Below are 108,083 nucleotides of genomic sequence, written 5' to 3'. Positions count from 1 at the left end.
CTATAAACTGCCCACAACCTCTGCAAAGCAACAACTGGGACAGCCTGCCGATCTGTAATAGCTCAGAGGTAGGTGGTTTGTGCAAAGCAGGTTGCAGTTTTACTCTGACATAGTGTATCGTGGCACACATTTGTCATTTAATACCAAAAACGTTTGACGTCTCATGTTAATGTACATATTGTGACGCAGATAAACCTCCAACTATGTGCAGTATGCTTCCAATCTATGTGTGTGCATGTGCTCTGTTTATACCACACAGTTTGCTATAATTTGACATTCAGCAAATGGAGCAATACATGACCAATTTTTTCCATAATCAGAAGCTCTATTACAGCAGTTTTTTTTTATCACTGTCAGTCATGTTACTCTCTGGCAACAAGCTTTGGGTGGCTGCAAGACAGAGATATGGAACTTGAAAGAAACAGGAGGAAACCTAATAGACAAACCACGGCCTTATGCAGTGTGCTGACACAGTATATCAAGATTCAACATTCAAAATGAGGTGCTATGCTTTAAAAAAACCCTACAATAAATAACAATTCAGTGATCAAAAGTCACTGCTCTTACTGACAGCAGAGCTATACAGCTTGGAAGAATACATTTACTGTTTATTGTTATTCAATCATTTTTTTGGAAATGTATTGAATTTTGAGTTATTCTATTACAATGGTGTGCTAAGAACCATTTTAGTAATGAGCCATTTAAGACAGTCTTTTCAGTTGCATAACAATGCCTTCTTGCTGTAAAATGACTACAAAACAGAAGCATTTGCAGCTCATTGCCTAATTAAACAATATTGCTACATGATTGCTACCACCAAAGTAAAAATACATTACAGAAAATAAGGTAAATTTTGACTGCATTATATTACAGTTTGCTGTTCAGATTTCTGGAAAGTATATAGAAATGAACACAAAGTCCACAAAAGAGCACTTTGCTGTATGTTCACATACATATGTGAACAGAAACACGCACACACCGAGGAATCCTGCAACACACAATTTTGTTTCACCACTTAATTGCCTTACTTAGCCTCACTGCTTTTGTAATGGGTAATTGGTTGTCATGACAAACACTCTCAGTCTATTCATAGCTCGGAGGCTTGTGTAAAAACCCCTCTGCAAAAACATTTGAAGACAGGACGTAGGAGATTTCTGATGGAAGCTTGCCTCCACTCCAAAAGCTACAGTAGGAGAAAGGAAATGATAGCCTGTTATTTCTCTTCTGCCCAAGTTATCTGTCAGCCTGATGCAGGGAGACTCCTCAAAAAGAAAGGACAAAACGGACCCCACCTTTTCGTTACATACAAGAAAGCAGTCATTCAGAATGACTATAAGAGCCCTAACTGCACACTTTCATGCTAAAAGGGGACTAAAGCATTCAGTCTTTACACATCAGAAAAGAAAGAAAAATAAAATAAATAGAGTGAATCATTTTCATTAGCGTCACACTGATTTAATGCAAACGCACTGCCTCTGCTGTAATTTCAAGTGTTTTTCTTTGCGAGGTGTAGACATTGTCATGACATGTAAGCATCAAATAGGCTATAGCAGACAGCATTCTCTGAGACCTCCAGCTACTGTGTTACCTAAACACATGCGTTATTCATGTTACAATAAAGTGAATAGACAAGACTGTGAGATATCAGTGACCTCTGAGTCACAAACATATAACTAAAGGAATGAATGGAGGAAGGACTTTGCTGACAGCACTCAATGGTTTCATTGCTTTGACCTTGCTGAAAAAGGTAACTGGGCATGTTCAAGAAATCATCAAGGCTTTATTACACCCAGACATGATCTCCAAGGTAATGTGTTTTCTTTCTTTCTTCTATCTCTCATTTTATCAATGTAGGTTTTATTGTTTTAATGATAAAGGATGCTGTTTATTAGCTTGCCGTACCTAGCAAACACCGAGCCTACTATCGTAACCCAGTTGATGTGTATAGAAAACCAGCAGGCTACCAGCTAAGCTAACTGTTAGAAATGCTAGAAAGTGTATTTTTTATGATTAAAAGTTCTTAAAACAGTATTAATTGAACAACATTGACATATCACCTTGTATTGGCTAAAGCTGTTGTGGCAAACATTAGCCTACACATTCAGCAGATGAAAAGCAGCATTAGTGTAAATGTGTAACATTTGACTTTACATGATCATAAATTTTGCAGATACCATTTTGCTAACAACATTGTAGCTATTTTTTCCCTGATACATTTTGTTTCCTGACAATACTTTGCAAAAGAGCAAATAGACAAAACAGTGAAAGGAGTCTGACTGAAAGTAAAACTCCATCCATCCATCCTAGTGACGACATAGACTTTCATCACTTTATTACTTAGAGCTAATAACTTGCTGGACTTTTAATTATGTATTTATCACCTAGTACATCTGTCACTAATGTGTCAAACCAGTCTCAGAATGAGCTCTCTTGATTAGCATTTTGTTAAAAATCACAGGCTAATGGCTGGACCCAGTGTCTTCATGGTATCATTCATTTCCTGCTTCCAGCTTTGTGACCTTTGAACTGCAAGAACCTAATTAGCCAAATAGAGATGGTTTAGCTGCTGTACATAAAGCAACCCTTGCATCACGGTTGAAGGCCCCCCCCATCACCCACATCCATTGTCACACACACACACACTCACACACACACACATACACATAGGAGTAACCTTTCCCTGAATCTTTTTGGTAACCACGGTGATGGGCAAAACAGGGGAAAAAAAGAATGAAAGGAAGTTGGTTTCCTTGTATAAGAAAGGTGAGAAGAGGGTTGTCTTGTAGAAAGAGGTTTATTCAGGTGTGAACAAAATGTAGCTGACAGTCGAGATGAGAAAGAAAAGTGGAACAACATGAAAATCACCAATATCTCAATTACATTCAGCAAATGTGACTTTCAACTCTTTTTCAGACAGTTTCCAGACATTGAGCTGATCCTTTTCCACACAAACAACAATTTTTAGGAGACATCAACAGTGTTCATGGCAGGACTAATGTGTGCATTGATTAGCTGAGAAGGTGAATATTATATGGACTCACTGGGAACTATAGTGACATAACATAGTGAACTCTCAAACCCTCTCAAATGTGTTTTTTCTACCTCTACCAGAATAGAGCAGTAACCCTTGAGTAGTAGATACAATGGAGTCCTGAGTTGTTTAGAGGGTTGAACACACAAGAAATGAAACCAATGGTTTCTTTGTGTGGTTGTGTGACAGAGAAAATGGGTGGAATTACACTAGCTTGTGGAATTATATGAGTCAGAGATATAACAGAGACACACACTCACATGCAGACAGAGAAAAGAGAGTAAGATAGACAAATACTGAAAAAGAAAAAAATGTTGTTGAAGCTGCACTTTATTCTCAGCTAATCACTTTTTTTGTTAGTTTATCCTTGAAATATGGCAGCGATGCACAAGACGTGGCCAGCTGGTGGTCAGACATTCTTGACGCAAAACTAGACTGACAAATACGATTTGAAATGTAGGAGATATTAATCAAGTGAGAAGGACACCGTTGATCCTCAGGCTTCAGCGGTGATTGATTCATGTTGACTGATTGATTGATTTAGTTCAAACAAGCAGTGAGCTGGCATTTTCTAACACTCTTGAAGAAAATCTATGCTGACAAACTCTGTCATTTAAGCACCTTGAAGACACCATACCGATAAAGTCAGTCACTGCAGATACATACACATGTATGCTTTTGCTTCCAGTCATGCATGCATACATAAAGTACAAAGTCTTCTATCGCTCCAGAGGATAAAACATTAAGTTCTCTGCCTGTCATTGTCCTAAATATCTCCTATTACCCCTTGTTATTTGCCCCCTGGACAAAAATGAGCTGCTTCATCAACAACAGCATTTTTTCTCTGAGTCATCCCATGTCCGGAAACCAATATGTTTGCACTTCAAATGTTCTTCTATCCCAACACCTCATTTCTGCTCAGTTGGAGGTTATGTATTCTCTCAGAGCCAAACAGGACTCAGTTATTCTCCCAGTACAGTACTCTTAAGTGTTTTGTTTATCCAGGGACTTCTCTCTAACATAAGTTAAAATTGTCTTTTGCTGATTATACTTTATTCTCCTCTTTTCTTGTAATTGCTTCTCATCTTTAAAAAAAAATCAGCTGCAGTTGTTTGAATCAAGTCATTTGATTACTCTGATTAAGAGTTTTAGACCACATTTGTTTCACTACATCACAACACGTTGCGTCACACAGACGTGCCAGATGTCAGTTAAAAAAACAAACAAAAAACAACTCATGTTTCCTGTCTAAAATGTCATGCTCAGATGCTAACCAGACCTGAAGCTGTTGATTTCACAACTCTCCAGGGTGCTGTGCTGCTGGGTGTAGAGGTGTGGGTGTGACACCGGATGGAAAAAAAACAAAAAACAAAAAAAAAACACAAAAGTATCTACTGTAGCCTGCATTTGGCAGCTGCTCCTTTAAGCTCACACACACAGGAAAAACACACACACATCAATCTCTTCTGTCACAGTATCCCTTCTTGTCACCATGGTAACACCCTAAAGCTACAGCTGTCTGACTGAAGATTGACTTTAGACAGGAGTAACTTGCTGTGATTTGTGTATTTTGTGTATAAGCCTACTCATACGCACATTGCAATTGGCAATCAGCCGAAAAGATGCTGAGCTTTTCACCACTTTGGGACAAATGCTAGTAAACACTATTTTATTTACCATGCATTTCCTCTGTTCATACTGTGTAATGACACCAATTTCGTTCCAATATGATTATTTATTGAAACAAATGCTTCTCTTCGCTTCTCTTGTTGGCACATGTTTCTGCTTTAATATACATCTTAGATATGCCTGAGGTATGTTTTTGCTGAGTGACATTTTGCGGTAGATGTCTACATTTTAAACAGGTTTGTATTGATCTGCATGGAGAAGGGGAACAGGAGATTGATCGTAATATGTGACAGCTCTATTTCCTAAACTGGTAAGCCTGCCTTTCTAAGAATGCCTCGGGTCAGACAAAAATAAACCAATGAAAATAATCAGTTTGTAGTGGCCCCACAAATCAATGCATGCAGCGGTCATGTAAGAGGCTGATGGAAGAGAAATGCAAAGGAAGCTCTGAAGGAAACTAACTAAATCGCTGAATCTTCTTTTATCAAAATGAAACATCTTCGGGTCTGATAATCCGCCGCTGTAAATGAGGAACATTTGATTGAGATGTTGCATTCACCACCGTCTCTGGGTGAGTTGCTGTGATGCAGAAAGATGAGATACCGATTCAAAAACAATCAAAAAGAGATTAAAATCATTCATTGGAAAGAGCCTTAACAGTTACAATATGTCAGGCCATGTTTAATCATGACCACTGTGCGTGTGTGTGTGGGTGGATGGGTGTGTGTGTGAGAGAGAGGGAGACTGGCAGAAAGATGTAGTCCTCATGGGCGGAAACGGAGAAACACAAAAATATACAAGACTTAGGGTGGGATGTAGAGACTAATGAAAATAACTCTAACATGAACCTTGTAACTTCATCACAATTAAAAGCAAAACTACAAAGGCAAAATTATGCTGACTGGCTGTAAGCAGCCTTTGTGGCTATGTTTCACTTTGATATATTTCAAAGCAACATGAGACATCTAACAGAGCTCCAAAAAGGCCAAATCATGTTAACCAAAACTGCAGGTGCATGTGTCAAAAAAACAAAACTATTATTATTACTACTAAAATTATAATGCAATCACATATGATCCACATTTGTGATGGTGGTTGCAATAATGAGTTTGATATTTAGTTTTTTGTTTTGTTTTTCTGTCTTGTTTGTGTTGCCTTCCCAACAAAACATCCCTGTCTCAATCATTCAAATAATTGCTGTCTCATATACAGGGGAAGTAAGCCTCATCACTTAATAAAACAAACACTGAACACTTTATTAGTCATTTGTTTTGTAGACTGCTGTAATTTTAGTTTGATGAATGTTTGAGGATTGGCCATGTCAATAAACTGAATTAACAGAGAAACAGTTGGGAGGTGAGGAAGAAGAAATAATTGAGTCTGTGTGAAAATAAGACTGTTGCTTAGTGCATAAAAGGTCAGTTCTTAAAAAAGATATTACCATTTCCAGCTTTATCACTTTCAACCCTCCTCACGTATAAAGTGCCCACATAAAAAGAGTAATTGTCTATGTCCGTCGCCTTTCGTCTTTCTATTTTCTGTGTGTACTGAGTACTGCTGTAGTCAATAGATTTGTTACACTTCATTTTTCAGCATTGCATCTCATCTCATTACATTTCCATCTCATTGCTGTTGCAACAGATGCCACCATAACTCAGCATTTCACCTGCACTGATGCCACACATATCCTCTCTCTCGTAACCCTCAATGTTTATCAGTTAACTTGGTTTATACAGTACAATCAGTTTGTCCATTTGTTTTTGGATGCATGTGTAAGAGAGGGGATTGGGGCATATTAATTGTCTACAAAAATTGAATATCAATGAATAAAAATTAATAGATAACATGACTAATTTGATATATTCCCTGATGAATGGATTTCATTAAAAAAATGTGTTTTGAAAAAGAAGAGATAAGCAGATCATTTATTTCCTTGCTGCGTAATCATTAATCCTAACTTACTGTGTGCAATGCAGACAGTTTCCAAAAAAGTCTTTGATAACAGTGTCAAGAAGCCTTGACACTGCAATAAAAAGCCACACTAGCATTACAAATTAAATTTCATAATATTGTACAACTAGAGTGGGTCTTCAACCTCTCAACAATTCATGGTGTCAAAAGTCCAAGTTGAAATAAAAACAAATTCTTATCTTTTCAAATAATCAACATTTTGCATTGACATGAAAGAGCTTTATTGAGCAAAGAGTCTGTTACTGAATGTAAGACAGAGCAAGACAGATACGACTTGCTGACTCAACAGCAGGGGTGTCAGACTCTGGGCTATGGACAGCTGAGAACGTCCAGGTTTTCATTTCAGCCGGAAACAACACCACTTGATGTAATGGCACATGATCTGACACACCTGCTCGAGGGAAGAACTCTGTACTTTCCTTTATAATAGCCTGAATAACTACAACAAGCACAAGACTTGAGAAAAAGAAGCTTCAACCTTTTGTGCCTTAATCACAATAGAAGTCCATTTCCTGCAAAGACAAAACAAAAATTGAATAAAATGAGATAAATGAGGACTAAAATCTATCACTATAGAAAAATAAAAATATGCATCTCAGACATTTTCCTATTAAAGAGACAAAGTTGTGTATATACTCACAGTTGTGGGAATCTCCACTGTGTCTTCCTTAAACTTCTGCATCTCCTTCACCATAGTTGCAGGGAAGTATCCAATGATGCCCATCTGGTCCACATACCGCTCACCATAAACCTGCCAGTGAAAATAACATGGCCTCTCTTTCAAATTACCATACACCACATTATACAGTATACACTTTATGTATTTAACCCTCCATACAAAACAAATATAATTTAAATGCTTATTTGTTTTGGACAATGAAATCAAATATATAACCAAATGTCTTTCTTGATATAATTGCTCTTGTCAGAAAGGCCACACTTCTTTGTCATAGCTTTCCACAATGTCTTTGCCTTTTGCAACTGACTATAAGTTGGCACTGCTACTCAATAACATGTAACAAATTATTACATACACTTCCAGACCAGAAGACTCCGGCGCCCTCCTCTGGTACGAGTTTAGAGTACACATAAACCATCTGACCCTTCTTCATGTTGATGAATCTGCAGTCAGGGGCTACAAAGTCATCCAAGGCTGTGGCCATTGAGAGAACATCTAATAAAGCACAAAAGAGAAGAGGCAAGGGAAATACAGATGAAAAAAATATCTACTTTTGTTTTTGCAGAAAAAGTTAACAAGCACATGCGTTCCATTGCATGATCTAATCAATGATAGTTTCCAGAACCATGTTGCACACATGCAGGTCATGCTACTTTTTCATGCTCTTCTGACTTACATGAGCATTCTGCGTCTCCACAAATCTTGTTGTCTCCTAGTTTATCCATGAGGACAGCATTCGTGGTCTGGTGCAGTAGACCCACACAGAACAAAATCACCAGTGAATAATTCATTTTAACCAAAACAACAGAACCAAGGGAATGTTGTATCTACACGTGAATGTGGGTGTTTGACGGAGCTTAAGGCTAAAAAATCCCAAAACATTTCTCTCAGCCAGGACAGAATGGGCTGAGCCCCTACATCAGAGGTCGCCTGTCCAATCAGTGTTGACTTTCAGTAATGTCACACTCTGGAACTATTCATTCCCCAGAGGGGAGTTGGCTGACTTTTCTCAAAATTTCAGCCTCTTTGCAGAAACAAGCAGTCACAGTTCATGTTAACTGTGTGTCTTAAGCTCTGTAAAACAGCATTTGAATTTCATGTGTTGAAATGCAGTATGTACTTGTATTATGTGAAATACTTTTTTGGATTAAAATGTTCTATGCAAGAGGCAATGAAACCTAACTTTTAAGATATTGTATTCATAAATGTGTGGGGAAGATGTTGAGTTAGGTAGTTGTCAGTCTTATTTACTTTTTAGAAAAGAATTCTTATGATCCTCTTATGTGACTCTAAAGATCAAACTGCATCATTAAAATGAAAAAAAGGAAACTGCTGAATAAAGCATGAACAAATAAATGAGTCCAGACATATAAAACTGAAGAAATCTCTCTGTGGAGGATGTTATCATGTTGGGAAATACACTGTTTGTACCTGAGTAGCCTGAGAGTGACACCACCTCTAAAAACACAGGCTACACATGAAAAGTAACTGCAGCAACAGGAGCAAATGTAATGTACATCCACTCAGCTGGCAACAACTGGTTTCAGTTCAAATGTAGTCTGGAGGTGAATTTAATACATTTTCAAAACAAATTTGTTGAATGGGTTGAACCAAAGCCATTTAGTAACATTTTCAAATCATTTTCACAATTGGAAAATGGTTACAGACAAATGGAGTGATACACAAATGTTTTATGTCTAGGTGACCAATGTCCACACTTTCAGCTGAATTTAAAGACCACCTGTCTGAATATTATTTTTTCAAAGCCAAAGATGAATGGTGTCAAAAACTATGGCCAAAATGATTAGTTAATAGTTAGGTATTTTATTATTTAACTTCCACTGAATAGTAAGAACCAATATAGGAGTCCTGTTTTCAACCAAACACCTGATGGCACTGTTGTCCCCTAGATATGGTAAAGGACTCTCACCACTCAAGTGTCTGTATTTGTTTGTGTGTTTGTTTGTTTGGTCTATGACAGCCAAGTCACAAAAACACAAATATTAAAGACAAGAACTGAAAAAATAATTTCCAGATTTATGTAGCAGAACTATGTTTTTTCTTCTTTCCTACCCAATCTGTAATCTGACAGCCCCTCAGATTTATCGTGTGACTCTTCTAAAGCAGTTCAAAGTAGCTTCACCTCCACCAGCTACAGAAATAAAATGCTGTTTATGCATTGACTGTTACATTTATTTAATATATCAGCAGCCTGATTTTAAGCAAAATAAATAGCCAAACTTTTACTTTAGTACTAGTATATTTATCTTGTAATACTTCTACTTAAGTAAAGGATCTTAGTAATTCTTCCACCACTACCATACTGCAATAGTGTATAAAAAATCAGATAATAATTGTTAAGAACTATATTATTTTTATAAAGTCTATATGGATAACACAGTAACAGGCCGGCAAGCAAGCCATTTAAAAAGATTAATTCCAGAAAGATAAGTGAGGAAATGTGAATGCTTCTTGCTGGTAACACCATTTAATTTACATAATGTAATACAAAGAGGAACAGACGAGTATATACTGTGTTGAACATACGATAATTTAAGATTTTAAGAGGACTTTCTGTTCGTGTTTTCAACAGCTGCCGTCACCACGACAACCACCACATATTCCCCTGAAAGTCACCAGATAACACGGTTAAACCGAAACACCTGCTTTTCTTTAATGGGAACATACCATTTGTTGGTGAAACACTGAAACAACAGTTTTATGAGAATCTAACGCTTATTATTTTGTCTTTGTCTGTGCTGTCTTTGTTTAGCGTGAACATCTTTGAATATAAATGCACAGATATTTTAAAGCCTCAGAATGCCGGCGTATAAGTCAAATTCCATGCCAGAAACTAGATGACTAAGTTGATGACACCTTTTTTCGCTCTTGTGGCATCATATTTTGCAAACAAGCTTTCGACGCTCTTTGTAAACAACTGTGTTATTTCCTTTTTCGTCCGATGCGAAGCGCTGGGAAGCAGTGTAAGTACGATGTTTTTTTAAACGTTGGCTAGGCAGGCGGGGTTTAGACATACACGCAATCTTGTGAGAAAACAATGAGAACCGCTCACTGGCGCTGAGCGGTTGTACAAATCAGGCACACCCTTTGACATTTAGGGCTGTGACGTAGGTCCACTGTAAACTCAAAACGCTAGTGTCGGACGGTGCTGTTATTGTTCGGTTTGGAGGGCTTGGGGGTTGTCGGTGCCTTGTTTTCATTTTGGGGGCTGTAAGCTACCACTAGCAGGGTAATTATTACACTCAAATTCAAACACCTGCATGCCTGGACCTAGGCGCATTTTAATATAACATCATATTTATCCAGGTAACGTTAGTGGTAAGCTTGCAAGTTAACGCTAGGTCCCAAAGTAGCTGATGGATGCGCGGGTATCGGAGTTATTTGGCTCAGGAAATGGACAAGGCTCTGGATCTCAAGGTGTTGCGTCCAACGTCAAGCCTGGAAATGCCTTTGGGATGGGAACAGCCCCCAAAAAAGCCTCTGCAAAAAACAAGAAAGCAAAGGCTCGATCTTTCCGCAACTTCAAACCAAGCAATAACACCCCGTATCTACCTCCAGAGGTAAGGCTGAAATGACGCCAACAACACAGTGAAGCTAGCATGCACAGCTAATATTATTTAGCAAAGTCAACAACAAAACAACTTTGCATAAATGTGTGTTTGTGTGCATGTTGTGATGTGTAACGCTGATAAAAGTAGACTTTCCATTTCATTTCCTGTCCTCGGGGTTAGCTGACTTGTGTTTGAACCTGCAGTGACACGTAGCTAGTCGGAAACGTAAACGAAAATGAATGAGAGGGTTTTATCCGGCTAACATTTGCAATCTAATATCTGTTGTTTTACAGTTTGCACATTAAGTGTAGTTTAACAGTAGCAAGCCAAATGTGTGCTAATTAAAAGTCGCTTGCTATCGCTGCGCAGTGTTGTGCTTGCTAGCAGCGGAAGAACAGCTGTGTTTGTAAATATCTAACAGGGGGCGGGTGTGTACGCGGTCGACCAAATATTCAACTAATGCGACTAATACACAACTGACATTCACTCAGCCAAGGACTGTGTTACTACACAGTAACGAAAGACAGATAATTGTGTAGTGACCTAAATTTAAACGTGTTAAATAGTTGATTATTTTCTCAGGAACGTGAAAGAAAGAATGTTGATCTCGATCAAGCTAAGCTAAAGCTCAGCCTAATTTAACCCTTAGCCTAATAGAAGCAGTTTGGGGTTTGATTTAGAGTTTGTTTTTAATATCAGTGTAAGTAATTGCAGGGAGATGAGCAGTGTCCTCACAGCAACATGTCCATAAACTCTTCATGGGGCAAGTCTCAACATATTCCATAGCTCATGTACAACATGAAACCAGCTCCACTGTCATGCATTGTTAGAATACATGTGAGACATCTGTCCCACTTGTAGGAATATTTACCAGCTAACCCTAAATGGCAATTGACTGTTACATGTTTATGTGTTTTGTCTAATAACACATTAAGTAGCTGTGTATTAAGGCAAGCTAAGCAGTTAGTCAGTTTGTATAGCTCTCAGTGACTACCTATTCACAGTAGTGCACTGACCACTCATTCAGTCAGATTGCTTTTCTTTGTGTGTTTTTAACAAATCAATGGCCTGTTGTCTCACCTCTCTACAGTCTGACAGCTGTTGTTCCTGTTCTGTCTCTGTCTGACGCTCTTTGTTTCTCTGTTCATCTCTTAGGCTGAAGAGGGCAATATAGAGTACAAGGTAAGCAAATTAGGTGTCACGGAAGGACCTCGTTGTGTTCAAAAGACATTTTGTCCTCAAAGTGAGTTAATTGCTTCATATAACACCTTAATGATGACGGCTCGTGGTTAGGTCAGCTTCTTCATGACAAGAATGTGGAGGTCATAAGTATATCAGTCATCATTGTAACGAGCTGTCAGCAACATGTGGGTAATACGTGAGAATATTTAAGTGTAGTCTCACGTGGTCTACTGTGGAAAACCAACACCACTGTGGATTAGCAACACCATTTTTAGTATGGTCTGGATAGCTGCTTCCCCCATCACATCAATAGAGATTTATTTCTCATTTTTATCACCTCAGTCCTTTGTGATATTAGTTATTTTCATCAGAATTATTTAACGACTGACTACGCCCATTTTAGGTATAAATTTCTACAGTTTAGGTCTAAGTTCAGCACTGATTTCTGTTATCTTTCCCCTGTCCAGCTGAAGCTAGTGAACCCTACACAATACCGCTTTGAGCATCTGGCAACACAAATGAAATGGCGTCTGCAGGAGGGTCGAGGTGAAGCTGTCTATCAAATTGGTGTTGAGGATAACGGCATGTTGGTGGGACTATCAGAGGAGGACATGAGGGCATCGCTGAAAACCCTCCATAGGCTGGCAGAGAAGTAAGTCCAGAAAGTATCTAATTCACTTGTTGTTAAAAACTTACTGAATGTGTTTCACATTCAGTTATTGAGTCACTGAGTTAACGTTGCTCCTAATCAGAACCAGATAAATAATTACAAATAAAAAATAAATACACTATCTAAAAAACATAATTTATTTATTTGTTTGTTTGTTTTTCTGTTTTCTGACAGAGTTGGAGCTGACATCACTGTTCTTAGAGAGCGAGAGGTGGACTATGACTCTGATGTGCCTCGTAAGATTGCTGAAGTTCTTATTCGCAAGGTGCCAGATGACCAACAGGTTAGTAGAACCTCTGTGAAAGCATGCTGCTTTTTTGCCTGGAGTTGATTTTTTGTTGTTTATTAGTTGATTTTTAATAATAATTTTTTCTTCTTGTTTTTCCTGAAGTTCTTGGACCTACGAGTAGCCGTACTGGGTAATGTGGACTCGGGCAAGTCCACTCTGTTGGGTGTTTTGACACAGGGTGAGCTGGACAATGGACGGGGAAGAGCGAGGCTCAACCTCTTCAGACATCTCCATGAGATCCAGACTGGACGCACTTCAAGCATCAGCTTTGAGATCCTTGGCTTCAATAGTAAAGGAGAGGTGAGAAAAGATTTAACACTTGAGAATCTGTAATGTGTAGCAACCCGCAACACAGGTTTAATACATTATTTTTACTTTTACTTATCAAGATGTTCGAAGTAGATAAGACAAAAAAATATAAACTACTACATCTACAGATTTGGTTCATTTTTTTCTTAGGTTGTGAATTACAGCGAGTCTCGGACAGCAGAGGAGATTTGTGAGAGTGCCTCTAAAATGATCACATTCATTGATCTTGCGGGTCACCACAAGTACCTGAAGACCACCATCTTTGGCCTCACCAGCTACTGTCCTGATTTCGCTATGCTGGTCGTCAGCGCAAATACCGGTATTGGTGAGTACTGATTAATTGATTTAAGTTTCAAATACTTTTTGTGAGCGTCATTGTATGTCAGGTAGAAAGTCTGCATATCTGTCTGTGTGAACTTAATCCAGTCACTTGACTGTTAAACAGGGAAATTAAATTGAAAGTGAGTCTATCACAGAGACACAGGCTATCAGGCTCACAGTTGGAAGGGCAGTCTGACGCACAGAGTCAGTGTTTGTTTTCACCGCAACTCCACACTTTGCAAACATGTGATATCTGAGCTTATGTAAGAGACCAGACGCCCCTGCCTGCCACTACTGGTCCCAAAATATCTCAGATACCATTCATTCACATAAGAGTCCTCTGACCCACCGGAGGTAGCTCTGTGCTTGGTCCCATGTGGACTTGGTCAACCTGACACCTGCAAGTGGGGCAGTAAGCTACAGAGTATGTCAATAATGCTGACTTAAGGACAAAACACTTGACAGTCACCATAGAAGTTATGGCACAAAAATACATACAGGCTATAGGCTTTTACATCTGGGTAAGGCCCCCTGTTTTCTGTGATGAAATACCCAGATTTTTAAAAAGATTGCACCCAGATTATATGTCTCTGCACCTCAAAAGTTATTGTGTTTCCAGCTTCAAAAAGACATTTTTAACCCCAGTTTATGGTGAACAAAATTTCACTTTATTTATATATTTTTTTATCTGATCTTCACAAAGTTTTCAAATTTTACTTGAAAATAAAAAGTAAAAATAATGAGCCTTACTTTGTCATAACATTTTAACGGCTTTTTTGATTAATAGATTCAGTATTAGTGCGTTATGTCAGCAATATGTTTTCGCCAAGTCAGACTTTTTATAATAGCACAGAAGAAAGGAAGCTTTTATGGTATGCATTTCCAGCACATACTGTGAAACCTGACCTACTGTTTTCTATATTTTTACTTCTTTATAGGTACAATAAGTAGCAAAAGCTTTGAAAGTAGAACACCATTTAGTTTACATGGTAGTTTGTAGGAATTGGTTAAAAAAAAAAAAAAGTTGTTGTCAGAAGTGGGATTCGAACCCACGCCTCCAGGGGAGACTGCGACCTGAACGCAGCGCCTTAGACCGCTCGGCCATCCTGACATGTCTGAAGCGCTGTTTTACTCTGCCAGATGACGGGGGGGAGGAGGAGGGGCTTTGACAGGCACAGCGAGTGCATCCAGATAAGAAGACACCGTTCAACGCTTGAGGCTCTCTGTATAGAATCTGTTTTTGCTTTGCTTTTGAAAGCAATAGCCGAAAGTTTATTAAGAAATCTGCAGTTTTGCTTTCCTTTTGGAAATGGCAAGGAGACATGTAGTTGAAACCTGAGCCTTGGAGATAACACTTGTTACTTTGCATTCCAGCTTGTGATTTGCTGGCATTTTTAGGTGAACTATATTCAGCTGCTGTTAATGTATGGCGGGCAGTTTTCAGGTTTATTAAAGTGCTTGTTACTTGAACATTTCCCTTATTGTGCAAAAGGTTGTAAAAGAACTCCGACCCACGTCCTGTCCTTTGAGACAGCAAAAATTAACAAGGAGACAAAAGTGATATTTTCTACCTGCAGTAGTAGAATAAGTAGATAAACAAGTAGAAAAACAGTGGAACGCTGAGTAATGTTCAAAACATAGTCACAACATAATTGAAGAGCTGGTATGGCTGGATTGTTGTTATCATTTCCATCCATGTGAAGAGAAACTAGCAATTCTATGGTTAGTGTACATTGGATTTGGATGTATTGTTGTGTTCAATAAATTACCGCACAGTAATATCTGACCTGAAAAAATAAAATTACATCCACTGCTGTGAAAAAAATAATTTCTCCACAGGGAAAATAGGTTCAGGCCTAATGCTTAGTATGGAAAATACTTTTAGCACTTAAGCTACATGAGGCATAAAAAGGGTATGGATATGAAATTTTTTTTAAAAAAGTATTACTACACTGCAGACATAAACTGAGATAGGCTCCAAAGAGGACCACTGATTTTCCTCTGGAAGTCTTATAGAGTATGAAACCTTATTCATTGATTGATAATTGAATTTCTTCGCTGGTACCCTGTAGATGTTGCTGTCTTTGTGTGGGTGTCTGTTCAAAAAATAGGGCATGCTGGGGGAAATGGGGTCAAGAATGAGGACCACATTAGCTATACAAGAGGCAGAAAGAAGACATGGTGTCTGCAACCCAAGAGTCACAGCTTTAATTATGAAACAGAGTAATGGATCTGTGTAATGTATACGTCTTGTCTTAGGTATGTGTGACAAGCTATAGTGCAGGTAATCATCTTGTATCACAGAGATGCTTTACCAAATATTTTGGCACCACCACTTCAACCATCATCACCTTTACAAAGGATGAGGGACTTTGATTTTCCCTGTGCACCTCTACCTCGAGTGAACTGGGAATAACACACAAGAAAAACAATCCTCTGCCCAGCTGACGAGGGGTCAGGGTACTCTGAGTGTCCATTAACCCGTAAATGAATGTTGGGGTCATGTCACAGGACGTGATCTACTATACATATCTCTTTCTCTCACGTGCCAAATTTGTTTACAAAGAAACATGAGCCACTAGGACACTGCTAGTTCTGTGAGAAGACAAAATCAGGCATTAGTAACATGATTGCTATATGGTTGAGTATATTCCTGCACTGCTATCATGTTTACTTCCTCTCATGACATAATAACAAACATACGTCATGGTAAATTTTACCTGCTTTTATCTGTTTGAATACCCTCAGACTCGCATTAGATAAGCGATGTTATTTCAGGTCACAACAATCCTCCTCTGCACGGATGTGAATTTCCTTATGTGTCCAAAGGACAGGATCGGTTGCCCGGGACATTTGATGCAAATTGATCCGTATTTAAATATTATACTCAAAACCAAGAATGAACATTGTGTGCTTACATGTGAAAGCATGATAAATGACGTGCAGCTGATGATTTATCGGTGTGAAATCGACATGTTACATAACCCTCTTCACTTATTCTCTCCCCACTCTCCTTCTTCCAGCTGGTACAACGCGGGAGCATCTTGGGCTAGCCATGGCCTTGAAGGTACCCATCTTCATCGTCATCAGTAAGGTGGACCTGTGTACACGGGCCACTGTGGAGCGCACAGTGCGGCAGTTGGAGCGTGTCCTGAAGCAGCCGGGCTGCAACAAGGTGCCTATGGTTGTAGGCAGCACGGACGACGCCGTCACGGCAGCACAGCAGTTTGCCCAGTCACCAAAGTATGAAACGCATACATATACATAGTTGAATGAGTGCATAAACCTGTATTCCATTTAATGTTTTATAGTTAAGTAGAAGGTAGAAACTAGCCAGTGATGTCTGTGTGTCCTAATCACATGACTGTGTTCTCCCTGGCAGCATCACACCTATCTTCACCTTGTCCAGTGTGTCTGGAGAGAGTCTGGACTTGCTAAAAGTCTTCTTCAACATCATCCCTCCTCTCAGCAACAGCAAGGAACAGGAGGAACTTATGCAACAGCTAACTGAGTTTCAGGTAGATCTGAGACACACATTTATGTATTTATGGCACATACTCAAACACCCTTACAGATGAAGTGTAAATATACAAATGCCTTTGATGATATGATTGACAGCAGTGTACATCCTGTTACAGGTGGATGAGATCTACACAGTGCCAGAGGTGGGGACTGTGGTTGGAGGGACTTTGTACAGGTCAGTTTGTTGAAATGCATACCTCACGTTCTTCCATTCAAATTGCATTTTTTGGGAAATCTATGTGACCCAGTATTCTCTTTGACTGCACAGTGGTATTTGCCGTGAGGGAGATCATCTTGTAGTAGGACCCACAGACTTGGGCCAGTTCCACAAGTTGACTGTTGGGAGCATCCAAAGGAACCGCTCGGCATGCAGGGTGCTCCGGGCCGGCCAGGCTGCTACACTCGCACTGGGCAACTTCGACCGGTCACTACTACGCAAGGTCAGACACTCAATGCCAAATTTCTAGCTTGGAACTTTATTACTGATTCATATGGAAGATTTGACACCAAACCATGTTATTATTATTACTGATTAATCAGTTTACCAGATAGGTGTGAATGACTACTAAGATTAAGTGGATGGTTAAAATTAAACTATATTTTATTATGTCACACACATTCTCACAGGGCATGGTAATGGTGAGTCCAGAGATGGATCCCACTATCTGCTGGATGTTTGAGGCTGAGATTGTGCTGCTCTTTCACGCTAAGACCTTCCACAAGGGTTTCCAGGTTACTGTGCACATTGGCAATGTGAGACAGACCGCCACTGTGGAAGCTGTTTATGGCAAGGTTAGTTCATCCACTGAGCTACAAATATAAGTATCTGAAAGTTGACTTCTGCATCTAAAACCAGGGCTTGCTCTATCCTAAGAAAATGATGTCCAACTTTACATTTTTGGATTATTCTTTCTTTCATTTCCTCCTGTTTCTTATGATACATCAATGTGCCACAGGAGGAGCTGAGGACAGGGGAGAAAGCAGTGGTTCGTTTCAGATTCATCAAGCACCCGGAGTACCTGAAGGTGGGAGCGAAGGTGCTCTTCAGAGAGGGTGTGACCAAAGGTATCGGCCACGTCACTAAGTTACAACCCATCGCGCAGTACCAGCCATCCCAAAGCGAGTATGAGGAAGCCTAAAGTTTCTCTGAGAACCACAACAGAAAACACCGTCCCATCCCAAAACAAGGTGCTCTATATAAGTAACCTCCCTCTCTCTGCCCTGTTCCCTGCACAGTAAATCCCTCTCACAGGATTTTGTTGGGGGGGATCTTTTTTTTGCCCTTTTCCAAAGCCTTTTCGGCACCATCTTCTGTATTTGTCCTCTTCAGCCTTTTAAAGAACTGCTGATATTTTAGTGTGCTCTCTGGTGTTGAGGTTTTAAAGAGTGTTTGTTTTTCATGGCACTGATAAGAGGTAGTCTTTCAACTCTATAACACATTCACTTAGCACCATCTACCAAAGTGAAATTGAGTGTCAGGAACACCGTTGGCAGATCAATAAGTTGCAACAGCGACATTGCTGTCTCACAACTGCGATGAAGTGCTGCTCACACAGTTTACACCTAAATGCACTCCTCACACTTGCCACACACTTGCACTGAAACGTACATGCCGGTGTTGATATACCTTTGGCAGACGATTGTTTACAAACTCAGCAGTTGCAAGTATGAGACGCTTGGACGTTAAGGTGTAACGTATCACCAGTGTCATTGCCCCAAAGCAGCTAGTCTGTGAAACCAGCATAGTGCCTGACTGATGACAAGCCTCTATCTTGCTGTATTTGAGTACTTAAACGATATCTTTTTTTCTTGTAACTGCTAATTAATTGTGTGAGATAATAGCAAATGCAATGAGGGACATTTGTGGTTCTCAGACACAGCTTGTCAGTTGTATGGAAGCAAAAGTAATCTTTTCTTGAAGCTATAATGCTGACAAGGGCACTTTATGAAGGTGAAGAAGAGCATTGCGAGGTATGCAAAGTTAGAACTTGACCCAGTTCGTAGGTCAACCTGCCAAGATTACTCACACTGGCAATCACGTCGTAACTGGTTTTTGTCACGTCAAATCTTTCTGTAAGAATTATGTTTTTATTCACAAATAATGCCTCACGATGGCGCAGTGAGATGGTAAAGATCTTGCTGCCTGTCTTTCAAGTGCTTTAGTTACTCAGGTCAGTGTAGATATTGTGATAGACAGCATTCCACTCTCACAGAACTACTCCGGTGGAGGTTTCTGTTTTTCTGACTTGTGTGGAGGAGGCGGGAGAGAAAAACAAAGTTGTTTCTCCCAAAGAGATGTGTTTGATTATGCATTATACAGTATATAAAGCTGCCTACTGATGCAGCTTTGTTACAACTGCTCTGTTTAAAAGTAATTATGTTCGAGGTACCTTGACTTCATCTCTTCACTCATGTTACTGATGTCACTAACTTTGAAGGAGGAGTTAACACAGTGCCTGATGGAACTACTATGAACTAGTCTTCCATCACACCCAAAGTTTTACAACTTAGTAAAAAAAAAAAAAAAAACTTAAGTTGGTGCTACTCCTTGAAACAGCTTTTGATATCTAGAAGACAACTTTGAAAATGAATGTTAATTGCTACTTTGTTAAAGGCTGCTGTTGGCCTTATCATCTGTCTTATTACTGCATGTTGATGTGATATATACATAGATTGTTGTCTCACTGACATCAAGGATAGAGGTCAGTTGAAATGTATGCCCTGTTCTGTTGCATCCACTTTGTTGTTGTTACGCACAGTTCGTGTGCACTCAAAGAGAGGAAAAATAACGCATTTCAACCAAAATATTTTATAGCATTTATGAAGAGGTATATCAGATGTTAAAGTTTGTTTTTATGCGTCTGAGAAGTACTTTATAGATTTCTAGTAGTTTCAGATTTTACAATTCATTCAGTTTTCACTGTTAAAGTCTTCTTTGTGACACCATTACATCTTCACTTTTTTGAAATCAGATTTAAGCCTTTTTTTCCTTTTTAATTGAAAGTGTAATATTTTTGATCATTTGGGTGAAATGCAATATTTATGTACAGATCCAATTTGTGTATTATGGTGTACATGAATAAAACTTTTATTATCTCCTTAGCAGTTGTTCAATTTTGTTGTCTCTTTAGTAAAAACCATGTTTTCAACCATGTCATCATAAAAAACAGTTTTCTGTCTGCTGGCTCACATGTCACAGAGCCATGACTCATTACACGCAATTGAGTTGTAACAGGCTTTGTAATTTCATTTTCCTGGTTGTGCTCCTCCTAATCTGCTCTCTGGCTGATGCAAGACAATGCAAGAATAATTTACCCATTCAGTTGTCTTTCAATGCTCACAACAGAACAATAGGTTCACCATGATAGAAAAAGTATAAACAGTGTGACTTATCAGCCAGTGTTGCAATTGCTCTCATCATACTGACAATCATATTAAAAGGTCTAACAAACTTATCTACATAATGTTGCTTTATCAAAGACTAATAAACAAACATTTCTTTTTACAACTTAAATATTTTGCCATTTATAACTCCAATTATGGAGTTGTGTGATGTCTTCATAATAAAACAGCTTTAGGGCTCCTTCATCGTATGTTTTTCAGTTCTGCAGGCCTTATCACCAGTGGGGCTGGTGCTCTGTATTGCTCTGATTAGCTACGGACAACCACAAACAAACAAGAAGTACATTTACCTAAAGCTGTGTTAGTATATCTATGCTTCCTGGGTGCATTTACGTTCAATAATGTTTACAATATACTCTTGTCTCACAATAGAAACTTTTCTGTACCTCTTGAGTTTGTAAGAAAACAAAACTTAACACTTGCATGAGGATTTCTGCTGTATCTTCAGCTAATTGGTGGCATCTGGTGGTATGTCAAGATACTACAACAAAATGTACACAACCACAAAATATGAAAAGTATCTTCTTTATACTCTGGTTTACAATATTAAAATAGCTTTTCCTTTTATAATCAAAGTCATGTGTAAAACAAATTATCCAAATAAACTCTTTAATTCTTGGACATTCTTCTAAAATACAACATAATGACATTTATCATTTCAAACAAGTCCAATTGTGATCCTGTTTTAATATGGCTTTCCATTCTTTTACCAAATGTATGTCTGTGATATATATGCATTTATCAAAGATCTGACTTTAATTTAATTTAAAAATGCTGTTCTACAGCCCATCGTCAGTTCCTCTTGAAAAAGGAATCCAGAGTGCCCGTACTTCCGCCTTGGGAGCGATGCCTTTTCGGCTGAGGTCCTGACTGGCCTCTGGTTTTTGTTTTACCACGGGAGGATGCTCCTACTCTGTGAGGAGTTAGAGAGACACCTGAGGTAGAGGAAGAGGCAGCTGCTGAACCTGAGGATGAAGAGAGTGAGTTCTGGAGGTCGAGGGCAAAGTGATAGTCATTGTGTTCAGGCATTTCCCAGACTGACACCTCCTGATCACAGCGATCACATTTTATCAGGTCTTCTTTGGCTACACTAGGAAGATGGTGATTTTTCTCTGCCTCAATGTCCAGTTCATCCCTTAACTCTTCACATGGCAACTGGTGAGATTTAAACCCTGCGCTATGTTTTACATCACTATCTTTTACCTGCAGGCCTGACACAACAGTAACAGTGTCATCAGGGTGTTCTGTATCGACAGACCCTGGCCTTTGTCCCGTTTCAGGCTTGCTCAAGGTCGAGGCTGCAGCCTGTGAGCTTCTTTCAACACTCTTCTTGTGGAAGAAAGAGGAGATGCCACTATGAGGGCTGGCTGAACCATTTTGAGACTGAGAAGAAAGACTGAAGGATGAAACGGGGCAATTGGTATCTACCTCCAACTGACAATCAGTTGCAGAGGTTTTATTAGAGGAGGATGACGGGAGAATTACTGTGGAACCTGCATCTTCATCATCCTCCTCTTCTCCTTTTGTAATCTTCTGTCTTTGTTTCTTAGCTGCCTTTTGAAAGAAAGACTGAATGGTGCCAGGCTGTTTGCATGTGGAATCATTTTTCAGTTCAGCGGGTGTCTGGGTGGTAGAGAAAGGACTTTGGGTTGAAGTGACATCACTGGAAAGGAAGCCGGCTATCCCCCCTGCTGATGGAGCGTCATTGAATTTGCTTGCCGAGATATGTAGCAGGGTGAGGGGTGGAGTCCTGGGGACATCAAGCAAGAAAGAGTGTGATATATATCGCGCGGGATTGATCAACCAATGACTTTAAATATGTTTTTTATATTCTAATTACCATGCTGCCTGGTGGTTTCCTGCTGTGTTGAGACTCTTGATAATGGCAAAGCTGTCACCGGATATTTTGGTCGCCTCGTAGCGAGATAAAGCACAGCAGCGTGAGAAGCTGCTCGGCCTCTTGTCCCCCAGCTGACGTACACCAACTGTCAACAACTTAGCCACTCGACCATTCTGTCAAATGGTGAGAAGTTTCACTGGCGCTGACTTGAAACCAAGTTATATTTACTTGATATGACATCAATGTGAAACTCAACAGAGGGAACAGAAACTACTGCTATCATAAGGTCAAATTAAAAAAAGCACATAACCAAAGTTTTTTCTCACCACTTCTCTGTCCTTGGTTAGCCTCTCCTCCAGTTCCAGGGCCAGTTGATGAAGCCAGTACTGCACCTTCACAGAGGTTATTAATTATTAACATGAAAACAATCTCACCAATCATAATTTAATAGAAAGAAACACATTTTTGTTAATATTACAATATGAGACTAACAATAAAAGACAGATTGGATAATACCTTTCATACACCAGTGTAACAGTGGATGAACATAGACTGACAGCCAGTACCTGCTCTCTTGTAACCAGCGATGTTTTCCCGGGGAAGTTTTTACTGCAGCCGATAGACTTGGGAAGCTGTCTGGGTTTCACCGCTTCAAACTCAATCCCCCGACACAAGTCATAAAGCCACTGACTGCGAAAGGAGAGAGGTTCAATGATGAATGCAGGTGGCAATCAAACGCAAACTAAATGCTCAGAGTTGAAGTCAAGTCCAATTTAAATTGTTTGCCAGTCATCTTATGACGCTTAGGTCTTTTACATGAATATTTGACCAGTCTTACCCTGTTTTTTCTCCAAAGTGCTGTCCCAGTTGGGCCTGTGAGAAGCGAGTCATCTCTCCCATGTTCTCTATTCCCAGAGTTTCTGTAATGGAGGCACCCAGCTTACCCCCCAGGTTACGGCTGCGCAGGTAAAATAAGCAATACGAGAGTTACAGTTTTAGTCAAAATCTGTTTTTACACTTCTTTGCCAGAGTATGAGTGTGATTTGTGACGAATATATTCTTTATAGCAGGGTACACTTTGAACTCACATCTTACTAATGGGTAGAGAGTTGAAAAGTTCTGTCACAGAGTCCAACGGCAAAACAGTTTGTCGATTAGGCTTGTTCAGACCACAGGCTAGTTTAGCGAGTACCTGGAGACAGTAAATTATCACTCCAGCAAATATAACTACAGCTTTTGCACCACCGTTACATTTACATTAGGAATAAACCAATGTCAGTTTATCCTACCTTGTTGTGCGAAATCCCTGCTGAACAGCGGAAGCCTGTGTGTTCCTCCACAGCTGCCCTCATTTCCTCGACAATGATTGCCCCCACAGTTAGCCGTAGTTCTGCAGAGTTCTGCTCTCCTGACAGAGGAACAGATGCTGATGCCAGCCACTGCTGGAGACCTCTGGACCTCTGCACCTCTGTGTGGAAAACATGAAGCTCTTAGAGGAATGTGCACTGCCTGAGTCTCAGTTTTATCCACTTTTCAAACCCAGCCTTCTCTGTAGAGTGCTGAAACAATTGGTTGAGTAATCGATTTGTAAACATTTTGGCATAACCTACCTTTATCCAAGACAATGTCCTCTGCAGATGCCTCCTGTTCTGAAAAAGTTTGCGGGTAACCCTGAATGTATGTCGTCCTCAGCAAATGAGGCTCTATTTGTTTGTCTGTCATGTTCTTCAGCCGCTGCTGGACCGCAGCAGTCAGATCCATGTAGGCCTCATCAATACTGGCTCGCTCAATCACGGCAAAGCGAGACATCACCTCAATCACCTCCACACTTGCTTCCCTGTAACTGCACAGGAGTGGAAGTAAGTTATTTAGCTTACAACTGGTGACAGGAGTGGAAATGTTATGATAACAGATTTTGCGGTTCATCCTATCAAAGAGTAAGTTTAGAGTTGCATAGCACATCATTAGCACTTACTATGTCAGGTCTGCCTTGCCGTGAGACTCGCGCACTCGTGCCACCTGGAGATCTTGGCACAGTTTCTTTGCATCATCCACCCACATGTTCCTGGTGACACCATGGGCCCTGGCCTCGTAGCTCACGGCTATGATACTAACAGAGGATGATATGTAATTGAAAACCACATTATTTTTAAATCACATTTGCAAACAACGAGAAGACAGTGGTTATCTTTTCATCTGTAGGCAAACCTGTAGGGTGGAAGAGGAAGGCGAGTGAGTTGCCAACACAGAGACAGCAATTTAAATGGTCTGAGCAACTGAACAGACACAGGCTGGACCATACTTAAACCAAGACAGGGGTCCTGAGTCCCCCTACCCCCATGTATAAACAACTGTTATCATGTGAGTGAACCGAAGTTACATATTTAGGCCATTTGATGACACCTAAGCCATCTACATGACAACTGATCAAACTCCCTGATGAAGACAGTGAGGTGCTGCTAAAAACTCTTGTATGTGGACCGGACCTTGTGTTGAGGTTTTACAGTCAAACTACTTCCTCCAAAGTCAAGACGAAACTTTTATGCAAATCTAGTCATTCAAGTCAGTTAGGCCTATTTCCTTACATTTTCAGTTATCTTCTATTTTTGTCTGATAATACTCATCTTTATTGTACTATTTACACCTACTACCTTGCAATACACCAAAGGAGCATTTGGCAATATAGATATCATAACAGTGAGCCTGAATGAACTGTGTTTGAGAGAGAAAGAGGTTTATTTTCGTTTTTTTTGACTGTACTACTGTCTCATGAACAACAGCACTGAGTAAACCTATATAAGAGCTTTTTTGCATCACTTCTACTTATTGGGGGACTAGTAGATAGCGGTATCAGTTGCACTGATCATACAAACAGTGTCTCTGTGTCAGAAACTCACCTGCCTCCTTTCCACGTCTTGTACTGGGCTACCACACAGGGAGTGTTCCTCAGAGCTGGATTCAGCCTCTGCTCCACCTGGACGTAAAAGCAGTCCATGTCTACTAACGCCACCACTCTATCTTTCCCATACTCCATGAGTGTAGGGGAGGGTCGGTCAGTGAAAGCTTGGTGTCAGCTCCGAATACTAGCTTAAGCTTCTCTGCTTCTGTCCGTGTCGCTTTGTATTTCGCGCAGTTACGCAAAGTTACATAAATGCGTCATCGAAGGTCGGCGAAGACAACCTCGGCAATCCGCCATTGTGGTGAGGTCTGTCCATGGGTCTGTCGCAATTATGTAGTTTGTCTAAGTGGTGTTGCCGTAGCCGTACCCAGCCGTCCGAGACGGCGGCCCTGCACGCGCATGCGCGACTTACATCCACAGTTGGTAAACTAAAAGAAATCGTGTGGTGATGATGTCCACCGTCGTTTGGTCTCCAACTGGAGGAAATAAATCAGCATTTGCCATATTTACTGTCTTTTTAGCATATAATTCCCCCTTAGTGTTTCCTCGGACAGTGTTTCCCTGTTGAGCTGCGGTGGAAGTATAGTAACAAAAAGAGGGACTTAAGCATTGAAAAGACTAACATTAAAAGATATCTACTTGATTTAACTAGTTTGCATGGCTGAAACATATTAGCCTGAGATAAACTTTTAAATACATTGTAAGTGTATTATGAAGGGATCTTCTCATGGCCAGCACGAACGGAGGAATGATTATGGCAAAAAAAAAAACCTGTTTCAATGTTTATTTGGGCACCTGACTGTTGTTTTAAGAAAGACTTGAAAAATGGTGAATCTGTCCTTTAAACTGGGAATGCCAATGCCTTTCATTCCTAATTATTGTGTAGCTCTCTCTCTCTCTCTCTCTCTCTCTCTCTCTCTCTCTCTCTGCCCATTTCTCCCCTTTCAAAAATATCAAGCAAAAATTAAGTGGGACTGTACGAAAAGTATTCAGCAGGGCCCGCGGTAGTGTCAGTGGCAGCCAGTATGGCACTTCCGGTGAGATGCCACAATAGTCGCCACCATGGGGTACGTCTCAAGTCCATGGATACTCAAGTCTCTTATTTTATGGCTCCTCGCTCCTCGCCTGAACCGGAAGTTGTTCCCGATGCGCCATTTTGACGAGCGTCCCAAGTCTCTTATTTTGCTCGGAGTGAGGAGCGAGGAAACATAAGAGCAGCCTTCACGGAAGTCTTTTACCAGCCGACACGCCCCCTTATTGGATATCAGTTATTGATTGGACGCTGCACCTGATCTGACTGATCTGATACATCATTGCAGTTTATGTATATCTCACATTCTGTAAAACTCCAGACCAGGATTCAGTATTCTGTATTACAGATACATACACTCCATAACACCAAGCATCCGCAGCACAAAGAGAATAGTCCAGAAATATTCAAATTATGCAACAATTTGTGGATTTGATAGGAGAAAGCAAATAATTTGAACATAACTGGTCATATTCTAACATAATCAATCAAGAGTTGGTTGAGTGGTTTTAAGGTAGAAACAACTTTTGTCAGATATGCACAATTGTGTGTCATAGGCACACATGACTGCTGTGCATGAGCATACACACACAAAGAACTTAATTCTGGAAGCTGCTTTAATGGATTAGTATTTTCTCATTTAACTTGCCAAAAACAGGACTTCTATCATATACATTTTTTCTTCTTTTAAACAGATAGTTTACATTTTACCTGAAGAGAATGATCAAGAGAGCAGGAGACAATTTAACCAACAAAATACACTTTGGTAGCCCCTCTATGCACCTTAAGAACAGTAGTTAACATTATCACTAAACTCTGTGGTTTCAACTGCTTATCTCTTCCACTGGCACTATCTAGATTTGATGGTGTTTTCTGAGTGTAATGCAATTATGAGTTGGTGTATGATGGAGACAAAGTAAACATTTCAAATGAACTTCCACCATTTAAAAATATATTTTAACAATAGCTGAAACATCCAGTGAGCTATGTCTGTACATTGTGAAAAGGTGAAGGGTCATATATTTTTCTGTTTACTGAAGGGAGGATAGTCTAAATTTGGGGGGAAAGCAGGGAGAGTCTTTAAGCTTATTCTCATCTCAGATTTAGACTACACTTCACTGCTATTTTATCACAATATTCTATTGTGATATTAATTTTGAAAAGCAGAAATACATCATATGCAGAAGACAACAATCCAGTCTCTATATTAGGGTACTATTTCCCTCTTCAAAATCAATTTATCGCTAGGACCAATATGTCAGTTTTGTGAAAGAAGAATACATGTGGATCTTTATAATTATTAGTGAGTGAATGCTTGTAGTTGCTACACAAAGCGCATCATTTCTCATCCTGCAGCAAATCCCATTTTCACTTAATTCTGCATCATAGCAAAAAATAGAACTGCAGTAAAATGACATATAAAATTTACGTATGATATAATAGAGATACTTGAATATAAATCTAGTCTTTTGTGAGCTGAGTTGCTTTGTTTTGATGTTCACCTAACATGGAAATTATGCTCAGGATAGTAGGCTATACAAATAAATAGAGTGAATGTGCCACAGGGAGATTAGAGGTTTACTCGTCATAATACACCATTATCTGTCTTTTCATTTCTTTCTTAAACTTAATTGATTGAAATAAACTGAAAAAATGCCCATTTATTTGTGTAGATTAGAAAGAATGTTTTGAAGGAAAAAAAATCTGTATATATACATATATATTATTATTAAAATTACATATATAATTTAAAAAACTTTTTACACAAAAAAGGAATAGGTCTTAGTTACTCATTGTGTGACTATAAATGAAGTAAATAAAACTCATGGAATAATAAACTAATTTTTTTTATAACCACTAAAACTGTTACTAGTAGATTTACTGCAGGAACTGCTTGAATGAGGAAGTAACCCAGGTAGAGTCACCCGCTGTAATGTTGAAAGTGCTCATTCACTCACAACGCTGAAGCAGACATGAGTTTTATTCCTCACCTAATACTGGCTGGACTCATTGGTAAGTCAGCTAAGATTCTAATATGAATGCTATGCATAAATGATAGTCAAGTTTGTAATTAAAAAAATATTGTTGGTACTGATATATGTATTGCTGTTGAGTGATAAAATTTGAGTCTTACATTTAAAGTGACAACTAGCCACTAATTTTAAATTTTAATATTGTCTTTTAATAAAATTCATGATACTAACCTGTAACTGATATTGATATATACAATGCATTTGAAGGCATCACTACAAGATAAATGTCTGTTGTTGTTTTGGCAGGAATTCACTGTCAAATTATTACAGTGAGTCGAGTTTCAGTTAAGGCTGGAGGCTCCATCTCTATCCCATGTCTCTATGACCAGTACTACAGAAACCATGTGAAATACTTGTGTCAAGGATATTACTGGCGGTCGTGTCATATAGTAGTTGACACAAACCAACGAGAAAGTAGTTCAGGAAAGTTTTCAATCTCTGATGACAAAAACCAAAGAATCTTCACTGTGACTATTAATAATATAACGCATAAGGACACTGATTTCTGGTGTGCTGTGGAGATTGTACCGTGGACAGATGTCAAACAGTATTTTCAGCTGTCAGTGACCACAGGTAAAATGCCTTAAATGTTTTAAACACATTTTAAGTCCTTTCTGTGAACAATTTGGTGGGGAAGAAAACTAAGAATGTGTCTAATTTGAATTATCTTTTTGAAGGTATGTCAAATCTGTACGTGGACCAACAAGAAATTGCCGCATTTGAAGGAGGAAGTGTGACTATCAACTGTCACTATAAATACTCAGCAGAAAGAAAGTGGTGCAGACTGGGCCGCACCTGTGTGAGAAATCAGTTTGGATCAATAGATGGAACAGCAGTGACCATCGATGCCAGTGTCTCCAATGTTTTCACTGTGACTATGAGTAAACTGAGGACAGAGAACAGCGGCTGGTACTGGTGTGCCGCAGGAGACTTACAGATGCCAGTGCACGTAACTGTTAATAAATTACCCTCAACTACAATGAGCCCCAGTACAGCAAGTAAGATTCAAACCATTTTCTATTCTCATAAATTAGTGACCAGTAAGTGGACGCAACAAAAGTGAAAAAAATGAAACCCTGGTATATTATTAATAATAATATTATTATTCAAATTTAACTTGTACATCTGGGAGTTACAGTATTATAATCCATAAATCCATATAATACCGTGATACAATTCTTGCATTAACATGGCTTTTTACATGAATTTACTTTGACTTCACAGGGACACTTTCTACCACTCACCAGCATTCCTCCTTGCTCATGAGTGTTGAACCATGTACTGCCCAGCCCACAAACACCACCATAACTGGGGCTGGTGGAGAGAGCTTGCAAGATGAACACAAGAGGTTACTACTCTTTACAACTTCAATGCATTTAAATCTGATTTACAACCTGGATTTGTGCAAAAACATTTGCCCCTTTATTCTTGATGAAATGTAGGCTACCTCTGCATTTACCTTCCAGGCCCACTACAATGACAATTCTCATCACCATCCTGGTCTTACTGCTGTTAGTTGTTCTCACTGTGTTTTTTGGATGGAGGATGATAAGATGCAGTAAGTCTGTTGTAAGCTAATGCAAACTGAGGAATGAAATATCTGTTTCTGTAAAATAATTTCCTCAGAAATGTATGTGTTTGTTATAGATAAGACCAAACCTCGGACGTCTGACATCACAGCGGTAAGTATAGTCATATATTTCCCTTATTATGTTTGCTAATAAGAAATTTGGATTGGTCACACAACACAGAAAGTAAACAGCATTTAAGGAACTTGACCATGCAAGTGTAACTGTACAATATACCTTATTTAACTACATTAACTGTTTGTTGGCTATAATTTCCTTGATTTACATCAGCATGGTAATTCTGTGAGTTCTGTAAACAGTTATACTATTTAAACCAGAACATAACCTGTCCGGGCCTGTGGATATTACAAACCTGTCTAATACCAGCTAAATACATCAAAATGGAAGAGCTGGAAAATCATGATATTTTAAGGGAATTTTTAGACGACATAAAATAATAATAAATGGCATTGTCCTGCAAGTTAGCTCATTCTTAGAGGCAAAAACCCAGGGCAAAAATGTCACTGGGTTTCAAATTGCTGGAAGTACTAGCTGCTACCCAATGCTGTGAGTATCTAAACATCTGGAGATGACCCTGATGAGTATGTGATCTTTCCTCCTCAGGATTATGACAGCCAGACAGTAAGAGGCCACCGTTTAGACAGATTTTAGCAAGTCACTCAGACTAACTGTAAAACTTATACAAAATCTGTGACATTTCAGATTCTGTGACATAAGAGGGTCAACAATGGAAAAAATATTGATGCATTGGAGGTGGCGGGCTCCATCACTGCTATCGAAATGTGTGACCCTAACTAAATATTATGAGATCACCAATTGTGCTAACAGCTATGAAAATATGTGACCTATGTACATCCTGTGGAGTCACCATTTTAGGTAGCAATCACAATATAATACGTGACCCTGGCAAAAACGTTTGCAGTGGCAATTAAGCCAACTGGGCATGATCAAGTCAGAAAGTCCAATTAAAACAAAAGAATCACTCACCGTCCATTATAGTCCATCCGGCATAGGGCTCACAAACTGAAAGTGAATTTGTTAGTTTGTCATGTTGAGTCAGAGCAAGTTGGACCAAAAGCTGTGTCGACCAGGCTTCCAAAATTGACCAAATTTTCATCCCAATCCCCCTCACACACTCGCTTTAAAGAAAGAATTTTTCAAGTCTGTCTGAAAACATATGTTTATATGGTGGTATTGTTCTGTTCCTACAACCTTTGTGCTGATCTAAACAGCAGTTTGACACACCATCCCCCAAGTGTTGTAGGAGTAAGTAGGTGTGCAAAGAACGTTGTGAACTTCACAACTTTCTAAAAGTGTGAACTTTATGTCGAATGCTCTTATGTGTGAATGCTCCTTACAAGCAAATGATTGTGCAGTTAGACAGGAGAAAGCAACTCATTGTAAGATAGCATATGATGAGATTGATGCTACATTTCAAATTCGTCCATCGTAGGTCTCACAAACTGGGAGTGATGCTGACGTGCTCTATGCCACCATTGTTCATGTGGCCGGGAAGGTAAACCAGACAAAAAAATAATATTTTTTTAACACAGTATAATTTGCCCACATTTTATTTGTCTGCCTTCATTTTTTCCCCTGAAATTTTATCACTTTGACCTTGTATTTTGTCTAGCAGGACCAGACACCCAAAGACAGTGTGACATACAGTACTATTAATATAAGGGATGGTGCGAAGCAAATGGTATGTGATTTATTTTAAACACATATAAGCCTCTCAATCATGGAAGATTTAAAATGCCTAAATTAAAACAAGTCAAAGATAGAAATAAAGTTACATGCAATGTGTCAAAATTAAATGAAAAACATATGTTGAAAGGACAATTATTTAGCTTTTTCAGCCAATACTACATGCAAAGCACTGTCACTGAAGCTCCCCTGCACCTCCTCATGATAATGCATATACACAAATGCATACATAAAAGGAAATACATCGAACAATGTGTGTTTTATTTCACTTTGTTTCTTTGGTTAAATTGTTTTAATTTAAGAATTTTAAACCTCCCACAGTTAATACTTAAACTATCTGTTAATAAGGAAAATGAATTTGTGTTGTGTTTTTCATCATTAGGTCATAATTATTCAGCATTCTGTGCTTTTTTTTCTCATTAGACTGAACCAGAAGATGGAGTTGTGATCTACAGCACAGTGGGTCAACACTAAAATAGAATGAAAAAGTTCTAATGAGAAGAAAAGCTGGGAGGACAATAATCCTGCAAGTATGGCAACATTGATGAGGTCATTCTGATATGTCCTGCATTTTATTAGTTGTATCTCAGTTCACTTTGATAAATCAGTCCTGCAGGCACAGGCATATTTCATGATAAAGATGTGATGTGGTGAATTTGTCTGTATGTCATGTTGAGCAAGGGGAGAGTTGGACCAGAAGCAGTTACAGTTTTTTTGTGTAAAATTCCTTCTTTATGTTTCTCCAGACAGATCTGAATCATTTGCATGGCTGAAGCTTCATATTAGCCTCAGACAAACTTTTAATACATTTTTGCAGGGAAGGATGACCATCATTTACATTGAAAGCGCATTAGAGAGAGATCTTTTAATGTCCGATATGAACAGGAGGAATGATTAAAAGAAGAAAAACCTGTGTGAATGTTCATTTGGGTACCTGACTATTGTTTAAAGATGGACTTAAAAAATTGATTTTCTAATGTCATCTCATAGTTGATCCAGTAGTACAACCTCAGGCTCTGCTCGGGGTGTGGTGTAATATTAGGCACAAACAAGATATGGAAGGTTCAATCACTTTGTGTTTTGATCATAGACTGTACATTTTTTTTGTTTTGTTTTGATTCTTATTATGCTTCATTACTGTGCAAATAAAACTGATTTTTTAAAAACATGCATCTCCATAGCTATTAATTTGATCTAAAGCATTTAGTTGATATTTAGTTTGTTTGTTTTTTTTGCTTGTGATTTCTTTTCATTGTTGTAAAGGACTTTGTCACTCAGATTTAAAAAATCTTCTAATAAAGTTTAACTTACAATGTACAATCATGTAGCTTGTCATTATTTGCTTCATCAACAAACTCGCTACAGCCTCTGAAAGACAGTAATTTCAGCCGCAGATGCCGGCATCCTCGGGGAAGAGGAAGAGGTTAAACCACAGTGACAGACAAGTCTTGTCTCTTGTTACAACTACTGTGCTGCTCTGCACAGCACTATCACATACCTTCCATAAAGTGTTGTCAAGTAGAGTAAAAACAGACTTTTTTAGACTCCTGTGACTTGGGTTATGTCCCCGGATCAAGTCCAGTTGGGGACTTTTATTGCATCTCTCTACTGGCTGTAAAAAAGGCATACATTCTTTTTTTCACCAAAGCCTCAACTGGAAACACTATACATATATGTGTATATCTCACATTCTGTAAAACTCCAGACCAGGATTCAGTAGTCTGTATTACAGATACATACACTCCATAACACCAAGCATCCGCAGCACAAAGAGAGTAGTCCAGAAATATTCAAATTATGCAACAATTTGTGGATTTGATAGGAGAAAGCAAATAATTTGAAAATAACTGGTCATATTCTAACATAATCAATCAAGAGTTGGTTGAGTGGTTTTAAGGTAGAAACAACTTTTTCAGATATGCACAATTGTGTGTCATTGGCACACATGACTGCTGTGCATGAACATATACACACAAAGAACTTAATTCTGGAAGCTGCTTTAATGGATTAGTATTTTCTCATTTAACTTGCCAAAAACAGGACTTCTATCATATACATTTTTTCTTCTTTTAAACAGATAGTTTACATTTTACCTGAAGAGAATGATCAGGAGAGCAGGAGACAATTTAACCAACAAAATACACTTTGGTAGCCCCTCTATGCACCTTAAGAACAGTAGTTAACATTATCACTAAACTCTGTGGTTTCAACTGCTTATCTCTTCCACTGGCACTATCTAGATTTTATGGTGTTTTCTGAGTGTAATGCAATTATGAGTTGGTGTATGGTGTATATTTTTCTGTTTACTGAAGGGAGGATAGTCTAAATTTGGGGGGAAAGCAGGGAGAGTCTTTAAGCTTATTCTCATCCCAGATTTAGACTATACTTCACTGCTATTTTATCACAATATTCTATTGTGATATTAATTTTGAAAAGCAGAAATACATCATATGCAGAAGACAACAATCCTTTCTCTATATTAGGGTACTATTTCCCTCTTCAAAATCAATTTATCACTAGGACCAATATGTCAGTTTTGTGAAAGAAGAATACGTGTGGATCTTTATAATTATTAGTGAGTGAATGCATGTAATTGCCACACAAAGCGCATAATTTCTCATCCTGCAGCAAATCCCATTTTCACTTAATTCTGCATCATAACAAAAAAATAGAACTGCAGTAAAATGTGACATATAAAATTTACCTATGATATAATAAAGATACTTGAATATAAATCTAGTCTTTCATGAGCTGAGTTGCTTTGTTTTGATGTTCACCTAACATGGAGATTATGCTCAGGATAGTAGGCTATACAAATAAATAGAGTGAATGTGCCACAGGGAGATTAGAGGTTTACTCGTCATAATACACCATTATCTGTCTTTTCATTTCTTTCTTAAACTTAATTGATTGAAATAAACTGAAAAAATGCCCATTTATTTGTGTAGATTAGAAAGAAAGTTTTGAAGGAAAAAAAATCTTTATATATACATATATATTATTATTAAAATTACATATATAATTAAAAAAACTTTTTACACAAAAAAGGAATAGGTCTTAGTTACTCATTGTGTGACTATAAATGAAGTAAATAAAACTCATGGAATAATAAACTAATTTTTTTTATAACCACTAAAACTGTTACTAGTAGATTTACTGCAGGAACTGCTTGAATGAGGAAGTAACCCAGATAGAGTCACCCGCTGTAATGTTGAAAGTGCTCATTCACTCACAACACTGAAGCAGACATGAGTTTTATTCCTCACCTAATACTGGCTGGACTCATTGGTAAGTCAGCTAAGATTCTAATATGAATGCTATGCATAAATGATAGTCAAGTTTGTAATTAAAACAATATTGTTGGTACTGATATATGTATTGCTGTTGAGTGATAAAATTTGAGTCTTACATTTAAAGTGACAACTAGCCACTAATTTTAAATTTTTAATATTGTGTTTTAATAAAATTCATGATACTAACCTGTAACTGATATTGATATATACAATGCATTTGAAGGCATCACTACAAGATAAATGTCTGTTGTTGTTTTGGCAGGAATTCACTGTCAAATTATTACAGTGAGTCGAGTTTCAGTTAAGGCTGGAGGCTCCATCTCTATCCCATGTCTCTATGACCAGGACTACAGAAACCATGTGAAATACTTGTGTCAAGGATACTACTTGGCGTGGTGTCATATAGTAGTTAAAACAAACCAACGAAAAAGTAGTTCAGGAAAGTTTTCAATCTCTGATGACACAAACCAAGGAATCTTCACTGTGACTATTAATAAAATAACGCATAAGGACACTGATTTCTGGTGTGTTGTGGAGATTGTATCGGGGAAAGATGTCGGACAGTATTTTCAGCTGTCAGTGACCACAGGTAAAATGCCTTAAATGTTTTAAACACATTTTAAATCCTTTCTGTGAACAATTTGGTGGGGAAGAAAACTAAGAATGTGCCTAATTTTGAATTATCTTTTTGAAGGTATGTCAAATCTGTACGTGGACCAACAAGAAATTACAGCATCTGAAGGAGGTAGTGTGACTATCAACTGTCACTATAAATACTCAGCAGAAAGAAAGTGGTGCAGACTGGGCCGCACCTGTGTGACAAATCAGTTTGGATCAATAGATGGAACAGCAGTGACCATCGATGCCAGTGTCTCTAATGTTTTCACTGTGACTATGAGTAAACTGAGGACAGAGAGCAGCGGCTGGTACTGGTGTGCCGCAGGAGACTTACAGATGCCAGTGAACGTAACTGTTAAGGAATTACCCACAGCAAGTAAGATTCAAACCATTTTCTATTCTCATAAATTAGTGACCAGTAAGTGGACGCAACAAAAGTGACAAAAATGAAACCCTGGTATATTATTAATAATAATATTATTATTAAAATTTAACTTGTACATCTGGGAGTTACAGTATTATAATCCATAATATACAGTATCATCAAAATACAATGCATTTGAAGGCATCACTACAAGATAAATGTCTGTTGTTGTTTTGGCAGGAATTCACTGTAAAATTATTACAGTGAGTCAAGTTTCAGTTAAGGCTGGAGGCTCCATCTCTATCCCATGTCTCTATGACCAGTACTACAGAAACCATGTGAAATACTTGTGTCAAGGATATTACTGGCATTCGTGTCATATAGTAGTTAAAACAAAGCAACGACAAAGTAGTTCAGGAAAGTTTTCAATCTCTGATGACACAAACCAAGGAATCTTCACTGTGACTATTAATGAAATAACGCATAAGGACACTGATTTCTGGTGTGCTGTGGAGATTGTATCGGGGACAGATGTCAGACAGTATTTTCAGCTGTCAGTGACCACAGGTAAAATGCCTTAAATGTTTTAAACACATTTTAAATCCTTTCTGTGAACAATTTGGTGGGGAAGAAAACTAAGAATGTGTCTAATTTTGAATTATCTTTTTGAAGGTATGTCAAATCTGTACGTGGACCAACAAGAAATTACAGCATTTAAAGGACGTAGTGTGACTATCAACTGTCACTATAAATACTCAGCAGAAAGAAAGTGGTGCAGACTGGGCCACACCTGTGTGACAGATCAGTTTGGATCAATAGATGGAACAGCAGTGACCATCATCTCCAATGTTTTCACTGTGACTATGAGTAAACTGAGGACAGAGAGCAGCGGCTGGTACTGGTGTGCCGCAGGAGACTTACAGATGCCAGTGCACGTAACTGTTAATGAATTACCCTCAACTACAATGAGCCCCAGTGCAGCAAGTAAGATTCAAACCATTTTCTATTCTCATAAATTAGTGACCAGTAAGTGGACGCAACAAAAGTGACAAAAATGAAACCCTGGTATATTATTAATAATAATATTATTATTAAAATTTAACTTGTACATCTGTGAGTTACAGTATTATAATCCATAATATACAGTATCATCAAAATACCGTGATACAATTCTTGCATTAACATGGCTTTTTACATGAATTTACTTTGACTTCACAGGGACACTTTCTGTTGAACCATGTACTGCCCAGCCCACAAACACCACCATAACCGGGGCTGGTGGAGAGAGCTTGCAAGATGAACACAAGAGGTTACTACTCTTTACAACTTCAATGCATTTAAATCTGATTTACAACCTGGGTTTGTGCAAAAACATTTGCCCCTTTTTTCTTGATGAAATGTAGGCTACCTTCCAGGCCCACTACAATGACGATTCTCATCATCACCCTGGTCTTACTGCTGTTAGTTGTTCTCACTGCATTTTTTGGATGGAGGATGATAAGATGCAGTAAGTCTGTTGTAAGCTAATGCAAACTGAGGAATGAAATATCTGTTTCTGTAAAATAACTTCCTCAGAAATGTATGTGTTTGTTATAGATAAGACCAAACCTTGGACGTCTGACATCACAGCGGTAAGTATAGTCATGTATTTCCCTTATTATGTTTGCTGATAAGAAATTTGGATTGGTCACACAACACAGAAAGTAAACAGCATTTAAGGAACTTGACCATGCAAGTGTAACTGTACAATATACCTTATTTAACTACATTAACTGTTTGTTGGCTATAATTTCCTTGATTTACATCAGCATGGTAATTCTGTGAGTTCTGTAAACAGTTGTACTATTTAAACCAGAACATAACCTGTCCGGGCCTTTGGACATTACAAACCTGTCTAATACCAGCTAAATACATCAAAATGGAAGAGCTGGAAAATCATGATATTTTAAGGGAATTTTTAGACAATATAAAATAATAATAAATGGCGTTGTCCTGCAAGTTAGCTCATTCTGAGAGGCGAAAACCCAGGGCAAAAATGTCACTGGGTTTCAAATTACTGTAAGTACTAGCTGCTACCCAATGCTGTGAGTATCTGAACATCTGGAGATGACCCTGATGAGTATGTGATCTTTCCTCCTCAGGATTATGACAGCCAGACAGTAAGAGGCCACCGTTTAGACAGATTTTAGCAAGTCACTCAGACTAACTGTAAAACTTATACAAAATCTGTGACATTTCAGATTCTGTGACATAAGAGGGTCAACAATGGAAAAAATATTGATGCATTGGAGGTGGCGGGCTCAATCACTGCTATCGAAATGTGTGACCCTAACTAAATATTATGAGATCACCAATTGTGCTAACAGCTACGAAAATACGTGACCTATGTACATCCTGTGGAGTCACCATTTTAGGTAGCAATCACAATATAATACGTGACCCTGGCAAAAACGTTTGCAGTGGCAATTAAGCCAACTGAGCATGATCAAGTCAGAAAGTCCAATTAAAACAAAAGAATCACTCACCAACAGTCCATCATAGTCTATCCGGCATAGGGCTCACAGACTGAAAGTGAATTTGTTAGTTTGTCATGTTGAGTCAGAGCAAGTTGGACCAAAAGCTGTGTCGACCAGGCTTCCAAAATTGACCAAATTTTCATCCCAATCCCCCTCACACACTCGCTTTAAAGAAAGAATTTTTCAAGTCTGTCTGAAAACAATAGTCATACTACGTAAAGGTGTCCATATGAACATCGAAACAGGTTTTGCTTGCTTTAATCTTTTTTTTATTTAAAAGATTTTAAAATTTAATAGATCCCATCCCAATGTGCTTCCAATTTAAGTGATGGAGGACAAAGTCAAAGGATTGTTTTGTGCAAATATGTGTTTAAAAGTTTGTATGAAGCTAATTTGAAGCTTCAGCAGACTTAACTTGAGCAAATTAGTCAAATCAAATGTAAACTTTCAAAGTTACAGTCTTTTTAGTAGCTACTGTGGACAGATAATAAGAAAAAGAGGTAATTTGGCACTAAAAGACAGTAACTTTAAAAGATACCCACTTGATGTGAATCATTTGGTTGGCTGAAGCTTAATATTAGCCTCAGATAAACTTTTAAATACATTGTTGCATTACATTGAAAGTGCACCATCCCCCAAGTGTTGTAGGAGTAAGTAGGTGTGCAAAGAACGTTGTGAACTTCACAACTTCAGTTCACAACTTTCTAAAGGTGTGAACTTTATGTTGAATGCTCTTATGTGTGAATGCTCCTTACAAGCAAATAATTGTGCAGTTAGACAGGAGAAAGCAACTCATTGTAAGATAGCATATGATGAGATTGATGCTACATTTCAAATTTGTCCATCATAGGTCTCACAAACTGGGAGTGATCCTAACGTGCGCTATACCACTGTTGTTGTATATGTGACCTGGAAGGTAAACCAGACAAAAAAATAATATTTTTTTAACACAGTATAATTTGCCCACATTTTATTTGTCCGCCTTCATTTTTTCCCCTGAAATTTTATCACTTTGACCTTGTATTTTGTCCAGCAGGACCAGACACCCAAAGACAGTGTGACATACAGTACTATTAATAAAAGGGATGGTGCGAAGCAAATGGTATGTGATTTATTTTAAACTCATATAAGCCTCTCAATCATGGAAGATTTAAAATGCCTAAATTAAAACAAATCAAAGATAGAAATAAAGTGACATGCAATGTGTCAAAATTAAATGAAAAACATATGTTGAAAGGACAATTATTTAGCTTTTTCAGCTAATACTACATGCAAAGCACTGTCACTGAAGCTCCCCTGCACCTCCTCATGATAATGCATATACACAAATGCATACATAAAAGGAAATACATCTAACAATGTGTGTTTTATTTCACTTTGTTTCTTTGGTTAAATTGTATTAATTTAAGAATTTTACACCTCCCACAGTTAATACTTAAACTATCTGTTAATAAGGCAAATGAATTTCTGTTGTGTTTTTCATCATTAGGTCATAATTATTCAGCATTCTGTGCTTTTTTTTCTCATTAGACTGAACCAGAAGATGGAGGTGTGATCTACAGCACAGTGGGTCAACACTCAAATAGAATGAAAAAGTTCTAATGAGAAGAAAAGCTGGGAGGACAATAATCCTGCAAGTATGGCAACATTGATGAGGTCATTCTGATGTGTCCTGCATTTTATTAGTTGTATCTCAGTTCACTTTGATAAATCAGTCCTGCAGGCACAGGCATATTTCATGATAAAGATGTGATGTGGTGAATTTGTCTGTATGTCATGTTGAGCAAGAGAAAGAGTTGGACCAGAAGCAGTTACAGTTTTTTTTGTGTAAAATTCCCTCTTATGTTTCTCCAGACAGATCTGAATCATTTGCATGGCTGAAGCTTCATATTAGCCTCAGACAAACTTTTAATACATTTTTGCAGGGAAGGATGACCATCATTTACATTGAAAGTGCATTAGAGAGAGATCTTTTAATGTCCGATATGAACAGGAGGAATGATTAAAAGAAGAAAAACCTGTGTGAATGTTCATTTGGGTACCTGACTATTGTTTAAAGATGGACTTAAAAAATTGATTTTCTAATGTCATCTAGTAGTTGATCCAGTAGTACAACCTCAGGCTCTGCTCGGGGTGTGGTGTAATATTAGGCACAAACAAGATATGGAAGGTTCAATCACTTTGTGTTTTGATCATAGACTGTACATTTTTTTTGTTTTGTTTTGATTATTATTATGCTTCATTACTGTGCAAATAAAACTAATTTTTTTAAAAACATGCATCTCCATAGCTATTAATTTGATCTAAAGCATTTAGTTGATATTTAGTTTGTTTGTTTTTTTTGCTTGTGATTTCTTTTCATTGTTGTAAAGGACTTGTTCACTCAGATTTAAAAAATCTTCTAATAAAGTTTAACTTACAATGTACAATCATGTAGCTTGTCATTATTTGCTTCATCAACAAACTGGCTACAACCTCTGAAAGACAGTAATTTCACCCGCAGATGCCGCCATCCTCGGGGAAGAGGAAGAGATTAAACCACAGTGACAGACAAGTCTTGTCTCTTGTTACAACTACTGTGCTGCTCTGCACAGCACTATCACATACCTTCCATAAAGTGTTGTCAAGTAGAGTAAAAATAGACTTTTCTAGACTCCTGTGACTTGGGTTATGTCCCCGGATCAAGTCCAGTTGGGGACTTTTATTGCATCTCTCTACTGGCTGTAAAAAAGGCATACATTCTTTTTTTCACCTAAGCCTCAACTGGAAACACTATACATATATATGTATATCTCACATTCTGTAAAACTCCAGACCAGGATTCAGTATTCTGTATTACAGATACATACACTCCATAACACCAAGCATCCGCAGCGCAAAGAGAGTAGTCCAGAAATATTCAAATTATGCAACAATTTGTGGATTTGATAGGAGAAAGCAAATAATTTGAAAATAACTGGTCATATTCTAACATAATCAATCAAGAGTTGGTTGAGTGGTTTTAAGGTAGAAACAACTTTTGTCAGATATGCACAATTGTGTGTCATAGGCACACATGACTGCTGTGCATGAACATACACACACAAAGAACTTAATTCTGGAAGCTGCTTTAATGGATTAGTATTTTCTCATTTAACTTGCCAAAAACAGGACTTCTATCATGTACATTTTTTCTTCTTTTAAACAGATAGTTTACATTTTACCTGAAGAGAATGATCAGGAGAGCAGGAGACAATTTAACCAACAAAATACACTTTGGTAGCCCCTCTATGCACCTTAAGAACAGTAGTTAACATTATCACTAAACTCTGTGGTTTCAACTGCTTATCTCTTCCACTGGCGCTATCTAGATTTGATGGTGTTTTCTGAGTGTAATGCAATTATGAGTTGGTGTATGATGGAGACAAAGTAAACATTTCAAATGAACTTCCACCATTTAAAAATATATTTTAACAATAGCTGAAACATCCAGTGAGCTATGTCTGTATACTATGTTAAACCTCAGGTTCTACAGGCCTGTCCTCTCAGAGAGTTGATTTGTCCAAGACAACTCATGAGTTTTCTGCATTCAATAATATGGTGCATTTATGAGAGACCACAGCAAAGCTCATACAGTAACCTATATTTAAACCATCTCAAAACTGTCCCCAGTCTTTGATCACTGAAGCACTGAAACACTATGAAGCATCACTGTTTCACAGCATGTTATACAGTCAAAATGTTCACATGTGCTGAGCAACTCTTGGTATTGCATTTGTGTGGATGTATTCAATCTGAAACCATGATGAAACAGTTTCTCTGTTGGTCATTTTGTTCAGTCAAAGTCTATATTCTAAAAACTGATCACTTTTACTTTTTGGATGCAATTTAAGAGACTTGGGATGCACCCATGGATGTATCATGCAGGGCTGCCACCATTTGTGGCACCTGCAACAGAAAGTGTCATTTGGGGGGAAAGCAGGGAGAGTCTTTAAGCTTATTCTCATCTCAGATTTAGACTATACTTCACTGCTATTTTATCATAATATTCTATTGTGATATTAATTTTGAAAAGCAGAAATATATCATATGCAGAAGACAACAATCCAGTTTCTATATTAGGGCGCTATTTCCCTCTTCAAAATCAATTTATCACTAGGACCAATATGTCAGTTTACATGTGGATCTTTATAATTATTAGAGAGTGAATGCATGTAATTGCCACACAAAGCGCATAATTTCTAATCCTGCAGCAAATCCCATTTTCACTTAATTCTGCATCATAACAAAAAATAGAACTGCAGTAAAATGTGACATATAAAATTTACCTATGATATAATAAAGATACTTGAATATAAATCTAGTCTTTCATGAGCTGAGTTGCTTTGTTTTGATGTTCACCTAACATGGAGATTATGCTCAGGATAGTAGGCTATACAAATAAATAGAGTGAATGTGCCACAGGGAGATTAGAGGTTTACTCGTCATAATACACCATTATCTGTCTTTTCATTTCTTTCTTAAACTTAATTGATTGAAATAAACTGAAAAAATGCCCATTTATTTGTGTAGATTAGAAAGAAAGTTTTGAAGGAAAAAAAATCTTTATATATACATATATATTATTATTAAAATTACATATATAATTTAAAAAACTTTTTAACAAAAAAGGAATAGGTCTTAGTTACTCATTGTGTGACTATAAATGAAGTAAATAAAACTCATGGAATAATATACTAATTTTTTTTATAACCACTAAAACTGTTACTAGTAGATTTACTGCAGGAACTGCTTGAATGAGGAAGTAACCCAGGTAGAGTCACCCGCTGTAATGTTGAAAGTGCTCATTCACTCACAACGCTGAAGCAGACATGAGTTTTATTCCTCACCTAATACTGGCTGGACTCATTGGTAAGTCAGCTAAGATTCTAATATGAATGCTATGCATAAATGATATTCAAGTTTGTAATTAAAAAAATATTGTTGGTACTGATATATGTATTGCTGTTGAGTGATAAAATTTGAGTCTTACATTTAAAGTGACAACTAGCCACTAATTTTAAATTTTTAATATTGTGTTTTAATAAAATTCATGATACTAACCTGTAACTGATATTGATATATACAATGCATTTGAAGGCATCACTACAAGATAAATGTCTGTTGTTGTTTTGGCAGGAATTCACTGTCAAATTATTACAGTGAGTCGAGTTTCAGTTAAGGCTGGAGGCTCCATCTCTATCCCATGTCTCTATGACCAGTACTACAGAAACCATGTGAAATTCTTGTGTCAAGGATATTACTGGCACTCCTGCTCTTATGCAGTTAAAACAAACCAAAAAAGTGGATCAGAAAAGTTTTCAATCTCTGATGACACAAACCAAAGAATCTTCACTGTGACTATTAATGATATAACGCATAAGGACACTGATTTCTGGTGTGCTGTGGAGATTGTATCGGGGACAGATGTCAGACAGTATTTTCAGCTGTCAGTGACCACAGGTAAAATGCCTTAAATGTTTTAAACACATTTTAAATCCTTTCTGTGAACAATTTGGTGGGGAAGAAAAGTAAGAATGTGTCTAATTTTGAATTATTTTTTGAAGGTAAGTCAAATCTGTACGTGGACCAACAAGAAATTACAGCATCTGAAGGAGGTAGTGTGACTATCAACTGTCACTATAAATACTCAGCAGAAAGAAAGTGGTGCAGACTGGGCCGCACCTGTGTGACAAATCAGTTTGGATCAATAGATGGAACAGCAGTGACCATCGATGCCAGTGTCTCCAATGTTTTCACTGTGACTATGAGTAAACTGAGGACAGAGAGCAGCGGCTGGTACTGGTGTGCCGCAGGAGACTTACAGATGCCAGTGCACGTAACTGTTAATGAATTACCCTCAACTACAATGAGCCCCAGTACAGCAAGTAAGATTCAAACCATTTTCTATTCTCATAAATTAGTGACCAGTAAGTGGACGCAACAAAAGTGACAAAAATGAAACCCTGGTATATTATTAATAATAATACTATTATTAAAATTTAACTTGTACATCTGTGAGTTACAGTATTATAATCCATAATATACAGTATCATCAAAATACCGTGATACAATTCTTGCATTAACATGGCTTTTTACATGAATTTACTTTGACTTCACAGGGACACTTTCTGTTGAACCAAGTACTGCCCAGCCTACAAAAACCGCCATAACCGGGGCTGGTGGAGAGAGCTTGCAAGATGAACACAAGAGGTTACTACTCTTTACAACTTCAATGCATTTAAATCTGATTTACAACCTGGGTTTGTGCAAAAACATTTGCCCCTTTATTCTTGATGAAATGTAGGCTACCTTCCGGGCCCACTACAATGACGATTCTCATCATCACCCTGGTCTTACTGCTGTTAGTTGCTCTCACTGCATTTTTTGGATGGATGATGATAAGATGCAGTAAGTCTGTTGTAAGCTAATGCAAACTGAGGAATGAAATATCTGTTTCTGTAAAATAATTTCCTCAGAAATGTATGTGTTTGTTATAGATCAGACCAAACCTCGGACGTCTGACATCACAGCGGTAAGTATAGTCATGTATTTCCCTTATTATGTTTGCTGATAAGAAATTTGGATTGGTCACACAACACAGAAAGTAAACAGCATTTAAGGAACTTGACCATGCAAGTGTAACTGTACAATATACCTTATTTAACTACATTAACTGTTTGTTGGCTATAATTTCCTTGATTTACATCAGCATGGTAATTCTGTGAGTTCTGTAAACAGTTATACTATTTAAACCAGAACATAACCTGTCCGGGCCTGTGGATATTACAAACCTGTCTAATACCAGCTAAATACATCAAAATGGAAGAGCTGGAAAATCATGATATTTTAAGGGAATATTTAGACGACATAAAATAATAATAAATGGCATTGTCCTGCAAGTTAGCTCATTCTTAGAGGCAAAAACCCAGGGCAAAAATGTCACTGGGTTTCAAATTACTGTAAGTACGAGCTGCTACCCAATGCTGTGAGTATCTAAACATCTGGAGATGACCCTGATGAGTATGTGATCTTTCCTCCTCAGGATTATGACAGCCAGACAGTAAGAGGCCATCGTTTAGACAGATTTTAGCAAGTCACTCAGACTAACTGTAAAACTTATACAAAATCTGTGACATTTCAGATTCTGTGACATAAGAGGGTCAACAATGGAAAAATATTGATGCATTGGAGGTGGCGGACTCCATCACTGCTATCGAAATGTGTGACCCTAACTAAATATTATGAGGTCACCAATTGTGTGAACAGCTATGAAAATATGTGACCTATGTACATCCTGTGGAGTCACCATTTTAGGTAGCAATGACAATATAATACGTGACCCTGGCAAAACGTTTGCAGTGGCAATTAAGCCAACTGAGCATGATCAAGTCAGAAAGTCCAATTAAAACAAAAGAATCACTCACCAACAGTCCATCATAGTCTATCCGGCATAGGGCTCACAAACTGAAAGTGAATTTGTTAGTTTGTCATGTTGAGTCAGAGTAAGTTGGACCAAAAGCTGTGTCGACCAGGCTTCCAAAATTGACCAAATTTTCATCCCAATCCCCCTCACACACTCGCTTTAAAGAAATAATTTTTCAAGTCTGTCTGAAAACAAGAGTCATACTACGTTAAGGTGTCCATATGAACATTGAAACAGGTTTTGCTTGCTTTAATCTTTTTTTTATTTAAAAGATTTTAAAATTTAAAAGATCCCATCCTAATGTGCTTCTAATTTAAGTGATGGAGGACAAAGTCAAAGGATTGTTTTGTGCAAATATGTGTTTAAAAGTTTGTATGAAGCTAATTTGAAGCTTCAGCAGACTTAACTTGAGCAAATTAGTCAAATCAAATGTAAACTTTCAAAGTTACAGTCTTTTTAGTAGCTACTGTGGACGGATAATAAGAAAAAGAGGTAATTTGGCACTAAAAAGACAGTAACTTTAAAAGATACCCACTTGATGTGAATCATTTGGTTGGCTGAAGCTTAATATTAGCCTCAGATAAACTTTTAAATACATTGTTGCATTACATTGAAAGTGCATTTGAGTAGGAAGATCTCTCAATGTCCAATATGAACAAGAGGAATGATTAAAAGAAAAAACTGTTTGAATGTTCATATGGTGCCATATGTTTATATGGTGGTATTGTTCTGTTCCTACAGCCTTTGTGCTGATCTAAACCGCAGTTTGACACACCATCCCCCAAGTGTTGTAGGAGTAAGTAGGTGTGCAAAGAACGTTGTGAACTTCACAACTTCAGTTCACAACTTTCTAAAGGTGTGAACTTTATGTCGAATGCTCTTATGTGTGAATGCTCCTTACAAGCAAATAATTGTGCAGTTAGACAGGAGAAAGCAACTCATTGTAAGATAGCATATGATGAGATTGATGCTACATTTCAAATTCATCCATCGTAGGTCTCACAAACTGGGAGTGATCCTGACGTGCTCTATGCCACCGGTGTTCATGTGGCCAGGAAGGTAAACCAGACAAAAAAATTATATTTTTTTAACACAGTATAATTTGCCCATATTTTATTTGTCCGCCTTCATTTTTTCCCCTGAAATTTTATCACTTTGACCTTGTATTTTGTCCAACAGGACCAGACACCCAAAGACAGTGTGACATACAGTACTATTAATATAAGGGATGGTGCGAAGCAAATGGTATGTGATTTATTTTAAACTCATATAAGCCTCTCAATCATGGAAGATTTAAAATGCCTAAATTAAAACAAATCAAAGATAGAAATAAAGTGACATGCAATGTGTCAAAATTAAATGAAAAACATATGTTGAAAGGACAATTATTTAGCTTTTTCAGCTCTTATGTGTGAATGCTCCTTACAAGCAAATAATTGTGCAGTTAGACAGGAGAAAGCAACTCATTGTAAGATAGCATATGATGAGATTGATGCTACATTTCAAATTCGTCCACCGTAGGTCTCACAAACTGGGAGTGATCCTGACGTGCTCTATGCCAACGTTGTTCATGTGGCCAGGAAGGTAAACCAGACAAAAAAATAATATTTTTTTAACACAGTATAATTTGCCCACATTTTATTTGTCCACCTTCATTTTTTCCCTGAAATTTTATCACTTTGACCTTGTATTTTGTCCAGCAGGACCAGACACCCAAAGACAGTGTGACATACAGTACTGTGAATATAAGGGATGGTGCGAAGCAAATGGTATGTGATTTATTTTAAACTCATATAAGCCTCTCAATCATGGAAGATTTAAAATGCCTAAATTAAAACAAATCAAAGATAGAAATAAAGTGACATGCAATGTGTCAAAATTAAATGAAAAACATATGTTGAAAGGACAATTATTTAGCTTTTTCAGCCTACATGCAAAGCACTGTCACTGAAGCTCCCCTGCACCTCCTCATGATAATGCATATACACAAATGCATACATAAAAGGAAATACATCTAACAGTGTGTGTTTTATTTCACTTTGTTTCTTTGGTTAAATTGTTTTAATTTAAGAATTTTAAACCTCCCACAGTTAATACTTAAACTATCTGTTAATAAGGCAAATGAATTTCTTAATAGGCAAATGAATTTCTGTTGTGTTTTTATATATATATATATATATATATATATATATATATATATATATACACACACACACACACATATATATATATATGTGTGTGTGTGTGTGTTTGTGTGTGTGTGTGTGTGTGTGTGTGTGTGTATATATGTATATATATATATCTCACATTCTGTAAAACTCCAGACCAGGATTCAGTATTCTGTATTACAGATACATACACTCCATAACACCAAGCATCCGCAGCGCAAAGAGAGTAGTCCAGAAATATTCAAATTATGCAACAATTTCTGGATTTGATTGGAGAAAGCAAATAATTTGAACATAACCGGTCATATTCTAACATAATCAATCAAGAGTTGGTTGAGTGGTTTTAAGGTTGAAACAACTTTTGTCAGATATGCACCATTGTGTGTCATAGGCACACATGACTGCTGTGCATGAACATACACACACAAAGACCTTAATTCTGGAAGCTGCTTTAATGGATTAGTATTTTCTCATTTAACTTGCCAAAAACAGGACTTCTATCATATTCACTTTTTTCTTCTTTTAAACAGATAGTTTACATGTTACCTGAAGAGAATGATCAGGAGAGCAGGAGACAATTTAACCAACAAAATATACTTTGGTAGCCCCTCTATGCACCCTAAGAACAGTAGTTAACATTATCACTAAACTTTGTGGTTTCAACTGCTTATCTCTTCCACTGCCACTATCTAGATTTGATGGTGGTTTCTGAGGGTAATGCAATTATGAGTTGGTGTATGATGGAGACAAAGTAAACATTTCAAATGAACTTCCACCATTTAAAAATATATTGTAATAAATCTGAGTTCAGACAGAAACCAGAACTTATATGGGAGAAATGACAGAGACCTCAGAATAATCGACACCAGACCATCAGAGTATCAAGAAAAATAGAAATCTTTATTAAGTAAACCCCAATAAAAAGAAGGGGCTTCGGAGTTTCACTAAATAGGATAGTTATGCCACTTGAGGGGGAGTCAGGGCTGGCCACACTATAATATTTCACACCACCATCCAAAGATGCAAGACACTACAAGGATAAGAGCACATCACCACAACTTCAGGAAATGCCTGGGAGCACACCACACTGCACACAGTGGTGTCGCACGTCTACTTTAAGAAAGAGGGTGGGGCCAATACAAGACCTCCCCCCACCCGGGACCCAACTCAATCCCACCCAGCTTCTCTCCTGTCCCCACGACAATAAAATACAACAACAAATACACAATACATACAAGTTAAAATATATACTAAACTTGCGTGGTCGACGAGACCCCCCCCCCCGGGGTCTGAGCTTGTGGCACCGTCCAACTCCCCGGGGAACCACGGCTCCGTCGGACGGCGCAGCAGGTGCACAGGCAGGGAACGGCGGCGTGCCGGAGGCAGCAGCGAGGTTGAAGAGCAGCGGCGGCGGCTTGCGCTCCTAAAGCCCCAGCCCTAACTAACTAAAGGAGGCAGCAGACCTCCCCTCCTAACACAGGAACTCACTAACCCCCTATCGTACCTGTCTTCGTCGCCGGCAGCCCTAAACGGCAGCGAACGACACCCTCCCGCTCCCGGAATGAACGCAGCCACACCGCAGAACAGCACGCTCTCCCGACCTCCACACACACGAATGCCTGCTCTTCTCTTCCCCTTTTTCAGAGTCCCACAGCTGCGCAATCAGCCACACCTGACACTCATTAGTCCATCACTTGTCAGTCCAATCAAGGTGTCTTCGCCAATTCACATCACACTTTCCCCTCTCCTAATGAAAAAAAGACTCGTCCCCGAGTCACTGCACTATCATCTGGTAATCTTGCGACCAAACAGGTGGCCTCCGGTGCCGTAGGGGGCGACCACCGGAACTCCCCTGACCGTTGGACTCTGGCCTCTCCTCTTGACTGGAGCAGGCTGCAGGTGCATCCTCAGGGGAAGGGCCCACAGATGCGGGGGAATCAGAGCAGTTTTTTAGAGGGATCCTCTGTGTTCCTCCAGCTCCGGAAGACACGGGGCCTTGAGCCGCATGACCCCTTAGTGGCAACCTCTCTCCTTCCGATGTCCCCAGGTCAGCTGGGCAGCGATGATGGACCCAGCCCGCACCAAACCGGACCTCTGAACGCTGTCGTCTAGGTCTGGTCAGCTGAATGTCGGGTCTGTCGAGTCCGTCAGCCCTCCTGGACACTGGATCACTGGTCACTGCCAAAGAAGAATTATAGGGCTTAAGCCGGTTGAAATGCACAACACACTCAGGGCCTCCCTCCACTGACATTAGTCTATAGAGCACATCTGTCACTCTTTCGACCACCCTAAAAGGGCCTTTATACCTCCTCTGTAACTTGGGACACAGCCCTCTCTTCCTAGCCTTGTTCTGCACCCAGACTAACTCTCCCTCAGAGTAATACTGAAAATTGGCCCTAAAATCATAAGAATTTTTCTGTTTCTCTGAGGCCCTGGACTGATGTCTTCTTACTGCCTCTACAACTGTCGAAAGTGTCTCTCTCATCCTGGACACATAGTCATTAACAGAAGAAAAATGTTCCTGGGTGTCTAGGTTTAACATGATGTCAATAGGCAGAACAATTTCTTGCCCAAACAAGACTTTATAAGGAGTGAATGCAGTACTGGCATGAACACTACTCCGATATGCCAACATCACATAAGGCAACAGAGTGTCCCAGTTTAACTGGTTGTCCTCTACAAACAACGACAGCATGGACAACAGGGTACGGTTAAAGCGCTCTATGAGGCCATCTGACTGGGCATGATAAGGGGATGTATGAGACTTGTGAATATGCAAAAGCCTACACACCTCCCTGAACAAAGTAGACTCAAAATTTCTGCCTTGATCTGAATGGATACTGCGGGGAACCCCAAAACGACACACCCACTCCTCTGTCAGCACTTTAGCGATAGTGCTAGCTTCCTGATTAGGAAGAGGAAAGGCCTCAGTCCACTTTGAAAAATAGTCCCCTATCACTAGGATATACTTATTCTTACAAGGGGTTTCTGGAAGAGGGCCAAGGATATCCAGTGCCACCCGTTCAAAAGGTCTTGATGTAACTGATGGCTGCAACGGAGCACATGGAAGCTTACCCCGGGTCTTGCAGGAGGAACAATCTACACACTCTTTCACCCATTTCTTAACATCCCCAAACCATCCTGGCCAATAAAAACGGTCCTTTACCTTCCCTTGTAACTTATGCACCCCCAAATGACCCCCCGTGGCGTCATTGTGTAGCTGTGCCAAAACCTTAGGTATCAAAGAACAAGGGAGGACCACCTGTGTTTGAGAAGCAGCGTCAGAATGGGCAGGGGGGATCCTCACCAACCTAGATCCTTGCACATGCAGTTGACTCCAAACAGGAGCATACTTATGTAATTCAGGGTCATCTGGCATATGACACTCATCTGCCTGCTTTTTACAGTCTATAATCTGCCGTAGCTCTCTATCATCCATTTGGGCTTGGGCTAGCTCATCTATCTCCCTCGCTTCGCTAGGGGGACCATGAGGGATTTCCTGTACAGCACACACTTTAGAGATCTCCTTGCTTGTCTCTTTACTGGCTGGCAACTCCTGACCCTGTCCTCCCCCATCACCGAAGGCAGGCAACCTTGAAAGAGCATCAGCATTTGCATGAAGTTTGCCTGGCCGATGTACGATCTTATATTGGAAATTAGCAAGTTGTTCCACCCAGCGAGCTAGCTGCCCCTCCAGCCCCTGGAAATTATGTAACCACCGCAAGGAATTATGGTCAGTAAGTAACACAAACTCCTTACCTAACAGGTAATGTTTGAAATGTTTTGTAAACATGACCATGCTCAAAAGCTCTTTTTTTGTGGTAGCATATTTACGCTCTTGCTTAGTAAGCGCCCTGCTGGCATATGCAACAACTCGTTCATGCCCCCCCCATTCTTGAGATAGCACTGCTCCAATTCCCACATCACTGGCATCAGTGTCTAAGATGAATGTTTTGTTTGGGTCTGGATACGCCAACACAGGCGCAGTAATAAGGCTGGCTTTTAGCTGATCAAATGCTCGTTGACAATCTTCAGTCCATTGAAAACGCTTCCCTTTCTCCGCCAGCTGATGTAAAGGACGAGCGATATCAGCAAAACCCTTCACAAAACGCCTATAGTAGGAGGCTAGCCCTACAAAACTCTGGACCTCCGTCTGGTTTCTTGGAACAGGCCACTCCCTCACTGCAGCTACCTTAGCAGGGTCCGCCATCACCCCTTCAGCAGAGATGACATGCCCTAGATAATGAACCTGAGTAGAGAACAGATTACATTTAGAGGGTTTAATTTTCAAGTTGGCCTGCTGAAGTTTTACAAGCACCTCATCAAGACGAGCCAGATGTTCCTTGAAATGTGTGCCCAAACACAATAATGTCATCCAAATACACTAGACAAGTTGTCCACTGCAAGTCTGCAAGGATTAAATCCATTAATCTTTGAAATGTACTGGGCGCATTGCAGAGACCAAAACTCAAAACATTGAATTCAAACAACCCCTGACGTGTTATGAAAGCAGTTTTATAGCGATCCTTAGGGTCAACTTCCACCTGCCAGTAACCACTAGCTAGATCGAGAGTGGAAAACCAGCAGGCATGGCTTAAGCTGTCGAGCGCATCATCTATCCTGGGAAGAGGATATGCATCCTTACTAGTGACATCATTAAGTTTTCTGTAGTCGACACAAAAACGGAGCCCACCCCCTTTCTTCCGCACCAGAACTACAGGGGCTGCCCAGGAACTACAAGATGGCCGAATGATGCCGCTGTCAAGCATTTGTTTCAGACCATCTGCTACCTCCTGCTGCAAATGGAGTGGGACCCTTCGTGGAGGCAACTTGATAGGCTTGGCCTCACCTGTATCAATTTCATGCATTGTCAAATGAGTTCTGCCCAAATCGGTTTCACCCCGGCTAAAGACAGAGAGATTCCGGTGCAATAACTGTTTTACTGCCTCGGTTTGTTCAACGGAGAGACCCTTATCCCCCACCCCAAATTGACTCATGAGGCTGTCGACTGTCCAGGATTGTAAAGCGTCACCCCCTTCCCCGGTACATCCTCCCACCTCATCAACCTCTATGTCAGTAAAGAGCGTACCCACTTTCATGCCCTTTTTCAGTGGTAAAGCATCACTAGTCACATTAATAACCCGTACTGGCAGTGTCCCCTTCTCCACCTTACAAACCACACAGGCTACCAATAGGTCACAGTGTTTAGACAGGGCTGAGGTGGGTTCCAACATCCCCTCTGCATAGTCCCCCCATGCACTTTGGACCATACCTGAAATTATGGCCTCACTCCGTGGTGGTACTACTGTATCGTTCTGAACAACAACAGTTTGGGGCTGTGATGTTGGGTTAAGATCTACAAGGGGGAATGTCTTCCCCATTATCCGGCAAGTTTTCTCACCAAGGTCAACCACGGCACCATATCTGGACAGAAAGTCAAAGCCAAGAAGAATTTCTTCAGATGGTACGTCAGACACCAAAAAAATCAGCAACCAAGGCCAAAGAATCAAATTGACATACTGTCTGCCAGCCCCCAAGAACCTCCATCGCCCCACCATTTGCTGCTCTTGCATCCCCAACATATTTTTGTAAGTCAGATCCTCCCTTAGTAATAGAAAGCCAAATCTGCTTAGGTATAACAGAGCGTGTGGCTCCAGTATCAACCAACACATGACGACTGGACCCACCTATCTTGGCTGCAAGATAGCCAGAGCCTCCTGTAGCCTCCTCAAGGGCCCTAGTAGATACCGATGAAGAGGGGGCGGGCATTGGGCCCTCTGTGCACGCCCCCTCTAGTTTCCCTGCAAATAAGGACAGTTGCGACGTATGTGCCGGTTACATCCACACTCCCAACATCTCCCTCCCAGCTCCATAGTCTCTCGTTTAGCTGTAGTATTGCCATATGTGTTAGCTGGCTGGTGTAAAGGGGTTGATGTAACTGGGGCAGGACGTACAGGGTTTGATTTTAAAACCTGTACAGTAGTCTGCAAAGACTTGACCTCCTGCCTTAACCCTTCCACCACCCCAAGCAAAGTTTCTATCTGCTCATCACCTTTAGACTTCTGTTCTGAAATCCCCCGAACCTTAGCATCTTGAGCTAAATGGCTATTTTCCAGGCCTCTAATGAGCTCAAGTTCGGAAGCCAAATTAATCGCAGCCTCTAATGTTACAGGTTTGGCACTGCGAAGGCCAATACGCAAATCTCCACTGCCCACATGAGTGATAAAATGGTCCCTTGCCAATAAGTCTTGAGTATTGAGGTCTGCAGAAGGGTAGGCTCTAGCGACCAGCCGGCGCAAAGCGATACCAAATTCACGGACAGTCTCATTATGAAGCCTCCTTCGTGAGGAGAAGCTAGCCCTGTTCCAATCATCACTATCACAGGGATCTAGACACCTCCCCATAGCATCTTTCAACAAGGTATAATTAGTTTTAGCTGCTGCTGATAACCCACTGTAAACCTCACGGGCTCGGCCAGACAATAAGAGACTCATAAATTTTAATCTTAATGATTCATCCCAATTGTTTACATCAGCGGCCATCTCAAATTGCTCGGCCCAGTCTGACCATTCTCGTCCAGCACCAGTAAAAGTCTCTGGCATAAAAACTGGGCGGGGAGTTGCAACATTAGCACTTGAAGGAGGAGGGGCATCTTGGTTGATGGCTAACTCAACAGGTTGAGGTGCGTTATTCTCAGGCTCTGACATTTTTAAATGATTTATCCCACCGCTGCCACCAGTGTAATAAATCTGAGTTCAGACAGAAACCAGAACTTATATGGGATAAATGACAGAGACCTCAGAATAATCGACACCAGACCATCAGAGTATCAAGAAAAATAGAAATCTTTATTAAGTAAACCCCAATAAAAAGAAGGGGCTTCGGAGTTTCACTAAATAGGATAGTTATGCCACTTGAGGGGGAGTCAGGGCTGGCCACACTATAATATTTCACACCACCATCCAAAGATGCAAGACACTACAAGGATAAGAGCACATCACCACAACTTCAGGAAATGCCTGGGAGCACACCACACTGCACACAGTGGTGTCGCACGTCTACTTTAAGAAAGAGGGTGGGGCCAATACAAGACCTCCCCCCACCCGGGACCCAACTCAATCCCACCCAGCTTCTCTCCTGTCCCAACGACAATAAAATACAACAACAAATACACAATACATACAAGTTAAAATATATACTAAACTTGCGTGGTCGACGAGACCCCCCCCCCGGGGTCTGAGCTTGTGGCACCGTCCAACTCCCCGGGGAACCACGGCTCCGTCGGACGGCGCAGCAGGTGCACAGGCAGGGAACGGCGGCGTGCCGGAGGCAGCAGCGAGGTTGAAGAGCAGCGGCGGCGGCTTGCGCTCCTAAAGCCCCAGCCCTAACTAACTAAAGGAGGCAGCAGACCTCCCCTCCTAACACAGGAACTCACTAACCCCCTATCGTACCTGTCTTCGTCGCCGGCAGCCCTAAACGGCAGCGAACGACACCCTCCCGCTCCCGGAATGAACGCAGCCACACCGCAGAACAGCACGCTCTCCCGACCTCCACACACACGAATGCCTGCTCTTCCCTTCCCCTTTTTCAGAGTCCCACAGCTGCGCAATCAGCCACACCTGACACTCATTAGTCCATCACTTATCAGTCCAATCAAGGTGTCTTCGCCAATTCACATCACAATATTTTAACAATAGCTGAAACATCCAGTGAGCTATGTCTGTATACTATGTTAAACCTCAGGTTCTACAGGCCTGTCCTCTCAGAGAGTTGATTTGTCCAAGACAACTCATGAGTTTTCTGCATTCAATAAGATGGTGCATTTATGAGAGACCACAGCAAAGCTCATACAGTAACCTATATTTAAACCATCTCAAAACTGTCCCCAGTCTTTGATCACTGAAGCACTGAAACACTATGAAGTATCACTGTTTCACAGCATGTTATACAGTCAAAATGTTCACATGTGCTGAGCAACTCTTCGTATTGCATTTGTGTGGATGTATTCAATCTGAAACCATGATGAAACAGTTTCTCTGTTGGTCAAAACTGATCACTTTTACTTTTTGGATGCAATTTAAGAGACTTGGGATGCACCCATGGATGTATCATGCAGGGCTGCCACCATTTGTGGCACCCGCAACAGAAAGTGTCATCAAAAGTGCCACAACTTCCTGCCACAGTCTGTCGGGTGTGGTTGTCAGAAAAGGTGAAGGGTCATATATTTTTCTGTTTACTGAAGGGAGGATAGTCTAAATTTGGGGGGAAAGCAGGGAGAGTCTTTAAGCCTATTCTCATCTCAGATTTAGACTATACTTCACTGCTATTTTATCACAATATTCTATTGTGATATTAATTTTCAAAAGCAGAAATATATCATATGCAGAAGACAACAATCCAGTCTCTATGTTAGGGCGCTATTTCCCTCTTCAAAATCAATTTATCACAGGACCAATATGTCAGTTTTGTGAAAGAAGAATACATGTGGATCTTTATAGTGAGTGAATGCATGTAATTGCCACACAAAGCGCATAATTTCTCATCCTGCAGCAAATCCCATTTTCACTTAATTCTGCATCATAACAAAAAATAGAACTGCAGTAAAATGACATATCAAATTTACCTATGATATAATAAAGATACTTGAATATAAATCTAGTCTTTCGTGAGCTGAGTTGCTTTGTTTTGATGTTCACCTAACATGGAGATTATGCTCAGGATAGTAGGCTATACAAATAAATAGAGTGAATGTGCCACAGGGAGGTTAGAGGTTTAGTCGTCATAATACACCATTATCTGTCTTTTCCTTTCTTTCTTAAACTTAATTGATCGAAATAAACTGAAAAAAATGCCCATTTATTTGTGTAGATTAGAAAGAACGTTTTGAAGGGAAAAAAAATCTTTATATATAAATATATATTATTATTAAAATTACATATATAATTAAAAAAAACTTTTTAACAAAAAAGGAATAGGTTTTAGTAACTCATTGTGTGACTATAAATGAAGTAAATAAAACTCATGGAATAATAAACTAATTTTTTTTTTACAAGCACTAAAACTGTTACTAGTAGATTTACTGCAGGAACTGCTTGAATGAGGAAGTGACCCAGGTAGAGTCACCCACTGTAATGTTGAAAGTGCTCATTCACTCACAACACTGAAGCAGACATGAGTTTTATTCCTCACCTAATACTGGCTGGACTCATTGGTAAGTCAGCTAAGATTCTAATATGAATGCTATGCATAAATGATAGTCAAGTTTGTAATTAAAAAATATTGTTGGTACTGATATATGTATTGCTGTTGAATGATAAAATTTGAGTCTTACATTTAAAGTGACAACTAGCCACTAATTTTAAATTTTAATATTGTGTTTTAATAAAATTCATGATACTAACCTGTAACTGATATTGATATATACAATGCATTTGAAGGCATCACTACAAGATAAATGTCTGTTGTTGTTTTGGCAGGAATTCACTGTCAAATTATTACAGTGAGTCGAGTTTCAGTTAAGGCTGGAGGCTCCATCTCTATCCCATGTCTCTATGACCAGTACTACAGAAACCATGTGAAATACTTGTGTCAAGGAAATGACTGGCTGTGGTGTCATATAGTAGTTAAAACAAACCAAGGAAAAAGTAGTTCAGGAAGGTTTTCAATCTCTGATGACACAAACCAAAGAATCTTCACTGTGACTATTAATAAAATAACGCATAAGGACACTTATTTCTGGTGTGGTGTGGAGATTGTATCGGGGGCAGATGACGGACAGTATTTTCAGCTGTCAGTGACCACAGGTAAAATGCCTTAAATGTTTTAAACACATTTTAAGTCCTTTCTGTGAACAATTTGGTGGGGAAGAAAACTAAGAATGTGTCTAATTTTGAATTATCTTTTTGAAGGTATGTCAAATCTGTACGTGGACCAACAAGAAATTACAGCATTTAAAGGACGTAGTGTGACTATCAACTGTCACTATAAATACTCAGCAGGAAGAAAGTGGTGCAGACTGGGCAGCACCTGTGTGAGAAATCAGTTTGGATCAATAGATGGAACAGCAGTGACCATCGATGCCAGTGTCTCTAATGATTTCACTGTGACTATGAGTAAACTGAGGACAGAGAGCAGCGGCTGGTACTGGTGTGCCGCAGGAGACTTACAGTTGCCAGTGAACGTAACTGTTAAGGAATCACCCTCAACTACAATGAGCCCCAGTACAGCAAGTAAGATTCAAACCATTTTCTATTCTCATAAATTAGTGACCAGTAAGTGCACGCAACAAAAGTGACAAAAATGAAACCCTGATATATTATTAATAATAATACTATTATTAAAATTTAACTTGTACATCTGGGAGTTACAGTATTATAATCCATAATATACAGTATCATCAAAATACCGTGATACAATTCTTGCATTAACATGGCTTTTTACATGAATTTACTTTGACTTCACAGGGACACTTTCTACCACTCACCAGCATTCCACCTTGCTCATGAGTGTTACTGCCCAGCCCACAAACACCACCATAACTGGGGCTGGTGGAGAGAGCTTGCAAGATGAACACAAGAGGTTACTACTCTTTACAACTTCAATGCATTTAAATCTGATTTACAACCTGGGTTTGTGCAAAAACATTTGCCCCTTTATTCTTGATGAAATGTAGGCTACCTCTGCATTTACCTTCCAGGCCCACTACAATGACGATTCTCATCATCACCCTGGTCTTACAGCTGTTAGTTGCTCTCACTGCATTTTTTGGATGGAGGATGATAAGATGCAGTAAGTCTGTTGTAAGCTAATGCAAACTGAGGAATGAAATATCTGTTTCTGTAAAATAATTTCCTCAGAAATGTATGTGTTTGTTATAGATAAGACCAAACCTCGGACGTCTGACATCACAGCGGTAAGTATAGTCATGTATTTCCCTTATTATGTTTGCTGATAAGAAATTTGGATTGGTCACACAACACAGAAAGTAAATAGCATTTAAGGAACTTGACCATGCAAGTGTAACTGTACAATATACCTTATTTAACTACATTAACTGTTTGTTGGCTATAATTTCCTTGATTTACATCAGCATGGTAATTCTGTGAGTTCTGTAAACAGTTGTACTATTTAAACCAGAACATAACCTGTCCGGGCCTGTGGATATTACAAACCTGTCTGATACCAGCTAAATACATCAAAATGGAAGAGCTGGAAAATCATGATATTTTAAGGGAATTTTTAGATGACATAAAATAATAATAAATGGCATTGTCCTGCAAGTTAGCTCATTCTGAGAGGCGAAAACCCAGGGGAAAAATGTCACTGGGTTTCAAATTACTGTAAGTACTAGCTGCTACCCAATGCTGTGAGTATCTGAACATCTGGAGACGACCCTGATGAGTATGTGATCTTTCCTCCTCAGGATTATGACAGCCAGACAGTAAGAGGCCACCGTTTAGACAGATTTTAGCAAGTCACTCAGACTAACTGTAAAACTTATACAAAATCTGTGACATTTCAGATTCTGTGACATTAGAGCGTCAACAATGGAAAAAATATTGATGCAATTGAGGTGGCGGGCTCCATCACTGCTATCGAAATGTGTGACCCTAACTAAATATTATGAGGTCACCAATTGTGCGAACAGCTATGAAAATATGTGACCTATGTACATCCTGTGGAGTCACCATTTTAGGTAGCAATCACAATATAATACGTGACCCTGGCAAAACTGTTTGCAGTGGCAATTAAGCCAACTGAGCATGATCAAGTCAGAAAGTCCAATTAAAACAAAAGAATCACTCACCAACAGTCCATCATAGTCCATCCGGCATAGGGCTCACAAACTGAAAGTGAATTTGTTAGTTTGTCATGTTGAGTCAGAGTAAGTTGGACAAAAAGCTGTGTCGACCAGGCTTCCAAAATTGACCAAATTTTCATCCCAATCCCCCTCACACACTGGCTTTAAAGAAAGAATTTTTCAAGTCTGTCTGAAAACAAGAGTCATACTACGTAAAGGTGTCCATATGAACATTGAAACAGGTTTTGCTTGCTTTAATCTTTTTTTTATTTAAAAGATTTTAAAATTTAATAGATCCCATCCTAATGTGCTTCCAATTTAAGTGATGGAGGACAAAGTCAAAGGATTGTTTTGTGCAAATATGTGTTTAAAAGTTTGTATGAAGCTAATTTGAAGCTTCAGCAGACTTAACTTGAGCAAATCAGTCAAATCAAATGTAAACTTTCAAAGTTACAGTCTTTTTAGTAGCTACTGTGGACGGATAATAAGAAAAAGAGGTAATTTGGCACTAAAAAGACAGTAACTTTAAAAGATACCCACTTGATGTGAATCATTTGGTTGGCTGAAGCTTAATATTAGCCTCAGATAAACTTTTAAATACATTGTTGCATTACATTGAAAGTGCACCATCCCCCAAGTGTTGTAGGAGTAAGTAGGTGTGCAAAGAACGTTGTGAACTTCACAACTTCAGTTCACAACTTTGTAAAGGTGTGAACTTTATGTTGAATGCTCTTATGTGTGAATGCTCCTTACAAGCAAATAATTGTGCAGTCAGACAGGAGAAAGCAACTCATTGTAAGATAGCATATGATGAGATTGATGCTACATTTCAAATTCGTCCATCGTAGGTCTCACAAACTGGGAGTGATCCTGACGTGCTCTATGCCACCGTTGTTCATGTGGCCAGGAAGGTAAACCAGGCAAAAAAATCATATTTTTTTAACACAGTATAATTTGCCCATATTTTATTTGTCCGTCTTCATTTTTTCCCCTGAAATTTTATCACTTTGACCTTGTATTTTGTCCAGCAGGACCAGACACCCAAAGACAGTGTGACATACAGTACTGTGAATATACGGGATGGTGCGAAGCAAATGGTATGTGATTTATTTTAAACTCATATAAGCCTCTCAATCATGGAAGATTTAAAATGCCTAAATTAAAACAAATCAAAGATAGAAATAAAGTGACATGCAATGTGTCAAAATTAAATGAAAAACATATGTTGAAAGGACAATTATTTAGCTTTTTCAGCTCTTATGTGTGAATGCTCCTTACAAGCAAATAATTGTGCAGTTAGACAGGAGAAAGCAACTCATTGTAAGATAGCATATGATGAGATTGATGCTACATTTCAAATTCGTCCACCGTAGGTCTCACAAACTGGGAGTGATCCTGACGTGCTCTATGCCAACGTTGTTCATGTGGCCAGGAAGGTAAACCAGACAAAAAAATATTTTTTTAACATAGTATAATTTGCCCACATTTTATTTGTCCGCCTTCATTTTTTCCCCTGAAATTTTATCACTTTGACCTTGTATTTTGTCCAGCAGGACCAGACACCCAAAGACAGTGTGACATACAGTACTATTAATAAGAGGGATGGTGGGAAGCAAATGGTATGTGATTTATTTTAAACTCATATAAGCCTCTCAATCATGGAAGATTTAAAATGCCTAAATTAAAACAAATCCAAGATAGAAATAAAGTGACATGCAATGTGTCAAAATTAAATGAAAAACATATGTTGAAAGGACAATTATTTAGCTTTTTCAGCCAATACTACATGCAAAGCACTGTCACTGAAGCTCCCCTGCACCTCCTCATGATAATGCATATACACAAATGCATACATAAAAGGAAATACATCTAACAATGTGTGTTTTATTTCACTTTGTTTCTTTGGTTAAATTGTTTTAATTTAAGAATTTTAAACCTCCCACAGTTAATACTTAAACTATCTGTTAATAAGGCAAATTAATTTCTGTTGTGTTTTTCATCATTAGGTCATAATTATTCAGCATTCTGTGCTTTTTTTCTCATTAGACTGAACCAGAAGATGGAGTTGTGATCTACAGCACAGTGGGTCAACACTCAAATAGAATGAAAAAGTTCTAATGAGAAGAAAAGCTGAGAGGACATTAATCCTGCAAGTATGGCAACATTGATGAGGTCATTCTGATGTGTCCTGCATTTTATTAGTTGTATCTCAGTTCACTTTGATAAATCAGTCCTGCAGGCACAGGCATATTTCATGATAAAGATGTGATGTGGTGAATTTGTCTGTATGTCATGTTGAGCAAGAGAAAGAGTTGGACCAGAAGCAGTGTGGACCACAGGCCTCTAAAATTGACCAAATTAAGGAATTGGCCTTGTGGCCAACTTACTCCATTGTGAAACTTCTCCAAAAATGTAAAGAAGAATTTTGAAGTGGCTTGAAGAAGTCTGTCTTAAAACAATAGTCAGTTGTCAGGAGCTTTAATCATTCCTCCTGTTTATACTGGCTGTAAAAAGATCCTAATGTGCTTCCAGTGTAGGTGATGGGGGTCAAAATCCAAGGACCTTGTTTTGTGCAAAAATGTGTTTAAAAGTTTATTTGCAGTTAATGCTAATTTGAAGCTGAATTAGTCAAATCAAATGTAATCTTCCAAAGTTACAGTTTTTTTGTGTACATTTCCTTCTTTATGTTTCTCCAGACAGATCTGAATCATTTGCATGGCTGAAGCTTCATATTAGCCTCAGACAAACTTTTAATACATTTTTGCAGGGAAGGATGACCATCATTTACATTGAAAGCGCATTAGAGAGAGATCTTTTAATGTCCGATATGAACAGGAGGAATGATTAAAAGAAGAAAAACCTGTTTGAATGTCCATTTGGGTACCTGACTATTGTTTAAAGATGGACTTAAAAAATTGATTTTCTAATGTCATCTAGTAGTTGATCCAGTAGTACAACCTCAGGCTCTGCTCGGGGTGTGGTGTAATATTAGGCACAAACAAGATATGGAAGGTTCAATCACTTTGTGTTTTGATCATAGACTGTACATTTTTTTTGTTTTGTTTTGATTCTAATTATGCTTCATTACTGTGCAAATAAAACTGTTTTTTTAAAAACATGCATCTCCATAGCTATTAATGTGATCTAAAGCATTTAGTTGATATTTAGTTTGTTTGTTTTTTTTGCTTGTGATTTCTTTTCATTGTTGTAAAGGACTTTGTCACTCAGATTTAAAAAATCTTCTAATAAAGTTTAACTTACAATGTACAATCATGTAGCTTGTCATTATTTGCTTCATCAACAAACTGTCTACAGCCTCTGAAAGACAGTAATTTCACCCGCAGATGCGGGCATCCTGGGGGAAGTGGAAGAGGTTAAACCACAGTGACAGACAAGTCTTGTCTCTTGTTACAACTACTGTGCTGCTCTGCATAGCACTATCACATACCTTCCATAAAGTGTTGTCAAGTAGAGTAAAAATAGACTTTTTTAGACTCCTGTGACTTGGGTTATGTCCCCGGATCAAGTCCAGTTGGGGACTTTTATTGCATCTCTCTACTGGCTGTAAAACAAAAAGGCATACATTCTTTTTTTCACTTAAGCCTCAACTAGAAACACTATACATATATATGTATATCTCACATTATGTAAAACTCCAGACCAGGATTCAGTATTCTGTATTACAGATACATACACTCCATAACACCAAGCATCTGCAGCACAAAGAGAGTAGTCCAGAAATATTCAAATTATGCAACAATTTGTGGATTTGATAGGAGAAAGCAAATAATTTGAAAATAACTGGTCATATTCTAACATAATCAATCAAGAGTTGGTTGAGTGGTTTTAAGGTAGAAACAACTTTTGTCAGATATGCACAATTGTGTGTCATAGGCACACATGACTGCTGTGCATGAACATACACACACAAAGAACTTAATTCTGGAAGCTGCTTTAATGGATTAGTATTTTCTCATTTAACTTGCCAAAAACAGGACTTCTATCATATACATTTTTTCTTCTTTTAAACAGATAGTTTACATTTTACCTGAAGAGAGTGATCAGGAGAGCAGGAGACAATTTAACCAACAAAATACACTTTGGTAGCACCTCTATGCACCTTAAGAACAGTAGTTAACATTATCACTAAACTCTGTGGTTTCAACTGCTTATCTCTTCCACTGGCACTATCTAGATTTGATGGTGTTTTCTGAGTGTAATGTAATTATGAGTTGGTGTATGATGGAGACAAACATTTCAAAGTGAACTTCCACCATTTAAAAATATATTTTAACAATAGCTGAAACATCCAGTGAGCTATGTCTGTATACTATGTTAAACCTCAGGTTCTACAGGCCTGTCCTCTCAGAGAGTTGATTTGTCCAAGACAACTCATGAGTTTTCTGCATTCAATAAGATGGTGCATTTATGAGAGACCACAGCAAAGCTCATACAGTAACCTATATTTAAACCATCTCAAAACTGTCCCCAGTCTTTGATCACTGAAGCACTGAAACACTATGAAGCATCACTGTTTCACAGCATGTTATACAGTCAAAATGTTCACATGTGCTGAGCAACTCTTGGTATTGCATTTGTGTGGATGTATTCAATCTGAAACCATGATGAAACAGTTTCTCTGTTGGTCATTTTGTTCAGTCAAAGTCTATATTCTAAAAACTGACCACTTTTACTTTTTGGATGCAATTTAAGAGACTTGGGATGCACCCATGGATGTATCATGCAGGGCTGCCACCATTTGTGGCACCTGCAACAGAAAGTGTCATTTGGGGGGAAAGCAGGGAGAGTCTTTAAGTTTATTCTCATCCCAGATTTAGACTACACTTCACTGCTATTTTATCATAATATCCTATTGTGATATTAATTTTGAAAAGCAGAAATATATCATATGCAGAAGACAACAATCCAGTCTCTATATTAGGGCACTATTTCCCTCTTCAAAATCAATTTATCACTAGGACCAATATGTCAGTCTTGTGAAAGAAGAATACATGTGGATCTTTATAATTATTAGTGAGTGGATGCATGTAATTGCCACGCAAAGCGCATCATTTCTCATCCTGCAGCAAATCCCATTTTCACTTAATTCTGCATCATAACAAAAAATAGAACTGCAGTAAAATGTGACATATAAAATTTACCTATGATATAATAAAGATACTTGAATATAAATCTAGTCTTTCGTGAGCTGAGTTGCTTTGTTTTGATGTTCACCTAACATGGAGATTATGCTCAGGATAGTAGGCTATACAAATGAATAGAGTGAATGTTCCACAGGGAGATTAGAGGTTTACTCGTCATAATACACCATTATCTGTCTTTTCATTTCTTTCTTAAACTTAATTGATTGAAATAAACTGAAAAAATGCCCATTTATTTGTGTAGATTAGAAAGAAAGTTTTGAAGGAAAAAAAATCTGTATATATACATATATATTATTATTAAAATTACATATATAATTTAAAAAAACTTTTTAACAAAAAAGGAATAGGTCTTTGTTGCTCATTGTGTGACTATAAATGAAGTAAATAAAACTCATGGAATAATAAACTAAGTTTTTTTTTACAAGCACTAAAACTGTTACTAGTAGATTTACTGCAGGAACTGCTTGAATGAGGAAGTAACCCAGATAGAGTCACCCGCTGTAATGTTGAAAGTGCTCATTCACTCACAACGCTGAAGCAGACATGAGTTTTATTCCTCACCTAATACTGGCTGGACTCATTGGTAAGTCAGCTAAGATTCTAATATGAATGCTATGCATAAATGATAGTCAAGTTTGTAATTAAAAAATATTGTTGGTACTGATATATGTATTGCTGTTGAGTGATAAAATTTGAGGCTTACATTTAAAGTGACAACTAGCCACTAATTTTAAATTTTTAATATTGTGTTTTAATAAAATTCATGATAATAACCTGTAACTGATATTGATATATACAATGCATTTGAAGGCATCACTACAAGATAAATGTCTGTTGTTGTTTTGGCAGGAATTCACTGTAAAATTATTACAGTGAGTCGAGTTTCAGTTAAGGCTGGAGACTCCATCTCTATCCCATGTCTCTATGACCAGGACTACAGAAACCATGTGAAATACTTGTGTCAAGGATATTACTGGCACTCCTGCTCTTATGCAGTTAAAACAAACAAAAAAAGTGGATCAGAAAAGTTTTCAATCTCTGATGACAAAAACCAAGGAATCTTCACTGTGACTATTGATAAAATAACGCATAAGGACACTGATTTCTGGTGTGCTGTGGAGATTGTATCGGGGGCAGATGTCAGACATTATTTTCAGCTGTCAGTGACCACAGGTAAAATGCCTTAAATGTTTTAAACACATTTTAAATCCTTTCTGTGAACAATTTGGTGGGGAAGAAAACTAAGAATGTGTCTAATTTTGAATTATTTTTTGAAGGTATGTCAAATCTGTACGTGGACCAACAAGAAATTACAGCATCTGAAGGAGGTAGTGTGACTATCAACTGTCACTATAAATACTCAGCAGAAAGAAAGTGGTGCAGACCGGGCCGCACCTGTGTGACAAATCAGTCTGGATCAAAAGATGGAACAGCAGTCACCATCATCTCCAATGTTTTCACTGTGACTATGAGTAAACTGAGGACAGAGAGCAGCGGCTGGTACTGGTGTGCCGCAGGAGACTTACAGATGCCAGTGCACGTAACTGTTAATGAATTACCCTCAACTACAATGAGCCCCAGTACAGCAAGTAAGATTCAAACCATTTTCTATTCTCATAAATTAGTGACCAGTAAGTGGACGCAACAAAAGTGACAAAAATGAAACCCTGGTATATTATTATTAATAAAATTATTCTTAAAATTTAACTTGTACATCTGGGAGTTACAGTATTATAATCCATAATACACAGTATCATCAAAATACCGTGATACAATTCTTTCATTAACATGGCTTTTTACATGAATTTACTTTGACTTCACAGGGACACTTTCTGTTAAACCAAGTACTGCCCAGCCTACAAACACCACCATAACCGGGGCTGGTGGAGAGAGCTTGCAAGATGAACACAAGAGGTTACTACTCTTTACAACTTCAATGCATTTAAATCTGATTTACAACCTGGGTTTGTGCAAAAACATTTGCCCCTTTTTTCTTGATGAAATGTAGGCTACCTTCCAGGCCCACTACAATGACGATTCTCATCATCACCCTGGTCTTACTGCTGTTAGTTGTTCTCACTGCTTTTTTTGGATGGATGATGATAAGATGCAGTAAGTCTGTTGTAAGCTAATGCAAACTGAGGAATGAAATATCTGTTTCTGTAAAATAATTTCCTCAGAAATGTATGTGTTTGTTATAGATAAGACCAAACCTCGGACGTCTGACATCACAGCGGTAAGTATAGTCATGTATTTCCCTTATTATGTTTGCTAATAAGAAATTTGGATTGGTCACACAACACAGAAAGTAAACAGCATTTAAGGAACTTGACCATGCAAGTGTAACTGTACAATATACCTTATTTAACTACATTAACTGTTTGTTGGCTATAATTTCCTTGATTTACATCAGCATGGTAATTCTGTGAGTTCTGTAAACAGTTGTACTATTTAAACCAGAACATAACCTGTCCGGGCCTGTGGATATTTCAAACCTGTCTAATACCAGCTAAATACATCAAAATGGAAGAGCTGGAAAATCATGATATTTTAAGGGAATTTTTAGACGACATAAAATAATAATAAATGGCATTGTCCTGCAAGTTAGCTCATTCTGCGAGGCAAAAACCCAGGGCAAAAATGTCACTGGGTTTCAAATTGCTGGAAGTACTAGCTGCTACCCAATGCTGTGAGTATCTGAACACCTGGAGACGACCCTGATGAGTATGTGATCTTTCCTCCTCAGAATTATGACAGTCAGACAGTAAGAGGCCACCGTTTAGACAGATTTTAGCAAGTCACTCAGACTAACTGTAAAACTTATACAAAATCTGTGACATTTCAGATTCTGTGACATTAGAGGGTCAACAATGGAAAAAATATTGATGCATTGGAGGTGGCGGGCTCCATCACTGCTATCGAAATGTGTCACCCTAACTAAATATTATGAGGTCACCAATTGTGCTAACAGCTATGAAAATATGTGACCTATGTACATCCTGTGGAGTCACCATTTTAGGTAGCAATCACAATATAATACGTGACCCTGGCATAAACGTTTGCAGTGGCAATTAAGCCAACTGAGCATGATCAAGTCAGAAAGTCCAATTAAAACAAAAGAATCACTCACCAACAGTCCATCTGAAAGTGAATTTGTTAGTTTGTCATGTTGAGTCAGAGTGAGTTGGACCAAAAGCTGTGTCGACCAGGCTTCCAAAATTGACCAAATTTTCATCCCAATCCCCCTCACACACTCGCTTTAAAGAAAGGATTTTTCAAGTCTGTCTGAAAACAATAGTCATACTACGTAAAGGTGTCCATATGAACATTGAAACAGGTTTTGCTTGCTTTAATCTTTTTTTTATTTAAAAGATTTTAAAATTTAAAAGATCCCATCCTAATGTGCTTCCAATTTAAGTGATGGAGGACAAAGTCAAAGGATTGTTTTGTGCAAATATGTGTTTAAAAGTTTGTATGAAGCTAATTTGAAGCTTCAGCAGGCTTAACTTGAGCAAATTAGTCAAATCAAATGTAAACTTTCAAACTTACAGTCTTTTTAGTAGCTACTGTGGATGGATAATAAGAAAAAGAGGTAATTTGGCACTAAAAAGACAGTAACTTTAAAAGATACCCACTTGATGTGAATCATTTGGTTGACTGAAGCTTAATATTAGCCTCAGATAAACTTTTAAATACATTGTTGCATTACATTGAAAGTGCATTTGAGTAGGAAGATCTCTCAATGTCCAATATGAACAAGAGGAATGATTAAAAGAAAAAACTGTTTGAATGTTCATATGGTGCCATATGTTTATATGGTGGTATTGTTCTGTTCCTACAGCCTTTGTGCTGATCTAAACCACAGTTTGACACACCATCCCCCAAGTGTTGTAGGAGTAAGTAGGTGTGCAAAGAACGTTGTGAACTTCACAACTTCAGTTCACAACTTTCTAAAGGTGTGAACTTTATGTCGAATGCTCTTATGTGTGAATGCTCCTTACAAGCAAATAATTGTACAGTTAGACAGGAGAAAGCAACTCATTGTAAGATAGCATATGATGAGATTGATGCTACATTTCAAATTCATCCATCGTAGGTCTCACAAACTGGGAGTGATCCTGACGTGCTCTATGCCACCGTTGTTCATGTGGCCAGGAAGGTAAACCAGACAAGAAATAATATTTTTTTAACACAGTATAATTTGTCCATATTTTATTTGTCCGCCTTCATTTTTTCCCCTGAAATTTTATCACTTTGACCTTGTATTTTGTCCAGCAGGACCAGACACCCAAAGACAGGGTGACATACAGTACTATTAATATAAGGGATGGTGCGAAGCAAATGGTATGTGATTTATTTTAAACTCATATAATCCTCTCAATCATGGAAGATTTAAAATGCCTAAATTAAAACAAATCAAAGATAGAAATAAAGTGACATGCAATGTGTCAAAATTAAATGAAAAACATATGCTGAAAGGACAATTATTTAGCTTTTTCAGCTCTTATGTGTGAATGCTCCTTACAAGCAAATAATTGTGCAGTTAGACAGGAGAAAGCAACTCATTGTAAGATAGCATATGATGAGATTGATGCTACATTTCAAATTCGTCCACCGTAGGTCTCACAAACTGGGAGTGATGCTGACGTGCTCTATGCCACCGTTGTTCATGCGGCCAGGAAGGTAAACCAGACAAAAAAATAATATTTTTTTAACACAGTATAATTTGCCCACATTTTATTTGTCCACCTTCATTTTTTCCCCTGAAATTTTATCACTTTGACCTTGTATTTTGTCCAGCAGGACCAGACATCCAAAGACAGTGTGACATACAGTACTGTGAATATAAGGGATGGTGTGAAGCAAATGGTATGTGATTTATTTTAAACTCATATAAGCCTCTCAATCATGGAAGATTTAAAATGCCTAAATTAAAACAAATCAAAGATAGAAATAGAGTGACATGCAATGTGTCAAAATTAAATGAAAAACATATGTTGAAAGGACAATTATTTAGCTTTTTCAGCCTACATGCAAAGCACTGTCACTGAAGCTCCCCTGCACCTCCTCATGATAATGCATATACACAAATGCATACATAAAAGGAAATACATCTAACAATGTGTGTTTTATTTCACTTTGTTTCTTTGGTTAAATTGTTTTAATTAAAGAATTTTAAACCTCCCACAGTTAATACTTAAACTATCTGTTAATAAGGCCAATGAATTTCTGTTGTGTTTTTCATCATTAGGTCATAATTATTCAGCATTCTGTGCTCTTTTTTCTCATTAGACTGAACCAGAAGATGGAGGTGTGATCTACAGCACAGTGAGTCAACACTCAAATAGAATGAAAAAGTTCTAATGAGAAGAAAAGCTGGGAGGACAATAATCCTGCAAGTATGGCAACATTGATGAGGTCATTCTGATGTGTCCTGCATTTTATTAGTTGTATCTCAGTTCACTTTGATAAATCAGTCCTGCAGGCACAGGCATATTTCATGATAAAGATGTGATGTGGTGAATTTGTCTGTATGTCATGTTGAGCAAGAGAAAGAGTTGGACCAGAAGCAGTTACAGTTTTTTTGTGTAAAATTCCTTCTTTATGTTTCTCCAGACAGATCTGAATCATTTGCATGGCTGAAGCTTCATATTAGCCTCAGACAAACTTTTAATACATTTTTGCAGGGAAGGATGACCATCATTTACATTGAAAGCGCATTAGAGAGAGATCTTTTAATGTCTGATATGAACAGGAGGAATGATTAAAAGAAGAAAAACCTGTGTGAATGTCCATTTGGGTACCTGACTATTGTTTAAAGATGGACTTAAAAAATTGATTTTCTAATGTCATCTAGTAGTTGATCCAGTAGTACAACCTCAGGCTCTGCTCGGGGTGTGGTGTAATGTTAGGCACAAACAAGATATGGAAGGTTCAATCACTTTGTGTTTTGATCATAGACTGTACATTTTTTTTTGTTTTGTTTTGATTCTTATTATGCTTCATTACTGTGCAAATAAAACTGATTTTTTAAAAATATGCATCTCCATAGCTATTAATTTGATCTAAAGCATTTAGTTGATGTTTAGTTTGTTTGTTTTTTTTTGCTTGTGATTTCTTTTCATTGTTGTAAAGGACTTTGTCACTCAGATTTAAAAAATCTTCTAATAAAGTTTAACTTACAATGTACAATCATGTAGCTTGTCATTATTTGCTTCATCAACAAACTCGCTACAGCCTCTGAAAGACAGTACTTTCACCCGCAGATGCCGCCATCCTCGGGGAAGAGGAAGAGGTTAAACCACAGTGACAGACAAGTCTTGTCTCTTGTTACAACTACTGTGCTGCTCTGCAAAGCACTATCACATACCTTCCATAAAGTGTTGTCAAGTAGAGTAAAAATAGACTTTTTTAGACTCCTGTGACTTGGGTTATGTCCCCGGATCAAGTCCAGTTGGGGACTTTTATTGCATCTCTCTACTGGCTGTAAAAAAGGCATACATTCTTTTTTTCACCCAAGCCTCAACTAGAAACACTATACATATATATGTATATCTCACATTATGTAAAACTCCAGACCAGGATTCAGTCTGTAATACAGAATGTATTACAGATACATACACTCCATAACACCAAGCATCCGCAGCACAAAGAGAGTAGTCCAGAAATATTCAAATTATGCAACAATTTGTGGATTTGATAGGAGAAAGCAAATAATTTGAAAATAACTGGTCATATTCTAACATAATCAATCAAGAGTTGGTTGAGTGGTTTTAAGGTAGAAACAACTTTTGTCAGATATGCACAATTGTGTCATAGGCACACATGACTGCTGTGCATGAACATACACACACAAAGAGCTTAATTCTGGAAGCTGCTTTAATGGATTAGTATTTTCTCATTTAACTTGCCAAAAACAGGACTTCTATCATGTACATTTTTTCTTCTTTTAAACAGATAGTTTACATTTTACCTGAAGAGAGTGATCAGGAGAGCAGGAGACAATTTAACCAACAAAATACACTTTGGTAGCCCCTCTATGCATCTTAAGAACAGTAGTTAACATTATCACTAAACTCTGTGGTTTCAACTGCTTATCTCTTCCACTGGCACTATCTAGATTTTATGGTGTTTTCTGAGTGTAATGCAATTATGAGTTGGTGTATGATGGAGACAAAGTAGACATTTCAAATGAACTTCCACCATTTAAAAATATATTTTAACAATAGCTGAAACATCCAGTGAACTATGTCTGTATACTATGTTAAACCTCAGGTTCTACAGGCCTGTCCTCTCAGAGAGTTGATTTGTCCAAGACAACTCATGAGTTTTCTGCATTCAATAAGATGGTGCATTTATGAGAGACCACAGCAAAGCTCATACAGTAACCTATATTTAAACCATCTCAAAACTGTCCCCATTCTTCAATCACTGAAACACTGAAACACTATGAAGCATCACTGTTTCACAGCATGTTATACAGTCAAAATGTTCACATGTGCTGAGCAACTCTTGGTATTGCATTTGTGTGGATGTATTCAATCTGAAACCATGATGAAACAGTTTCTCTGTTGGTCATTTTGTTCAGTCAAAGTCTATATTCTAAAAACTGATCACTTTTACTTTTTGGATGCAATTTAAGAGACTTGGGATGCACCCATGGATGTATCATGCAGGGCTGCCACCATTTGTGGCACCCGCAACAGGAAGTGTCATTAAAAGTGCCACAACTTCCTGCCACAGTCTGTGGGGTTTGGTTCTCAGAAAAGGTGAAGGGTCATATATTTTTCTGTTTACTGAAGGGAGGATAGTCTAAACCATGATGAAACAGTTTCTCTGTTGGTCATTTTGTTCAGTCAAAGTCTATATTCTAAAAACTGATCACTTTTACACAGCCTGCAGCTCAGAATTCAAACACTGTGCCATACTAAGAAGCTGAATGGCTGAATTCCATTTAGCTGCTTGGCTTTCAGGATCCTTGTATTACGCACAATGGCTCACTAGAACACAGCCTCTAATTCTAATAATGTTATAAGTAACACTTGTGCTTTTCCATTTATGACAAGTCACAACATTTCTGTGAAAAAGGCCATTTGTTTCAAATTCATTAAGGTCTCACAACCAAGGTGTGATTGTGAAGTGCTCTATGCTACTGTTATTCACAATCAACATGTAGCAGTTCAGAAGGTAAACAAGATGTCATAATACTATTTTGTGCAGTGCTGGTGCTTGAATTGTCTGTTAAAAAAATCTTACTGCAAGGACATTGATATTGTTGTCATGATTAGTCCATAGTTTTTATCATCAAATACCTCATGAGATTGAACCAGCAGAAGGAAGAGTGACCTATAGTGACACATGTAACTGATATTTACAGACCCTCAGTCACAGATTCATGCAAATCTGCACATACAGTACATCAAATAATTTTGAAAAAATATTGAGATTGTTCTTTTTTCATACCTGCCTAAATGTGAGAAGTTCAGAGGGGCAAGAGTGTCTTAATATTTAAATCTTAACATACTGTAATAGTTTGCATGCAATGTAGACCGTACAAATAGTGCTCTGTCACAATGTAAAGTTCCACCAATACAGCATTTAACTGTTTCTATTTAAATATCTATTTTAAATCTGAATGGAAGATGGAACAAATAAGTTTATAACTCTTCTACATTTTTGGCACTCTAGCCCTTAGACCAGAAGGTAAATACTAATGTTCAGAGTGAATGATGTGAGATAAATTTGTCATTGTTTTCTGTAACTCTCAAAACACGAATTTCTTATATATAACTGAAGAGAATTTCCTACCTGTAACCTTCATAGTGGTCCGCAAAGACAAAGACAAAATACCATTTTATAATAAAAGGATTTACACACATCTGTTCTGATTCCCCAAGTAATAATTAGTAGAGTATATAGGAGTATTAGAAGCTGAACTAAAATCAATAAAAAGGAGGCGTGCGTATTGTCCTCCAAATGCTTGATAAGATGGGTCATGCTATTAACTGTGTCATTGGTGCTTCTCCATTGTCTTTATGCAAATGTTTGGTGCATAAATGATCTGTCACTAGAAATGTGTTTATAGAGACAGTATTGCACTGCTCAGTTAAATCTTGGGGTTTGCACCTGAGGCAGAAATCATTCAGTTCATTAGCTTTCTTAAAGGGCCAGTGAGGTTGCAGTTTGCAACCAAATGAATATCCCCTCCCCACTCACCCTCCCTTTCCAAGCATGTAGAAGAACCTTTGGTGGCCGCAAAAAAAATGTGAAAGGCCCTCTCTAGAGCCAGTGTTTGATTTGTCCGTTCTGGGCTACTGTAGAAACATGCTGGTACAACATGGTGGGCTCCGTGGAAGAGGACTCACTCCCTATGTAGATATAAAGGGCTCATTCTTAGCTAATGAAAACACAATAATTCTTATTTTCAGGTGATTAGACACTAATGAAAACATACTTATGAATATTATATTCCATTTCTCCCAAGTCCGTTCCACTAGATGCCACTAAATTCTACACACTGCACCTTTAAAGATCATCTGTAGTGTTCATTGTGGTAAAATGTTGCTCAATAATGTCCTTTTGTTGTTTCCTGGCCTCTTTTAGCAGCTCATAGCTGAGCCCTCTCATGATTTCTGAATGTTACTCTTGATGTAATTATCTCTTTAGTAATGTGTGGTTTGGTGGCCTTTTTGGGAAGTGTCTTATTTACACAGAAATTTAGGGAACCAGTTTTTCTCTCTTGGTGGCCTCATCAGCGTTCATGTTATGAAAAATGTTCCAGTTATTGCACAGCGAGCCACCTTTCAGTGTTTCTACCATAAACCTGTAACTTGCTAAGTTAATGCAAAGTTTTTGTATCGGGGCCAGTTTTTCCCAGAGGGGGTTTTGATCTAATAGTGTAGGCATTTTTAACATTTCCATAGCATCTAACTAAAATTCTGTTATCACATGTTTTTCACGTGACGTGGTCAAAAACATGGAGTGACTGTTCAAGTTTGCTGTCAACAAAACTGCCCAGAATAAAAACAGGAACACCTGTTGTGCACTGCAGCTGGAATGTAAACAGTGCAAACAGCAATGTTACAATTATAATGTAAATTACAATGACATAAAACTTCAACGTCAGGGCGACAGACAGTCTCTCTGATTGTGTTGTATGCACTAGTTATCACTTAGAAACACTGCCGTAGCACCACCTCCATTTTTCCCTGACAAGTTGTTTCTGTCCAGGAGAACCCCTTGACTTCAACCAGTGAGTTGGGGATGCCCTGGCATTGTTCCTCTCTTTGCTTTGGAATGAGGCATTGGAGGTCTGCCCCCATGTCGTCTTAGCAAAAGCTTTAAAAATTTAAAGTAGGTACTGTTTTATTCTTCCTCGCCTGCCTTTTTACCGCAACTGCTTCACATGCTCAGGGTGCAGCCTTACAACTATGGTTAGGTCCTGGAATGAGAGTGAACCCAACATGAAGCGCTAGCGACGCTGTAGCTGTTCGGCAACAGTCCCAAAATAATCATTACCAGGAGGATAACTTGAATGTACATTGACATTTGGACTTCAGATGTTTATAATAATAATAATAATAATAATATATTATACATTAAACGTAGAAAAACCCCCCCACAATAAAACAACTCTAAAACAAACAAAATGCAGCACCATGTGAGGCTGGGCCGCAAGCAGAGCAGCACCACCTTAAGCTTGAGCACAGGTGCAGAGTTGAGTAGTGCTGTTTTAAGACTCTAAAATTAAAGATGTGATGTGGGGAATTTGTCATTGTCACTTTGACTTGTTGACAGCAGCAAGAGCAAGACTTTAAAGCTATAATATGTAACTATTCTGCATTAAAATGTCTAAGAACAACTAGACCTATGTTATATATTTTGTTGAGTTGTGTACTTACATTATCCCAAATGTTTCCAACAATTTTCAAACCCAGAGAAATCAGTAATTTTAATCAAGGTAACAGTCTGTTTCATTTGGTCGCCTGTCAATGGCATCATACCCCATCTACCAAAGAGAATATACATACAAGATGCAGGCGTCAGCTCTGTGGTTGTCCGCTACAATGGCCTCTATCGAAGTGTACACACATACAAGATAATTCATCAGCAGCATCGTGGTTGTCTGTCACAATGGCGTCTACCAAAGAGTGTACACATACAAGATAAAACGTCGGCATTATGGTTGCCTGCCAATCATAAATTGACTTTTACTCAGTTTTAAGCCACATTTTTATGATAAACTTTTTAGATCTTGGTTGTTTTTAACTGTATCTTTTAACCGGATGAAGGATTTTAGTCACTGGACATCTGGATCTTAAGTTATCAGAGAAACAAGCTGAGCAAATGTTAACAGCAGCTCGGCTTGCAGCCTCTACCGGACGTCCTGTGTCTACCGAACAGCGTCAAAGACACACTGATTTGTTACGTGAAACCGCTTTATTCAGTGTTTTTACCCATTTTAATCACTGGCTCTGTTTGTTTTGGAGAGGAGGAGACCTCTGCGGATAATTCGACTCCTGGTAAAAACATCCTGATATGAACACTGAAGTAATCCTATTTCAGAGAAGCTGGTTGTTTAACAATGAAGACAACAACTCACATGATCCCACGCTACTTCACACTGTCATCACACTCCGTCTTTTGTTATTGTTTTGATTGAGAGACCCCTAGCAGCAGAAATTACATATTGTGCCTTTAAATATGCACCAAAAGCAGATCAGATCAGAAGTGGCTTTTACCCAACCACTGAGTTGACATCTTTCCATTGAACAAGATCTAGATTGAGGGAGAAACTTAAAGCATCATTATCCCTCAACCCCCCAACAGTTTTAACAAAATCTTCCATGTACCTGATTATCTAATAATTTTCATAAATGATCTCCAGTGTTCCCTGGCTAGCAGATATTGTGCAGAATGTTGGATTTATAAGAAAACACTAGGACAACAATCAGCTTGCCAGAAAATGGATGGGCAGATTACTTAGCAGGTACAATGCTCACTTGTAATTACATACCCAAACCACCTTGTGGCAACATGCGGAAGTCAGACAGTTGCATTTCACAAGTTCGCTCATGATGTAAATAAGCCAACTTATGAAACGTGACTGTCTGACTTAGGAGGAGGAAAGATTGTAACAGCTGCAATTGCATATTTAGGAAGCTCAGGAGGTAGAAAATCAGTCTCTGTGCCTCAGCTCATGTTCAGTTCTGCTTTCTGACATGGCTGCTCCTCTCCACTTTCTCCTCATCCTCACTGGACTCACAGGTCAGTCACAGGGGCAATTTTTAAATGTCAAATGATGATAATGACAGCGATAATATAATCCCTTGTAATTACATACCAATGTTTTATTTCATTAACTGTGGAGACAACTCTAATTTAATATCTCACACAACAGTTAATAGAAATATCTAGTAAGTAAATCAATATGAAAGAAGAATATTGGTAGAAACTATGTGTGCTGAAATGCTGTTCTTATTTTTGTTGCAGGAATTCACAGCCTGACTACAGTCAAAAAAGTGTCAGTGAAGCTTGGAAGCTCAATCTCTATCCCATGTCTTTATAGTTTGAAGTACAAGAACCATGTGAAATACTTGTGTAAAGGATATTACAGGCGCTACTGCTCTTATGCAGTTAAAACAAACCAAGACAGTAGTTCAAAAAGGTTTTCAATCTCTGATGACCCAAACCAAGGAATCTTCACCGTGACTATAAAAGATCTGACAACTGAAGACACTGATTATTGGTGCTTTGTTGAGATCGATGGAGGAGCAGATGTTGGAGAGTATTTTCAGTTGTCAGTCACCAGTGGTAAGATCCCTTAAAGCATCTTTAAGCACATTTGAAATACTTTGTGAAATTTTAACGATTTAGAGGAAAAACACTGAAGAATTTTTGCTAAAATTATTATTTTCTCACATTTACTTTGTAAGTCAAACGTAATGACAATAAATGTTAAGACAGAATGAATTATTTATCTGTTAGATGTTATTATATGCAAAACACATACATTTGAAACATTACCAGCATGTATCAATTATTAGGATACCCACAATTTTCTATTGAATATTATTCATTTTCCGTTAAGGTACACCCAGTCTCTCTGTGACTCATCAGAAGATTATGGGATTTTATGGAGACGAAAAAACCATCAATTGTTCTAACTGTATCACTGGAGTAATTAAGTGGTGCAAGCTGGACAGGTCCTGTGTGTCAAATCAGCTTGGATCAATAGATGGAACAAACGTGACCATTGTCACAGGAATCTGCAATGACCGTGTGACTATGAGTGGACTGAGGATAGAGAGCAGTGGCTGGTATTTATGTGTTAAAGGAGACTTTCAGATGCCAGTGCATCTGACTGTTAATGAAAAATCTACCACTAGTAAGTATTACACCATTTGTAAATGTTTTGGTGGATTTATTGTTGTCATATTACTCTACAACATTGTCTTATTTTGAATTATAGCCAAGGCCACAGCCATAGTCACAGCCACAGCCACAGCCACAGCCACAACCAGAAATACTCAAACTTTATGCTGCAGTGTTGCAACGAGCCTCATCATCACTCTGAGTTTGTTGATCTTCATTGTTATGGTGGCCTTGTTCATCTGTTTTTTATTGAAAAAGCACAGTAAGCCCAACCTGAATTTTAATCCAATTCATGCCAAAAGACTTGTTATTCTTCAATATTTTCACTTTAAAGTTAGATTGTTGTGTATTATACTGTATATTGTGCATTGCACATTGAGTGTCAGTTACAGGACTTTTCATTGTTTAACTTTTAGAACAGACCAAAGAAGACTCATCAGCTACAACAATGGTAAGATATGCTGATTAATTTCCCAATATAATTTTTCATAGAGAAGACTGTAAGGATCCACAGTATAAAGGTAAAAGTGCTTTCCTGATCATGTGCTTCAGTGATGCCAAGATAATTGTATAACTGAATTAAGATTCAGTTTCAACATTTTCAGTGAATATGTCTCTTCGCAGTACAGAATAGGTGGCAGGACTAAACTGTATAATTGTACAATTGTGAAAATGGTTTACTTGATTATTTAAAAAAGCATGGTAATGATAGAATCTAATGTAAACTGTGAGAAACAAAATCAAAGAGGTGAAAATGAACGGCTTCAGACTGATAACATTTGGTTTGCTCCTTCAACACAGGCTGAAGAGGAAGTAACTTACAGTACTGTCAATGTTAAACACAAGAGAAAAAGGTCTGGCCAGGTAACTCCAACTTCAATGTTCAGAACATTTTCAGAGGATATATTGCCCCTGTACAGTCTACAGGACTATACTGTGCAATTGCAGATGGATATCTATCTATCCTATAACATAAAATACATCCTAATATGCAATATTAAAATAAATTTTAATGGGGCTGCAACTAACAGTTATTTTCATTATCAAATAATCTGCTGATTCTTTTCTTGATTAATTGCTTAGCCAATGAAATGTTAAAAAATGGAGGAAAATGATGATGATTATTATTATTATCATTATTATTATTATTAGTAGTAGTAGTAGTAGTAGTTGTAGTATATGCAATTAACTGTCATATATGAACATCTTCACATTTGAGAAGCTGGAACTATCAATATTTGTCATTTTTAATTTGTGATAGCTCTATTTAATGTTTATGGTAATTCCTTGATTATGATATGTTTGCCTTAAAATTAAAGTATTTCTTATTTCTGTGAATGACATTTGCTCTTTCAATGCAGGCTGTACCGGATGCAATATATGGTAATGTTGATAACATGAGAAAAGCCTCAGTCCAGGTAACCATAACACATTAAAACTATAATTTGTCTTACATAATACAAGTACAACTTCACCCAGTGCAACTGTATAAAACAAAAACTTTTCATATCTATCTCCCCTTCTTTACCCAGAGGCCATGTGCTGAGAGTGATGTGAATGTGATATACACTGCTGTGGTTACCCAGAAGCAACAACATGTTTGAAAGGTAAATATTTAGAGACCTGCTTCTAGCCTCATATTGTTTCTCTCATCCTGTAATTCAGTCGTTTTGTTGGCGATCTCATTATGTCTGAAGATTATGCCTTGTCATTGAACAAGTTACTTTTTTTTTTTTAGTAGACTTGAACAAGTTTCATTTTTGCTGTTCCTTCCTTATTGTCATATCCGCTTCTGTTTCAAAACAGGTTGAAGCAGAAGATAAGGATGTTACCTAGACCACATTGCCTCAGCGCTGCCAAAAGATGTAAATGTTTATATATGTTTGTCCATCTCACTATTACTGGACTCTTTTTGTAAAGTGTTGCAATGTTGTGCAGTAACTTGAGCTGTAGCACATTTTGTCCTCTTCTGCATTGCTGCAACACATTTCAAAGAATTATTAACTACACCATTGACAACATGCATCTGTCTTCATACTTTAATGTGCATTCAGTCATACTGTGTGATTAGAGAATAAATTACTATACAATGTAACTGAATATTGCTGAAAGAAGAAACTTGCAGTGTACAGAGTAGTTCTATGACCACCATCAAGATAAAACTAAGCAAGAAAACAGTTGAAACTTGCAGTACTGTAAAGATTTTCATTCTCATCTCTCTGTCACTGCACAGATAGTGATAAAATGATTTGTTAGGGGATTTAATTATCACTATGCCTTCAGTTGCCAATTAACAAGAAAAGAATGCAGGCCTGTCTGAGCCCCGGTGAACTTGACTAATTTTCCACTGCTGTTTTGAGGTTGGAAAATTAACCAATCAAAACACATGGCAACCTGTGACTGTGACACCTTCAACATGATATGTGGTTAATGAAACACATTTTTTCGATTGAGGATCATTCCTTCTCTCTCAACCATTAAACTGAGGGTCTGTTTCAGAAATCGTGATCTTATTCCACCTTCTTCATGAACACAAGGCACTATAACCATAGATATGTTAAGTACAAACGGGGTGGTATATAACACATAATCTTACATACATAATTAAGTGTTTAAATTCAGTATTTCTTGGTGATCTTAGTATCCTGGGCAGGGAGACTATCCAAAAATTCAAAGTATGTCAATCATATTTTTTTACTGTACAAGGATTTTGACTTAATTCTATAGGCTTACTGCACTTAAAATACAAGATTACCCACTGGGACCAATGAACATACAGTTTCCAGTGATTTGTAAACAGATTTCCACAATTCAGATAAGGTGCATCACTATTCTGTGTTTCTACTATCAACATAGAACTTATCCAAAGGTTGAAAAAGATATAAAGTTTGATGACAGACACCAGCAAGTATTCAATATTTTCAAGTGTTTCTGGGTATTATCAGAGCATAATGAATATTGATAAAGAATAGAACTAACAGGGCAAACATTTTGTTGCTACTGCCATGTTTTAATAAATGAACACATTTCTGTCCATACACCAGAAGCGCTGATCTTTTATTTATTTATTTAGAATCCACTGCACCTTGCATCTAGTCTATTGTTCAAACTATATTCTGAAAGTACACTCTAGCTGCATAGATATTTAAATATTTTCTAACCAGTGTAAAGCAACTTCCCTACAGCAGGAGGAAGAAAGATTGTGACAGTTAACTTGCGTAAATAGAAAATTGTTGCACTTTCTTCTCGTCCTCATTGGATTCACAGGTGAGTCACAGGGGTCAACTTTCATTGTTAATATACTGTATGTGATATCTTACCATTGTGATGGTTATTTCAGATGATAACAATGTTTTTATTTAATATATTGTGGAGACAAGTATAACTTAATATGTAAAACAAAGTTAATATGAATATCTAGTCATAGGAAGGACGAATATTGTTAGCTGAAATAGCAGGCTCTGTTTGGTCTTGTTACAGGAATTCACAGCCTAACTACAGTTATTAAGGTGTCAGTGAGTATTGTGAACACTAGTTACAACAATCAAAAGTCATTCAGGAAAGTTATCAGTCTCTGATGACAAAAAACAAAGAATCTTAGCAGTAAATATTACTGATCAGATGGATAAAGAAATAAAAGATAAAGACATTTGGTTGGCTGAAGGGGAAGTGACATATACTGTACTGCTAAGCACAAGACCAAAACTTCAGGCTAGGTAAGGGACTATATGAAAATTATTTGTGTGGGGAAGGGGGGCTGAAACTTCTTTCTTTGGACCCTCCTCTTGACTCAGAAGAAATATTTTACTGTCCCTTTGCAGAACAGTATACAGTAGGCCGCAGAACTACAACTGCAGATCACACCAGAATTTCCTCATGGATGCAGGCAACTGGGATAATGAGGGGCTGCAGCATTCCCTAAAATCAGGCATGGGCTTTCATACTTATTTATTTACAATTGTGTAGAGCTGCAACGATGAGTTGATTAATCGATTAACTGCCAACTATTAAATTAATCGACAACTATTTTGATAATCAATCAACAATTAATTGTTTCTGTCTAAATTATCTGATTCCAGCTTCTCAAATATGAATATTTTCTGGTTTCTTCAGTGTTCTGTGATGGTAAACTGCATATCTTTGGATTGTTGGGCTTTGGGAAACAGTGATCGACATTTTTCACCATTTTTGTGACATTTTTTGGACCAAACAACTAATCAATTAATCAAGAAAACAATCGACAGATTAATCAACAATGAAAATAATCATTAGTTGCAGCGCTACAGTTGTGCACACATCAGTTACAGTTGATCCAAATTGATTTACCTGGCAAGGTCTTTTTTTTCTTGTTGCAACATAGGAACAGAACAGTACAAACATACAGGTAGACAAAAGGTTCAACATTGCATGAAACAAGAGTCACAGAAACAAAAGAGTCAGATATAAATATCAAAACAAGCATACAAACAAAAATAAAACAAACAGGCAATAGATTTGTAAAACTTAATAAAAGCAGCAAGAGGATGAAAAGTGGGAAAACAAACAAACAAAAAAAGCACATACGTATGAGGCAAAAATCAGATATGTCATAATACAACATTAGTCATTCATGGAGAAAAATAAACCATATGAGCCCAGCATGGACTTAAGATAAGACTTTACTGAACCCCAGTGGGGAAATTCACATGGTACAGCAATGTAGAAAACAAGGAAACAGATAAAAACCAGAAGTTATAAATGCAAACAAAATAAGAAGTCAAGTAAATGGAATTCAATCTATATACATTATAAACATTACAATACTTAGGCTATGTGCAGAAGTAATTGTTCTGGTAGGTGTAGCTGTAGTTATATATTTATATGTTATAAAGGTGAGGTAGTGAATACAAAATATGAATGAAATATGCAGCAGTGTTATCTACAAAGGCCAGCTATATTTCTACTTATTGTATATTCCTATTTATTGGGCCTTCACAGCTGTTTTATCCTGTTGTCACAGTTCTCCTGTTCTCACAGTCTGATGGCAGTGGGACTTCTTATTTTTAAGAAATTTAACAGTGGTGAGTAAGGAATCTATTTCTGCTAAGAAATGAGGTATGTTTGGTACACATGTCAGTACTCTTTGGCTGTGTAAAAAGAAAAAAGAACAAAGACATTAACTACATTATCAAGTATTAGATTGTAAATGTGTATGTGCAATGAGAGATATATAAATATTCTAAATAAGTAGAAAAATAAATGATGATAATAATAATAATAATAATAATAATAATAATAATAATAATAATAATAATAATAATAATAATAATAATAATCAATTAATTGAATAAATAAAAATCTCAAGGTCAGACATTAGTAAAGAGCAATTGACCTGACTTCAGGGGGTTTCATCAAATTCTGTCATATTCTCAGAACCTGTCGCTTTTTTATTATTTATAAGAGAGTTAAGCATTGAGTTCAATTCACTCAAAAAAAGAGGGACAGAGGGTTGTGAAACAAAAAACTTCTGTTTATGAATAAAGACAAAAAAAAGAGAAAAAAAAACTATATAGTTTACAGATTTGTTACTCATGTTGTCATAGTAACAAATTATTTATTTAAGAGTAAAACGGTGGTGGAAGCTATTTCAATCAGACTAAAATGTCATTGTTATTTTACACTGATATCTTATTGCTCATCCTGACGTCTAGTCATGCACTGTGTGACGTAAAAGTCTTTCTACTCAGGCACAGCCTTGAACGTCCCTGGTCCTCCGCCGGAGATGTGATAGGTCTGGACTTCGTTGCGGTGCAGTCTCCTTCAGCTCGCCCTCCAACCGGTGACGCCTCCCTCGGCCGTGCGGTGTGAGGAACATCTCTAATAAAGTCGCTTTTCGTGTACCTCTAGCCCTTCTTCTACCGGTAAGAGACGTATTTTAATCTTTTTGACACTGTTAATCCACTTAATTATGCGAGAAACCGGCGATTTAGCTTTGCTTTACACACACCGGTACTCTGCAGGCTAGCAAAGTTAGCTGAGCTAGCTATACTCGGCACGCTGCGTCTGACACATCTCATGATAAAAAACAGGGCAGCTTTGCGTTGTGTTACATGTATCATGTTGCTGAAGTAGTGGCGTATGTTCTGCAGAGATACCCCAAAGAAAAAAAATGTTAATTTTCTTGTATAATGTCAGCGAATATTATGTTATCCTCCCTACGGCCTAGTTAACAGGAGTGTGAGTGAGCACAGATAATTAACACATCCTGCTAATTGGCACCGGCATGTGCCTCGCCACGCCTGGCCGTGCAGGCCAACTAATGTGGAGAAGTTAAATAAGAAGAAGCAGGCCCTGACCTAGGTACACCAGTGCGGCAAAATGGCTCCTCTACCTCGGTAACCTTGTTCACAGGCTGTCAGGCACTTGTGCTGCTGTTACTACCTGGAGCTCTGTAATACTGGCGTGAAATGCAAAGTGAAACCAACACTGTCAAATAAGACTTCGAAAGTGGACTGATTAACACTTGTACCCTCAGATTGTTAAATTGATCCATATAGGAGAGAAGAGTTTGATGTGCAGTAGAGGATGTATTTTCCATAGTTTTGCAGTAAAAGCTGACCGGTACAGGAGATGCAGGCCAGTCTGTGCAGTGAGGAAGGCCCGTGTGTCCAGTCATCCACAGGGCAGCAGCCTCGTATAGGTTGTAAATGTCAAACCCTATAATGCAAGGCCTAACTGTCTGCTCAGCAGTGGTGGCAACTGTAGGAGGACCATATACTGTTGCAGTTAACATGTGAATCAGTTTTCTTTTTCTTTAGGATAAATGCATCAGCTATATTAGCAAGAATTCACACACTACCTTTACGGCTGTTCACTATAATCTCTTTTGCTATAATTTATTTCTTTTCGTTATGCAAAAACACTCACCCATTCAGATATCTCACTATTTTCTACTGTCAGAACTTGCAATTGCAGCTGTTAAAACATCACCATGTCATTATTATTTTTTCTTTAAAAATGTACACAGTCTAGTGGAAATACATTTTAAATCAGGAGAATAATCACAATTTATTATTTTTCTTCTGTCTACAGAAACGATGGCTGTGCCTCCCTCATATGCTGATCTGGGCAAGTCTGCCAAGGACATCTTCAACAAAGGCTATGGTATGGTTTCTCACAGTTTGACCGCAGTGATGTTAAAATGTCTGTACTGCCAAGTCTAGTTGATATTGTAGAGTAGCTCTGAAATAATTTGAACAAAATATTTCTTTCTTTCAGGATTTGGCTTGGTGAAGCTTGATGTCAAGACGAAGTCAGACAGTGGAGTGGTAAGATAATTTCTCTGAAAAATACAAAACTAGAACTTAATCTTAATGTAGGTTTTTCATTAGGTGACAAAAATTTGTTTGACACTTCTGTGTGATGGCTCTGTTTTGAAAAGATTTACTTTTTTTTACTATGGCATTGTCAGCCATAAAGGTAGCAAGTCATTACCCAGAACAATGGAGTTCAGCCTCACGAACGTGTCAGACCTAATATCTAACAAAACCCAGCCATGTTAATTTTAAGGGCTGCAAATTAAGATTATTTTCATTATCAGTTAATCTATTGACATCTTCATGATTATCTGTTTTGTCTATAAAATATGATGGAGTGAAAAATATCCATCACAATTTGTTGTGTACAAAGTATAGAAGTGTAAAGCCTCACATTTGAGAAGCTGGAACCTGCAACTGTTATGATTTGTTGCCTGATGAATTAAGTAATCCATTATAGATAGTGTTGTAAGTAGTTAGTTGATGAATCATCCCAGTGCTATAGATTACAGGCAATAATATTTGTTTTTAACTTTAAGGGAATACATTCTTTTTGTGATTTTCTGTCATTTATATACTGTTATGTCAGATGTCCATGTTAAACATGGTCAAACCTCAAAACCTTAAGGTGAAAGCTCCAAAAGACAAAGGCCCAGGTTTTAGTCTGCCCTGAACACTTTGTTTCCAATGTTGTAAATATAATGAGAGAACATTGAAAGAACCAGTTTCTTTGTAACTTGTCTTTACATTTTTCTTATCATTGTCATTTCTCTAAAATTGTCTCCTGCAGGAATTCAAAACATCTGGTTCCTCCAACACTGATACCAGCAAAGTTGCAGGCAGCCTGGAAACTAAATACAAGAGGTCAGAATATGGCCTGACCTTCACTGAGAAGTGGAACACTGACAACACCCTGGGAACAGAAATCACAGTTGAAGATCAAGTGAGGAAAATATTCAAACATTTTCAACATAATAGCCAAAATTGTCTTCACAACATTTTCTTTCTTATGTCAAATGGTTTGTAATTGATTCTCACAGATTGCCAAGGGACTGAAGTTGACTTTTGACACAACCTTCTCACCGAACACTGGGTAAGATGATTTGTTACATAAAACATGAGATTTACTTCTAAGAATATACTGCAAATGTTTGATGAAAATTTAATTTGAACTCACTGGTCAACATACTTAAAGGACCAGTGTGTAGGATTTAGGAGCATCTAGTGGTGAGGTTGCAGATTGCAACCAACTGAATCCCCCCCCCCCCCCCCCCCCCCCCCCCCGTGTAGGAAAACCTACGGTGGATGTGAAAAAGGTGAAAGGCCTTCTCTAGAGTCAGTGTTTGGTTTGTCTGTTGTGCGTTGTAGAAACATGGTGGCCTCCATGGAAGGGGACCCACTCCCTATTTAGATATAAAGAGCTCATTGTAAGCTAACGAAAACACAACAATTCCTATTTTTTAAGGGATTATACACTAATTAAAACATATGAATATTATATTCCATTTCTGCAAAGTTCGTTCCACTGGATGCCACTAAATTCTACACACTGCACCTTTAACAAATGTAGTTTACTCTGGCTGCTGCCTCTCTACAAGACTAGTAGTGGCAACCTGATCTGTGCTGCACATGCTTCTGACAAGTGTCGTTGCAGGCCATCTGACCCCTGTCCCCATATGGAGCAACTCTGTTGTAATACATGACTATGATTTGCTGTCATGTTTTTCACCTTTGTTTGCTTGAGTTATTACAGTTTTTTTTCTTGGAGGAATAGAAATCTGCCTTACTAGCGTGCCCACATGCTCAGGCAATCCTGTGTATTTTGCTTTCTGTGAGGTGTAAATCACTTGAGGAGTATGGCACACAGCCTATAGGAAGCTTGTCCTCATGTTGACTGCGGGGTGGTTTGTGAGGGTGGAGTTATGTGACTACATTGAGACAGCATGTTCGAAGCTACAATGTCATGCTAAGACTGGGAAATAAAACACCAGCATCAAGCCAAATGCCGGTTAAAAATAAAAAATAAAAAAAAGAGATTCTCATCGTGGTGGTTACTCAAGCTGACAGCTGGTAGAGAGCCAAGGTGTGGAATTATCTCGGGGATCGTAAAACCTTGGCTGTAGACTATGTTATCTCATACTGACTGAATTGCAATCAGGTGATTTACAGTCACAATTTGGATTTGGAGCATTGAGATCATTTGTGTTTTTATTGCATTTACGTAAGATGTTTCGCAAAAGATTTTTTTATATCCATTTCCACCAGGTAACCTGTCAAGATTTGTTCATTTAAAGGCCTTGTAGTAGCATGTTAAATGGACTAATGGCGTACTGAAGGAAATGTAACTTATCCCTTGTACAAATTATTTTTTTAATAGCTAACCTGACTTGTTCGGGATAAAGGCTGCAGCTAACAATTATTTTTGTTATTGATCAAGTAATCTGCTGACTATTTCCTCGATTATTCGTTTGGTCTATAAAATGTTAGAAAATAGTGAAATATGACTAATTTTCCAGAGTCCAAGGTGTGACATCTTCAAATATTTTTTGTCCAATAAACAGCCCAAAACCCAAAGAAACACAAAGAAATGCGTTCTTCACATTTGAGAGGCTGAAACCAGCGAATATTTGACATATTTTGCTTAAAAAATGACTCAAACAATTAATCATCAAAATACTTGCAGATTAATTTTCTGTCAATTGATTAATTGACTAATTGTTGCAGCTCTAAACGAGCTTTCACTTTACAATTGACCAAAGCCATATTTGTCATCAACAGCAAGAAGAGCGGCAAAGTTAAGACCGCCTACAAGCGAGAGTATGTTAACCTGGGCTGTGATGTCGACTTTGACTTCGCTGGCCCCACCATCCACGGAGCTGCTGTCGTCGGCTACGAGGGTTGGCTCGCCGGTTACCAGATGACCTTTGACACTGCCAAATCCAAGATGACCCAGAACAACTTTGCTATTGGCTACAAGACAGGAGACTTCCAGTTGCATACCAATGTGTAAGTAGAAAACTCTCCAAATAAGTTTGGATTTGTACCATCTAGTTGCACCTTTTCAGGATGAAACATTCAGTTCAGTAATTCAGAGGCACAAACCTAAATTTAAACTTGATCTAGAAAGTCCTTTATAATCTACAAATACCTATACATGTGATGTATTGTACAGTGCCTGAAGTTACCAAAAACATGAGGTAACATGGTATTTTTATATTCAAATGTATCAAAGGCCACGAAGAAGAAGAATGAAACGACCAAAACCTAATTAAAAAAAAAAAACAAATACACAAAGCTCAGGTTGCTAAGGTGACGCATTCCCCATTGTGACTCAAAGATCAAACAACCATAGGACCTTTTTAACATCCGGAAGCAAAAATGTCGCAGAGCAGCTTCTTCTTGTTCAACATAGAATTTGTTTACTTGTGCCAAATGCTCATAAAACATGAATACAGGTGAGAGAATACAATAGCTTTAGCTTAGTTACGTGCACCAAACTGAATAAATAAGGCAACTCAATAAATAATAGGGCCTGTATTTTATTGTACGTCTGTAATTAAGCCAGAGGGTAGGCAATGGACACATTTAAACATTGTACTGTACCAGTAAATGTGCGGTGTTATTCTGTCACTGACACTTGACAGTTTATTTGCACAAACTTGCCTGTTGCTGAGCTCAAAAAAATGTCAGCAATGGAACAATCGTGTTTTCTAAGGCCAGTTGGTTTTGTAGCTATTGATTACTGACTTAAAAGTGCAATTCAAATGTGTTTGTCATTGTTAGCAAAATCCAGCAGAATGGCAGGTTGTTTTTTTTGTTTTTTTCAGATTTCATGCGCAGCCCGGGGAAGAGCAATATTCTGCAAATAAAACTAAACAGCTATTGAAGACTGCAATAAAAACCTGTTTAGTCAGAAATCCCATTGTTTGTGTTTCTTGTTGTGTGAAATCTCTCTCTGTCTCTTATGATCTTTAAAGCAACGACGGATCTGAGTTTGGAGGCTCCATTTACCAGAAGGTGAGCGACAAGCTGGAGACAGCAGTCAACCTGGCATGGACCGCTGGTAGCAACAGCACACGCTTCGGCATCGCAGCCAAATACCAGCTGGACAAGGATGCCTCTGTCAGCGTAAGTAGTGCAGCCAAGACTTCAAGTGGATGAGGCCAAAGAAGAATGTACTGTAAATTGTCAACAACTGACTGTCATGTTTTTTTCCATAGGCTAAAGTGAACAACAATAGCCTTGTTGGTGTTGGATACACCCAGACTCTTAGACCAGGTAAGTTGGGTTTTACAGGTTAATGGAAAGCTTAAGGATGTTTACAAAATGTGTCAGTTAACAGAAGTTCTACAGTTATTTACCTCTGTTTTTAGTTGATTTCCTGTATCACAACTGTAGGCTCTACACTAGTCTTCCCACACAGCAGTTCACTTTTGAGCAGATGGTCTATAAATGACTTGACCTAGAATAGAGTCATTTATAGCAACACTAAACAGCCTACGTTTCCAGCTAGCTCTCATTCTCAGAAATCTAACCTGTGTTTGAGAATAGTAATGTTTTGTTTACACATGTAATGGCTAATGTCGGTTCCTCTTTCCTGCGCAGGTGTGAAACTCACCCTGTCTGGCCTGGTCGACGGCAAGAACATCAACGCTGGAGGCCACAAGCTGGGTCTGGGCTTGGAACTGGAAGCCTAAACTTTCGTCATACTGCAAGGGACTAGGGAATATCAGAAGAATCTGGCCTTAAAATGTATTTCCAACCAGCAAGGGGATATCTTGGAGAGATTGGTTCAAAGGCTACAACAACAAACTGAGTACCACCTTAAGTTGGTGCTTTTGTCATTGGTATATTTTACCTCTGTTGCTTTTTACTTTGTAGTTGCATCTATTCAGGAGTCAGTGGGTGGCATATTATTTATAAATCATGTCGTTGTTCCTGTCCAGCACTGCCATAATAATAATGAAATCAATACAATCCCATTGCCTGTCATCAACTCTGTGTGGCTTTATTGTGATAATCCCAGACACTCCGTTTTTTTTTTCATCAGTTGACGGTTTTGTGTGGTGAGCGTTGTCCTACCTTCTCTCTGACTTTTACAATCACTGATCATCTGATATTCCTTTGTCATCCAAACAGTTTTCATTTGCAAACCTCGTGAAGTACACTAGACTATTTGTGCTATTATTTAAAAACTGCTGCAACCTTCCTGTTCATGCACACAAGGACAAGCTAAAGCTCTGTTATGTTTTGTTTTGTGTCGGCCATCGGGGTTTGTGATGTTCTGTTAAAGCTGTACACGTGACCTTCCCTTAAACTGGGCAGTTTTTGGGTTGCTTAAAGTTTGGTCTGTAAGTTTGAGAGGAACCCATACACTTGGCCGACCAAGCAGAATTAGTTTTGTTCATTCTGTACTAACAGACAACTGGGGGCACATAATTATTGTTCACAGAAATGCCAAACTATCATGTCCGGAAGAGGTGTAACCAAGAGTTACATGTGTGCACTCTCAAAAGTGCTTCCCTGTGCTGGGCGGAGACAGAGCCCACAGGAAGTCTTGGAGGTCCTTATGTGTATGTATAAATTTTCAATAAAGACTTTGAACTCCATAAATGTATTTTTATTATGTGGTGATGCAGTGCAACTAACAACTAGACATGTAATGACTTGCTTGGTTCATCACACATTGTATGTGTCAGTGTGTTTGTTGGTACATGTCAAGAGTTCACATTGCAAACACATCTAACATGCTTAACTACTTCATAATGAAAACAGATTTCATTTAAAAATCTGTTGTCAGCATAAAATGTTCTCAGTATATCTCATTTTTTCACACATTTTGTGTAATAATTAGAAATGTTACACTGTCCCATAGTGACAGAATTTCTGTGATCTTTTAAAAAAAATAGTCAAATTTGTTTGTACAGATGGTTGACAAATTGAAGGAGAAACAAAAATGAAGTCTCTTAGCAAACAGCTTCAGTGGAACTGTACTAAGAGGCCCCATTCTTCCTCGTATAGTTTTGATGATGATGGTGATGAAGAGTAATGTTTAACATTCTGTCCAAAATATCCCACAAATGATAAACTCAGTTGAGATCTGGTGACTGAAGGTCACAGCATATGATTCACATCATTTTCATACTCAACAAACCATTCAGTGACCCCTCTTGCTGTGTGTGGAAACATCCATAAAGCAGGAATTTGTTCTTACTTAAATTTGGCACTTATCTTGTATGTTTCAATTATTGATTCATATTTTTATAGTGGCCCCACTGACAGCAATCACAGCTTGTCACATCCTTCCTTGCGTATCCTCTCCAGTTCTGTCAAAACTGATACTCTGAGGTTGTTTAGGTCTTTAAATTGGGGTTGAATCACGGGGCTTTGACTGTCAAGAATTCTCAGAAACTTGCTTTGAAGCCAATCAAGCAATGTTCTGACATGTAGATCAGGTGTTAGAAGTTATTTTTGGCAAAAAGATGTATAATAATTCCACCGCCCCCACTGAGATTATGCATAATGTTGGTGTACTGACTTTTAATGCAGTTGTCAAACTTTTGTGATTTGTGTGGAATAGCATTACCTTTGGCTCGTGTTAAATTATTATTATTGTAATTGATTCAGTGATCTGATATGGATGTACAGCATTTGTTTTATTTAGAAGACAAACTATCAGCAGTTCAGTTAGTCTCAAGATTTGATGAATGGAGGTTATTTGGATACAGAGTCATGAGGGTAAGAGATGCTGGTATTGACTTTGATAGAAAGTTAAAACCACAAGACTGCAGTAAGTGGACTTATATATTGATATCAGTTGAGTTATCCATGCTAGAAACATGAGCAAGTTTTATTCGCATTATAACTGTGTGAGGTGCGATCAACAAAATATGTAGAATCACAGAATCATTTGATATTGTGTTTATTTGTCAGCACATACCAAAGCAAATAAATATAGATGCAAATTCAAAATTCACCCTGCATCTTTTACTCTCGTAATTGCAATAGTTGAAGTAGTGAGTCAAAAGATTTGAATACATGACAAGATTTAAAGTTCCAGGGCAAAGCTGTTGCAAACGTTAGAAGAATCATGCTCTCTTCTGTTGAAATGGTCTTTCTAAAGAGAAGAGCTTTCCCTTCACTTGGCTCTGCTGATGACTTGACTTTGATTAGATCAGATGTAACCTGTAAGTCAGCTGCAATGGTTAAGCTGTTAAGCTGTGTTTAGCTTCACTATTTGATATTTGATATATGTCCCTCAACTGTCATATATGTCATATGAGGTGGAAATGATCCTTGCTTCTTCAAATATCCTTCTGTTTGATATTTTCTTCTTATTTCTCTGACTTCTCAGTTTCACCTTGGGGATCATTTATGTTCTCTGAGCCTTCAAACTGCTTTGATTTCTGAACCTGGCTGCTCTCGGTCGCCCTCTGATGTAACTCTTTGACTTCTGCAGTTACAGTTGTCTTTTCCTTTGGCAACATAGTTTGGACTGTTTGGATTTTGTCACCACTGTCTGGCTTTTGATCTCCCACTTCAGGAAGGCTTTTTACATCAGATTTAAGCAATGGCTCTTTATCTTGGCCCTTACTGCCATCATCCCTGGCATCTTGAATGCTTTTTGCAAGTTTATCCTGATCTTTTAGAGGTTCAGATTGACTGTTTTCCTTTGGCTCTGAATGACTGTGTTCCTTTCCCTCACTCTTTGGTAGTATATTTGAGGTTTTTTTAGCCTTATTTTTTGAAAGATCCTCAGTCTCTGCGGTCAAAGTGCTCTTTGGCTCTGCTGTAAAATCTGTGGTTTTCTCAACTGTTTCTGAAGCCAAAGTGTGAGCCTTATCTTTCACTTGAACACTGCTGCTTAGCTCTTGAATTTTGTCTGATTCCTTAGACTCTTTGATCGAAGTCTTATCAACATGCTTCTTCGCTTGAGCTGGGGTCAGACTATCTTTTAGATCAGCCTTCTCAGCGTCTTTTTCATCATCCTCAGATTTTTTCAGAAGTTTTTCCTCCACAGGGACCTCTAGTTTTAAATCCTCTGGTTTTGAAGGGAAATCTTTCTGAACTGTTTGCACTCTTGCTGCATCTTCTTTCTCTTCTTTTGTGTTTTCAGCTACTTTTTCATATTGCTCATTTTCTTCTGTATTATGGCTGTCAATTAACTCGACCTTGCTTTGAGTATTTTTATCTACACCATTGTCCTCATTGTCTGCTCCTGTTTCTTCTGACTCCTCTTTACTTTTGTCACCTTCATCATCCACCTCACCAGGACTCTCCCCATCCCCATTCACAACAATTTCCTCTGATTCTACGTGATTCTGCTGACTATCAGACACCTGCTCACCTCTGTCCTCTCCACCATCTTTATTATTATCCTTCTCTTCTTCGCTACCCCCTCTATCTCTTTTAGTACACTCCTGCTCATCTTTTCCCATTTCCGTCTCCTCTGATCCTGTCTCCTCAAATTCTGACATCTCAATTTCCCTGGTGGTCTCCGTTATGATCTCCTCTACAAACTTGTACTGGGGCTCTGCTCGCCTTTGTGGGCCTCCAGGCCGACTGAGGCAAGGGAGGGTATACACAGGCGACTGGTGGTAGATGTAGGGCAACGAGATCTGGGTGTCCGACATTGTGGACAGCCGAGCCTCTTCGCCACAGAGAAGTTTCCTGCAAGATAGGAGATTGTTACAATATTTATTTTGATCCTTATTAATGAAAATACTTGAGACAAGGAGACATGGGTGACTTTTTCCTTATCTGAATCAAGGATGTACAGATCGTAAAACCCTTTGAGGCAAATTTGTGATTTTGATTTAGGGCTATATAAATAGAATTCAGATGATATATTAGTATATTTTTGGTTTTTGCAATTACGATTCCCATAGTGCAACACTGTAGTTATTTGCACCAGAACCTTCCACCAGTACCTTGTGGATTGTATTGTACTTTAAATGTTAAATGGGCGGCTGTGGCTCAGAAGGTAGAGCAAGGTCATCCACTAATTGGAAGATTGGTGGTTCAATCCCCAGCTCCTCCAGTCCCAAGTGTCCTTGGGCTGGATACTGAACCCCAAATTGGTGTGTGTGTGTGTGTGTGTACATGTGTGTGTGGATGTGCATTAGGTTAGATCCTGATAAGCAGGTTGACACCTCTGCCATCAGCATATGAATGTGTGTGTGAATAGGTGAATGTTGTCATGTATTGTAAAGCACTTTGATTGGTCAGAAGACTAGAAATGTGCTATATAATTGCAGTCCACTAACCATTAAACACACAATTTATGATAGTCTGTATACCTAGATGATGACAGTGAAAGCAGAAGTGGAAATGTCTGTGCAACAAGGAAATTTATGGAAAACTGATATTTTTTCACCCCAAAAATGTTTCCCATACCAACTGTTGAAGAGTGCCTGGGCCTACTGTATCTGGATTTAGTGCAGCTTACCTGTAAGACAGTATCTCCACATCCAAAGCCATCTTCACATTTAACAGGTCCTGGTACTCCCGCAAATAACCAGACATATCAAATTTGCAATTTATGAGCTCATTTTCAAGTTCTTTGATTGTGTTCTGGAGCAAGAGAGGAGAGAACATTTGTTACTGGATAGGATATGCAGGTCTGAACACTGAAATAACTTTTTTTTTTAATCCACTCTATCTAGTGTTACCTGGTATTGAATTATTTCTTCTTTGTGGCGATCCTGGACGTCATGAAGTTGCTTTTCCATTGCTTCCCTGGTGCCTTTAGCGCAGTCCAGTTCGATGTTCTTGGCCTGCAGGAGCTTCCTGTACTCCTGAATCTCTTGCTGGGTCGCTTTTAACGCCTCTCTCTTGGTCTCGGCTTCTTCGGTTAATTTTGCAAACTGAGATCGGAAAGTTTCTCCTGCTTGCTGGACGTCGGACACGGCATGACCTTCCAGTTGTGCCCTGATGTCCCGAAGTGCCGCAGTGACGCCAGGGCTGCCAAATTCGTGCGCCCTGACGGTCACCTGCGCATTTTGGATTTGGTCAAACATCACTTTCACCTCGGCCTCATGGTTTGTCTTCAGAAAGTAGATTTCATCCACGAGAGACTGCGCTTTCTTGTCAAGCTGTAGTTTGGCCTGATACGCGTCACTGATGTCCTTCTTCAGGACCATAATATTGCTCTCTGCGTCTGATCTGCTGCGCGCCTCCTTTTCATGTTTTCTTCTCAACTTGGACAATTCTTCCTCCAAATTCTGATGTTCTATTTCAATCTGATGCTTCTGGTGTGTAATGTCCTGGATCAGCTCTCTCAGTTTGCCGAGCTCTGGTCCATACTCCTGCTCCAAACAAGATGCGGGTTTTGCTTTCCCTTTGATCTCCTCGATTTCACTCTCCAGCAGGTGATTGTGGTGCTCCAGCTGGTGCACCTTCTCTATGAATCCAGCAAGACGGTCGTTCAAGCCATGCAGCAATTCTTTCTCGTTGAACTTTCCAGATAACGGGCTGCTCAAATCCATACCTGCGGATGTCCCCCTAATCATGACACCGGTATCGAATTCCAGGTTTTTTGATTTATATTGTAAATACTCAGATTGAGTTTTTCTCTGCGGAAAGTCGAATCTGTTCTCCATGCTGTGACTCATGCTGTGTGCTGCTGTGGGAATGTCTGCAGATTCGCTCCATGCGGACTTTTTATACCCGTCGCCATCTGCTCGGTATGCAGAACGGAGCTGTCCGCGGTGCTGAAAAGGTGTAGCATCAGCTGCTGGTTTAATGAGAGCTTACACTACGTTTTGTCGCAGACAGCAGTGACGTAGATGAGCTGGCTGTATGTCAACAATTATCAATTAACTCTCTTTGTATTATTATTATAACAATGTGTGACATGTGTTTTAATTGTTATTAAACCCCTTTTCTAAGACTAGACCACAGTCAACCCGTTTTAGTGCTTTTAGCAGATGACGTCATTTTCTCATTCAAATCCTTCTTCTTCTTCTTCTTCTTCTTCTTCTTCGATTTTCTCTCCTCCAAAGTTTTTCACAATAATTCTTTGTTTTCAGTGGTGAAATGTAACTAAGTACATTTACTCCTGTACTGTACTTTGTTTTTATAAAACTGAGGTACTTGTGACTTACTTACATTATATGCTACTTTATTTCTACCCTGCTACATTTTGGAGGGAAATACTGTACTTTTTACTCCACTACATTTATACACCCACTGACCACCTTATTAGGAACACCTGTGCAATCTAATGCAATCTAATAGCTCTGCCATAAATTCTACATTTATGAAGTTTATACATTTTCAGTTTCTTTTGACATTGTCAGAAAGGTGATAATTCTACTTAATGTTTATTACTGAGCTTGTAGTAGGTGATGGTGGTGGTATACTACAGTGCATTATATTGAAAAGTGTTCCTAATATTTTGCCCTCCTCATGTATGTTAATGGAGTGGACAAAATATTAGGAACACTGTTCAATATAATGCACTCCAGTACACCACCACCACCCACTACAACCTTAATAATAAACATAAAGCAGAATTATCACCTTTCAGACAATGTCAGCAAAAACTGAAAATGTATAAGCTTTGTAAATGTACAATTTATGGCAGAGCTGTTGTATTGGATTGCACAGGTGAACCTAATAAAGTGGCTGGTGAGTGTATTACAGCTAGAGTGGCTAGTTACTTTGCATTTTCAGGTTTTACATGCAAACAGCTTAAAATATGATGCATTATTGAGTAAAGAACCAAACTTTATGTAGTAAAAATTAGCTCTTTTTTGACCAACTACAATGTTATAATGCTGTTTACATATTAGTGCATCAGCAATAATAATTCAATAAAATTATGTATAATGTAAAACACTGACAGGGGCTGTTCTGCACAATCAGTACTTTTACCTTTGACACTTTTACTTTTAGTACATTTTGCTGATAATACTTTTGTGCTGACTTAACTTTAGAATGCAGTACTTTCACTTGTCATAGAGTATTGCTACTTTTATTTTAATTAAATGATCTAAATACTTCTTCCACCACATTTGTTTATCTTCTAATTTAATGCTAGCATATATATTCTGTAATTTTCAATTAATTTAAGAACATTGGTATAACACATGAAATATGATTGTTATTCAAGATTTTACTGTCTAACTGTACTGTGTAATGTTCTCTGATTACATGGTCTTTGAAAGCATAAAATTATGCTTCATTTTGCCCTACTGCTAATTACACTTGTAAATCAAAACTTACATTTCATACAACACTCATGTTGTGAAGGCTTTCTATGTGTATTTACATGTGTCTGTACTAATAAACTGTAACACCTCAGGCCAGTGTAGACTTGAATCATGCCCTTGTTTTTAAAGACATGGACTCCTTGAATGTGAGCTGCTTGCCTTCAGCTAGTAATAGAGCAAGAATGTAAAACATCCTTGCCATAGTGTAATTCAAGTGGAATGTTACAGTATTTCAGACCCAGCTGTAAAATGGTACATAAAAAGCGTAATGTATATTAAAAACTAAAGATCACAACAATTAAAAACACTCAACTGTGAAATAACATATGCAAAGGCTTCTGTGTTCATCTTCCTATAAAGAGCTTAACTGTAGCGTCTTTAAAAGATTTAGTCTTGAGTTGTTTTCAGCTTTATTCCCCATACATCATATTTGTTTTTTGATGTGTGAGATGTTGTGGTTACAGTAATGTAGCCACAAAAAGAGCTGATCATATCAGCCTGTAAACAAAATGAGATGTTTCATGTTCTGTTACAATAACAAGAAAACTACTATTTTTTATGTTTATCTGATCCTGAGATGCACAGGTATTTATTGATTTGGGGCATTTTTGATGCTTGAAATGGTATATTTGTTTTATTTAGCACTTTTATGATTGCTGTCCTTGTGAAGACATTCAACACAGTGATAAGAGGAAGCTGTTTTAATGTTTAATCTGCAGTTGAAAAAGCATTCCTTGGATGATTGTTGTAGCTGACAAAAAATACAGAAGGCAATATAATCCACATATGACATTCTAAGCTTATATTCAATATCAAAACTAATGCACCATTATAACAAACATGTAACTTTTTTTTAATCTTGTGATTTTATCGTTTAATGGCTATGGTCAGCCCATCACCCACAGTGAGCATGCTCAGATCAATCCTCTCGTCCTTGTGCAGCTTCTTATTGAGTGCATCCAGAGCCTGGGAGGTGTGGTCATCAGCAGCAGGATTCACAACCTTTCCGCTCCACAGCACCTTCAAATAGTAACAGAGCAGTCAAACACCTCTGAATAACACAGCATATGTTCTCTAACACAACCTACCTGTGTGAGGTGTACTTACATTGTCAATTGCAATAATACCCCCTTTTCGTATGAGCTCAAGGGACTTCTCATAGTAGTTGTCATAGTTGAATTTATCAGCATCGATGAACACAAAGTCATATGTTCCAGCTTCGCCGGCTGCAATCAGTTCATCTGATGAAAGGAGATGATAATTAAATTGCAAAAATGAGTGAGTCAATTTCTTTTTAATCAGAAATCATGACTGAGATTTATAAAAGCACTTACTCAGTGTGTCCAATGCAGGTTGCTGCCGTATGTCTATCTTACTTTCAACCCCAGCCTATACAGAAGGTTACATTGTGTGAATAGAGTGTTGTGCAAGGTTTTTAAGTAGTTTTTCTTTTTTTCTTAATTGGTTTTTTTAAAGGATGTTAGGTAAGGCAAAAACTGATTGATTCATTGATTGCTTGGCTTTGCATCTTTACGTGACTGAGCAGACACCTTTTTACTCTCAGGCTCACAGCATTGAAGACATACTGACAGAAGGTAGATATACAGTATGCTGTCTGCAGCACAATTTTGCTCTGACAGAAGCAACAATCAATCAAATGTTGGATAAGTACAAAGAACTGGAAATTATTTAGTTGTGTAATATATTTATTATGGAGTTTTTCAAGATTTCTTGAACAAATCGAAATTTTAACAAACAAATTTTAACAATTTTAACATCTTAACATATTTTCTTTTTTCTTGTGTAGACAACTTTTTAATGGATGATTGAATATAAGTCAATCTTTGTACTTTTTCTCACCTCTTTAAAAAATGGTTTGGCAATGTCGATATAGGTCTCTGATATTTCACAAGCCACCACATGTCCACTCTCTGGCATGGCCAAAGCCATGCTCAGTGCATTATACCCCGTGTACATCCCTGCAGAATAAATACAGTATTAATCACTTTAGATTAATAGTTTAGTCATTTAAAGATGGTTAAAAAATTAGAGAAGTTTCTATGGGAGCAGAGAAAAGTTGTAAATTCAAAGAGAGACTAAATAGAATCAGATCATTGCCTTTCAGGGTGAAACATTTCAGTGCTATAAAGTCAGTGGTATTTAATTTTCAACATTACGTAATCAGCAGTGGTTTAATTTCACAATTATATGGTTGCTTCTAAATTTCCAGTTATGTCAGCTTTTCTTTACTGCTACAGTTTTCCATTCAATGTGTGTGTGTGTGCCTGACATAGTCTTACCAATTTCAATAGCTTTAGTTGCATTGATGAGTCTAATAAGATTTGCCATTAACTGGGCCTGTTCAATGGCAACCATCATTCTATTCCACTCGTCCTCAAGGGTTCTCTAAAATGAAAATTAACAATCATGTAAAATATATCATTATATTCTATCGCGACAGGGATAAACAACATATTTCTCTTGGTACTGGAGGTGATCTCGTCATGGAGCTGTGTAGTCTCCTCTGGCACTGTTGTGCCCTCTAGTGGCCAAAGATTGTACTGCTACTCAGGCTCTGAAATCATGTATTGTAGTAATTATATATTCCTGATAAGTTAGTAGCTGTATAAAAAGTAAAGACTTAAAAAATTACACAAAAGCAGAAACAAAAGCAAAACTAGAAACTAAATAAATGCAGATGTCTACAAATGTTTAATACAGTGGCAGTGAGATCCAGAGTTTAGAAGTTACAATTTTAAAGTAGGGCCTGATCAATGCTGGATTTTTGGGACTGATGCCAATACCAATATTAGGGAGTCGATATATCGATATATCAGCCGATAATCTTATATATACATAAATATAAATACACATTTTTTGCAATGATCCCTCAAATGTGAATGTGACAAAGATATGTAATGGGGGCAGTATATGTTACAATTTAACAGTAAACTTTATTGTATAAAATGACATCAGTGCACTGAAACAGTAAACTTCACTGGGAATTTAATAATTGTAAATTACTATTAATAAAAAAACATATGTACATATATATTAAGCTTGACTTAAGAAAAAGGATCAAATATACATAAGATGCTGCTTAAATAACTTAAAAAAAACAAAGCATTTTTTAAATATTGGCTCATATCAGACAACATATATGCTGATACCGATATATCTGTAATAGGCCGATATCGGCCAATAATATCAGCTGACCAATATATTGGTCAGGTTCTACTCAAAAGGCACAATAACCTTTGGTTTGTAACCTTCATCTCTAACCTAAATCTTTCTGGTTGCTTCAGCATGTTGCTTAACGTTGGCAAGTACCTGACCATACTAAGCCAAAGGTAATCGAAAGAATCCTACAATGAATTTAAAATTTGACCAGGAACACATGGGTTCATTTGTTTAAATCTTTCAGAAGCAGAGCAGCATTATTCTGAACCACTTGCAAACAGTCCAGCTGTGTTGCTGCGGCAAGTAAAAAAGCAATGTTACAACAATTAATGTGATATGAAAGTGTTAAAATTATCATCTCCACCTCCAAATGAGACACAAATATATGACAGCTTGCTGGTTCTTTATATCCCTTACCAGTTTGAGTTTGGTGAGGACTGGATGCTCCCTCAGTGAGTTGTTAACAACATACTGCAGCAGGACATCGTCCTTTCCATCGCTGTGGCTCTTCCCAATAAGCGCAGACTTTCCCACACCTGACCGACAAGAAACAGACTACTATTACAAGAAATCTCTGTCACCTACCAGATTATACACAGAACTTCATCCATGCATCATCTCATACCTGTTAGTACAACAGCAAGTCCAAAGCAAAAGAGCATTTTAATATCTGCAGCCATTGCTGTATGTGCTCTGCTCTGGGTTTAGTTAAAGAAAAAGTTGAATGGTTGGTTGTTTGAGCCCAGTGAATCTCTCTCTCTGAGTGTCAGCTCTATTTGTACTGGAAGGGACATCAAACAGTCTGTGTTTGTTGTACTTAACCTTTGAATGGGAGGCTAAACCTCTTGATTTTTTAATCATCTTGCAAAGATAGGGACTTCTTTTAAGTTGATTTCTTTAGGAATTTAGAGAAGTTAAAAAACAAAATACATCTATGCAAGTGTTAAAATTTAGTTACAATAAGTTTAAATAGATGAAAATCACAGTAGAGTTCTCTGGGAAAAGTCTTTAAAAAATCTGCAGATTGTCTGTTGGTTATTTTGCAATCCAAACAAGCACATGTTCCAACTATTTTATCTGTGTGTGTTGTTCTGACACACTTCCTGAGTATACACTATTTCTAAGTACTGTATATCAGTGCAGTTCATTTGTCATGTGTTTCAAATTTTCATGTATTTAACAAGGCAGCATTTCCCTCACTGTGAAAATTCCACCATACTTGGTCATTTGCAAGTTTATCCAGCTGCAGTTTGTTTTTAAATGTGATCATAAAAAAGAAAAAAAATAACAAACTGCAACCAGGAACCTGAGAGAATAAGCTAGCAGCTGTGCTTTCAAAGAAGCTGGAAACTTGAAAGAGGTTTTGTTTGATGTCAGATGAGCTACAGCACTGTGAGTATAAGTGGATAATAACTCTGAAGGGCTTTCTTCAAAGTGGTAAAAATAGCACAATTTTACTTTTGAATGATTTCAACTCAATGAAGCAAGACTACCACACTCTTTCTCTGTTCATAAAAGCTTTATAAAGCATCCAAAATTAGTCCCAAATTTATGCTGACAGAGTGCATAAGTCATCATGAGACATCATGAGTGTTTGGGGCCCAAATAGATATGTCTAATTTATTTTCATTAAATAGTGAAGAAAATTACATGATCCAACACTTCACTGAGGTCGTGGCAGTTACATTTTGTGCCTTCCAACACTGCCTCCTAGTGGGAAAATGGTGAATTACAGCAATGTCTTTGTCCAGCATTTTGCTGAACTCACATGAAAACTTGTTTCCTCTTAAAGGTATGGCTGTGGAAATGGCTATGTAGTTTCACTGCAAAACGGACAAAAGTTGTCAGCATTAAAGAGCCATTGAACTAAGAATTTATGTTATTCCTTTGATCCCAGAAATGATAATGTGCAGAAATGTGCAGAAATCAGAGATAAATTAACCAAAATATGCAAGATCACCAAAAGTTAAATACTGGGTTGTATGAAAAGCAGTTCCATATTTAGTGAGACGTGCTGTGTGTTCACAAGCATTGACTGAGTTGTCTTGGGTCACAGGAAGTCATTTAAATGTCCAACATTTGAATTTGTAAAACAGGTGAGGAGGAGCTGAGCAGGTTGTGAGTGATGGTATGAGTCCATAGTCTCAGCTGATGCTTATTACAGTATGTGGACCAGCACTGGTGTTATATTTCAAAGGCAGGTGTGTGGACAAACCATTTAAACCATTATGTGCAGTCTGAAGGTCAACAAATATGAGGCAAAACAAAAGTTTGTTCAAATACAGCAGGAGCCTTAGCTATAGAAGTACATGGACATGTTTTCAGATTGTTTGAAATGACTTTTAACACAACGACCAATCATAGCCATCTACAAAAGAAGAAACGCTTAAGACCACTGAGGTTTCCATGCTCTCATATGTTTGATATAAAACTGGACACACTGCTTTAGAGACAGAGGTCATCGTGCACACTTAATCCTGTCAAACTGACAGCAACAGCGATAAAAACTACAGGAAATTAAGAAGCAGGTGAAATAAGTTGAGCAGTGATACTGAAATCAAAGCCAGGGCTTTGCAAGAAGAACTGAGTTTAAGACAGTTGCACAGAAATGTAACACCTATGGAGGGAGCGAACTACATAGAGACACTACAGCTGCATGAGCTCTAAGACAGTGGCTCTCAAAATTTTTCACATCACGGACCCCTAAAATGACACAAATTTGACCACAGACCCCCATCTGATAAGATTTTTGCTTTAAAATGTTTTATTACAGAAAGTGTATGAAACCATGACCAAAATAGTCATACATTCTGTCATTGCGTTACTTATGGTTGGAATTATAGTGAAAATTAATTATTGCCCTTTTTGCTGGGGACCCCCTGGAACCCCCTCAAGGACCCCTGGGGGTCCCTGGACCCCACTTTAAGAACCCCTGCTCTAAGACATACAGTGCCTTGAGCTGAGACTGGTGCTAATTTCTTTGAGTCGAACAACAGTCATATAGTAGCAGATTACTTCTCTTACAAGCAGAGTCATTGAAAAATTTACTTAGAAAACAACAGTAGTGATGACTGAAGTACATATTTATCCTGCGGCATATGATCAATGGTTAAGGCTGATAATATTCCCCAACTTTTGGTTTGTTGCATTTGAGTTTACTTTCACATCTCCATGATGTGATTTAAGAGTGAAGGTGAATTTCTTTTCTTTTTTTCTTTTTCTTTTCTTTTTTTTTTTTTTTTTTTAGCAAAAATGCACTAATTGTGTTATTATCATACTTTGGGGCCTACATTGGAAATGCACCCCTGTTGACTAAATCTCCACTGGTTCTGGCTTGTCATCAGCCAGCAAACAGCCCATTGCTTCACTACACAATATCACGTCTGAGACACAATGTCCTAAATGAAGTATAAACTTCAGAGAACCCTGAGAGTCTGGATGATTAGGATGGGGCAGAATAATCCCTGTCCTGCTTCACTAGTTTCAGAGTTCACATTTTTGGGTACAGGTGTAATAAGAGAATTAAATGTTGCTGCACAAATTCTTATGTCTGTGTGTGACTGTTTGACCCTGAGGCACACCTGTGGTCAATACCTGTTGGTTGTTTTTTTTTAATTTTAGCCACAGTAATAAAGAATTTTTAAAGCAAACAAACAACAACAAAGCAATTTACCATGCATTTTTGGCGTAATCCATCCCTTTTACTGTGGATAGAAGCCTCATCATCAACATTAACACCTGATTTGTGTTTTATTCTTGTCATCCAAGTAGCACTTCCTACTTTTGTTTTTCATTTTGACTTAAAAGGAGTTACCTTTTTGAATATAACATTGGTAGAAATCAGTAAAATATACAATACAATATACAACATTTGCAGGAACCTGTCAAGGTTGGTATTGTGTGGCTTGGAAGATGTGTTTAAAAAAAAAGTAAATATTATTCTTTTGATTAGAAAAAAATCCAAGTACAACACATTTACAGTAGTGTCAGCGATTGGCTGTCTGACTCTTGTGGACTTTATCAGGGGATGGTTTTGGTGACCAGGCTCTACTTTAACCTTTTTGAGCTATATGTCTTGCAACACGATCATTAAGCCTATTGCTACTCATCTACATTGTTGTGTGATAGTTCACCTTGAAAATGAAATATTTAAAGAGTAATTTAACCTTCTAAAGGTGACCCTCATGAGCTTCCTCCAATATTCTTACATCAGATCATGTCATATTAACCCGCATTAGAAAGGAAGTGTGTTTCCTGATTCTCCTTCCATGAGTGATTGTTTTGAAACACTGAGCAATTTTAAGATTTTCCCTAAACTTATCTGTCAAGCAGGCGAAGACTGGTTCCATACTTTCAATCACCTCATGCTGCAACCTCAAAACGGAAACAGGGAAGATGGTAGCCAGGAATGTTCAAAAAGGAATTTTGGGGATGTGAGTGGGATGTGAGGTCTCCCCAAGGACACAGAGCTTCCTCTGTCTATTCCCCAATTAAGAATGCACAGATACAAACAAAAACACGCCGCCGACAAGAACACATCAATTAAATGAGCCATGACACAAACTGTCTCTAAAAAAAATGTTCGAGTTGTGACGAGGAGAGGAAGGGGATGTCTCACAGTGTGCACACAGCTCTGCTAAGGTCCTCTCAGTGAAAATGAGATGCCGTGTTTTTTCCACCATCCTCTCTCCCTCTTTCTTTCTCTCTCACTCCCGCTGCTTCGGGCCTCTGCTTATGTGACGCTAATTGTTTCTGCTACTTGTGCCAAGTACCTACTCTTCCCCAGCACATTCTACAGACAGGCCCTGGTCCCTCAGCTGCTTTTTGTGTCTGTTTAAGGAATGAAAAAATGTGTGCTGCCATCTGCAGCGAGCACACCACTGTTCCTCCTCCCGGCCGTGACTGTCAGAGTGCCACAATGATACACATTCACACACTCTCTCGGAGGTAGAAAAAACTGTGTGGTGGAGAAACAAGAAAACAAAACTGACATATACAACTGCTAATATGAAACAAAATAATTCAAGAGGTTCCTGTTTTGATGCATTTAGCGTACAGGAGGGAGCACACTGTACATCTGAAAAAGGCCTTTAAATTTTGCAAAACATGCAGAGAAAAAATGTAAGCATGGAGTTGATTTAAAGCGAGACACATTTAAACTTATGTGCTGGTCTGTTTCAAGTATTAGGTAGAAAAACAAAATCCCTCTTTCATCACAATTAAATATTTTACTTTTTAGGCCTTTCAATACACCCAAATGTGTTTTAGCTGCATTTTCCCTTTATTTTGTTGTTTAGTACCTAAATCTGAACAGCAAGTGGCAGTGTTGTTTAGCTAATCCACAGTCTGCTCCATGCAAACACATGCTCATGGCACAAAGAGAGTAAGGCCTTCACTCCCTTGTCTGGGAGGTAATATCACTTTCCCCTTGTTGAATTGACCTGTGACACCATCACAGAGTACACATATTGACATGCTTGTAATGCCAAATGGCTGTTACATCATCCGTATGTTTATCACAGGGAGCCCGCTTGTGATGCACTCTAATAACAGCAGTCAGCTTGGCACAGTCTTAGCAGTCAGATAAGCGCGCATGAATATTAAGTGATGCTAATCACAATGGAGAGACCAACGTCAAGCCGTCTGACAGACGTTTCTCGGCATTCAATTGACATCCTCAGATTTGTCCTCCATTTGACAGTAGCGTCTCCCAACATGACAAGTCTGTTTAAAGCTTCCGGAAGAGGCTCGCACACGTGCATGTGCACCAGCACGCACGATTAGAGATGCACTGACACTGATTTTACTCGAACTGGGCCACTGTGCTGCTGTGCAAGACCCAACCAAGTGTCTCTCCACACACACACACACACACACCCGTGCAAACAAAGAGTATCAGTTTATGTAGGCCACTTGAAGACTTGCAGAATGTAGATGAGGACGTAACAAAATATTCTCAAAAACTGTTTTTCAATCATGGAAATCTGGATTTATCGCTGCTGTATTAAACCATAGTGTATTTTGGAGCGTGAATGTTGAGGATAAGCCATTCAATTCATTATCATCCTCTCTTTGTGCATTCAAGCCACACAGAACAAAACAGGATCTGCTTTGGCAAAGAAAAAAAAAAAACAGAAATGAATGGCAGGTGTGGTTGTTTGACTTTCAAATCACCTAGGCATCTATTCTATTAACCTGGCGTGTAAATAAATACAGAATTCAATTTCCATGGAGTCACACACTAAGTTGACAGTCCTCAAAAAGATCAAACAGGCCGCTGCAGGGCACGTGAGCCACAGTAAAAAAAATCTTGGGTGTATGAAAGGTGTTGACACCTTGAGCAAGCCACAAAAAAAAGACAAATGTCATATCCTCAGAGACAATTACTGGGTGAACCACCGGTTTTTAACCCAGCAGGTCTCCCAGATATATTATTGTGTGATTGGAAATACACATACTGGAATGTATACAGTAGAGCTCACAGTGGTTGTCAGTCAGAGAAGGGATGCTCTCTCTTTGTAGCTGCACTGAATACTAATATTTCAACTGCCCATTTCCCTCTTCACCATGTGCTTCCTAAAGTGTATTGTGTATAGAAAGTCTATCTCATCTTTATTTGCTTGTATCTCCACAAAGACAAACTCAAATCTTTGCCTCAGTTCCTGTCCAGAGTCACTACATCCTCCCTTCCTGTTAGTCTCACTCTCATCTGACTGCTGTGTCCCATTGTGACCACACTTGAGGCACTAATGATAATGTTATAACCCAGACCAATTTACCATGGCGATCAGACTCACTTAATTGAGTTGATTATAAGCTCTCTGTCTGAGATGACCCCTCTGGACTCGAAAAAAAAAAATGGAACAGAGAGAGACGGAGGGTGTGGATGCAGGGTTGCAGTGTTTCTTCAGGCGTTCCATCACTGCGCAGGAGACACATGGGATATGACTGTTTGGAGAGCAGAGGCATATGTGTG

General features: G+C 38.2%; 12 protein-coding genes and 1 non-coding gene across 14 annotated transcripts; 8 read left to right on the top strand and 5 right to left on the bottom strand.

The window, feature by feature from the left end:
- Positions 1–6,835: 6,835 nt before the first annotated feature.
- On the bottom strand, positions 6,836–8,202 carry LOC137197118 (otoraplin-like). Its single transcript, XM_067610279.1, has 4 exons — positions 7,987–8,202; positions 7,666–7,805; positions 7,272–7,382; positions 6,836–7,143 (listed from the first exon to the last, which is right to left on the bottom strand). Exons 1-4 carry the CDS (start codon positions 8,099–8,101, stop codon positions 7,120–7,122), a joined length of 390 nt encoding a protein of 129 aa, XP_067466380.1. The 5' UTR covers positions 8,102–8,202; the 3' UTR covers positions 6,836–7,119.
- Positions 8,203–10,432: 2,230 nt separating this feature from the next.
- gtpbp2a (GTP binding protein 2a) lies at positions 10,433–20,277 on the top strand. The gene is made up of 12 exons (XM_067610278.1): positions 10,433–10,891; positions 12,038–12,064; positions 12,532–12,716; positions 12,909–13,017; positions 13,126–13,323; positions 13,483–13,657; positions 16,677–16,896; positions 17,036–17,171; positions 17,292–17,350; positions 17,444–17,615; positions 17,803–17,967; positions 18,132–20,277. Exons 1-12 carry the CDS (start codon positions 10,688–10,690, stop codon positions 18,312–18,314), a joined length of 1,833 nt encoding a protein of 610 aa, XP_067466379.1. The 5' UTR covers positions 10,433–10,687; the 3' UTR covers positions 18,315–20,277.
- Positions 14,682–14,764, bottom strand: trnal-cag (transfer RNA leucine (anticodon CAG)). The gene has a single exon. It is a non-coding gene; the product is annotated as a tRNA-Leu (tRNA).
- An 809-nt stretch (positions 20,278–21,086) lies between the features above and the next one.
- On the bottom strand, positions 21,087–25,645 carry polh (polymerase (DNA directed), eta). The gene is made up of 10 exons (XM_067610277.1): positions 25,315–25,645; positions 24,393–24,527; positions 24,028–24,260; positions 23,707–23,885; positions 23,506–23,609; positions 23,256–23,375; positions 22,984–23,107; positions 22,744–22,809; positions 22,418–22,590; positions 21,087–22,327 (listed from the first exon to the last, which is right to left on the bottom strand). The coding sequence occupies exons 1-10, from the start codon at positions 25,449–25,451 to the stop codon at positions 21,370–21,372; spliced, it is 2,229 nt and encodes a 742-aa protein (XP_067466378.1). The 5' UTR covers positions 25,452–25,645; the 3' UTR covers positions 21,087–21,369.
- A 2,561-nt stretch (positions 25,646–28,206) lies between these two features.
- LOC137197113 (uncharacterized) lies at positions 28,207–71,107 on the top strand. Its single transcript, XM_067610275.1, has 17 exons — positions 28,207–28,359; positions 28,626–28,952; positions 29,057–29,377; positions 29,604–29,727; positions 37,366–37,457; positions 44,985–45,019; positions 46,907–46,969; positions 47,090–47,155; positions 47,432–47,494; positions 47,611–47,679; positions 60,727–60,789; positions 60,907–60,975; positions 61,252–61,314; positions 61,429–61,497; positions 69,140–69,202; positions 69,319–69,387; positions 70,336–71,107. Exons 1-17 carry the CDS (start codon positions 28,320–28,322, stop codon positions 70,405–70,407), a joined length of 1,668 nt encoding a protein of 555 aa, XP_067466376.1. The 5' UTR covers positions 28,207–28,319; the 3' UTR covers positions 70,408–71,107.
- On the top strand, positions 34,911–37,219 carry LOC137197547 (polymeric immunoglobulin receptor-like). Its single transcript, XM_067611043.1, has 5 exons — positions 34,911–34,963; positions 35,231–35,557; positions 35,663–35,962; positions 36,623–36,885; positions 37,169–37,219. Exons 1-5 carry the CDS (start codon positions 34,924–34,926, stop codon positions 37,217–37,219), a joined length of 981 nt encoding a protein of 326 aa, XP_067467144.1. The 5' UTR covers positions 34,911–34,923.
- On the top strand, positions 43,168–44,791 carry LOC137197545 (polymeric immunoglobulin receptor-like). Its single transcript, XM_067611042.1, has 4 exons — positions 43,168–43,356; positions 43,624–43,947; positions 44,052–44,372; positions 44,607–44,791. The coding sequence occupies exons 1-4, from the start codon at positions 43,317–43,319 to the stop codon at positions 44,789–44,791; spliced, it is 870 nt and encodes a 289-aa protein (XP_067467143.1). The 5' UTR covers positions 43,168–43,316.
- LOC137197544 (polymeric immunoglobulin receptor-like) lies at positions 57,064–59,695 on the top strand. The gene is made up of 5 exons (XM_067611039.1): positions 57,064–57,289; positions 57,555–57,881; positions 57,987–58,307; positions 58,956–58,990; positions 59,615–59,695. The coding sequence occupies exons 1-5, from the start codon at positions 57,250–57,252 to the stop codon at positions 59,693–59,695; spliced, it is 804 nt and encodes a 267-aa protein (XP_067467140.1). The 5' UTR covers positions 57,064–57,249.
- On the top strand, positions 65,555–66,707 carry LOC137197114 (CMRF35-like molecule 5). Its single transcript, XM_067610276.1, has 3 exons — positions 65,555–65,626; positions 65,893–66,216; positions 66,321–66,707. Exons 1-3 carry the CDS (start codon positions 65,587–65,589, stop codon positions 66,695–66,697), a joined length of 741 nt encoding a protein of 246 aa, XP_067466377.1. The 5' UTR covers positions 65,555–65,586; the 3' UTR covers positions 66,698–66,707.
- Positions 71,108–77,181: 6,074 nt separating the features above from the next.
- On the top strand, positions 77,182–81,431 carry LOC137197112 (polymeric immunoglobulin receptor-like). Of its 2 annotated transcripts, none has more exons than XM_067610274.1 (9): positions 77,182–77,310; positions 77,536–77,856; positions 78,134–78,430; positions 78,527–78,679; positions 78,834–78,868; positions 79,219–79,281; positions 79,779–79,835; positions 79,950–80,024; positions 80,224–81,431. In XM_067610274.1, exons 1-8 carry the CDS (start codon positions 77,265–77,267, stop codon positions 80,019–80,021), a joined length of 1,044 nt encoding a protein of 347 aa, XP_067466375.1. In that variant the 5' UTR covers positions 77,182–77,264; the 3' UTR covers positions 80,022–80,024; positions 80,224–81,431. The 2 variants fall into 2 exon arrangements, with proteins under 2 accessions (XP_067466375.1, XP_067466374.1); XM_067610273.1 differs by having other exon boundaries at positions 78,515–78,679.
- Positions 81,432–84,157: 2,726 nt separating this feature from the next.
- On the top strand, positions 84,158–91,325 carry vdac2 (voltage-dependent anion channel 2). The gene is made up of 9 exons (XM_067610270.1): positions 84,158–84,317; positions 85,489–85,560; positions 85,675–85,724; positions 86,503–86,655; positions 86,753–86,805; positions 88,491–88,718; positions 89,690–89,840; positions 89,933–89,990; positions 90,318–91,325. Exons 2-9 carry the CDS (start codon positions 85,494–85,496, stop codon positions 90,407–90,409), a joined length of 852 nt encoding a protein of 283 aa, XP_067466371.1. The 5' UTR covers positions 84,158–84,317; positions 85,489–85,493; the 3' UTR covers positions 90,410–91,325.
- A 1,229-nt stretch (positions 91,326–92,554) lies between these two features.
- On the bottom strand, positions 92,555–96,735 carry LOC137197111 (novel protein similar to vertebrate neurofilament, medium polypeptide (NEFM)). The gene is made up of 3 exons (XM_067610272.1): positions 95,384–96,735; positions 95,161–95,285; positions 92,555–94,382 (listed from the first exon to the last, which is right to left on the bottom strand). Exons 1-3 carry the CDS (start codon positions 96,323–96,325, stop codon positions 93,047–93,049), a joined length of 2,403 nt encoding a protein of 800 aa, XP_067466373.1. The 5' UTR covers positions 96,326–96,735; the 3' UTR covers positions 92,555–93,046.
- A 1,761-nt stretch (positions 96,736–98,496) lies between these two features.
- comtd1 (catechol-O-methyltransferase domain containing 1) lies at positions 98,497–101,871 on the bottom strand. The gene is made up of 7 exons (XM_067611112.1): positions 101,733–101,871; positions 101,525–101,643; positions 100,228–100,333; positions 99,788–99,906; positions 99,262–99,316; positions 99,035–99,168; positions 98,497–98,947 (listed from the first exon to the last, which is right to left on the bottom strand). Exons 1-7 carry the CDS (start codon positions 101,785–101,787, stop codon positions 98,795–98,797), a joined length of 741 nt encoding a protein of 246 aa, XP_067467213.1. The 5' UTR covers positions 101,788–101,871; the 3' UTR covers positions 98,497–98,794.
- Between the last annotated feature and the right edge of the window lie 6,212 nt (positions 101,872–108,083).

The sequence above is a fragment of the Thunnus thynnus genome, chromosome 14, assembly GCF_963924715.1.
Source record: "Thunnus thynnus chromosome 14, fThuThy2.1, whole genome shotgun sequence".
In the NCBI taxonomy this organism is placed as follows: Eukaryota; Metazoa; Chordata; class Actinopteri; order Scombriformes; family Scombridae; genus Thunnus; species Thunnus thynnus.
The sequence above is the reverse complement of the archived record's forward strand: the minus strand, read 5'-3'. Positions and strand labels throughout refer to the sequence as shown.

Bases quoted from the DNA above. Each gene is read 5' to 3' on its own strand.
- LOC137197118 (XM_067610279.1), bottom strand. From the start codon at position 8,101: ATGAATTATTCACTGGTGATTTTGTTCTGTGTGGGTCTACTGCACCAG. The intron at 7,806-7,986 runs GTAAGTCAGAAG...GTGCTTTATTAG, and splicing joins TGGAGACGCAGAATGCTCAT to ATGTTCTCTCAATGGCCACA. The intron at 7,383-7,665 runs GTATGTAATAAT...TTTCACTGGCAG, and splicing joins GAGTCTTCTGGTCTGGAAGT to GTTTATGGTGAGCGGTATGT.
- gtpbp2a (XM_067610278.1), top strand. From the start codon at position 10,688: ATGGATGCGCGGGTATCGGAGTTATTTGGCTCAGGAAATGGACAAGGC. The intron at 12,065-12,531 runs GTAAGCAAATTA...TCCCCTGTCCAG, and splicing joins AGGGCAATATAGAGTACAAG to CTGAAGCTAGTGAACCCTAC. The intron at 17,172-17,291 runs GTAGATCTGAGA...ATCCTGTTACAG, and splicing joins AACAGCTAACTGAGTTTCAG to GTGGATGAGATCTACACAGT.
- polh (XM_067610277.1), bottom strand. From the start codon at position 25,451: ATGGAGTATGGGAAAGATAGAGTGGTGGCGTTAGTAGACATGGACTGC. The intron at 24,528-25,314 runs GTGAGTTTCTGA...ATCCTCTGTTAG, and splicing joins AAGACGTGGAAAGGAGGCAG to TATCATAGCCGTGAGCTACG. The intron at 22,328-22,417 runs GTAATTAGAATA...TGATGTCCCCAG, and splicing joins GGAAACCACCAGGCAGCATG to GACTCCACCCCTCACCCTGC.
- LOC137197113 (XM_067610275.1), top strand. From the start codon at position 28,320: ATGAGTTTTATTCCTCACCTAATACTGGCTGGACTCATTG. The intron at 28,953-29,056 runs GTAAAATGCCTT...ATCTTTTTGAAG, and splicing joins TCAGCTGTCAGTGACCACAG to GTATGTCAAATCTGTACGTG. The intron at 61,498-69,139 runs GTATGTGATTTA...CATCCATCGTAG, and splicing joins GGGATGGTGGGAAGCAAATG to GTCTCACAAACTGGGAGTGA.
- LOC137197547 (XM_067611043.1), top strand. From the start codon at position 34,924: ATGAGTTTTATTCCTCACCTAATACTGGCTGGACTCATTG. The intron at 35,963-36,622 runs GTAAGATTCAAA...ATCTTTTTGAAG, and splicing joins TAAGGAATTACCCACAGCAA to GTATGTCAAATCTGTACGTG. The intron at 36,886-37,168 runs GTAACTGTTAAT...TTGACTTCACAG, and splicing joins ACTTACAGATGCCAGTGCAC to GGACACTTTCTGTTGAACCA.
- LOC137197545 (XM_067611042.1), top strand. From the start codon at position 43,317: ATGAGTTTTATTCCTCACCTAATACTGGCTGGACTCATTG. The intron at 43,357-43,623 runs GTAAGTCAGCTA...TTGTTTTGGCAG, and splicing joins AATACTGGCTGGACTCATTG to GAATTCACTGTCAAATTATT. The intron at 44,373-44,606 runs GTAAGATTCAAA...TTGACTTCACAG, and splicing joins AATGAGCCCCAGTACAGCAA to GGACACTTTCTGTTGAACCA.
- LOC137197544 (XM_067611039.1), top strand. From the start codon at position 57,250: ATGAGTTTTATTCCTCACCTAATACTGGCTGGACTCATTG. The intron at 58,308-58,955 runs GTAAGATTCAAA...TGTTTGTTATAG, and splicing joins AATGAGCCCCAGTACAGCAA to ATAAGACCAAACCTCGGACG. The intron at 58,991-59,614 runs GTAAGTATAGTC...CTGTGACATTAG, and splicing joins GGACGTCTGACATCACAGCG to AGCGTCAACAATGGAAAAAA.
- LOC137197114 (XM_067610276.1), top strand. From the start codon at position 65,587: ATGAGTTTTATTCCTCACCTAATACTGGCTGGACTCATTG. The intron at 65,627-65,892 runs GTAAGTCAGCTA...TTGTTTTGGCAG, and splicing joins AATACTGGCTGGACTCATTG to GAATTCACTGTAAAATTATT. The intron at 66,217-66,320 runs GTAAAATGCCTT...TATTTTTTGAAG, and splicing joins TCAGCTGTCAGTGACCACAG to GTATGTCAAATCTGTACGTG.
- LOC137197112 (XM_067610273.1), top strand. From the start codon at position 77,265: ATGGCTGCTCCTCTCCACTTTCTCCTCATCCTCACTGGACTCACAG. The intron at 78,680-78,833 runs GTAAGCCCAACC...TTTAACTTTTAG, and splicing joins TTTTTTATTGAAAAAGCACA to AACAGACCAAAGAAGACTCA. The intron at 79,282-79,778 runs GTAACTCCAACT...CTTTCAATGCAG, and splicing joins AGAGAAAAAGGTCTGGCCAG to GCTGTACCGGATGCAATATA.
- vdac2 (XM_067610270.1), top strand. From the start codon at position 85,494: ATGGCTGTGCCTCCCTCATATGCTGATCTGGGCAAGTCTGCCAAGGAC. The intron at 86,806-88,490 runs GTAAGATGATTT...TGTCATCAACAG, and splicing joins ACCTTCTCACCGAACACTGG to CAAGAAGAGCGGCAAAGTTA. The intron at 88,719-89,689 runs GTAAGTAGAAAA...TGATCTTTAAAG, and splicing joins TTCCAGTTGCATACCAATGT to CAACGACGGATCTGAGTTTG.
- LOC137197111 (XM_067610272.1), bottom strand. From the start codon at position 96,325: ATGAGTCACAGCATGGAGAACAGATTCGACTTTCCGCAGAGAAAAACT. The intron at 95,286-95,383 runs GTAACACTAGAT...CTCTTGCTCCAG, and splicing joins AAGAAATAATTCAATACCAG to AACACAATCAAAGAACTTGA. The intron at 94,383-95,160 runs GTAAGCTGCACT...CCTATCTTGCAG, and splicing joins GTGGAGATACTGTCTTACAG to GAAACTTCTCTGTGGCGAAG.
- comtd1 (XM_067611112.1), bottom strand. From the start codon at position 101,787: ATGGCTGCAGATATTAAAATGCTCTTTTGCTTTGGACTTGCTGTTGTA. The intron at 100,334-101,524 runs GTAAGGGATATA...TTTTCATTTTAG, and splicing joins TCCTCACCAAACTCAAACTG to AGAACCCTTGAGGACGAGTG. The intron at 98,948-99,034 runs GTAAGTACACCT...TACTATTTGAAG, and splicing joins GTATTATTGCAATTGACAAT to GTGCTGTGGAGCGGAAAGGT.